The sequence below is a fragment of the Ovis canadensis genome, chromosome 1 (assembly GCF_042477335.2).
Source record: "Ovis canadensis isolate MfBH-ARS-UI-01 breed Bighorn chromosome 1, ARS-UI_OviCan_v2, whole genome shotgun sequence".
NCBI lineage: Eukaryota > Metazoa > Chordata > Mammalia > Artiodactyla > Bovidae > Ovis > Ovis canadensis.
The window spans coordinates 111,608,574-111,748,557 of record NC_091245.1 but is presented as its reverse complement, the minus strand read 5'-3'; the positions used below and the strand labels follow the sequence as shown (position 1 = coordinate 111,748,557).

General features: G+C 49.6%; 4 protein-coding genes and 2 long non-coding RNA genes across 10 annotated transcripts; 4 read left to right on the top strand and 2 right to left on the bottom strand.

The window, feature by feature from the left end:
- The first annotated feature begins 24,108 nt into the window (after nt 1-24,108).
- On the top strand, nt 24,109-53,359 carry SLAMF9 (SLAM family member 9). 2 transcript variants are annotated; one of them, XM_069571981.1, is made up of 4 exons: nt 24,109-24,415; nt 50,851-51,192; nt 52,180-52,455; nt 52,839-53,359. In XM_069571981.1, the coding sequence occupies exons 2-4, from the start codon at nt 50,931-50,933 to the stop codon at nt 53,042-53,044; spliced, it is 744 nt and encodes a 247-aa protein (XP_069428082.1). In that variant the 5' UTR covers nt 24,109-24,415; nt 50,851-50,930; the 3' UTR covers nt 53,045-53,359. The 2 variants fall into 2 exon arrangements, with proteins under 2 accessions (XP_069428082.1, XP_069428073.1); XM_069571972.1 differs by lacking the exon at nt 24,109-24,415 and adding an exon at nt 49,996-50,143.
- A 5,741-nt stretch (nt 53,360-59,100) lies between these two features.
- On the top strand, nt 59,101-79,179 carry IGSF9 (immunoglobulin superfamily member 9). Its single transcript, XM_069577420.1, has 21 exons — nt 59,101-59,582; nt 61,514-61,763; nt 62,008-62,196; nt 68,246-68,398; nt 69,114-69,268; nt 69,499-69,616; nt 71,039-71,180; nt 71,303-71,448; nt 71,540-71,682; nt 73,589-73,729; nt 74,198-74,314; nt 74,539-74,689; nt 74,886-75,009; nt 75,271-75,446; nt 75,860-76,110; nt 76,324-76,408; nt 76,506-76,682; nt 76,895-76,937; nt 77,249-78,109; nt 78,379-78,506; nt 78,688-79,179. Exons 2-21 carry the CDS (start codon nt 61,706-61,708, stop codon nt 78,867-78,869), a joined length of 3,540 nt encoding a protein of 1,179 aa, XP_069433521.1. The 5' UTR covers nt 59,101-59,582; nt 61,514-61,705; the 3' UTR covers nt 78,870-79,179.
- Nucleotides 71,770-80,549, bottom strand: LOC138433928 (uncharacterized). Its single transcript, XR_011254525.1, has 4 exons — nt 78,217-80,549; nt 76,872-76,998; nt 76,242-76,405; nt 71,770-72,480 (listed from the first exon to the last, which is right to left on the bottom strand). It is a non-coding gene; the product is annotated as an uncharacterized lncRNA (long non-coding RNA).
- TAGLN2 (transgelin 2) lies at nt 80,336-88,219 on the top strand. The gene is made up of 5 exons (XM_069577430.1): nt 80,336-80,718; nt 85,933-86,143; nt 86,558-86,732; nt 87,031-87,133; nt 87,419-88,219. The coding sequence occupies exons 2-5, from the start codon at nt 85,964-85,966 to the stop codon at nt 87,558-87,560; spliced, it is 600 nt and encodes a 199-aa protein (XP_069433531.1). The 5' UTR covers nt 80,336-80,718; nt 85,933-85,963; the 3' UTR covers nt 87,561-88,219.
- Nucleotides 88,220-91,716: 3,497 nt separating this feature from the next.
- On the bottom strand, nt 91,717-94,759 carry LOC138433921 (uncharacterized). The gene is made up of 2 exons (XR_011254516.1): nt 94,499-94,759; nt 91,717-94,054 (listed from the first exon to the last, which is right to left on the bottom strand). It is a non-coding gene; the product is annotated as an uncharacterized lncRNA (long non-coding RNA).
- Nucleotides 94,760-95,233: 474 nt separating this feature from the next.
- On the top strand, nt 95,234-130,685 carry CFAP45 (cilia and flagella associated protein 45). 4 transcript variants are annotated; one of them, XM_069577389.1, is made up of 12 exons: nt 95,234-95,326; nt 108,300-108,425; nt 111,288-111,424; nt 113,658-113,802; nt 114,133-114,303; nt 115,504-115,682; nt 117,721-117,850; nt 122,107-122,253; nt 124,662-124,775; nt 125,377-125,570; nt 129,879-130,103; nt 130,482-130,685. In XM_069577389.1, exons 3-12 carry the CDS (start codon nt 111,408-111,410, stop codon nt 130,558-130,560), a joined length of 1,401 nt encoding a protein of 466 aa, XP_069433490.1. In that variant the 5' UTR covers nt 95,234-95,326; nt 108,300-108,425; nt 111,288-111,407; the 3' UTR covers nt 130,561-130,685. The 4 variants fall into 4 exon arrangements, with proteins under 4 accessions (XP_069433490.1, XP_069433468.1, XP_069433479.1 ...); XM_069577367.1 differs by lacking the exon at nt 95,234-95,326 and adding an exon at nt 102,479-102,581; XM_069577400.1 differs by lacking the exon at nt 95,234-95,326 and adding an exon at nt 102,543-102,581 and having other exon boundaries at nt 108,350-108,425.
- The last annotated feature ends 9,299 nt before the right edge of the window (nt 130,686-139,984 follow it).

The following is a 139,984-nucleotide window of genomic DNA, read 5'->3' as shown; positions in this document are numbered from 1 at the left end:
AGCAAGACTGACTATAAAAAGAATTCTCTCTCTCGTTGACTAGTGTTATAAAATCAGAACTATGATCACATGGAAAAAAAATCCCAATTAGTTTGACAAAAATGCTTAGTTAAGGAAGGAGCAGATGCTGTGCTTGCTTTATTCCTCAATCATATTGTAAGTTCTTCAGGAGAAGGGGTGGGGTCTCCTGTGTTGTACTCGGAAAGAATTATGCAAGACCTTAAAATGTGGTAGGCCCAGTAAATGCTGACATAGGTTGGCCAGGTCTTTATAGTAGAAAGAGAATTTTGAGAAACTTTTGAAAAGAACTGTGAAATTCTTTTTGAGGATAGAATATTATTTCTAAAATTAGCATGTGACGAGATAAAAAGAGAAGTGCCTGCATTAGAGAGGAGAAGATAAGCCACACTCCCTCTGGCACAGTCCCGTAAGGTGTCCTTGGTGCTTTGAGGGCAAAATGGTAAAGCCCGCATGATCCAAGACGAGTTCTTGTCCAAGGCACCAAGGGACATAACCAAGTCTATACAGCTATTAATGGTAAATCTAGGCCCATAACTTGGGATTTTAACTACTGGGAATTTCTACTATCTCCCCCTTGCTCTCCGTATAGCAGGAATTTCTCCTATGTCAATACATACCCGCAACAGGGTAGAATTTAGTCACTGGCTTCTTTTATGTTCTGTTAAGAGGAAGTTGAGTGAACTCTGGGAGTTGTTGATGGACAGGGAGGCCTGGAGTGCTGCAATTCATGGGGTCGCAAAGAGTCGGACACGACTGAGCGACAGAACTGAACTGAACTGAAGAGGAAGTTGGATGCAATACCACGCTGTGCCAGTAGATGGCACCATATGCCACATTATTGTGTATATGGGCTTCCCTTGAGTTTTCTATGTCGCAGAGTCGGATCAGACTGCACGACTGAACTGAACTGAATTTTATCAACACTTGAATTTCTTTGCTGTTGCTCAGTCGCTAAGTTGTGTCTTTGAGACCCCATGGACAGCAGCACTCCAGGCTTCTCTATCCTTCACTACCTCCTGGAGTTTGCTCAAACTGGTTCTTTGAGTCAGTGATGTTATTTAACCATCTCATCCTAGGCTGCCACCTTCTCCTCTAGCTCTCAATCTTTCCCAGCATCAGGGTCTTTTCCAGTGAGTCAGCTCTTCACATCAGGTGGCCCAAAGTATTGAAGCTTCAGCTGAAGCATCAGTCCTTCCAATGAATATTCAAGGTTGATCTCCTTTAGGAATGACTGGTTGGCTCTCCTGGCCCTCATGCATCTTCTCCAGCACCACAATCGGAAAGCACTGATTGATTCTTAGTGCTCAGCCTTCTTTACCGTCCAACTCTCACTTGAAGGATAATTGCCTTACCATGTTTTGTTGGTTTCTGCCATACATCAGGATGAATCAGCCATAGGCATACATATGTCCCTTCCTCTTGAGCCTCTCTCCCACCTCCCACCCCATCCCACCCCTTAGGTTAATACTTAAATTCCTTCATTGTGGATCTGCAGACTCCTGGGAATCCCTGAGTCTATTAAAGAAGGCAGACTGAAGCTGGATGACCAAAGGGAACTATGAGAATTTTAAAATCTGTTTTAATCATCATGAAAAAAATTTAAATTACTTGACCAGATATAAAGGCTAAACTTTTAGCTGAAATTTTTTTTTTTTTTTTTTTAGGAAAAAACTAGATATTTCCTAAATTGAACTCCTAGGATGAGAAGTAGACTTAGTGAGGCCCTGGGGAGTGCCCCCCCCCCCACCCCTTCCTTTCAATCAGCAGAGTCCCCATCTTTACTTCACAGAGAGGGCTTCAAATGATTAAAGAACACTCGGTTTGAAGCTGACAGAACTGGGTTTGAATTCCGGCTCTGTGGTTAGCTCTGTGATCTTGGGTATGTTGCTTAACCTCTTCTGGCCTCGGTATCTTCAGCTTCCATATGAGGACACTGATCACACAGTGTGGTGAGGATACAATGTGAAACCACAAAGATTATCTGTCTTATTAGCTATGATTACTTCACTTGATAAAAGTGTTTTCTTAGCTAAAATCATTTGAAAACTACAGACTAGTCTAAGCTTTCATTTTAAAAACGTGGGAAGAAGGACTTAAGAGACTAAGTCGTTTTCTGATTAAGTTTCACAATTTCATGACACAATACAATTATTTATGTAAAGCAAGTCATGCTGGTCCTAATCTTTCACAGGTGTATCCCTCCCTACTTGGGGAAACTTGATATGTCACCATGTGAATTTATAAAGCTGATGAAATACAAAACAATTCTTCACCTAATAATTTATTATGCCAGGTAGTTCAGTTTATTTTAAAATTTAATTTTTATCTTATTAGTTCATCTTACAAAAGTAATTCGAACAAGTTAGTAAAATTTAAACAGATGATGTGCTGAATTAATGATTCTGTTGATGCAGTTAAAACATCATTTAAGAAATAAATATAAGTGGTTTCATAACTTTTCAGCCACAGATTTAATGCCTTGATTTAATTGATTTGGCAATATTTCGGATGGGAACTTTCACATTCACTGAAAAGCTGTGTAGGCTGCCAAGTGGAGGTTTTAATGAAATGAGAATTCATGGATCTGTGACCTTATGATATTGGTTGCTCTGATAGCTATTAGTTGAAAGAATAATTTAAAAAGTGTTCTGGATCTAACTTCACATGTAAAGTAAATTTTGTTATATCTTTCTATGTAAACCCACCTTACACTAACACTTAACTTCTGTTTCTCAGAATTCTTAAGGTTTCAAATAGTTATTTTTAAGGAAATGCGATTTTATAGTGATAGAATCCCATTGCAACACCACATGCTCCATAGTACAGATTCAGAGAAACCTCAACAATTCAAGGACTGGTTTGATTAGACGCGTGATGTGCTGGCTACTTTGAAGGTTGCCGTGGTGTTCAGGGAGAAGCGAAGAGGCCACCAGGATCACTGTCACTGTCCCCTTAAAAGAAAACTCCCTAGGCTCCCCTGAGGTCCACTGGGGCTGCTGCAGGTGCCGATGCTGACCAAGGGCACAGGCGTGGGCACCTCAGGGGATAGGCCAGTTTGCGCACCTGTGCAGTGGGGGCTTCAGTTCTGCAGGGCATGATTTGCCCATGAGGCACGGGAATCACGTGTCTAGGGGCCACGATATTGAGTGGGAGGGGCTCATGAAGACTATTTAAATTTAATTTCTTTTGAAATCAAAATAAATGTAATTATAAAAATGAATAATGAATCCATTGTATATTATATTTGTTTTTATACTGACAATCTTGAAATATAATTTTTTAAAAAATTATTTTTAACTGAGCAAGAGGCTGACAAAGACCAAAATGCCTATGGCCCATGAAAGTCATAATGTATCCCTGAGTTATATTCCAAGAGTCCTAAATTTACTGTCAGGGGAGACGGAGATGAGGGGAAAAGTTGGAAGAAGAGGATTCCTGTCCAGAAGGCAGACACTGGTCTGGGACCCGAGGTGGACGTTGGGTGAAGTCGTGGTCCATCTGGGTTCGGGCGAACTGTAAAGGAGGTGGAGTGGGCATCTAAACTGGCCTGGCCACACAAAGACCTTGACCTCATAGCCACTAGCTTCTAGCCTCTGAGCTGCCTCCCAAATCTTCATAAGGGGATCATTTACTCCCCTTGCTGTGGTCTCCAAAACAGCTTGTGATCGGTGCAACATCACAGATCTGGACTGGTGGACTCGGGGTGGGGATCTGGGTGTTTCCTCTCATACAGATTGGGGGTTGGGGGCGAGGGGCATTTCAGGAAAACCAGTTGCTTGAACCAACTTTTCCCTCCTTGGGCAGTAACCTTTGGAGCAGTTCTGAGATTTCCAGGCAGGTGTCTCTACCTGGACCTCTAGGATACAGGGATCACCCTCTGGGTGAATTGCAGGCCTTGATGGTTAATGTAGAGAACCTTTTGCTGTGGGCGAGAGAGGAAGGTTGTTTTCAGCTTTCTCTCCCCAGACAGTGACACTGTGGTCTGACACCCTACACCCTATGGCCTGACCTTCTGGGGGTGGCCCCGGTATCCTCTGGGCTGGCAATCCAGAGCTGGGGTCTTCAAGGGCTTTCCCCCAGGAAGGGTGGGGAGTTGGGGGTGGGGAGGGGGATGGAGGCAGTTGCTGGGTTCCTCGGTGGGGCGTGCAGTGGAGATTCTGTCCACCAGGTGGCGCTGGGCCAGCTCCAGCAGCCCCTCCCATCCGAGGAAACACAGCCTGATGGTGTGTGGGAAACGGCGTCCATCCATCATGTCAGGGTCCCAGGATTAAGTGGTGGTTATTCGACCACTGGGGTCACCAAGGCAGCGCTCACCCTCTGGCCTCTCCTTGATCCCTTCATTGGGCTGGCTCTGGTGGGACGTAAGGGGAGGAGTTACTACCGCTTTCATTTCTATGTTCATTTATGGTTTCATCTTTCAGCCTTTATGGAGCCAGGACTGGGTACAGATGAGTAATATGTGGTCCCTGCCTTTAAGACGCTCAAAGGTAGGGGAGAAAGCAAACAGACCATTGGCGCACAGTGACAAATGCTGGGCTAGACGTCTGCCCAGAGGACTGGCGGGAGCTGTGAGGCACGTGCCGGACAGAGCAGGGCAGGCCTCCCCGGGAAGGTGAGTCTCGAAGGGTGAGAGGGGCCAGCCAGGTGAGAAGGCAGGGAAGGACATGTGAGGCCCTGTGCCATGGAACACAGTGCTGGGGCCGGCCAGCTCCAGGTAAGGCCAGGCTTAGGGTTCCAGGTGGGGACTGAGAATCCCCATCTCTCGTGGAGAGAGGCAGGGCTGCAGGTTGGTATGCCCGAGAGCCAGGATTCCCCTGCCAGCAGGCGGGAAATTATTGCAAGATTTCCTCAAGGGAGAGACACAGTCAGATTTGAATTATACAAAGATTGACTCTGGGAGAGGTGAGGAGATGGGAGCTGGAGGCAGGGGAGCCTGTTAGAAGGTGATTTGCTAAGTTAAGCCACTGCTCAGTCACCTCAGAGCCCTCTTGCACACACTCACCCTTGTTTTGCTTTTCTGATGCCCATCATCTTTAGTCTGGTTCACAAGCGCTGGGGCCCTAAGTGTCAGTCGCTCAGTTGTATCTGACTCTTTGCAATCCCATGGACTGTAGCCCACCAGGCTCCTCTGTCTGTGGAATTGCCCAGGCAAGAATATTGGAGTAGGTTGCCATTCCCTTCTCCAGGGGATCTTCCTGGCCCAGGGGTCAAACCCAGGTCTCCTGCATAGCAGGCAGATGCTTCACCATCTGAAGCACCAGAGATCCTCAAATTGTTTCCATTTCTCCACCAATGAAACACAAATAGCTGACCTCCCAGGTGAGGCTGGGCGGGTGAGAGGGTTGGTGGGACTGGTGGTCAGGGAGCCATTCACAGTGCAGCCCCCTCTGCAGTCCTGGTGCCCATGGTCTAAGCCACTGAGGAAGGGAGGGGCAGGGGCCTGGGAGGCGCAGTGTCAGCCCGATTTGGGGACGAGCAGAACAGCAGAACCCAAAGTGATCAGAATCAGGCGTACATGCTCCCAGGAAGGGCAAGGACACTTTTGCCACGGAGGCTGCAGAGACTCAGAGGCCGGGGTGTATGACCAGGGAGGGTCGAGCAGCCAGCCACCCCCTTGCCCTAGCCCTTTGTTCTGTGTGGCATGTGATCTGGTTTAATTACCTGAATCGCCACCCAGCGCCTGCTTTTCCCTTTTCCCAACAAGATCTGGCCCCCTGGTGTCTGTTTCATTGGCCCCCAGGAAGGCCCCAGAGGATGGTAGTGAATGTCAGTCCTGGGTCATAGTTCTCCCTATCCCAGACTCACAGGGAGGTTGGTGGTGGTGGTGGGGGGTGTCTTGCATAAGCAGGCCTGAGAGCTCAGGCCCCAGAGCAGTTGACTGAGGGGAGGAAGGGATTGAAAGGTTGTGGCTGAACCATGAAAGACGCTGGGATTCTTGGTCTCTGGAGAAGAATTCAATCCAGTGCCAGAGATGAGGCTTGATCACTCAGAGCTTCAGTGCAAAAAAGTCTTATTAAGTATAAAAGAGATAGAGAAAGCTTCTGACATAGACATCAGAAGGGGGCAGAAAGAGTGCCCCCCTACTAGTCTTTAGCTGGATGTTATATAGCTACTGCTGCTGCTGCTGCTAAGTCGCTTCAGTCATGTCCGACTGTGCGACCCCATAGACGGCAGCTACTAGCAGTCTGCTAATTAAAGAAAGGAAATGTCTCAAAACTCAGAGAATGGCACTAGGCCTCTCACCCACAAAATGCATTTTGAGATGACCTTGGCACCAGGGGAGTCATCCCGGGCCATAAAGCGATTGACATGAATCTTGAAGAAAGGCAGATTTCTGTACAAATATATAGTTTCGTTAACATAGTTTAGGAGAACAATGTGTAGCATACTGGTTTGTCAAGTGGGTTCTCAGTCTTTAGGCCAACCGACTTGAAGACAGAGTCTGGGGTAAATACAGAGCACATTAGCATAGCTTAAGACAAACATTTCCATAAGGAAAATGCATTGGTTAGCTCAGGGTTTGAGAAAAGTTAAGTTCAGGTGGAACCAGGTGTCATTATGGCAACACAGAATTTTCAGAGAAACCTTTTAAATTTGTATCAGTTCAGTTCAGTTCAGTCGCTCGGTTGTGTCCAACTCTTTGCGACCCCATGAATCGCAGCATGCCAGGCCTCCCTGTCCATCACCAACTCCCGGAGTTTACTCAGACTCACGTCCATCGAGTCAGTGATGCCATCCAGCCATCTCATCCTCTGTCGTCCCCTTCTCCTCCTGCCCCCAATCCCTCCCAGCATCAGGGTCTTTTCCAATGAGTCAACTCCTCGCATGAGGTGGCCAAAGTACTGGAATTTCAGCTTTAGCATCATTCCTTCCAAAGAAATCCCAGGGCTGATCTCCTTCAGAATGGACTGGTTGGATCTCCTTGCAGTCCAAGGGACTCTCAAGAGTCTTCTCCAACACCACAGTTCAAAAGCATCAATTCTTTGGCGTTCAGCCTTCTTCACAGTCCAACTCTCACATCCATACATGACTACTGGAAAAACCATAGCCTTGACTAGATGGACCTTAGTCGGCAAAGTAATGTCTCTGCTAATTTGTATAGAGAAGGGGAAAAAATATATCACTAGTTTGATTCCTCCTGCCTCTTAAGAGAGAGGGAAAATGTCTGACACTTGCAGCCTATTTCCTCCGTTTGGAGACCCCTGGCCTTCCTGCCTGTTACCCTCTCAGGATCCAGGTTTCTCAAGGACTAGAACCCTGGACTCTGAAGGGCTGGGCCTCATCCTGCCTGTGTTCTCAGCAGAGTGGCCTTGGATAAGTCTATTCAGTTTGCTAAGCAATTGCTTTTCTCCTCTTCACAGTGAAGGAGCTGGACAAGAAATGGAATCCTTAAGGCCCCTTCAAACACCTACATTCTGTGAAAGAGGTGCAGCTTCCTGCAGTACCGGGCGGCTCATCATCCCTGCGGGCCCTGCTTTGGCCCCCGGGTTTCTGGGCTGACCGCTGTGAGGGGCGTGTCCCGCAGAGCGCCTTCTCCTCCCCCTTTTTGTTACCGGCTCAGAGGACGCTTTCAGTCTCCGCCCCCCCCCCGCCCCCATCCTGGCACTGCTGGGGACTCTGGGGGGCCAGAGTCACTACTGGTTTGCATTTCACCCCCAGAGGCTGTTAAGAAGATTAAGGACTCCTACTTTGACCACAGCTCTAAAGCCCAGGAGTCGATTCCTAGTCCCCGCTCAACCAGGACAAATATCCCCCGTTCCCTCACTGCAGCTTTTCTTCAGAGACTTTTTTCCTGCTTTCCAATACAGGGTAAGATTCCGGTCCTTTGTGGTCCATGTAAGCCCCACCTCTGTGCTGAGTGCGGTGTCTTCCGAGGAATACTGCTGCTGGCCTGCATCCAGGCTTGGGCGTGAAGATGGAGGTCAGAGTACAGCAAGGCGGAGCTGGGGCAGAGGCCCTGGGCAGCAGGGAAGGCGGGTGTGGCTCAGTCTTGGAGAGACGCCCTTTGGGGCAGACAGGAAAGGAGAGACTGGGGGTCACCCCACATGGTCCTGTGTTTTCCCCAAGAGTGAACCTCAGGCCATTTCTCCTGCAGAATTGGCAATGTGGGGTTCATCTGTCTGGGCAGGCAGCCTAGGGTGGGGCTCTCTCCCGGGAGACTCTCTCTAGACTCTGTTCCAGTCCTGGCCCTGCCACTTCCCAGCTGTGTGGCCTTGGGGAAGGAATCTGACCTTTCCAGGTTTCTTCCTGTGAAATGGAGATATGACCTCTGTATGGTTGAGAGATCAAAGTGAGACCTTGCTTCCAAACCACACCTTCAACTCTTAGATGGCCAGTTATAAATGGTAACTGAGATACTCAACAGAAGGCACCCAATAAGGGAGCTGGGATATGGCAACTGCTCAACAAATGTTAATTCCCTCCCATGTGACTCAAATTTCAAACACAGCTTATTCCCAACTCCCCTCAAGTTGCTCCTCCACCCGCTCACAACCTCACACTTGCACCATCTGCACTTCCTTTATCAGGGTGTAGTACCAAGGGCTGCCCAGCCCAGAGATTGGAGTCATTTTCTCCTTTTGCCCTATGTCCCCTGGGTTCCCAAGTCCCATCTACTCTGCCTCTAGCTCCTATCAGTCTTTCTCAGCATTACCGCTAACACCATCTCAACCATGGTTGAGGCAAAGACTTAAAAGACTTCTAACTGAGCTCCATGACTCCATTCCCTTTCTGGCTGCAATCTGTCTTCCATGCACCCGATTAAAGTACAAAGCTAAGGAATTCCCTGGTGGCCCACTGGTTAAGACTCTGTGCTCCCAATGCAGGGGGCTGGGGGGTTCGATCCCTGGTCAGGGAACTAGATTCCACGGCAACTAAGAGTTTGCATGCCTCTACTAAAGAACTCATGTGCAACAATTAAAAACCTGGTATCAACAAGTCCATAAATAAATATTTAAAAAATAAAACACAAAGTTAGCATGTCGCGCCTACTTCAAAAGCTGCCCCCGCCGCCCCCAGCACCTACGGGTAATACGCAAGCACACTAGCCTAAAGGTCCCGGGTCAGGCTTGTCCAGTGCCCATAATCCTTTCATGCCTGAAGTCTTTGCCCATGCTGCTCCTCTGCCTAACGCATTTCCCTCCTCTCATTCTCATGATTAACCCTTATTTTCCCATGAAGGCACAGCTCAAGGGTCACATCCTTCAGACAGACTTTTGTGACCTATTTCTTCCCCATAGCTTGGGTTAGGAGCTGGTCCTCCAAGCTGTGGTGGCATTTGATGCTGGAAGTAACTCCCTGTCATAGAGCACTAAAATTGTCTCATTGTTTGCCATCTTTTCCTACTAGACTGTAAGCTACATAAGTGCAGGGTCTGTTCCTATTCATTAGATATTAAATACATATTTACCAAAGCCTGCTTGGTAAGCCAGAAACAGAGTTAGGCTCTTGAGATGCCAGGGTGAGGGGCAAATGAGCCCCAGCTGTGCAGGCATGGATCTTAGTGTTGAAAGTGTTAGTTGCTCAGTCATGTCTGACTCTGTGTGACCCCATAGACTGTAGCCTGCAAGACTCCTCTGTCCATGGAATTCTCCAGGCAAGAAGACTAGAATGGGTAGCCATGCCCTCCTCCAGGGGATCTTTCCTGCGCCAGGGCTTGAACCTGGGTCTCCCACATTTCAGGCAGACTCTTTACCATCTGAGCCTCCGGAGAGTTTGTGTTAACTGAAGAATCGCACCATGATGGAGAGGAGTGCTACCCTATGAGAGCTCCTGGGGGGTATCTGTATTAGTTGGGGTTCTCCAGAGAAGCAGAACCAGTAGGGTGGCTAGACAGATGGATGATAGATAGATAATAGAGATGAGTGATATGGGTTTTTTATTTTCTTTTTTTAGCTGAAGTATAGTTGACTTATAATATTGTGTTAGTGTCTGGTGCACAGCAAAGTGATCCAGTCATATATGTACATTATATAATACATATATTGAAGATTCTTTTTTATCATAGGTTATTACAAGGTATTGAATATAATTCCCTGTGCTACATTGTAGGACCTTGTTGTGATCTATTTTATATATAGTAATGTGTATCTGTTAATACCAAGCTCCTAATTTATCCCCCTGCCCCTTGATGTTATGATTTATAGTAAGGAATAGATATTTGGTCTTCATTCCTGTTCCTGGCACAGAGCTCCTAAAACTCTTGGAATTTCCTGTGGTAAGAGACATAAAAGTGTTTTTTGTTAATGAAACAAAGCCCCGAGGTAACCTAAGGATGGGGCTTGGTTACCTTCTAGTCCCATTCACTGACCTTCAGGGAGGCAAGAAAGGAGGCAGACCAAGTTCAAAGTCAGTGGCCAGTGATTTAATCAGTCATGCCTGTGTAGTGAAGCCTGCATAATCCTCCAAAAGTATTGGGTTCTGAGACTTATAGCTTGGTGAACGCGTGGCGATTTTGGAGAGGGGTGCCTGCAGAGGGCATGGACGCTCCGTGCCCCTTTTCCTATACTTTGCCCTACACATCTCTTCCAATGGCTGTTCCTGCGTTAGATGCTTTGCAGTAAACTGTAATCGAGTGAGGAGGCTGAGTTCTGTAAACCACACTAACAAATTAATTGAACCCGAGGAAGGTTCAGTTGTGGGAACCTACAATCTGAAGCTGGTTGATCAGAAGCGCAGGTGACGATCGGGACTTGCAATTGGTGTCTGAAGTCTGCTCGGGTTGGCGGGGAGGTGTGGCGAGCAGTCTTATGGGACTGAGGACTTGACCTGTGGGACCTGTTTCTGAGTAGATAATGTCCGAATTAATTGCTTGGAGGTATGGAGAAAACCATACATGTTGGAACTATTAGAATTAAACTATAAATATGGGCATTTAAAGATATATGTAGAAAGAAATTTATTATAAGGAATTGGCTCTTGAGATTATGGAGACCAGCAAGTCCAAAACTCCAGGAGGTAGGGAAGAACAGGGCAACCTGGTGTGTTACAGGCCATGGGGTCACAAAGAGTCAGACGTGACTGAGCGACTGATCAACAGAGCTGTATTGGAACCTGGAAACCAAAGGAAAAATGGATAATATTGATCCTATCTTCAAATTTTGATATTTTGTTCACAAAGAATTGGGGGGGCACTGGTTTAAGATTTTTAAAATATTGCATCAAAATATTATCGATCTTGATTGCTGAGTTTGGGGGCAGTTCTGAAATTTGTACCTAAGGTGAGGTCTCACTCACCATACCTAGTCCCAGAGAGTCCCAGAGCCAGAGAAATCCACAGCCAGCATGCCTGATAGGGAGCCATGCCACTCTCCCTATTAAATCGAGGTTCCTCAGAAAGACTGGAGGGCCGTTGGGAAGGCGGGGGTATCTATAATAGCATGGGTTCTTTACAGAAAGGGAATGAATCCACATTCAAAGCCAGGAGAGAGAGAATACAGTATAGGCCCCACCCTATGTCTGTCACAGAGACTCAACGATCCAGACTGTAATAGGAGCACACCTGAAAAGTAGAATCACTCTATCAAAAGCTGTAATAAAAACAGAGTAATGGTATTATCATTTTAAACTACTGCACTCCATTTTTCCTTTTTAGCACATAGATCCTTTTTTCCCGGGAGATCTTTTTTTCTAACCTCTTGCATTATGTTTTTCTTTAGTTATTAATTAAATCATTTTGGGTTCCTTGAACACAGGCATCATTTCACAAATTTCTGCTGGGATGATAGGGACAAATCTGCTTAGAAGGAAAAGAAAAAAAAGAAAACTATTCATGATCCATAAAGGGAATAATCCACATTTTCAATTGCAATTAACTGAGATTTGGTTGGAAACATCTTAATCAGGTAACTTCTCTGAATCTAGGAACCTGGGGTAAACCACTCCCAGGCCGGGTGCTACCAATGTCGGGCACCCAGTCCACCTGGTCCTGTGGCTACTGGCTCTGCCTGCAATGAAGATGAGAAGGTTTTGCATTATCATCATTTGTGAACTGAATACTTTCCATGCAGGATGTATTAAATATAAAAACAGCATCTGACCCTGAGTTATTCACAGTCTTTTCTGCAGAGACAGGTGAGGCAGATGGTGATATTGGTGGGTTAGATTCTTGCACCCTTGGGTTAGTATTTCAAATAGGCCTGTACCATACTAATCACATTCTAGCTGGACCCTAAAGCTGGGGAGCTTCTGCTTAGACCATTCCAATATCCACACAGCTCTCTCATCACCGACACACCTTTCAGACTTCTTGAACTTTCTCTTCTCTGATGGGAGTCAGTAATCTTCAGTTGCCCATCCAGCCTGATCCCTGGGGCCCCAGCGCTTCTCATCCAGCCAGGCAGGGCTGCCAAGGCTGTGCAGTTGTACTCTCTTGCTCTCTTCTTTAAGGGACTATCATATTGTTTGGGACTAAATGGCACCCAGACTGAAGCCCAAGTGCTCATTCCTCCAACTCAATGATATTCACATCCCCTCTCCTCTTTAATGGCGAGAGCACCCCAGTGAGAATCTCCTGCATCTATGGACCTTGGTGTAATCTCTCCTACTAATTAACTACACTTTTTGTCTTACACTCACTCTCTTTTAAATTCACAACCAATGGAGGAGTTAATTATATCTGTGCATTTTTAGGACACACTTTGAGGTTCTAGGTTGATATGAATTTGGAGGATACTATTCAACTTACCGAGCTTCCCAGGTGGAGTCAGTGGTCCAGCCTCACCTGCAAATGCAGGAGACTTAAGAGATGTGGGTTCGGTCCCTGTGTTGGGAAGATCCCCAGGAGGAGGGCATGGCAACTCCAGTATTCTTGCCTGAAGAATCCTATGGACACAGGAGCCTGGAGGGCTCCCGTCCATATGGTTGCAAAGAGTCGGACACGGCTGAAGCGACTGAGTACGTCTGCACTCAACTTACTGTGCCCTCCCCCAGATATGAGATTATTACATATTTGATTCAGCCTAACAGTCTATTGTTCCTTATGTACTTTACATAGACAAATGGCTGATACAAATATTTTTATAAACTTAAAGATCAAGGCTGATAGATTTTACCAGATTTTATCTCTGATTAAAACTCATGGGCCATGAATCTGGCCAAATGCGTGCAAGTCTGATTGAACACTGCTGTGAGGCAACCCATGGTATAAATCCAGGAAATACTTGGTGTAAATCCAGCCCAGTCTTCACCCACATTTTGAACCTAAGGATCAGTGCTGCAAATCAGCTCATGGTTGCTTTTTCTTTCATCTTTAGGATTTTATACTGTAACAATAGCTGTCTATAAACCCATTTTCCCCTTAAATGTACTGGTGAGCATTGAGGTTAAAGGAAGCTAAGATAATGTGGAAGGTATTTACGTTTGAAAAGTAAAATTTTGTAACAAAAGAATATTTTTGTTGCTACAGATGATTACTTAAAAACACAAGGTTCATAAATATAAAATGAATTTATACACACATTGCAGAAGACTTAGAAAAATACATCAAAATACATCATGAAACTACTGAGGCCCATGTGCCTACAGCTCATGCTCAGCAGTGAAAGAAGCCACCACAGTGTGAAGCTTGCTCACTGCAACTGGAGAGAAGCACCCACGCCCACCACAACTAGAGAAAGCCCATGAACAGCCATGACCACTCAGCGCAGCCAAAAATTAAAAATTAAAAAAAAAGGCAAATGCTCTTGTAGTTCCAACAATCAGAATGAGCTGTTGTTAACATTTTGGAGTGTACTTTTTCAGTCTTTCTAACCATATGCACATGTAAACAGGATGTGTCTAGAAAAGGAGACGTGTTTATATATATATACATTCACAGGACTGCAGCTGCTTCTGCCTTTAGAAGGATGATAGAATTCATCTCAAGTAAGATTTTTTTTTTCCAAACTTAAGTTTTAATTTTGTATTAGGGTATAGCCGATTAACAACGATGTGGTAGTTTCAGGTGAGCAGTGTAGGGACTCAGCCATATATATACATGTATCCATTCTCCCCCAAACCCTCCTCCCATCCCGGCTGGCACATAATATTGAGTAGTTCCCTGTGCTATATAATAGGTCCTTGTTGGTTATCTATTTTGAATATAGTCATGTGTACATGACCCTTCCAGACTCCCTAACTATCCCTTTCCTGTGGCAACCATAAATTCATTTTCTAAGTCTGTGAGTCTCTTTCTATTTTGCAAGTAAGTTCATTTGCATCATTTCTTTTTAGATTCCATGTATAAGGGATAGCATACAATATTTCTCCTTCTCTGCTTGACTTACTTCACTCAGTATGACACTTTCTAGGTCCATCCGTGTTGCTGCAAAATGGTTTTATCTCATTCAAGAAAGATTTATTTTAACTTAGAAGCATTCCTAATGGTCTGTATAAAGTGTGAATGGTGGACACCTCCAAACCCTACTCCCTTCCAGGGCAAGACAAATAAATTACTCCCAACAGGAGGAAAGCTTGAGCTAGCAGCTCAAGAGACTGGGGTGAGGGGTGGGTGAGCATGCAGAATGTGAGGAGGGCAACGGGGAGGAACAGTGGAAGCATAGGAAGGGTAGATTCTGTGAAGGAACACTAGTGAGGAATTCCCTGTGGCAGATAGTGTCTGATATTAAATGTGAAGCGATTTCCTGCTTGCCTTGTGCTGTAATTGTGCTCCATGACTCAACCCTCCAGTAACAGTATGCTATTAACAACACCCTGGGGTTTGGTTGCTTTGGTTGAAATGAAGCATGGAGGAAAGTGGGGTGGCAAGGGAGCAAAGGAGCTGGGAGTGGAGGCTGGGAGCAGACATTAGGGAGAACCAGGATATACTGTGCTTGAAGAATTTTGTAGTCAGCTTTATGCATAGAGCAAAAAGCTTCAACAGCATGCCTGCATATCATTACTCTTTCACATAACCAGGTATTCAACCTTGTATTTATAGCACCCTTTAGAATTAGCTGCACAGTTGAAAGAAGGACAAGAATCAAGACAACATTTAATAAATCCACAATAATTATGGTACAAGCGGGAATGCAGTGAAATAGAACTTAGTTTATTCCCCCAGGGTCTAGGTAGACACCCTGCTCCTAAGTTATATACATAACCTATAATAAACATCCTTGTACCCACAGCATTACCCACATCTCTAGTTATTTCCCTTTATATCCCAGAAGTGGATTTTACAAGGGAAGAAAAGTATTTCAGAACATTTCACTGGCATTATTATCTTCCCCAAAAGACGTAGTGATGTTACCTTATTCTTTTTCTTAATATGTATATTTTCTTGACGTATAGTTGACACAATGTTTCAGGTACACAGCAAGGTGATTCAGTTATACATATACACATATATTATTTTTGATATTATTTTTCATTATAGGTTATTATAAAATATTGACTATAGTTCCCTGTGCTATACAGTAAATCTTTGTTGCTTGTTGCATATCTATTTTTTAATTAGAAATCTAGCTTTCTATTCATGCTAAGTCAAACAACTGGAATCAAAATGTCATAGATTTTTTAAGCAAAAATTCCTATTTTCTGAAATATATATATTATACATATTATATATATGTGTATACAGAGGCTTTATACTACACTTGATAAAGGCTTGAGAAATAATATAAAAAAGAAGAGGTAGAGAAATTGGAAAATATAAACTAAATGAAATGGGAGCACTGAATATGAAGGAGAAAAAGTGAGACAAACTAGATAAAAGTAAAAGATCCTGATATAATCCAGTTGTTTTTAAACGTAACTTCTCATTAGAAACATCTGGAGCTCTGGAGGGAAAAAAAAAAGCAATACCTGGTCATTTGTATTTTTCAAAAAATTTCAAGATAATTTTGATATCCATCTGGATTTTAAAGTGATTACAGGGTTTTCTGTTAAATGACAGTTTTGGTGATACAGATTTCTGTCATTTTTCTGTTGACCAATCATGATACAATTGTTCTGAGTAATAGTTAACATAATCACAATAGTAAAAATGTTTATCAGTTTTCACAATCAATAGTCAGACACAAAATAAAAGATAATTATAATTGCAAGCCATAGTGGGAGAATGATTAACTTAACAATATAAAATAATTACATACAGTTTGGGGGGTCAGGCAGAGTGATGTGGTCAGTGCACACACACAAGTTTTCATCTTCCCAACCTGTCTATGCCTTTTGATTCTTGCATTTAATCCATTTACATTTAAGGGAATGATTGATATGTATGATCCTATCACCGTTTTCTTAATTGTTCAGGGTTTATTTTCTGTAGGTCTTTTCTTTCTCTAGTGTTTTCTGCCTAGAGAAGTTCCTTTAGCATTTGTGGTGCTGAATTCTCTTAACTTTTGTTTGTCTTGAAAGCTTTTGATTTCTCCATCAAATCCAAATGAGAGTCTTGCTGGGTAGAGTATTCTTGGTTGTAGGCTCTCCCCTTTCATCACTTTAAATATGTCATGCCATTCCCTTCTGGTTTGTAGAGTTTCTGTTGAGACATCAGCTGATGGCCTGATGGGAGTTCCCTTGTATGTTACTTGTTGTTTTTCCCCTGTTGCTTTTAATATTTTATCTTTACTTTTAATTTTTGTCCATTTGATTACTGTCTGTCTCAGTGTGTTCCTCCTTGGGTTTATCCTGTCTGGGACTCTCTGTACTTCCTGGACTTGTTTGACTATTTCCTTTCCTGTGTTAGGGAAGTTTTCAGCTATTGTCTCTTCAAATATTTTCTCAGGTACTTTCTCTTTCTCTTCGCCTACTGAGGCCCCTATAATGTGACTGTTGGTGTGTTTAATGTTGTCCCAGAGGTCTCTTAGGCTGTCTTCATTTTTTTCATTCTTTTTCCTATATTCTGCTCTGCAGCAGTGATTTCCACCATTCTGCCCTCCAGCTCATTTATCTGTTCTTCTGCCTCAGTGATTCTGTCATTGATTCCTTCTAGTGTGTTGTTCATGCATTGGAGAAGGAAACGGCAGCCCACTCCAGTGTTCTTCCCTGGAGAATCCCAGGGATGGTGGAGCCTGGTGGGCTGCTGTCTATGGGGTCGCACAGAGTTGGACACGACTGAAGCGACTTAGCAGCAGCAGCAGCAGCAGCAGGGTGTTGTTCATCTCTGTCTGTTCTTCACTTCCTGGAGGTCTTTGGTAAACATTTCTTGCATCTTCTCCATTGTTTTCCTGAGATCCTGGATCATCTTTACTGTCATGTTTCTGAATTCTTTTTCTGCAAGGTTGCCTATCTCCACTTCATTTAGTTATTTTTCTGGGGTTTTATCTTTTCCCTTCATCTGGGACACAGCTTTCTGCTTTTTCATCATGATTACCTTTGTGTAATGTGGTTTTTATTTTAGCCACTGTGAGATTGTGCTGCTTCTTCCTTCTTTTGTCCGCCCTCTGATGGATGAGGCGAAGAGGCTTGTGTAAGCTTCCTGGTGGGAGGGACTGGTGACGGGAGGCCTTGTTCAGTAAAGCTTTAACCCAATTATCTGCTGATTGGTGCAGTGGCACTCCTTCCCGGGTAGTTGTCTGGTCTGAAGTGACCCAGCTCTGGGGTCTATGGGCTCTATGGCAGGGTTAAAGTCAAATTCCAAGAGGGTTTATTCCAAGGGCGACCTTCCCAGCCTGCTGCCACCAGCGCTCGCATCCCTGCAGTGAGCCTCTTCCTGTCCAACACAAGCAGGTCGTTTTGCTTCAGTCTTCTGTGGGTCACTGCGCCTTTCCTCTGGGTCTTGGTATATGCAAGATTTGGTTTGTGCCCTCCAAGATTGGAGTCTCTGTTTCTCCCAGTCCTCTGACCTTTCAGGGCAGACTCCCTGGGGATTCCCAGTCCCTTTGTCAGATCCCCAGGCTAAGCAAGCCTGACATGGGGTTCAGAACCTTCACAACAGTGGGAGAACTTCTTTGGGATTATTGTTTTCCAGTCACCCACCCAGTGGGGGTATTGGATTTGATTTTATCATGATTGTGTCCCTCCTACGATCTTGCTGCAACTTCTTCTTTGTCTTTGGATGTGGGGTACCTGTTTTTGGTGGGTCCAGTGTCCCCCTGTTGATGGTTGTTCAACAGCTAGTTGCAGTTTGGGTGCTCTCGCAGGAGGAGATGAGTGCACGTCCAATAGCAATGTTACTTTAAAAAACCAACTCTTTCCGCAATCTGAGTATCAACACTATTTCATGTTTTTTCACAGTTTATAGTTTAAAAAAAGAGTACACAACCATTTCTATTTTCACTTTTGATCACTACTTGTGAGGTTGTACACTTTTCTGCCCATCTGTTTTTGTTTCCTTTATGAATTGTCTGTTTCTATCCTTTGCCTATTAGAGGGTTCATTTTTTTCTTATTGATTTTTGTGATCCCGTAAAATAAGAATAGTAACTCTTTGTTGGTTAATATATTGCAGGCATTTTGTCCTAATTTGTCACTTGCTTTTACTTTTGGCTAAAACACTTTTAGTGTTTTGGGACCAAGAGATACTTTAAATTTTCATGCAGTCAAATCTGTCTACTCCTTTATGGATTCTACATTTGATATTATAGTTCTTTTAAACTTTTTCAAAACCCACGATTATAGGTTTTTGTCTAGTCTTTTTATGATTTCAGCTATTTAAATGTTCAATTCCTTATTCCTTTTGGAATTTAAGGAATGAGGGGAAACTTTAGCTTAACTTTTCTCCTAAAGGCTATCCAAATATCTCAGCACCCTTTATCAAATAATCCGTCTTTTTCTACTGATGTAAATGCCACCTCTACAGTATGCTGTGCTGTGCTGTTCTTAGTCCTCAGTCGTGTCCTACCCTTTGTAACCCCATGGACCGTAGCCCGCCAGGCTCCTCTGTCCATGGGATTCTCCAGGCAAGAATACTGGAGTGGGTTGCCATGCCCTCCTCCAGGGATTATGTTAAACGTTCATGTGTACGTCGATCTGGGCTTCACTACAAGAGACATCCCAATATCCCTTCTCCCCTTCATCTTTTGTAATAAAACTTTCTAATTTACCTGGATACCTTATTCCCCTAAATCAAAACTATGTTTCCCAGCCTCTTTTGCTGATGGGTGTTGTCATGTGGCTTATTCTGCTCACTGAGATACAAGGAGAATGTTATTTGTAAATTTCAAGATATATCCTGAATGAGAAGGGCCATGCTCTTCTTTAGGTCTTTTCCTCATTTCTGACAACTGTAATGTAAATGTGATGACAAGCACTCTGGCAGCCATTCTGGACCATAAGTAGAAGCTACATGTTGAGCATTATTGCAAAATAGAATAAGTCTTGGTGTCTGAGGAGATCTTGATGACTTTCTATCAGCTGTGGATTGCTTGCCTTTAGACTTCTAATAAAGGAGAGAAAAATAAATTTCTATTGTGTATACATTCAGCCATGAAATTAAAAGACGCTTACTCCTTGGAAGAAAAGTTATGACCAACCTAGACAGCATATTAAAAAGCAGAGACATTACTTTGCCAACAAAGTTCCATCTAGTCAAGGCTATGGTTTTTCCTGTGGTCATGTATGGATGTGAGAGTTGGACTGTGAAGAAGGCTGAGTGCCGAAGAATTGATGCTTTTGAACTGTGGTGTTGGAGAAGACTCTTGAGAGTCCCTTGGACTGCAAGGAGATCCAACCAGTCCTAAAGGAGATCAGTCTTGACTGTTCATTGGAAGGACTGATGCTGAAGCTGAAACTCCAATACTTTGGCCACGTCATGCGAAGACTTGACTCATTGGAAAAGACCCTGATGCTGGGAGAGATTGGGGGCAGGAGGAGAAGGGGACGACAGAGGATGAGATGGCTGGATGGCATCACCGACTCAATGGACATGAGTTTGGGTAAACTCCAGGAGTTGGTGATAGACAGGGAGGCCTGGCGTGCTGCGATTCATGGGGTTGCAAAGAGTCAGACACGACTGAGCGACTGAATTGAACTGAACTTCAAAATGTCCCGTGCCCCGACCCTGCAGCAGGCCACCACTGACCCACGCCTCCTCTCATACCCATAAAGGGAAAAAAATTACACCAAATTGAAAATGGGATTTTATAGCCACAGATTAAAACTAAAGATCTAAGATTAACATATCAGATTAATTTTTTTAAGTCTATGTAAAAACTCATGTCAACTTATTTGCAAATCTAAACAAAATGGGAAATTTATGGGAAAATAAGAAGTATCAAAATTGACTTAAGAGAATGTAGAAGGCCTGAAAAGACTAACAAACAGGGAATAAATTGGGAATCATTGCCAGTGAATCCGTCCTCCAAACATAGTAGATTTAGGTGTAATCCCCAGCATGACAAAAACCATATATTTCAAACCAACAGCCAGTTGTTAATGCTAACAAAAAAACTACAGTATTAACAGTAGATGAAATAGATTTCAAGTCAAAAATCTGACTAAAATAGCACCCAAAAGAGAAAATTACAGACTAGCTTGACTTATGAATATAGATGCAAAAATTCTGAATAAAATATTAGCCAATTAAACGCAGCAGTGTGTTAAAAGAATAATGCACTGTGATCAAGTAGGTTTATTTTTATAAGACTACAAGGACTAAAATTAGAAAATCTATTAATATGTTATTACCCATAGGGAGAAAAATAAAAAGATCAACTCAATAGACACTAAAAACATCATTTTCTGATATTAGTAGAGAAAAGCCTAAATAAACTGGAGATGAAAATAGACTTATTTAATAGAAGAAAGAATATCCGTTTCAAACCATTAGCCAATATTGTATTTAAAGGCAAAACTTTAGACTTTCCCAATAAAGCAAGGAGTAAGATAATGATAGTTGTTATTGCCATTGTTAGAAGACATTGTTGTGGTAGTTTCAACTCTATGCAACAGGACAGAAAAAGTGCATAAATGTATAAGTATTGAAAAAAGAGAAGTCTTCATTGCAGTTCACATAGTTGTCTGCCTGTAAAACCCAAGAGTATTGTGGAAATGAACAAAGGCTACCCAAGTGAAAACAATTAGGAGGCTATTTACTCAGAACTTGCTGTAGGAGGGAAATCAATCACATTCACTCGATTTGGTGGAAGTCAAATGCAAGCAGGAAAGGTTTATAGTCAAGAGGTGGAAGGTTTCAGATATGCTTTCATAGAAGATTGTTGGCACGGGGATGTTGGCTAACTAGACACATCTTATGTGATTGTTTTGGGCAGTATATTTGTTGGTTGGTCTTGAGCTGGAATTGTAGCAGAAATTTGGCCTCTGTAAACTGATACCAAATTAAATTTCAGAGACAGAGTTTTGGGTGAAGTAGAAAAGAATAGCTTTATTGCTTTTCCAGGCAAAGGGGGACACAGCAGACTATGCCCTCAAAACTGTATGTCCTGACCGAGAGGAGGTAGTAATGGTTCCAAGAGGAGGGCATGGTCAACTCATGAACATTCTTCTGATTGGTTGGTGATGAGGTAAATGTGAGTCAGCATCTTCAACCTTCTTGTTCCAACCAGTCTAGAGTCTGTGTGCTTGTGGCTAGCATACATTTAAGTTCAGTATCTGCAAAACAGCTCAAAGATACTACTGTGAGTATCTCTTGGGTGGGAACCAGGGCCCTGGCTCATGGTTGCACTGTTGTTTCTTTTCTTTCTTTTTTTTTGGAGGGGGGGAGGAGGGCTGGGCAGGTGCATGGGAACTTTTTTAGTTGTTGAGTGTGGACTTAGTTGCCCCACAGAATGTAGGTGTTAGTCCCCCATGGTGGCAGGTGGTAGTTTAGTCACTAAGTCGAGTTTGACTCTGCAATCCCATGGACTGTAGCTTGCCAGGCTCCTCTGTCCATGGGATTTCCCAGGCAGGAATACTGGAGTGGGTTGCCATTTCCTCCTCCAGGGAATCTTTCCAACCCAGGGCTTAGAACCTGGGTCTCCTACTTGGCAGGCAGATTCTTTAGCACTGAGCCACCTGGAAAGCCCATGGATCAGACCGTCATCCCCAGCATTGGAAGGTGGATTCTTAACCACTGAGCCACCAGGGAAATCCCGTACTATTGTTTCTTGGCTGCTTCTCCCATGTCTCTGCATCCCCTCCTTCCCTGAGTAGCAACTGTATGAACATGCCCTTTGGAACTCAGGGAAGGTCATGGAGGCTGAAGGAAGCCTATTTCCCAAACACAAGAAACAGGAACACAGAAAGGCTTTTGCATCCAGGAGTCCCACAGGGTCCTGCTCAGTTCAGAATCAGGAGCAAAAATTGGAGGAGCTGATCACCACCAAGTACGCTTGTATCTCCACTGCTTTCTCTCCAGTCCCACTCCCATTCTGTCTCTAGGCATTCCTCACACTCCTCTTACCTTTCTGTTCTTGGCCCCTCAACCCTTCTTCCAGCCTCCCTGCAGACACTTGAAATCCTTCCCACTTTATAATAATGCATTCAGGCCTCTTTGAGTCTAGCCAACCCAAATGATTGGATGGCATCACTGACTCAATAGGCATAAGTTTGAGCAAACTCCAGGAGATACTGAAGGAGAGGGAAGCATGACATGTTGCAGCCCATAGGGGTCACAAAGAGTCAGGCCCGACTCAGCAACTGAACAACAAAACCCCAATTTTTTTGTTTGCTATAACTGACTTTCTCAACCAGAGTGCCCATGGAGGCATTTTCTTAAGACAGACAACCATGAACCCCAGAGGTGAGTTATGATGTTCCCGTAGGAAGCAGAAGTAGCTGAGTTGAATTTTTTGTCTGTTTTTTTCCTACTCTCTATGCAATATAAATTTGCAAAAACCAACTACATTTTAGAGTAATAATTCATGGGGTAAGTTCTATTTGCAATATAAACAGTTTAAAAAATCAGTAGTAAATATAAGAAGCATATGGCAAAAAAAAAAAAAAAAAGTATATGGCAACTCAGCTCATGAGCCACAACTACTGAGCCCAAGCTCTAGAGCCACGAGGCCCAACTACTGAGCCCACATGCCCTATGCCTGTAACCCACAGCAAGAGAAGCCGCTGCAGCGAGAAGCCCCCTCGTTGCAACTAGAGAAAGCCTGTGCACACCAGCAGAGACCCTCAGAGCCCAAAATAACTCAATTAATTTTAAAAAGTGTATGAACTGATACAAGGACAAATTATACCGAGGAATATAATAAAAAACTTTAAGAGAGATGTACTATATTCTTGGATGGTAAAATCATGAAAATAATAGTAATTTTAAACTGACTTATAAATTTAATGCAATTTTAATCAAAATTCCGAAGGAAATTTTTGTTTTTGAACTGATTTACTTATCATAAAATGTACCAAGAAGAATAACAGACAAGAATAATTGGCAAAATATTTTAAGAGAAGTATCTGCATTGTCACATATTAAAATATGTCACAATGTTAAAATCTAATTTGATAGCCTTGTTACATGAATATGCAGATACCAGTGGAGCCTAATGGAAAGACTCATCAGTTAGAATTAGGTTCACCTGTAATGACCAATAAAAACAATATAACAACAATGTATCAGTCAGTTCAGTTCAGTCTCAGTGGTGTCAGACTCTTTGCGACCCCATGAATCGCAGCACACCAGGCCTCCCTGTCCATCACCAACTCCCAGAGTTCACTCAGACTCACGTCCATCGAGTCAGCGATGCCATCCAGCCATCTCATCCTCTGTCATCCCTTTCTCCTCCTGCCCCCAATCCCTCCCTGCATCGGAGTCTTTTCCAATGAGTCAACTCTTCACATGAGGTGGCCAAAGTACTGGAGTTTCAGCTTTAGTCGTCTGTGTTGGTCGGCCCACTCTGCTCCTAGAGGAGACCAGCTCCTTCGCTCCATCAAGCCTGAAGCACTGGCTGCTGCTGGGACGAGGGGAGACAGCTTTCTCCGGCTCCCGGGCCGCTTGCTGCTGTGAATGACCCTGCTAGGACTTCCATGCGTCTCTTCCTCTGAGGGAGCTGGTGATCTGTGAGCCCTTCTTACTGCAAAGCGTCTCATTTGGGGGAGTGGAGGGAGGAGTCCGACCAAAATCACTGACCAGAGGAGGTACCTCTGTCCTTTCACAAGGGCTCTGAGAGCTCTTCAAGCTCTGCTAGCCCACCCCTGCCCTCCCACCACTCTGCTCCACTAGCCAACACTGACTTTCCACCCAAACTCCACCTCTCAAGCCAGTCATTTCCTTCCCAACAATGCTATTCAAGTGAATTCATGAAATTCCTTTGTTTGCAAGTCATAGAAGCTGACTTGAATGAACTTAAGGGAATAAAGAAAAAGTGGCCAGAAAAGTCTTTTCTTGAGATGATCTTGTTTTTCTTGGCAACCTGAGGGTTCCTTCTCCAGGAAAGGGAACTTTCCCCCGTCCACCTCTGACTCCCAGCACATATGCAGTGATTGTGGTATTCAGCCCATGGCTCCTCCAACACCCACATGCACTTCAGTCCGCCTGAGATGAAGAATCACAGACCTGTGATTGCCCTGGGATGAAGATCCTTGGTGGGAGGGTAAGTCAATAAGAGAGGAGCCTGGCCAAGGTGCAGATGACTGACCAAGGCATCTGCTTTCATGTGTTATATTTAATATTGTGCTTATGTACACATATAGATTTACTTAACATTACATAAAGTTTGGGCACCTACTATGTGTTAGGTATTGTGCTGGTACTGAGGATACAGAATGACTTTATTCTACCTTAAACTTTTTCCTAAGAGACAAGGAATTGCAGGACAGTTTGATAAATGCCATAAGAGATGTTGGTATTGGGTATAAAAGCAGTGCAAAAAGAGGCATGATTTCCTCTGCTTGGGTGTGTCCAGGACATTTAAAGTGGGTCTTGATAGGAATTCAAAAATCACTATGTAGCGTGTGTTTGTATGCTGGGGGTGGTGGTGCTCGTATGCTGGGAATGGAGGAGAATGTTCCAGGAGGAAGGAATTTTATGACCAAGAGTCTTGATGTTAAATGAACTGGAATTCAGAAAAGTGCAGAGAGTTACTATGGCTGTCAGGAGGCGGACTTGGAGTAGGGAGTCTGAGAATGGACAGTCAAGGGCAGGCTGAATCTAGACAGGCTTAAATCTTTTCATTTCATCTTGTAAGTGACCAGGCATCCAGGAAAGGATGAAAGCAGAGAGTGGGGCAAGATTTGAATTTGAAGCGAAGGAGGAGTCTAGCAGTGTGGAGGATGGGTGGAGGGAAGGGAGACCAGGGGCAATGAGATTGGTTAACAGAAGCAGAGACCACGACAAAAGGAAAGTCACTGGGGGGAAATGCCACATCTGTGATGGATAAAGAGGAGGGAACAGGAGTAGAGGAGAGCCTTTGTAATGTAGTTGTGACACCTGTGAAAGGAGGAGAGGCGAGGCAAGGCTGATGGGGCGCCCAACAGCAACGCTCCACATCAGGCACAAACGCCCGTCTCTGGCACTCTGCTGAGCTCCTCACTGGCTGGGAGCCACGTGGGGGGTGTGGCCTCGGGATGAAGACCTGACACGCCCAGAGGGGCCGCGGCTGGAGGCTGCCCACACCCAGGCTTCTCGCAGCACGCCTGAGGGTCCCTCTCCCAGCACAGAGGTGACTGTAACAGCCCCGTCTGAACCAAGGCAGTCGCAGGGAAACAGAAGAAAGATGTGAACGAGGAGCTGGCCTCATTAGCACCTCTGGCCTGGGTAGGCTGTTTTCTGCCGGCCTCCTGGAAGGGCGTAGGCTGTTCTCTCCTGGGTGTGTGCTTGGGGGTCCCTCCCTCTGTCCAGCGGGTGCGTGAAGTCTTCCTCTTCTTGAGCACGCCACAGCCTTGGGAGGTGTATGAGTCAACTTGAGCTGCCATAACAAATATCATAGACTGGGGGCCCAGAGAACAGAAACATGTTTTCTCAAGTTCTGAAGGGTATGAGTCCAAGATCGAGGTGTCAGCAGAGGGGTTTCTTCAGAGGTCTCCCTCCTTGGCTTGCAGCTGGCTGCCTTCTCACTGCGGCCTCACATGGTCTTTCTTCCAGATGTGTCTGTGATCTAACCTCCTCTTATAAGAACGCCAGTCTCATTGGACTAGGGTCCACCCTAGTGACCTCATTTTAACTTAATCACCTCCTTTCAAGACCGTATCTCCAAATATAGTTACATTCTGGAGTGCTGAGGGTTAGGATGTCTACATATGAATCTGCAGGGGACATAATGCAGCCCCCAACAGTGGAATATATGACTTTTATTTTCCTGAGACTGAGGTCATTTGTCAGGAGTGTTTCCAGTTTTCTTTCCTATTTCTCAGGACTTTTTTACATGCCCAGTTTCTGTTTTTCTTTTTCTTTCTTGTGCTGCTTGATCAGTTTCACATTTAATTCCATTCTTTTCCCTTTAATTAAGGGTTCTGTCCTATCAATTACTGAGCATCTCTCATCCTCCCCCACCCCCATTCACCAATGTGCTCAGTGAGACTCCATCATTTAAAGTTTCTTTCAAGCTTGCTAGTTAGTGTTAGTCGCTCAGTCATACCCGACTCTTTGTGACCCCATGAACTGTAGCCCTCTGTCCATGAGATTTTCCAGGCAAGGATACTGGAGTGGGTTGCCATTTCCTTCTCCAGGGGATCTTCCCAACCCAGGAATCGAACCCAGGTCTCCTGCACTGCAGGCAGATTCTTTATCAACTGAGCTACAAGCTTGTTACCTCCCCTCAACTTTCTCCTTTACAGCCTGGTTGAGATGTTCATGCCCTCTTCTCTATTTCCTTATCACCTGGTTTATTCTCTGTGCACTTAACATTATTTTACGTACATATACAAAGGGCTTCCCTGGTGGCTCAGATTGGTAAAGAATCCGCCTGCAATGCGGGAGACCTGGGTTCAACTCCTGAGTTGGGAAGATCCTCTGAAGGAGGGCATGGCAACCCATTCCAGTATTCTTGCCTGGAGAATCCCCATGGACAGAAGGCCATAGGGTCGCAGAGTTAGACATGACTGAGCAACTAAGCACAGCACACACAGCATACGAAACACACAGGTTTGTTTCTAAGCATAAATGTGCTTATGCTGAACAGATTGTTTTCCAACTTGTTTGTTCACTTAAAATTGTCTTTCAAATCCTTTTGTATCACTGTACACAGATCTATTATGCTTTATTTTGTTTGTGCTTATGGGTTAGAGGTAGGTAGGTACATCAGTATTTCTCTCTGGAAAAGCATTAAACATTGGGCCTCAGGAGCAGCTTGGTCGGTGAGCAGGGCCATCACCCCAGAATGGCTGCTTGTCTGGGGGAAAGTCAAGGGAGGAAAGCTGACTGGCTGGGAGGAAGCCTGCTGGAAGTGCCTTGGTTTTAGATAAAGACCTACTTGCTATTAACTATAGCTACCATGCTGTGCACTCGATCCTCTAAACTTATAACTAACTGAAAGATATGTTTACTTTTAAAAAAATTAGCTAATAACTGTATGGTATACTTGAGATTTGCTAAAATGAAAGGGGTAGTAGCTCAGTCGTGTTCGACTCTTTGTATGGACTGTAGCCCATCCATGGAATTCTCCTGGCAAGAATACTGGAGTGGGTTGCCATTGTCTCCTCCAGGGATCTTCCCAACCCAGGGATCTAACTGAGGTCTCCAACACTGGGGGCAGATTCTTTACTGTCTGAGTCACCAAATTTGCTAAAAGTATATCTTAAACATTCTTACGGAAAAAATGGTAACATTGTGAGGTGATTGATGTATTAATTTGATTGTGGGAATCATTTCATCATGTGAAACATTACCTACATACATCACATTGTACACTTAAATATAGTACAATTTTATCTGTCAATTATATCTCAATAAAGCTGAAACATTTTTTAAAAAATTAAAGACCTGTTTGTTATTGGCTGAACTGTGCACACGCTCCCAACTCTCATACGTATGTTGAAGTCTTAACACCCTGCACCTCAGAATGTGACCGTATTAGGGTATAGAATTAAGAGGCAATTACATTAAAATGAAGTCATTAAGGTGGGTCCTAATCCAACACGACTGATACCTTTATAAGAAAAGGAAATTTGGACAGACATGTACAAAGGGAAGACATGGGGAGAAGACTGCCATGTACAAGCCAAGAGAGGCACGTATCCTTCCCTCAGGGCCCTTAGAAGGAACCAACTCTGCCGACCCCTTGATCTTGGACTTCCAGCCTCTAACAGTGTAAGACGGGACATTTTGATTATATAAACCACTCAGCTTGTGGCAGTTGTCACAGTGGTGCTAGCAAACTAAAACACTATCATAGTGGGTAGGTTCTTTTAGGTTGCAAGAAAAAGAGAGGCTCAGGCTTAAAAAAGAGCTTGAATGGCAGTCAGCTCAGTTGCTCAGTCATGTCTGACTCTTTGTGATCCCATGGACCACAGCATGCCTGTCCATCACCAACTCCTGGAGCCTGCTCAAATTCATGTCCGTCGAGTCGGTAATGCCATCCAACCATCTCATCCTCTGTCGTCCCCTTCTCCTCCTGCCTTCAATCTTTTCCAGCATCAGGGTCTTTTCCAATGAGTCAGTTCTTCACATCAGGCGGCCAAAGTATTGGAATTTCAGCTTCAGCATCAGTCCTTCCAATGAATATTCAGAACTGATTTCCTTTAGGACTGACTGGTTGGATTTCCTTGTAGTCCAAGAGATTCTCAAGAGTCTTCTCCAACATCATAGTTCAAAAGCATCAATTCTTTGGCACTCCACTTTCTTTATAGTCCAACTTTCACATCTGTACATGACTACTGGGAAAACCATAGCTTTGACTAAACGGACCTTTGTTGGCAAAGTAATGTCTCTGCTCTTTAATAAGCTGTCTATGTTGGTCATAGCTTTTCTTCCAAGGAGCAAGTGTCCTTTAGTTTCATGGCTGCAGTCACTTTCTACAGTGATTTTGGAGCCCCACCAAAACAAAGTCTGTCACTGTTTCCCCATCTATTTGCTTGAAGTGATGGGACCAGAGATGCCATGATCTTAGTTTTCTGAATGTTGAGCTTTAAGCCAACTTTTTCACTCTCCTCTTTCACTTTTATCAAGAGGCTCTTTAGTTCTTCTTCGGTTTCTGCCATGAGGGTGGTGTCATCTGTATATCTGAGGTTATTGATATTTCTCCCGGCAATCTTGATTCCAGCTTGTGCTTCATCCAACCTGACATTTTGCATGATGTACTCTGCATATAAGTTAAATAAGCTGAATGACAGGGATTCACTTAAAGGATGCAAGGACAAGTAAGGAAACTGTCTCAACAGTCTCATAGTCAGGCCTCACAGGATAGTGGGAATTACTCAGCAGCAGCTCTGATAATCCTCTCAGAAGCCAACTTCCGCCCTAGATGTAGCTGTTCCCCTTACTCAGTCTCTCTCTCCTGTCTTCTCTTCTCACATTCCTATTTCTATCACCTCTGCCTTCCCTGCTCTTTTACTGTTTCCTGTTTACAAACTAGAGGGGTGGGATGGGGTGGGAGTTTGGAGGGAGGTTCAAGAGGGAGGGGACATATATGTATCTATGGCTGATCCATGTTGATGTATGGCAGAAAACAACACAATATTGAAATTATCTTCAATTAAAAAAAAAAACAAAAAAACACCTCCTAGAGAGTATCTAACTGGGAAACCTAGTACTCTCTGATAGAAGCCCTCCCATAAACACATGGGTCTAAGACCATGATCCTCGGTCCAGTCAGTTGTGCCCAGGGTATCAGGACAGCAAGCCTCAGGGCATGGCAAATTTGGACACATGGACTTAGCTGCTCTGCACCGTGTAGGATCTCAGTTCCCTGACCAGGGATCAGACCTGTTGGAAAGCAAATTCTTAAGCACTGGACCAGCAGGGAAGTCCTCAGAACTGATTTCGTCTGAAGAATGTTATGGATGTTGTAGACACTGATAAGGTAAAAAATCTTTCCAGTCCATCCACTCCAACACGGTCTTGGGAGGGTCTATTGTTTTGGTAGGGCTTCCATAACAAAATGCCACAGACTAGGTGGCTTAAACAACAGAAATTTATTTTCTCACAATTCTGGAGGCTGGAAGTCTAAAATCAAGGTTCTGGCACAGTTGGTTTCCTCTGAGCCCTCTTTCCGTGGCTTGCAGATGGCCAGACTTTTGCTGCTTGTTTATAGGGTCATCCCCTTGTGCACAAGCAGCCTTGGGGTCCTAACCTTTTTGTCTTATAAGAACACCAGTCAAATTGGATTAGAGCCCACCCTAAGAGCCTCATTTTTCCTTAATTACCTCTTCAAAAATCCAACCTCAAAATACAGTCACATTCTGAGATATTAGCAGTTAAGATTTCAGTTATGAATGGAGTAGTGGGGAGGGTGGGCACAATTCTGCACATAACAGAGGGTGTCTCATCCTTGCAACTCTCTCACACATTTAGAGGCCCTAGTCCTTTGGTGTATATGTTGCTGCTCCTTCCAGTGATTCCTACTTCTGCCATCTTACAAGGGAAAGGAGAATCAGAGGGTCCAGGAGACATGGACACAGACAGTGATGGAGAAGGACATAAGAGTTGGGGACTGAGAGGTATACATATTAAATAGGGCTGAGATCTCCAATTAGCACTTAATCCTCAGGAGACTCTGTTGGCTATCAAAGGAGGGCCTGGCACATGGGCCATGGGGTTGGGTACCTTCTATCACTAGTCACTTTAAAGAGAGGATAAAGGTAGTCATGGCTGAAAGGACAAGACGCTGAGAGGTATCTGGGCTTGTGGAAAGGTTTGGGATGTGGCAGATGGGAAGAGGCTGGGAAGAGTGGCAAAAGGACAGACACTGAGCTATGTGAGGTGAGTCTTTCTAAGGGCAGAACCAAAGACTCAGCTCATGGTGGAGAGGTGCCCCAGAAGCCTGTCCTGGAAGTGTGCTAGGAATTACTGCTCCACTGGTGGTTAGGGACGAGCTCTCGGAAGCAGACATGGGAAAGAACGGAAGACTTACTGTAAATTGGCCCTAAACTTCCTTTGCATCGGTCTTGCTCAGAGGTTTCTAATCTTCTCTCCCATCTTCATTTTCCGCTACCTTCCCATTGTTACTCTATGTTCCATCCAGACCTGACCGTCTAATATGGCCTAGAATATTCCTGTGATTCCCTATCTCTGTGTCCTCCTTAATGACAATTCTTTCACATACAATCTATTTTCCTGATAACTGCCTCTAAATCCCTTCTTGATACCAGCTGAGCCCTGCAACTGGGCAGGCTCTCTCCCCTCACTGAGCTCTCCTAGTACTCTGACACTTTGCTTTGTGTCTCTGTTTGTAGTTTGTCCTGCAAAGTAGACTCTCTGGGAAAGAGGGCTGTTATTTGCAATCTTGTGTCCCTAGTTTCACCCACCATAGTCCTACATATAGTAGAATGAAGTACATCTTTGCTGAGTTAAACTGAAGTAGAAAAAATATTGCCTTATGTTATTTTCTCTAGGTCATTCGTGATAAAGAGTCCCATGAGCGTCTCTTCTAGTTAATAAAATATTTTTTGGCTACCATACTTTGATGCTTAACTCCTGGCCTTGGAAGTTTAGATTGATGTAAATCTCTTTGCTTTAAATGCCTAAGCTTGCACATTTACCAAAATGAGCTCATAGTTTCATCTAAGCCTGCTTACCCAAGGAGATTTACATTTTTTCCCCTGAACATTTACAAACATATTAGAACAGTTTTTAAACAGAGCTATGTTGAGGTTTCCTCTCATCTTCCTAGCAGTATTTGCATATTAAAGAAGAACTTGGAGGAAAGTAGTGACAAGCAGAAAAGGAATCAATGGACTTTCATGTTGGGGGTGGGGTCTGAGAGAAGAGTTTCTCTAAAACAACCCAAACTTTACCACCTAGGTAGCCTTCTACTTCTCCTGATTTGTAACCAATATAACAGCTTCCTCCTACTACATTGATTTTGCAAGGGTTTCTACTCAACAGTTACACCAAGTAACAACCACAAACTTGGAAAACCAAACAAGACCAAACAGAAGTTAATAAAAGGAAACAATACTGACAGCATTGATGAGATGTATTTAATGGCATTCAAGGCTCAGGTCATGGCCTCGTGATAAATAAGCACAAGTGAATCGTCTATTCCTTAAAACCAAATGTAATCTGTATTTTCACACAGTCAAATGAAGTCTTTTCTGGGGTCAGCTTGGAAAGAAGATGAATTGGAGTAAGAGAAACTCCTTTTCCTACAAGAGGAGAGAGCCAGCCACTGCTTGACCTGCATCTTCATAATCGCTGAAGTTGGGTCTGCAGCAAGAATCTTACGGCGCAGAGGTCGGGGGTGGGGGCGTGGGGCAGGCGGGTGCGGGGGGACAACTGGGCCACAGCCTGAGGTTCTTTCTCCTTTCGAGGTTCACCTTCTCTTGGGGCCTCTCTTTGGCTACCCCTCCCGGTGTCCACCACACTGAGTTTTGGAGAGCTCTGCTTCCTCTTCAACACATGGCTGAGCTGGGCTGAAACCTTTAGACAAGAATTTACTAGAAACTAGGGTAAGTAAAGGGCTTCCCTGATAGCTTAGACAGTAAAGAAACCACCTGCAATGCAGGAGACCTGGGTTCAATCCCTGGATTGGGAAGATCCCCTGGAAAAGGCGATGGCTACCCATTCCAGTATTCTTGCCTGTAAAATCCCATGGACAGAGGAACCTGGCGGGCTATAGTCCATGGGGTGGCAAAGAGTCAGACACAACTGGCAACTAACACTTTCACTTTCTTTTCAGGGTAAGTAAAAGGGAAACTTAAAAGTACCAGGAATCTGTCTTGTAAGATATAATTTAGGCATTTTAATTTTTATTTTTTTAATTTTTATTTTTACTTTATTTTACTTTACAATACTGTATTGGTTTCGCCATACATTGACATGAATCCACCACGGGTGTACATGTGTTCCCAAACATGAACCCCCCTCCCACCTCCCTCCCCATAACCTCTCTCTGGGTCCTCCCCGTGCACCAGCCCCAAGCATGCTGTATCCTGCGTCGGACATAGACTGGCGATTCGATTCTTACATGATAGTAAACATGTTTCAATGCCATTCTCCCAAATCATCCCACCCCCTCCCTCTGAGTCCAAAAGTCCGTTATACACATCTGTGTCTTTTTTCCTGTCTTGCATACAGGGTCGTCATTGCCATCTTCCTAAATTCCATATATATGTGTTAGTATACTGTATTGGTGTTTTTCTATCTGGCTTACTTCACTCCTTATAATAGGCTCCAGTTTCATCCATCTCATCAGAACTGATTCAAATGAATTCTTTTTAACAGCTGAGTAATACTCCATTGAGTATATGTACCACAGCTTTCTTATCCATTCATCTGCTGATGGACATCTAGGTTGTTTCCATGTCCTGGCTATTATAAACAGTGGTGCGATGAACATTGGGGTACATGTGTCTCTTTCAATTCTGGTTTCCTCGGTGTGTATGCCCAGCAGTGGGATTGCTGGGTCATAAGGTAGTTCTATTTGCAATTTTTTAAGGAGTCTCCACACTGTTCTCCATAGTGGCTGTACTAGTTTGCATTCCCACCAACAGTGTAGGAGGGTTCCCTTTTCTCCACACCCTCTCCAGCATTTATTGCTTGCAGATTTTTGGATCACAGCCATTCTGACTGGTGTGAAGTGGTACCTCATTGTGGTTTTGATTTGCATTTCTCTAATAATGAGTGATGTTGAATTTAGGCATTTTTAGCTGCCTCCCTTCTTAGTTCCTGGCCTGTGCGTATGCCATCCTAGTATCTGTCACCTAGGTAACTGCAAACATCCATTATTCTCCTTCAAGTTGGAACCAGGCTCCTAAGAGATGAGAAGTCCTTTCTGCCTGCTGAGAGCCATCTCATCAGATCTGATGTCCTCTATGAAGATCCACATTTACTCTCATAACGGACCCCCAAATCACTTCTCCTTTCTAAAGTCTCCACCGCTACCTCAAGCCTTATCCCGCTTGCCACTTCTTAGAGGACTGGTTGTCAAGTCCCATCTGACTTCCTTGCCTCATTCCTTCTGAAGCAGGGAAGATGGGGAGTGGGGAGAGGTTCGCCACACCCTTGCTCCTTGGAGACCCTAAAGCCAGGACAACCAGGTGCTGTACGGAAATGTTCCTGTGAAGCATCTCAGGAAACATAGTTGCACGCATGCTCAGATGCTTAGTCGTGTCCGACTCTTTGTGACCCTATGGACTGTAGTCCGCCTCCTGGGAAGCCATAGCCAGTTAGGGATGGTGCAGTAGTGGGAGCCAGCACTTTCCAAATCTGTGTAGAAAGAGGGAGTAAGGGGGCTCACTCATCCCCCAGGACCCACCATTCCCATGTTGAATCTCTTTTGTCAGGAAGTCCTTATCGTCAGGTCTAACCCCCATTACTTTTCTCCACTGCAGAGCCCTATGATGGAAAGTTTGGTGCATCCTTAGTTTCATGTCCCTGTTGTTTCTTTATGTATGGCGGCGTTCGCATCCCCTTCTGATAACCCTGGGTGGAAATGTCTGAGGGGAAAGGCGTCTGACTGAGGTCACTGCGGCCACCAACTCTAGATCAGTCGGTAAGGCTGGCTCTACAGTGCTGAGCTGGTGCTTGTGTGCCATATGTCAAGGCAGGGAGGTCTCAGGGTCTCTTCCTTCCTGCAAATGGCCTGAACCTCCCCCTCCTCTGAGAGCCCAGTGACAAACATCTGCGCCTACGCACATTCAGCTTTTCCCTCTCAGCCACTCTATCCCATTCACCCCAGGCCTCTCCAACTGAAGTCCCCGTCCTGCCAGCTGGAGCTGTGAGTGGTTCTGCTGGGAGCTCAGCGGACAGGACACAACAGATGTTTCCCATAACTGAAGAGAGAAAGATGCCAGAACCAAAGTCTGGCAATAAACCCTTCTCTGTGTCTCTGAGTGAAGACTGCGTCTGCGGACCTTGCGTGTCTCCCAGCTTCACCTGGGACCTCGGCTGTAACTCCAGGGACACAGGCCCGCCTCTGCTTTGTGTCTCCCCTGTCTTCTGCCACCAGCAAGAACGCGAGCTTATCATCAGCTGTCAGTCTGCTCAGCTACTCATCCTGCTCTGCCCAAGCTGGGGTTGCCCGGCTCACAGTCTGTTCCTTGCCTCTTTCCTAGCATCCGCCCTGTTCACCTAGTGACTCAGATCCCAGATCTTCAGCTGCAGGAAGTGGATCTCTGCTCAGGCAAGTCAGGTGGCAGGGATTTATGGGAGGATGGAAAAGCAGAAATAAAAGTTAGAATCTTTTGTTTTACTTAGCCTTTTGTTAAAACAGGTTGAGACTTCCCAGGCAATCAATCCAGTAGTTGAGACTCTGCACTTCCACTGCAGGGGGTTCTGGTTCCATCCCTGGTTTGGGAAGTAACATCCTGTATGCCTCGCGGCTATAAATAATTAAAATAAATCTTTTAAAAATGTGAATGTGATAAAAGCATTAGAAAACATTTATAAAGAACAAAGAAGCACGTTGTGAAAACTGTTTTTTTCCCAACCCTAGTCCACGAGTTCCCAGTCTACCCCCTGTCTTCTAAAGATCTTATATGGCTACACAAACTTATAGACGTGTGAGTATGTACATGCATATCTTATATCTGCTGCTGCTGCTGCTGCTGCTGCGTCGCTTCAGTCGTGTCCAACTCTGTGCGACCCCAGAGACGGCAGCCCACCAGGCTCCCCCGTCCCTGGGATTCTCCAGGCAACAACACTGGAGTGGGCTGCCATTTCCTTCTCCAATGCATGAAAGTGAAAAGTGAAAGTGAAGTCGCTCAGTTGAGTCTGACTCTTAGCGACCCCATGGACTGCAGCCTACCAGGCTCCTCTGTCCATGGGATTTTCCAGGCAAGAGTACTGGAGTGGGGTGCCATTGCCTTCTCCTTTTTATATCTATATCTATATGAGTAGAGGTACATTGTACACAAGGATCCACATGTTGTTGTTAATTTTCTTTCACTAAGACTTTATATTGGGGCTCATTCCATTTGGTATTTACGGACCTACCTCTTCCTCATGGCCACATAGTATTTCACTATACAGCTGGGCCATAATTGTTTAGCTGAGGTCCCCATTACTAAACCATCTAGTTGTTTCTTGCTCTTTTGCTGTGTTTTATACACACATATATGTGTGTGTATCTATATGTATTTAGCTTTCTAGATTTTACCTCCTTAACATAACTGCCTCCTAGAAGCCGAGGAGGGAGACTCCAGGCTTTACTGGTATGAGATGGCCCTTGAGGGTGGTGGGGTCCAGAAACAGAGCCCTCAGCTGGAGATCAGGGTGTGGCATAACTGGGGGAGGGGAGACACTACTTAGAAGCCTGGGCAGTGGGGCCCCTGGGAGTGTTGGGGTGGGGGAGTCCCTAAGGGAGGAGCCTGGCTGGTCCAGCTGTCCTTCCCAACTGTGCTCCTCAGCTCCTGTGTCCCATCCCCTGCTCACCCTGAGAACCACCAGCCTAGTTGTGGGGGATGAGGTGGAGCTCCTCTGTGAGGTCCAGAGGGGCTCCCCTCCAACCCTGTACTCATCCCACCTCAATGGGGACATCCCGTGGAACCATGCGACTCCCCGTGGTGGAGCCACCTCCTTCCTCTTCCTGGTGATGTCATAGCAGGATGCTGGGAACTATTCCTGTGAGGCTGGGAACAGTGTCTCCAGAGAGACAAGTGGGACCGAGACACTCGTGGATGGTAGGTCTTGTCCCCCAGCTGGTCTCTGAGCCCCAGCAAGCTGACTAGGGTCAGACTTCACTCCTCTGTGTTCCTCTCACCATGGCCCATCCTGGGCCCAGAGCATGGGGAGCTTGGACCAAGGAAGGAGAAGAACCTTAGGTCACATGAAAATAAGCAGTGAGATGGGCCCTCTTTTTACATTTGCAGATGTTATGGACCCTCTAGAGAACCATTTTCCTGGGATCTCACTAAATCTGAGCCATGTGGATTTTGGTGTGAGACACAGACAACTTGTCTCCTGTGGATAGGCCATAGGGTGTGTGTTATAGGCTGAATGTTTGTGTAACCCTCAAATTCATAGGTTGAAGGCTTATCCCCTGATATGGTGATATTTGGAGATGTGGCTTTTGGAAGGTAATTAGGGTTGGATGAGATCATGGGGGTGGGGCCCTCGTGATGTGATTAGTGCCTTTGTAAGAAGAGACACCAGAAAGCTTCCTCCCTCTACCTCTCTCCTGTCCTCCTCCTCTTCCCCTCCCTCACCCTCTTCCCTCCCCTCCTCGCTCTTTCTCCCTAGACTTGCAGAAAGAAAATGTCATGTGAAGATACACCGAGATGGCAGCCACCTACAGGTCAAGAGAAGAGGCCTCAGCGTGAAACTACCTTGCTGGCATCCTGATCTTGGGCTTCTTGCCCACAGAACTGTAAGAAATTACATTTCTGATCTTTAAGCCTCCCAGTCTGTGGCATTTTGTTATGGGAGCCTGAGCTAAGACAGCGTGTGTTAGAGAGAGAGCAGAGGGTGAGAGTTCAGCGGAAGCACGCACAGGGATGTGGCAAGAGAGGCAGGCGCTGGAGCCCCAGGTGCAGATGGGCTCCAGAGGCCCACGCGAAGCCCCCCAGCCGCAGCGTGGCCCCACTCCTCCCCAGGCCTGCTGATGCCCTCTCCCCAGGACTGGCGGCGCTGCCTCCTCCCCTTTGCTGCCGGGGTGGACTGCCACACCGTCTGCATGTCTCCTGGCAAAGGGGGCCTTGCGGCCATATGGCCTGGATGTACTTCAGGAAACACAGGCCTCCTCTTCCTGGGGCTCCCCAGAGTAGCAGGGGAGAAATGGCAGCTGCTTTGCCCAGGTGCTGCCTGAAGGCTTGTGAGAGTGGATTTGAGACCCTGGACTCTCAATGCCAACTGTGACCTTGATTCTGTATCCTTCCCAAACAGTTCTGCAAAGCTGCCAGAAACCCTATCTTTTACTGCATTATGTGCTTATCTTAGCCTGCTCTGCCTGGAGAAGATGGCACCAGTCTGAACCCACCTCCACATCAGCATTCCCTTGCCTGCTCTGGCCTCAGAGGGCATTGTCTCTCCTCCCCTCACTCAGGGTAGAGCAGCAACCCTGGCTCCCTCTTCCAGTCCTGGGTACCACGAGAAGCATGACCAGCCCTTGGAAGGGCTCAGGCTGTGGGCTCCAGTCCCTGCTGGAGACCCTCACCTTGATTTGTTCCTGTGGTGTTATTTTCAGTAGGGGACTGTACTCAGGAGTCTGGTCATGTTTGGACAGATTCAATTTGATTGGTTGATTCATTCCTTCTTTCCTTGCTGGAAAAATGAATTTAACACACTGTGTCATGAAGAATTAACTTTCCCAAAGAGATGTCTGGTCTTTGCTATTGGCTACTGGGAAACAATCTTTGGACCTTTAGAATATCAGGTCTGATAAGCATGTCTTTGTTTGCACGGGGACCTTGGCCACCAGACTAACAGTGTGATCTATGATGAGGGCTTTGGGCCATGCATTATCATTTCTCTCCCCTAACTTTTGTAAGGACTAGAAACTAAAGGTCAGCCATGAGGGCTGTATGTCATCAAGACACCAGAAAAATGGCACCACGGTTTGGCTGAGCTTCTCTGTGAGTAATGTCACATACTGATGCCAAGAGCATAACACCGTCCTAGGATTTCACAGGGAGAGGACATGTTTGGTACTTTTCCTGGGCCTCTGCACGTCCTTGCTAGGCTGATTTTAACCTATGAGTATAAAAGCTCTCCGTGTATGAAACTGAGAGTGGTTTGGGGGAACCTCTGAAATTTGCAATTGGTGTGAGAAGGGAGGATGGTCTTGGCCTTGTGTTCTCTCTAACTGTATGCTTGACTAAACTCTCACACATGTTTTACAAAATGCATTCAACGTGGCAAGATGAGACGTTAATCAGTTAGGAGAATGAGATTAAAAGAAAGCAGGGTAGGAAGATAAGCTTGTGCCAGGAACAAAGACGGTATCCAAATTGCATGCTTTATGTTCTATCCTGGCCATGAGAGGCCACCCAAGCAGCTCTCTACTCTCACAGCAGCAACTCCAAGCGGACAGTGAGGTCAGCTCTACGGTTACAAGACCATTCAGGGAAACAGCCCTGGGCCCTGCCATTCCCGGCACTGGGAGACATTTTTCCCAAGATGACACTGTGTGCCAGTAGTGAGCAGTGTCTTTAGCAACAGATAGCCCCATGTGCCAGGGCTGCCCCAGGGGCTCAGCAGTAAAGAATCTGCCTGCAATGCAGGCTTGGGTTTGATCCCTGGGTGGGGAAGATCCCCTGGAGAAGGAAAGGGCAATCTACTCCAGTATTCTTGGCCTGGGAAATCTCGTGGACAAAGGAGCCTGGATGGCTACAGTCCATAGGGTTGCAAAAGTCAGACACAGCTGAGCAACTAAACCACAAGCCCCATTTGCCATAGCCCCATTGAATATTCCTACTTTATAAGAAATGTCCACACAGGCTACTGGCCCTGCAGTGGGTCCATATATAATGTGGCTTGGGGTTCAGTTTTCTGATCATCCCACTTAACTGGGGTTAGTAATTCTCAGTGGGGACAAAATCCCTTTAGCCCAACTTTGAGGACCTCTATCAAAGCAAATCATGCTTATTTTTAGGAGCATATGGTACCCTTTTGTGTTTTCAAGGCTCCATGTTGGGTGATAAACACTATTTTAAAGGATTTTGAGTAGCAGACACTTTTTTTTAAAAAAGGAAAGTCTTTTTTCCCCCACAGACTATCTTTTCATAAGTCCAGTAGGTAACTAAGTAGGTGAAATTCCAACCATTCTATTTGAAATGTGTTAGAAGTTCGAAGGGCTTCCCTGGTGGCTCAGATGGTAAAGAATCTGCCTGTAATGCAGGAGACCGGGGTTCAATCCCTGGGTCAGGAAAACACCCCAGAGAAGGGAATGGCTATTCCACCTGCTCACTCTGTCCCATTTCTTGGCCCATCTGCCACCCCTGAGCAGAGGAACTCCGTAGAACCCTCAGGGCTCCAAGGAGTGGCCTTGGGGTTTAAACTGAGGGAGGCTCCATCCTCCAACTTCCACCAGAGTAGTGCACCTTTGTCTGTTTCATGTATTGGGTTTCTTGGAATATTTCCTCTGAGGAAGGGGTTGTGTGGATATTTCTAAAGTTCACTGACCACTGTTCTAAAGGTAGGGCTGGATTGCATAGCTGTTAGGGAACACCTCATCAGATGAGCTTTAGACAAGCAAAGAGTTAGGGGCAGTACTCCTGGTCACTGCCCTGGGAAACACCAGCCTGCCTACCCCAGCGTCAGAACTGGCAGTCCAGACAAGTCTCCTCTCCACTGCTTCCTCCCCCGCCCGCAGAGCGGCTGCTAGCAGGGCCTGCTCCTAATTCTCTGGTTCCCCTTCTCTGTCACTATTTCCTCTTCTCGCGCATTGAGGGGATCCCCGGGGCCTTCCCCAACTCCTTAGCCATTTCCACAGGTTGGGAGAAAATGTCTCCATTCTTGGTGTTCTGTCAGCAGGCTGCTTTCCCCTCAGACGAAGGAAAGCTCTCGGATCACAGGGTTCCTGCGGTGCAATCCCGCGGCTGAGATTCAAGCCACCTTCAGTGCTGTGAGGGCAAGACTTCAGACAGCACCTCTCTCCCCTGGGAGGAAAGATTGAACCCTGACAGTGGATTTGACTGTGGGGTGTCAAGAAACAGTTATAAGAGGTAAACTCTTTGAGGGAATTTGATAGGGAAAGGGAGGTTTTCCTGTTGAAAGTACTTTATATCTGATAAAGGAAGACCTGCAGCCTTCATCAAGAAAAACATCTTGGGCTTTCCTGGTGTTCCAGTGGTGCAGAGTTTGCCTGTCAATGCAGGGGACAGGGGTTTGACCCCAGGTCAGGGAAGATTCCACATGCCAATGGGCAACCAAGCCTGTGTGCCACAACTCCTGACGCTCAAGTGCCCGAGAGCCCATGCTCTGCAACAAGAGGAAGCACCACGATGAGCAGCCCTTGCACCCCCGCTCGCCACAAGGAGAGAAAGCCCGAGCCACAGCAGAGAAAGACCCTGCACAGCCAAAGATAAATAAATAAAAATTTAAAAAGAAAAAGCAGCTAATGTGTATGTGGTGGGAGGTGGTGTTGGTCGCCACGGAAAAGGAGAAAGCGAGACTGCTTTCTGAGTTTCAAAAGTGTTGTTACTAAGTCAATACTTAGTGGATCAGAGATGAGATGTGCAAATTATTCCAAAGAAACAAACGATCAAATGAAAGTATTTACCTTCTTAGAAAAATGTGGTATGGAGGACGCTCCCTGCGACTCACTGCAAGGAGGGGCACGAAAGTAAACCCTGACAGGGCCACCTGAGTTTTGTTTAGAAAATGTCAGCTGGACAGCAGTGGAGGAGGAGCTCACTACAGAGATGGATGCAACAGGCTGTCGGCAAACATTTTATTTTTAGGTTTTAAAAAACTTGTTATTTTGAGGTATCCTTTTAGACTTACAGATCTACGGAGCGCCTGTACAGCCTTCATCCAGCTTCCCCTAACTAACCTTAGTCCCTCACATGAGTGATGGATGTTTGTCACCAAATTCTTGCAACATGGCTCATCTCCTATATTCTTTTCTTTTTGTTGTGGTCTTTAAAAAAATTAATTGATCGATTAATTTGGCTGTTCTGGATCTTAGTTGTGGCGCACAGGATCTTTCATTGTGGCATGTGAGATCGAGTTCCCTGACTCAGGGATAAAACCTGGGCCCCTGCATTAGGAGCAGGGGGTCTTAACCACTGGACCACCAGGGACCACCACCTCTTGTCTTCTTCTTGCTCCCCGGGGCTGCCTCCCGCTCACAGCTCCTCAGACTGACCTTGTACAGGGAGGAAATGTCAGGGTAGTGCAGCTGAAACTGATCCATTTGATCAGAACCCCTTCAGTGAAGTATATTTCTTGCCTTCCTCCACCCCTGGGAGCTCCTTCTGTGTCGCTTCGTCCTGTTTTGCTTTCCCTTGCGGTACTTTATCACTGGATGTTGCTGAGTATATGTGTGTTGTACACTGCCTATCTCCCTGCAACCCACCCGGAACTAGGATGTAAACTCCATGTTTCTTACTCACTAGATGTGGTGCGCATCTAGTGCCTGGTACTTTGTTGGAACTTCCTAAATATTTGTAGGATGAGTGGCTGATTTTATATATCAGCTGATGACTGTTCTGATAAGATGAAGCAGCCTCCCAGATTCTGATCATCCCTGGCACATCGATGAACTGGAGTTTGGGGGCTGCGGTCTGCCGATCAGTGCTGAATTTGCTGAGAAGAGTATCACTCATTCTGTGCAGAGCTGCCTGGGCGTCCAGCTGGCATTGCTCAGGCCATCCCCCTCTGTTCGCCTCGGGCTCTCTTTGAGCGCCTCCAGTCTCAAATACAAGTTAACAATAACGAACGAATACAAATACAAATTAATAATGACACTAGCAATACTAGCATTCACTGAGGGTTTTCTGTGTTGGGACATCACAGACAGAGTTCAGTTACATCCAAAATTAGTTTCATCAGGTAAAGTCCTGCCCCCAAGGCTCCAGGAGACCTGGGTTTCAGCCTCAGCCACGTGGCCTTGCAGAAGTTCCTCCGCCGCTCATTCTGTTTTGTGTTTTAAACAAGAGGTTGGACAAGATAAGTAGATTGTGAACTTTTTTCTTTCCTGTTTTCAGGCAAGTTCTGCATCAGCACGCTCACATGTCAAGGAGTAAACGTGGGTGGACGTCTTGGGCTGGCTCTCCGGCCTGGGCCTGCTTTCCTTCTCAGTCCTGGACACAGCGCTTCCTATTCCCGGGAGGACAGGCCCCAAGCGCCCAGAGTTATCTCATGTCCTAGGCAGCCCAGCCCCACAGGGCAGCGGTTCATGGCTCTGCTCAGGGGGAAAGAAACCTTTTGTAATTGGAGACAAAGGCAGCTCTGGCTGGGAAACTTCCTCTCTGTTTCAGTGAAACAGAAGAGCAGGCATCGTAGGGCCTTCTCAGACTGTAGTGCACAGCGGAATCCCCTGGGGACCTGCAAGGACAGGTGGATTTGCAGCCATCACTCCCTCCCGACCCTGTCCTGAGTCCCTGGATCTGGAGTGGGGGCCCAAGGTATCTGCATTGTAAACAGCCCCCTGCATGATCTGATGCAGAAGATGCAAAAGCTACACGTTGAGAATGCTAAGCATGAGGGAAGCGGAACATATGGCAGGGAGTCGATTTTAAGAAAGGCAGACGCATGGTCCTGAAAAGGCAAGTTGAGGGAAGGGTGTGTGTACGTAGGAACTACTCAGGGATCTGGATGTTCGAGGGACTCAGCCCAGCATGCTGCGTCTCTCTGTGCATAATGTGCAGGCAGGGGCCATGGAAAACACAAGCTGGGCTGAACCTGCCAGCAGCAACGCCCTCTGTGTCCTCAGACCAGGGGCTGATTTATGCTGTGGGGAACAGTCCCAGATCAACCTGTTCACGTGTCTTATGTGAGAAACTTCCTCTGTATTATTCTCTTCAATAGACACAGACCCTGGCCCAGTATGAGGAGGCTGCAGTTCTTCACAATTCCCAAGTCCACCTTCTCAGCACTTAACCTTTAGTCACAACCGCAACGCACATTCTTTGAGCTCGCTGTGTGCCGGTCTGTGCTAAGGGCTTTCCAGGCATCATCTCACCTCATTTTCACAACTGCCCCACAAAGCAGATGTTGTGTGGATCCCATTCTGCAGATGAAGTTTCCAGCACAAGCAGCTTGGTCCCAGATGTGTTCTCATTTCGCCCTGCCCACCCCGCTACCTTCCCTCAGATCTTCAGGGAAGCTTGGTGACGAGAAAAGCTAAGGGTGGCCTTGAGCTCTTAGAGGTTAGCTATTTGACTATGATTCTTTTTTTAAGGTTTTGCTCCTGTTTTAGAGTAATCACATAATTTACCCTACAAACCAGGATACTTTCTAAGAGTGAAAAGGGACATGATTAATAATTAGCCCAGGACAGCAGACTTAAACTCGGGCTGTCCCAAGAAGCCTGGACACAGAGTCACTGCGTGTTTCCAACTTTGTCCTGCCCTTGACACAGACACTTCAACCTTCGGTTTCAGCAGAGACCTTGGCCTCTGTCAACCACAAACTGGTGCTTGCCAAGGGCATTTACCTCTGCGGAGACTGACCCCTGTGCTGCTGCAGCTGCTGAACCTCGACACTCCCTGAAGGGAGTTCACAGTGGGGAACGAGGCACTCTGTGCTCCAGGGAAACGGTGGAACAGGCCTTTAGACAGATATTTTCAGGAACTGATTTCATGCATCTCCTCATAGGTAGAAAAGCACTAAATCCCTTCATGATGACGTCAGCTCCTTGTGACTAGCAGAAAACCTTTTGTGAAATGAGTGCTTGATTGCACTGAACTCCCCCTTCACCAAAATCTTGTATATTAACCTTCCGCCACTACCTCTTTGGAGGGTTTCTCAGAGCTCTCTCTCAGTGCTGTCTCCTGGGCTACAGCCCTCATGCGTGCGTGCTAAGTCGCTTCAGTTGTGCAACTCTTTTTGACCCTGTGGATTGTAAACCACCAGGCTCCTCTGTCCATGGGATTCTCCAGGCAAGAATACTGGAGTGGGTTGCTGTGCCCTCCTCCAGGGGATCTTTCCGACCCAGGGATTGAACCTGCTTCTCATGTCTCCTGCATTGGCAGGCAGGCTCTTTATTACTGGTGCCATCTGGGAAGCCCTCAGCCCTCATTTTGCCCCAAGTAAAACTTAACTCTCACGTGGTGCACCTTTTTTAGTTGACACCTTCACTTTACAGAGAAAATTGAAACCGCCAGACAGGACTCCCCTTCACTCCTTGCCACAGACAAATCTACCTGCGTCTCTGATCATCTTTTCTTAGTGTAAAGAAGGACCATGTTGCAGTCTAAGGCTGGTTCTTTTTTCTGGGCTCTGAATTCCAGCTCCTTGTCATATTCTGGGGGCGATGGGGGCAGCCTAGCTCCACTGACCATCTCCTTTCTTTTCTGCTACTCCACTCCCCACTTTCTTCTCTTCTCAGCATTTAAATATGTTCATATCTCTCCATTAAAAAAAAAAGAGTCAATAGCATAAACAACAAGGTCCTACTGTACAGCACAGGAAACTTTCAATATCCTTGGTAAACCATAATGGAAAAGAATATGAGAAAGAATGCATATATAGGTATAACTGAATCACTTTGCTGTACAGCAGAAAATAACACAACACTCTAAGTCAACTATAGCAATAAAGTTTCCCTCTACCCTCTTTTCCCTTCACCTCTAGCCTTTATTTCTCCTGCCTGTCAAAGTAAGCTTTTTGAGAGTATGATTTCTAAGCTCTTGAGCAGGTCTCTGAGGCTCTAAGGTGAGCTGTCTCCAGGGTGCCTCCGGAGCCCCCTCTCTGCTCTTCGCCGCCTCCCCCTGGCCCCGCCTGGTCAGGACGCTCCGAGTACTCTGCCCTCTCCCACCCCAGGGATCCTGCCCAGGCTGGTCCCTCACAAGGGACACTCCTTTCTCCTCTGTATCACAGTGGCTCCTCTGGCTGCCCTTCAACAATTTTCAGACTGTTGTTCTCTGCAGCCACCTTCAAATGAATAATCACTCTTTTAACCCTGACATTTAAAACCATCACTGACTCAATAGACGTGAGTCTGAGCAAACTCTGGGAGACAGTGAAGGACAGGGAAGCCTGGCGTGCTGCAGTTCATGGGGTCACAAAGAGTCAGACATGACTTAGTGACTGAACCGCAACAACGACAAGTTTTAAAAGGTAAATATTGTATCGAGCATACAGGCAGCTCCCTTGATGGAATGGAAGACACATGTAGGTCTCAATGTGCTTTGCTGTGAGAGGAAATTTACCCATACAGCTAATTACCCACACAGCCATTACCCACACAGCTAATGGCTCTGCTGTGTGGGTCCTAGCCTTTCCAGATCTGATGAGAAGCTAAGAGAAAGCCTGATCAAAGGTTTGACCCTTTATTATCCCCCTATCCTTTCATCAGAGCAGGACCAGCTTTTCACCAGCCCATGTTTTCCCCAAGGCTGTTACATCAAGAGAATTGGAATGGGAGGCTTATTTCTCATTAACTTATTTCCTCTAAAGACCCAGGCAGAGGAGACAGTGGATCTAAGTTTGACTGGCTCAACTACTTTATCATATATCATAGTACAACAACCTAGGTTCAACCAAAACGGGACCTTTGGCAAGAACTTGGGTGGAGGTCGTCTTTCTGGGAGACCGTCCAGGAGGCCAATATGAAAGGATGAGGAACATGAGATGGGGAAGGGAGAAAAGCCCATAACAGTTGTGTTCATGGTTGGTTATTGCTGTGGGCTGAAAAACCCTGAAGAACAAGCCTCAGGATTATCCCTGGGCAGGGAATAAAGAAAGGGCAGGGAGGAAGGGCAGGGAGGCTGAGGCATTTATCTGTCAACTCAGCGTTCCACTGACTCCAGGGGTTACCTATGGGGTCTGTGCACTCCTCTGCACTTCTTGGCTGCATTGCATCTGGACTGATGCAATTCCACTGCTGCAGAGAAATACCCTGAAACGGAAAAGCAAAGGTACATACTTCAGGGTGGAGGTCGCAGTCCTGGAACTGTCCACCACTGTGCTGCAGAAATCAGCTGGGTCAAAGACTGTGGTAAGGGGATCCTCTGTGTTAGCTGGAACTCTCCCTGCTGTGGCTCACTGAGGTGTCCCTGGGACAGGAATGGAGAGATGAAAGGCAACATGGGGGGACCTTCCTCTGTGAAATTTACAACCAGAATGAAGGAGAACCCGGGTCATCGCTCTCTGAAACTCCCTCATCCATGGAGAGAGGGAGCTCAGACAGAGGTTTCCTTTTTTTCTATTTTGTTATTATTATTGGCTGCACCACATGGCTTGTGCGATCTTAGATCCCCAACCAAGGATGGAACTTCTGCCCTCTGCGTTGGAAGTGCAGAGTCCTAATTACTGGACCGCCAGGGAGTGCCAGAAAGAGATTTCTTTAGAAATAACTTTTCATTGTCATTCCCCATCTCATGGGCTTCTCAGATGGCTCAGTAGTAAAGAATCCACTGGCCAGTTTAGGAGCCGCAGGAGACATGGGTTTGATCCCTGGGTGGGAAAGATCCTGTGGTGGAGGAAATGGCAATTCACTCCAGTATTCTTGCTGGGATAATCCCATGGACAGAGGAACCTAGTGGCTCACTGTCCATGGGTTGCAAAGAGCCAGACACGACTGAGTGACTGAGCGTGCACACACCCCACCTTATCCCCTAAAGGACAGATGATGTTATGTCTGACCACCAGCCAAAGGAGGGTCTTCAGGGAAAGGACACCGAGAGCTTCGAAATGCATGCCTGCAGGTGAGAGTCCAAGGGGACTGGAGCTTCAGTCAGGCTTTGGAGAATTAAAACCAACTGTGGAGTAAGATGGGACTCCCATGTGGCAGTCAGGAGGGTGGTGCTGTGCTGTAGAGCTCAGAATCTGTCAGGGCTAGGAATGTTCTGGTGGGCGACTGAGGACCACCAAGAGACACAGTCTGCTGCTTGCTTGGCCTGAGTGCCATTCAATAGGGACAGTTGAAGGGGTGATGGGTGGAGATGAGATGTACAACCAGATGTCCAGGGGCTGAGGAAAGACTTTTAAAGGATGACTCAGAATAGAGACGCATCCTTCCTGGGTCAAGAAGAGAGAGAAGGAACCAGCAGAAACGTGTAAAAACCCACAAAACTGCTCCTCAGTGGAGTCCTTCTTAACCATCTGCCGGACCCACAGAGTGCAAAGACACTCAGCCGGGTGAGAACGATTCCACCCCCTCCCCTCCCTGCCCACCCTCCTGGAGCTAGGGAACATTAATTGGGGAGGGGGGGCAAGTTGAAGCGAGCAGAGGGAGGGGGAAGCTGAGCAGAGAGCAGGGCTTCTCCCACTCTCCTGTGTAAGCTTCCAGCCTGAAACAGACATAAGCCAGGGCAAGGGGAGACTGCTCAATTTTATGTAAGTTAAGAATTTTGTATATTACATGGGAAAGAAGTTCTCATTTCTGAACTGAGAGCAGAAAACCGAAGCCGAGGTTCTCATCTGTCACAGGGGAAGACCACCCCACTGAGTAAGATTGAAGAGGCAGTGAGAGATGGAAATGGAGCTGCATTTGGGTAAAAATCCATGAGCCAGAATGAAAAATCAGACTTCCAGAGCACTTGAAAATCATGTTTGGAAAAGGGCTTTCTCCACACTGAACTTGGAGGTCTTAGTGAGTGTGGGCTGGGGGCGGGAGGAAGTGATGACAATTATTTCTCTCTGCTCAATAAGTATCATGTACCATTTATGGAGACAGGTTTTTAATCAATCTGCCCGTAGTCAACTTTTGTCTGATCAGCATATTCACTACAGTGGCCATGAAGGTGCCCCTGAATCTCCTTTGAAGAGAGAACTCGTCTTCAGCTTCAAGGGGTGCAGTTAGCTGGCAGCCTCCAGCTGCAGCACCTGCAGGACCCACGAGAGACCCATGCACTTCCTGGGCAGCCCCAGCCAATGGCTGTGCACAGTGAGGATGCGGGAGCTCCACTCCAGGGCTCGCTGCTGAGTTAGTGAGACTGTCTGCTCAGCATCATGGTGTCAGGTTCTCCTTGCTCACTTCTGCTTCCTTCCACTTTTATCTTTTATGTTCCCCTCACCCTCCCTTGCCCACACAGATTAAACCTCTTTTACTCCTAACTCCATCATCTGCTTCTCAGAGAACCTACCTCATATGCTTATCTTTTCAACTGATTTTTTTTCTTCTTTGCTTTAATACTATTTTTAAATGAGATTATGTTAAAAAGTTTTCATACTCAGACTGAGACCTGATCTACTTTTTTAAAAAACCCCAACCCCCAAGATTTGATAATTATATAAATTGAACTTTAAGAACTGTCTGATTCATTCTTGTCTTCCCTTAGCATATCTCACTCATCCTTGAAGTCTTAGCTTAAATATAATTTCTCCTTGAAAGCTTTTCCCCAACCCTTCTGACTTCAGCTTTGGTAAATCCCTTTGTCACAGGTCCCCCCAATTTCCCTTTGGTAAGACTCATCAAACCTGCGGTTACTTGGCTGTGGTCAGTTGTTGGCCTCTGCTATCCTAAAGCCATGATCTAAAATTCTTGGTCACTGCTAATCACCCAGCACTTAGGACAGAGCCTGGGCCAAGGAAGCTACTCAATAAATACCTAACTGAGTATCAAATCTGATAATCTAAGGTATGGGATATTGGCACATATCTGCCTGTAATTGTGCCCTTCATCTTGAGAGTATCACTCTAGCTCCTGATTACAACAAAACTCACAGAATTGAGTACTAGAAGAAACTGAAAGATTATCCCATCTGAGCACCCATGGATGTCAGACATGCTGTAGAACATCCAACAATCCAAGACTGTCCAATCTTAGTTTGAATACGAGGGACAGAAATTACCCTCAAAGGCTACCCATTGTGTCCTGGACAGCTCTGATCGTCAGGTTTCCTAGAGCTTTAGTTCATTTCATATTCTCACAGAATGATTTAATATCTTTTGATAATATTGACAACATAGGGAGGCTTTCTGGTCTAAACTGAGTGTTAGTCACTCAGTCATGTTTGACCCTTTGCAACCCCATGGAACTGGGGGTTGGGGGAAGGAGTCAAAATTTCTCTTCTTATGAATAGTCTCTCAAATGGGAACCTAGCTAACTTGAAATAGAAAGACTGCATTCATTCATACATGTCAAAAATATCAGTTGGGTGCTAAATGTGTCTAGCATGGGAACCAGCATCAGTAGGACATAGAGAGATGTCCCAAAATACGGAGTCTGCCTGGGGAGATAAAGATATTTATAAGATCACATCATCACAGCAACATAGGAACTGCCAAGGGAGATCTGAGGCAGAGTATCCTGAGAACCAAGTGGCAGGGTTGGATAGAAACTGTTTGAAGAGCTTGGGGAAGGTGGTGTGCCTGGGAAGCCTGGGAATACAGGGGGCAGGGATCTAGGAAGGGTTCACTTAGGAAGTGGGATTTCAGTTGAGTGCTATGGACAGGAAACATGAGGCAGGGGGTAAACCACCTTGCCAATCAGGCTCGAGAGAGATGTCTTCCCAAGATGGACAGGGAGGGGCTTGGTGAGATGGGGAAGTTGGAGGGCGGCTAGCTGCGGGAGGACCACTTCCCTCTCCCCGGGACTGTCAGTCTGCTTCCAGCAGCTCCCCGTCAGCTCGCCTTCCTTACAGCCCTCAGGGCTGACCAGGCCACACTCCCAGGACACAGGCTACTGGCATGGGAGCGTTTCCGTGGCTGCTCCTCCTCGTGCTGTCCCAGGAAGGTGAGACAGACTGCCAGCTCCAGAACAGGAGTACCTCATTTCCTCTCTGTGCTCCTGTTCTGCTGGGCCCTTGGCCTAGCAAGTCGCTGCCTTTGGGACTGAGTCTTTCAGCTCTTCTGGAGTACAGAGGACTAGGGTGTGACTTTAGTGCAGGAAAAAGAGATGAGGAAACCTGTGGACACGGAAGGGGAGCCACCCCAAGGACAGCAGATGGAGAAGAGAGAATTTGGAGGGTGAGGTACAGATGGAAACCAAACCCTGGTGGGTGCTCAAGTCAGGTGCAGCAAAGAGCTAGAGCCAGAAGAGGCAGATGGGGGATGAGACTGAGTGTGGGTCGCAGACACTACTCAACTGAGGCTGAGACCACGGCCCACTGCCAGTCTCAGCAGCCCAGAGACACCACTCGTGTTGTTTCCATCTTTCTGAAGTTTTCTTTCTTTATTTACTGACTTGGCTGTATGGGGTCTTAGTCGCAGCACACGGGATCTTCATTGTGAGTCATGCAGATCTTGTGTTGAGGTGCACGAATTCTCTCTCATTGTGACGTATGGACTCAGTAGTTGTGGTGCTCAGGCTTAGTTGTTCCCCAGCATGTAGGATCTCAGTTCCCCAACCAGGGATCGAACCTGCATCCCCCGCATTGCAAGGCAGATCCTTAACTGCTGGACCACCAAGGAAGTCCTAATCTTTTCTTTCTTTATCTGCAGCTGAAGGGTACTCTGGAGATGGTGTGGATCCTGAGGAAGTGGTTGGGATCTTTCACGAGTCCATCAGCCTCCCCCTGGAAATGCCATTTGATGAGGAGGTTGAGAACATCATCTGGTCCTCCCACAAAAGGCTTGCCACTGTGGTGCCAGCGAAAGAGGGATATCCGGCTACCATCATGGTGACCGACCCTCGCTGTGAGGGCCGAGTAAACTTCCTGGAGCCCACCTACTCCCTCCACATCCAAAATCTGAGCTGGGAGGATTCAGGACCTTACCAAGCTCAAGTCAACCTGAGGACGTCCCAGGTCTCCACCATGCAGCGCTACAATCTACGCATCTATCGTGAGTTTACTGGGAACCGTAGTGCTGCCTTTCCTGACTCTCCTGAGATTCCTACACGAAGGACCAAGGGTCTTAGGACTCGGGGTTACGGCTTGAGGGCCTGGGACTGGAAAGCATTCTGTCTCCAGTGTGTCTGACCTCAGCTGCAGGTAAAGTGACCTGGAGTAGCAAGGCCCTGGGCTCTGAGCAGTGTCTGTGGATGTGTTGTGAAAGCGGTCAGGGCTTTGCCTACAGATGTCTTAGGAAGCCTTTCTGTTCCTATGAGATTTTGCATCGTGGCCATGAATGCCACCTCCATATTTTTTTTTTTTTAATTGGCTGCAGTGGGTCTTCACGGCAGTGAGCAGGGGGTTCTCTTGTTGCAGGACAGGGGCTCTAGAAGGCGGGCTCAGGAGCTGTGGTGGCCTGGCTTCGTTGCCACGCGTCATGCGTGATCTTAGTACCCCAATCAGGGATCAAACTCAAGTCCCCGGCATTGGAAGGTGGATTCGTAACCACTGGACCACCAGGGAAGTCCTGCCACCTCTATTCCTAAGCCTTTTGTCCTCCTCTTTGATTTGAGGGCTACTAATCAGGGTCTCCTGTCTACTTGAACCCAAATTCCCTCTTAATGCTTGTGACATTGACTGATATTCTACCTTGAATTGTGCATACACTGATTAAACTGTAAGTGCCTCAGGAGGTGATAATATTTTCTGGGATCAAAGAGGCAGGACAGAGTTTGAAGGAAGGTGGGGTGCAAAGGTAAGAGAGGGAAGGCAAGGCATAAAGGGGTGGTAGAAGATGTCAACAGCAGCTCCGTCGTCTTGGCAGCCGCCCTGGGAACCACAGGTTGGATGGTGGCTGGGCGCTGTTAGTTTGGCCCCTCCCTCATTTAGGTGAAGCAGGTCTCAGCGGGCAGCATCAGTACCCCAGTGCCGAAGAATTTAGAAAAACAGAACCAGTCCCTGATCACTCAGAGGGGCTTTGTGTTTCTCCTTCATCCAGGACGCCTGTCACAGCCTCAGATGACAGTGAACTTTGGGATCCCTGGGGAAGGAGGTGCCTGTAATCTGTCCCTGATATGCTCTGTAGAGAATGCAGGCCTGGATGTGACCTACATCTGGATATCCTGGGAAGATGGCGCTGACACAGCCCATGAAGGCTCCATCCTCAGAGCATTCTGGAGGCCTGGGGACAAGGCTGTCTCTTACACCTGCAGGGCCAGCAACCCTGTCAGCAACATCACTTCTTGTCCCATCCGAGCTGGGTCCTTCTGTGCAGGTACCAGGGTCCCAGAGAAAGCCCCTGGGCCACTGCAGGGTCTCAGGGTTACCACACCCTTCTCCTCAGGAGAGAATGTGGAGTCTAGAACCTAACCCCTCCCGTAGAGAGTTGACCCCTGGATTGGGGAGGGGCTTCCCTTTTCCTTGTGCTCACAGCTTGGAAGCTGGGAAGGTCCCTTCTAGTCCCTTCTAGGTTGAGATTACTCCCTAGATCACAACCTCTGAGACTGTGTGAAAAGAATATATATCCCTGAGATATTTGCCAAGGAACATCAACTGACAGTGAACCTGAGACCTCGGTGGAATTTGGGATGGGTGTCTTCCCCTAAATCCAGATCTTCCCTCTGGGAAGCCCCTCTGTCCTTGCCTTCTCTGCCCCAGATCCTGGCTATCCTTTGGAGAAGGCCTCCACTTCCTTCTGTCTTCTGGCCAAGGGATCGCTCATCCTCTTGCTTTTTGGAACACTGGCCGTGGGCTCCTGGTTCATCCGAGTCCAGACAAGAGGCAAAGTACCAAGAATGAAGAAACTCAAGAGAGACAGAATGAGACTGAGAAAGAAGTGGCAGCCTGGCCCCAGCCTGAGCTGATGGCCCTGGAGGCCCCTGTGCTGAGCATTGTCTCTTCTCAGCCCCAGGGAAATCTTCCTTCTCCCCAGGCTCATCTCTTCCCAGGGGATCAAGGGGCGGGCATCCAAAGGGCCATGCTCCCAGAGGGAAGATTGTCTGGCAATGAAGTCAAACCGGGTGACCCCACTCTGGAGGAGCTGTGTAATCTTTCACTGGGTGACTCTGGCAAAACCTGCTTTCCTGCCTTTCCTTCCCTTCTAGGTGACCCCTTCCATGCCACCTGCTTTCCACAACTGCCTTTGGAAAAGAAAGTGAGTCTAAAAGACCTCCTCACAATGCGGTATTCGTATGTTATTATTCACACCTAATCCATTCCCCACCAACACACATAAGATTTACACTTCAATAAGAAGAGTGAGAGATTCCTTTTAATCTAAATGAAGCTGTGACTCCTGAATGGGAAATTTCAGGCACCAAGAACTCTGCATGGGGGCCGTATTATTCCTATTATTCCTGCCAATTCTTCTGCTTTCATACCCTCCTTACACCCTGGCCAATGAGTTCACTAAGTGACTCACTCACCCGACGTTAATCTACCGACTGTCTTGCACAGGGAGCTATGAAGCATCCCAGTGCAATCCAACTCTGGGTCTCAGTTGAGCCTGGTGACCTTCCCATCATCTCCCTGATGCTAGTTGCTCTGGGCCTCTGTTGCCTGCCCCATAGAGATGGCAGCTCAGTTGGATTAATAGCATAGGTCTGGATACTTCCCTGGTGATCCAGTGGCTAAGACCCCATGCTCCCAGTGCAGGGGCCCAGGTTTGATCCCTGGTCAGGGAACTTAGATCCCACATGCTGCAAGTAAGAGTTTGCAAGCTGCAACTAAAGAGGTGGTATCCATCAGTGAAGATCAAAGATCTCGTGTGTGGCGACTACGACCTAGTGCAACCAAATAATTCAATAAAATAAAAATAAATATTAAAAAAAAACGGCAGAGGTCGAGACTCTTGACCTCTGCTTGTAATTGGTATTAGAGTCCTGTCTATTCCTTATCCATAGATTTCCACATCTCACACCTTCTATCGGGCCTGGATTAATGCCTGCCCCCTACACATATATTACCCTCCCCTCCCCCTCCTCTCCTGGCAAAGACCTTTAATTTTATGTTCTTGCTCTTTCCCAAGCCCAGTGATCAGTATGAATTCCTCATCCTCTGCTTGTCTTGGTCATCCTCCCCAAATCAGATCTTGTGAATGCTACTTAATGTAGCTGCTGTGGCATGGTATGGAGTCGGGGGTGAAATGGGGAGGGGACTGAAAGCCGCTCATGCCACAGGACGTGCTGAGGGAGTGAGTGACCTGGAGGAGGGTGGTGTGGGATACTGTAGTGTCGTGGTCTTCGTAGACCGGGACCTGGGGACTGGAGTTGATGAGAAGAAGGACGCAGGGTCCCAAGTTTCGAGTGAAACAAGCGTCCGTTATTTGCAGAAATGCATGCTTATATGTCTTCAATAAAATGATTACTCAGCCATTAAAAAGAATGAAATTCCACCAGTTGCAACAAAATGGATAGTCCTGAAAGGTCGCTGAAGGGAGTCACTGAAGGGAATCCAAGCAGGTGCTCTTTCCCATGATCTCAGTCCTGAGAACTGCGTGCAGCTCTGCTCATTCCTGTTTCCCAGGAACTGATAAGGAACAGAGAGTCCTTGAGAAACGGCACACAAAGGAAGAAAACAACATATTGGATCCCTTAAAGTTGAGCGTCCCCTGACACTGTAGGGAGAGCCCTGGGTGGGATCCCAGGAGATCTGGGCTGTGCTCTGCCACTGGCCTCTGGCTTGGGACACATGGTCCAGCAGATGTCCACGGAGGCACGGTCCCTTTCGACTAGAAACACGCCCTTTGAAGAGAGCAGGCACAGGTACCGCTGACTGGTGCTCCAAGGCTAAGGGAAGGCCTTGGCTCTGACAGGGGCGGGATGGGCTAGTAACCCCAGGGAATTGTAGAGGAGGGACTGAGGGGTAAAGACAGGGCTGTGTGGCAGAAGCCATGCCAGACACCTCTCTGCATTTCGCTTTCCCCTCTTAGTGAGGAGAAGGATACTGACCTCCAAGGTACGTCCCAAGGAAAAGAACGCTGAGACTGTGGAGGGGCAGACGGACTCACTGGGGACCGTAGGGACCAAGGATGGCTTCGGAGGAAACGGGACACAGGGGACTTCCCTGGTGGTTTGGTGGCTGAGACTCCATGCTCCCAGTCAGGGGGCCTGGGCCCCATCCCTAGTCGGGGAAGTAGATCCTACATGCCTCAACGGCGCACATGGACCAGGCACTGGGACGCCCCGAGAGGAAGCCTCCAGCAAGGGGCGTGGAGGAAACCAAGAGCCAGGGCTTCCAGGGACGGAAGGAAGCAGAGCCAGGAGGTAAGCGGGTGCTTCCTGTCTCGATTACTGGGCAGGAGACGGAGCCCTGTAGGGCCTGGGGAGGAGGCGGTGACGGTGGGAAAAGAAAAAGAAAAAAGAGAGTTTAGTTTCTAAGTCCACTCCCCAAAGAGGTCCTAAGACTAGCAACGGATCCACTCTATTCCCTGAGGGCCCGAGTCCTCGTCCCGCTGGAAGGCAGTCCCTGTGCCTCGCTTTGGCCTGAGCAGTTTCACCTCCAAAAAGGCATGAAGATCTAGAGCCCTGCAGCCCCCAACTCCTCTAATTTCTTTAATACCTTTCTGGTAACTGAGTGGAAAAGGCCAACAGCCGTCTTGCATACATGGGGGCAGTTCTTTTCTTATGAATTTCAGAGTCTGGCACAGGAGATCAATAAGGGAAGGAATGGTCCCCGTACAGTCAGCTGATGGCTCTCCCTAAAATACAGGGGAGCACCTCTCACACCCAGTCTGAACGGAGAAAGGCTGAGGTCTCAGTTCCAACCAGCCCAGAGCACCTGGATGCGGAACATCCGGACTTAGAAGCAGGTGGAATACAAGCTTAGAAAGACTCAGGCCTCTTCCTCTACAGAAAACTGGGATAATAATCAGCTGGTAACACTGTGCTTTTTGCAAAGTTTGCTCTGTTTAAACAGGTGAAAAGCAAACTGAGGGGAGGAGGATAACACTTAAGCACCGAAGTGTCAGGCACTGGGCTTGCACTGGAGAGGTGGAAAAGGTACTCTCCGCCCTTGGAACTCTTTGTGGGGTGTGTTAGATGTAACTACAATGAGGTGTGACAAGGGCTGCGGGTGAAGGTGAGGACCTACGGGTGGTGGGAGTTGTCAGCGATGGTGTCCTGGAGGGAAGAGGTAAACAGAACTTTGACCTGTGACTGCCAGTGAGTTCCCAGGGAAGGGAGAAAAAGGACTTTGTAGCCAGACAGACGGAGAAGGCAATGGCACTCCACTCCAGTACTCTTACCTGGGAAATCCCATGGACAGAGGAGCCTGGTGGGCTTCCATCTATGGGGTTGCACAGAGTTGGACACGACTTAGTTGGATGCAACTTAGCAGCAGCAGCAGCCAGACAGAAGATAAAAAGAAAGCCATTGATAAGTGAACAAGCACCGTGAATTCAAGGGACTAGGAGGCCATGTGCTGCACCCTGGGATGAATGGGTCGTCTGGAGAGGCAGGCAGGTCTCCTCTGATAGGCTAGGGGCTGAGGTGGCGGGGGCAGCGATTTAAGGATGAAGCAAGACCAGCTCCACACCCACAAGGAGCTTCGGTCTCACCAGGTTAGAAAACAGGCACGCCAACAGCCAGGAAACAGTCAATGATGAATGGTAACTCTTTTCTGATCTGGTCACAGGATCAGTGCTCGTAGCATATAGTCAGCAAAGTTGCTGGAATTGACAACATTGTTTAGTCTTCCTGTCAACAAGTTGAAAATATGTGGGCTAGTTTAAGCTTTGGTAGAATGATGCTAGGTAGAATCCTAGTCGATTGAACAAATTTTTCCAGAGAATAATATTTATAGATAGGACATTTTTTTTTTTTTAACCAACTTTCACTTCCAGCATGATGAGGGAGCAACTTAGGGTCAGGTTCCTTTTCTTACCAGAAAGCTGTCAAGATGCACCTGAATCAGAGCAAAATGATGATAATAATAAAATACAAAATTAGCATCTCCCCACCCCAAAAGAGAAAAGACTGTATCTTAAACTTAAAAAAATTGAAAACCATTTCAAATCCCAGTTTTACAAAAAAGTTATTTTAATGTCCAAATGAAATTAACTTATCCTCAAGAAAATACTGGAGACAGTGGAATTGAAACCTTTGAACCAGAGATGGAGCCCATTCTAACACAGGGGAAGGAGATCTTTTGTATTAGTTGGTGAGAGCCCAAGATATAACAAATGTCACACTCTTCCACCATCTTTTCCAGGCATTCTACTTGGCCTTGCTTTCCTGTTGTGTTCACTAGGTGTTTTCATTAGAGTCTCAGCACCATTAGGTCGGTTTGTCACATTGTAACATTTGAAGGGCCACTTTGAGAGACTCTGCTGGAGGGATAGTGAGAGAAATCATTCCATTGCTCTTGCCTGCTCCCCTCCTTCACTCCCTTCCCACATTTTCATCTCAGGTGGTGAAAAGCACCCAGATCTTTACACCTTTAGAACTTTCCAGCAGTCAAGTCCCTGAAGATGGAATGAATTACTACAAGGGGTGGTAAGCTTCTTAGCCCAGAATTTAGTCGGAAAGGGCTGGATGACCACCCGGAAGGGAGGATGTGGAAGGGATACTGGTGTGAGCTGTGGTCAGACCCATCCTGTTGGGTCTTCTTGGTGCCATGGGTACGACTGGGAATCAAATGCCTGGTGCACTCTGTGAGTGGCAGGAGTTCAGACTGGGGTGAGATTAGCACGCTGCTTTTAGGGAAGGCTTCCAGGGGAGTGCCAGGACAGGCTTTTGTTGTTGTTCAGTTGCTCAGTTGTGTCCGACTCTTTGCAACCCCATGGACTGCAGCACACCAGCCTTCCCTGTCCTTCACCACCTCCCAGAGCTTGCGCAAACTCACATCCATTGAGACAGTGACTCCATCCAACCATCTCGTCTTCTGTTACCCCCTTCTCCTCCTGCCTTCAATCTTTCCCAGCATCAGGGTGTTTTCCGGTGAATCAGCTCTTTATATCATGTGGCCAAAAGACTGGAGCTTCAGCTTCAGCATCAGTCCTTCCAGTGAATATTCAGGACTGATTTCCTTTATGATTGACTTGTTTGATCTCTTTGCAGTCCAAGGGACTCTCAAGAGTCTTCTCCAATTCTGCAGTTAGAAAGCTTCAATTCTTTGGCGCTCAACCTTCTTTATGGTCCCACTCTCACATCCATAGATGACTACTGGAAAAACCCTAACTTTGACTATCCAGACCTTTGTCGGCAAAGTGATGTCTCAGCTTTTACCCTATCTAGGTTGGTGATAGCTTTTCTTCCAAGGAGCAAGCATCTTTAAATTTCAGATTTGTGGTAGGGAAGGAGTCATGACCCTGCATCCCCAAGACAGCACCAAGTTGAGGAAGCAGAGAAGGCTGCAGGGCTGACATGCAAGATGTGTTTCTGCCTGAGTTTGAAGTCCCCAAGGTGGGTGGGTTTGACGGAGTCTAGGCTGGGACTCACTCCAGCTCTGCCCTGTGTTCTTGGGGAGGTTACTTCACCCTGTAGTACCTCAGTTTTCTTATTTGTCACACGGAGCTTTACATACTTCACAGAGTTTTCGTACAGGTCACATAGGAGTCCTGAAGCATGTAGTCCAGGGTCTGGCTCCCTGCAGGGGCTCAATAAGTGATCGTTTATTTCAGTCCTCCTCTCCCAATCTCCCGTGCCAGGATGTCTCTCTCTAGTTTCTTCCCTCTGGACTCGTTTCTCTGGGTGGTTGGTGCTGGGAGCTGACTTGGCAACCTCAGGCTGGGAACGCTGCCTTCCCCTCTGCACACAGTGGGAGGCGCCTGGGCAAGATTTGGGAGCTCGCCAGTGCAGACAGGTATTTCCAGTCCGGCCAGAGAAGAATAAGTGGAGGTGGAGGTGGCGATGGGGATGGGGGAGGAGATCAGAGGGGCGGGGTGGATCCTCTGGGAGGAGGGCGGGGAGTCCTGCTCCCTGCCTGGTGCTTCTGCCCGCCAGGTTCGAGTTTCAACCCTAGCTGCCACATCTGCGGTTAAGCCCGTTAGGCGAAGGGAGGACGTCTAAGGTGGCTTACCCAGGAAGGAAGCAGTGCAAGGAACCAGCTACGGGTCGGCTCCTGCGACCCCGGGAGCCCGGGCCTTGACCCGCTTAGCCGCGCAAGCTTGCAGCGGGAAGCGGCCGACCGATCGGTCTTTCCACGCTTCGTTGTATCGAGCTCCACCAGGGGGCGACCCGGGCCCACGTGCCACGGAGCCCTGCTCTCCAGAAACTACAATTCCCAGGCCGCTCGGGGGTCGCGCCCGCCTCGCCTCGCCTTCTGCTAGCTCCAATTGGCCGCCGCGGGAGGGGGATTGGCGGTCTCCAGGGCGACGGGAGGCGCTCGGGGCATCCGAGGCGGGGAGGCGGGCCCGCCCCCTATTGTGTAGCTGGAAGAGTGAGGCCGAGCGGTGCGGAGCAGGTGAGGGCGGGGGTGTTCTGGGGGCAATGGAATGGGGGTGCCAGCGAGGGGATGAACAGTGCGGGAGTTATGGGGGACAGGAGAAAGCGGGGGAATTGTGGAATTCTTTGGGGGAGCAGAACTAGGGGAGTTCTGGGGAGTGAAGTGGAATTCTTGATGGGTGGATGGTGACTCCGGAGAATTGGGGGAGTTCGGAAGTAGTGTGTGTGTGTGTGTGTGGAGGTGGGGAGGGGGGTTCGTTCTTGGTGGGTTCCAGACGCAAGGAGGAGTTCCAGGGGTCCGGAGACGGCAAGGGAGAAGAGAATTGAGGGCGGGTTATCAGAAGTGTATTGTGGGCTGAGGCAGGAGCATTCCACGGAGGAGAGGATGGGAGAAGTGGGCGGGTGGCGATTCTGGGGGAGACCGGGAGTTCCTCGAAGCACCGAGGATCTGGTGCAATTGGAGATCAGGTGCGAAGAGTGGGAATTGTGGGGGGTGGGGAAGGTTGAGAGAAGTGGGGATAACTGGGATGGGAGAATGAGAGGGTGCTGGGTGGGGAGAGCAGGCGAAGCCTAGTGGCGGCAGAAGAGTTGGAAAGCTCTTAGGAAAAACAGAGGGATTCTGGGCAAACCTGGGTTTACTAGGGTTTTCAGAACACTGAGCCAGGAGGGAACTGGGAGTTCTTATGCATTTAGAAGAAGATATGTCTGTGACGTATGGGAGAACTTGGGGCAGTGGGAAGCCGGGGGCTGCTTGCTGGTGACTTATCAGGAGTTAGATGTGCAGGGCCCCTCAGTAGAGGCAGGGATCAGGCTGGGGGACATGGGGGAGGTTTTACAGCCTGTCTTGACCTGTGAGGCCAGGAGCGGGGTGGAGGCCTATAGAGCAGAGTCCACTTGGGTCTGCCAGGTCCAAGGCAGCACCACCCCACTGTGACTTCCCTAGATGCTTAGGCCCTGGGGCTGTCAGGACCTCCTCCCCTCCAGCCACCAGGGCTCACTCTGTACACCCTAGGGACTCTTGGGCTTTTTAGCTTCATATGGGCCATGCCTCTGGGGTTGGGGAAGCGAGAGCCTGGCAAACCTTGGGCCCCGAGGATGCTGGAGGGAGAGAAAAATGGGAGGAACTTGGGTCATGGTTCCTGGCAAGACGGAGGGCTGCCTTGGCAGCATCAGGAAGAGGAAGTGGCACCAGCCGCCAGCTCACAAGCCCTGGGACGTGCCCAGACCTGGAGAATGCTGCCTGGGCACCCCCAAACCAGCAGATGGAATGGGAGCTCCTCTCCCAAGTGTCTGACGCATTCATGGCTAAAGCAGTATTGGGAGGTTGAGTGGAGAAAGAGGTACAAGATTCCCAGCTCGTAGGGTTCACAGAGGCTGCAGAAATGAGGCAAGGATCTGTGCGGGGAACTTTCTAGGGGTTTTCATCCCAACTTTGCCTTTGACTGACTGTGTATACCTAAGCAGGTTTCTCTGAGAGCCTCACTGTCCTTATATGTCACCGTGGGGTGGAGATGATAATACTGGTTCTATCTTGCTCTTTGCTACCTTGTTAATTAGCATCAGGACTAAGGACAGAGGACAGAGAGAAGGCTGGACCATGGGGGCTCTGTATCTCCCATACTTAACTGACCAGTCCTTTTCCAAGTATAGAGGAACCCCAGTTCCCTCGTGGCGCAAATTTCCAAGAGCTTGAGTAAAGAGGGTATCCCCAGAATTCCTCAGCTTTTCCTATGATCTTTCCAGCCCTCTGCTTCCCACATGTCCTTACCTGTCTGGTCTCCGCACCCCAGCGCTCCCTCGCCCTTCCGCCACTTATCTGCGCTCCTCTTCCCTTTCTCTACCTTTGCTCACCTCCGGCTTTTCTCTAACTCCAACTCCGGGAGGAGGGAGGGGTTCCTCTGGTTTCCAACACTGGCCCACTTTGCATGTTGCCTTGCATTTTGCATCTAGATCTGGTGGTGCTCCAGAGAACAGCTTTCTCAGGTGTGACGTGAGCCAAGCCCTAACTGTCCAGAAGAGTGAGCGCTGATCCCTGTGACCTGATCAGAAGGACTGAGGGGCTTGCTGGGCTCTGCACGTCCCCGGGCCCCTCCATCTGGGCCCCTGTGGAGAGGAGGGGCCGGGCAAGCAGGCAGCTGGGCTATGGTTTGGTGCCTCAGTCTGGCTATCCTCAGCCTGATCATCAGCCAAGGGGCTGACGGTGAGCTGGATTCCCTGGGCTCCAGAACTCCCTGTTGGCCTTGGCGTAGGGGTGGTCCCCCCGGGGTTCTCTGTGCTCAAGTCGGAGGAGGGGAGGAGCAGCTCAGGTTCTGCCAACGTCATAGATTCCTTCAACCCCATCACCAAGGCCCGGGGAACCCACCGAGACAGAGAGGGTATCTCCCCTCCCAGCCCTGGTTCTGGGTCCTCATGCCACCCACCTGCCCGCCCTGCCCGCCCTGCAGGTCGAGGGAAGCCTGAGGTGGTGTCGGTGGTGGGCCGGGCCGGGGAGAGTGCGGTGCTGGGCTGTGACCTGCTGCCCCCGGCTGGCCGGCCCCCTCTGCATGTCATCGAGTGGCTGCGCTTTGGATTCCTGCTTCCCATCTTCATCCAGTTTGGCCTCTACTCTCCCCGCATCGACCCTGACTACGTGGGTAAGACTTGTCCTCAGCTGAGAGGTTGGGAGGTGTCTCCAACAAAGGTGGGCTGGGTAGAGTGGGAACAAGGCCTCTTCTTAACAGCTCTGTCCCTGCCCCAACCTCATCTCCAGCTCCACTGCCTGAACTCTGCATAACAAGCATGGCTCTGCTCCCAAGCAGTGTTCATTCACTGAAGGATTCATTCATTTACACACACACACACACGCACGCGCGCACGGTCTGTTTGGAACTCCACCTGGCCTGTTCCGAAGGAGATCCTGCAGCCCTGTTGCAAGTGTCCATCCTGATTCTCTAATCCCTCTTTCTAGAGCTCATCGCAAACCTCCCAGGCTCCTCCTGATCCTCCCTGGTCTCCCCCTACTTGGCCCTCTCCTGGCGCTTGGCTCTGCTATCTTCTCGCTCCCTTGCCCTCCTCCCCTCCTATTTTCTTAAATGTTGATTTGGGGGGTTCTAGCAGCAGGCTTCTAGGGAGTGGACTGATGGGGCAGCAGGGTCAAGGGGTTTCTGATCTGTCTGATTCTGAGTTCAGCGGAGCAGGGCTGGAGGGAACCAGGCTCCCCGAAAGATCCGCAAACAGATGCGGCTGGGCTGGGTTCCTGCTTCAGCTGGCTGCAACATGGACTTAAAATAGTGTATAGGCCTCCCTGGGGGCCTTCTCCTGTGCCCCAGCTGCTCCCTGAAAAGGCTCAGCTTCCTCCTAATCTCCGGGGAGCCTTAATCTGAATGGTTTAGTGCAGGTCTCTGAGGGCAGAGTGTGGGAGAACCCAGGGCTGGGGCTGGGGCGGCTGGCGAGAGTCTGGCTGCCTCCTCATAGGGGAAACCCAGGAAAGGCCACCTGGAAGGCCGTCAATGGGGGTAGGGGGACCCCCTCCCTTTTCCCTCTTTAGTTTGAATCCTGGGAGAAGCCACAGGATTGGCTAAGCTGTCACCGCGGGGCAGGCTGAGCACAGAGGGGAGGAGGCTCAGGCAGGTGGTGCAGAGGGAAGGGTTTATTTTCAAACTGGGGACAGTTGTTGGCAAACAGCCTGGTGGGAGCGTATGTGTCTGCACAAGCCTGGGGAGAACCGCTTGGGAGAACTGATGAAAGCGGGGCCCCACTTAGGACAAGTGGAGAGACAATGGCCGGGCCCAGCCCCCGATCCTGGCCTCTGCCCGCCGGGCTGGGGAGCCGCTGGGCTGAGGCTCGTGGATGCAGAACGTTGCCCCACTAGGGCAGGGTTAGGGGGAGGCTTTTTGGGGATCGCCTCTGGGCAGGGGTGGGAATGGGGGAGTTGAGGGGTGGTGATGTGCAGCTCTCCTTCCTGCCCTCCCTCTGCCCTTTGTCTGGAAGGTAGCAACTTTGCTACCTGTGGGTTTTCTTTTCGTCTCTGTGGTGTTCCTTTGAGCTGCCCGGCTGTGAGCAGTAACCTCGGGGGCTTTCTTCCTACCCCCGCCCTTCATGCCCACCCCTCCCCTGGGTCTGAAGCTTCTGGTCAAGGCAGAGCTGATCTGGGGAGTCAGGGCCCTGGGGAGAGGCCCCTGTACCCATTAACCCTTTTACTGCCTCCCAGTGTGGAATGGGCCTCTCAGCCTTTGTGCAGGGGACTCTGAACTGCAGTTGCTAGGCAACGGGAGGTGGAGGTTGCTAAGGACAATGGTGTCCTGTCATAAACCCTCTGGGCAAACGAAGGGGAGATGGCCTGGGACTGTGTGTGAGGCCCATGGCCTAGAATGTGGGAGGAACCACGAGAGAGACTGTTTGGAGCCTTCAGGGATTACACTGAAGGGAAGGCTTCCTATCTTTGATGACTTTAGAATCCATCTAGCAGAGGAGACTGGATTTGTGGCCTAGTGCAAAAGTAGTAAAAGCAGTATAAAATAAACCAGGACTAAATCCTAGAATGAAATTAGCTGCTGTGTGTAAAGAACCCCGGACAGCGCCTGCATGGTGTGAAATCCTAGGTGTGGAGAGAAGAGGGTCCACTTCCTCTATACCAGCTTCCCTGGGGTGGATCTTAGATTAGCTCTTCCAATTCATAGGGCCAGTTTTGGTCTTTGACTTTCATGCTACATTTCTTGAGAGTTTCAAAATACCCCCTGTGGCAGAAGGGACATGAGTTTTCTCTCTGTCCTGAGTTCTTTGATGAAAATCAGTTATCTCAAGGACTTCCCTAGTGGTCCAGTGGTTGAGACTCAATGCTTCCAATGCAGGGGGGACCGGTTAGATACCTGGTCGGGGAACTAAGATCTCACGTGATGAACAGCCGAAAAAGAAATCAGTTTTCTCGTCCTCCATTTAGAAGAGTCCTCTCTCCTCACCACCTTTTATCCTTGCATCCCCTGGGCTTCCCTGGTGGCTCAGATGGTAAAGAATCTGCCTGCAATGCAGGAGACTCAGGTTTGATCCCTGGGTCCGGAAGATCCCCTGGAGAAGGGCATGGCTACCCATTCCAGTATTCTTACCTGGAGAATCCCATGGACAGAGGGGCTTCGCGGGCTGCAGTCCATAGGGTCGCGAAGAGTCGGGGACAGGACTGAACGATTAACTGTGTAACTCTCACTCTCTGCAGAGTCATCTCTTCCTGGAAACCTCCTGTACGCCTCTTGCTTCTTAGTTTCTTGGAGTATCCGGGCACAGTTAGGCCTGTTTCTTGGACTTCTGTGTGTATGTGAACTTGCACTTGTACATGAGAGAGCTCTGCCTTTGGAGAGCTTTGCAAGAGTGGGGACTGTGTCTCTTCCTTCCTCTGCACACCCTTGCATGTGGAGAGGTCTGGAGACACTCACTTTGGCTCTGTAGGTAGAGGATGGGCCTCCAGAAGGGGGACCCAGGACTCGGGAGGGCACAGGAACACCTGTTCCTGGCCAGCTTCCTGTTCTTCTGTGACACTTCCAGTCTAGCCATCCATACCTCACAGAGAAGTTGGGACATACGGTGTGCTTTATTGGATATTCTGATCAACAGACATTTGGAGCTGATACCAACACACGCCGAGTGAGAATATACGGGCTAAGCCCAGGGATGAGTGCCCTGAGCGTCACTGGGTCCTCACACCAGTGAGCAGTGGAGAGCGTACTGCATCGTGAGAAAGCAGGCCTGCCTGTATCGCTGAATAGCCACGTGATTTTGGAAAGAAGCTTAACATCAGTTCCTTTACTGGAATTCTTGAGAGGATTAAGTATGCTGACATTGCCTGATATTACATGGCGCGTATCCCAAACTTGAGTTCCCTTCTGTCTTCTTCCTTCTTTGTAGCACTTGAAGATCACTGTAATCAAAAGTTACCATCCCATGGGACTTAGAAGAGGGCGCAGTGCAGTCTGCGGGGTTCCATGGCCTGGCAGGTTAGGGTTACTGAGGAATCCCACTGGTGGGAGAAAGGGTGGGATCATGTTCAATGTTTACCTGAGAGACCCAGGCTTATCTAGGTGGGGATTTAAGCACCCAGCCCTTTAAGCAGCTCCACCCTTTCTGGAGAATCCCCACCCCTGAACCTTGTTCTTAGAAGAAAAAGGACCCTTGCCTGAGATCCCAGAGCCAGCCTCAGCCTGATACTTCTCTCATTCCCTGGTGGCATCAGGGCCCCCACGGGTTGATTCTATTTCAGAAAGATGACCCTAGAGGTAGAAAGGAAGCAGATTGGAGTGGGTGAGTGTGCCAACGGCTTCAGATTGTCTGGTACTAGGGGGCTTCCCTTGTAGCTCAGTTGGTAAAGAATCTGCCTGCAGTGCAGGAGACTCGGGTTCAATCCCTGGGTTGGGAAGATCCCCTGGAGGAGGAAATGGCAACCCACTCCAGTATCCTTGCCTGGAAAATCTCATGGACAGAGGAACCTGGTGGATTGTAGTCCATGGGGTCACAAAGAGTCGGGCACGACTGAGCGACTAACACACAGAGGAAGGGCTAAGTAAAGGCATAGTCCGGTTTCATCTGTTTTGCATAACCCAGAATATTTAGAAAATGTCATTTGTCCTTATCCAAAGTCAAAGTGGGGTGGGCACCTGATGAACATGAAGGCAGTGGGACCCCTTTGTGGGTTGTTTGCATAACCCAGTTGAGAGTTGCAATCAGTTCAGTTCAGTTCAGTCGTTCAGTCGAGTCCGACTCTTTGCGACCCCATGAACTGCAGCACACCAGGCCTCCCTGTCCATCACCAACTCCCGGAGTTTAGCCAAACTCATGTACATTGAGTAGGTGATGCCATACAACCATCTCATCCTCTGTCGCCCCCTTCTCCTGCCTCGATCTTTCCCAACATCAGGGTCTTTTCAAATGAGTCAGTTCTTCGCATCAGGTGGCCAAAGTACTGGAGTTACCGCTTCAGCATCAGTCCTTCCAATGAACACTGAAGACTGATCGCCTTTAGGATGGACTGCACTCAGCTTTCTTTATAGTCCAACTCTCTCATCCATACATGACTACTGTAAAAACCATAGCTTTGACTAGACAGACCTTTGTTGACAAAGTAATGTCTCTGCTTTTTAATATGCTGTCTAGGTTGGTCATAACTTTCCTTCCAAGGAGTAAGTATCTTAATTTCATGGGTGCAGTCACCACCTGCAGTGATTTTAGAGCCCCCCCAAAATAAAGTCAGCCACTGTTTCCACTCTTTCCCCATCTATTCACCATGAAGTGATGGGACTGGATGCCATGATCTTAGTTTTCTGAATGTTGAGCTTTAAGCCAACTTTTTCACTCTCTTCTTTCACTTTCATCAAGAGGCTCTTTTAGTTCCTCTTCCCTTTCTGCCATAAGGGTGGTGTCATCTTTATATCTGAGGTTATTGATATTTTTCCCGGCAATCTTGATTCCAGCTTATGCTTCCTCCAGCCCAGCGTTTCTCATGATGTTCTCTGCATATGTGACTAAACTAAATTGAAGGTGATAGAGAGGGAAACAGTCAGGAAGTAGAGTCTGAAAGGTTTACTGAACAAGCTAAAGTGGGAGTGAAAGAGAGAACACCAAAGGCTAACTGAGCAAGCTGATGTGAGAGTGAAGATGACCCCAGGTCTCTGGACATGCGTGATGGTGCTGTTGACTGACGCAGGGGAGAAGGGGCAGACGGTGTGTTGTCAGGTGAAGGATGGAGCCAAGGTTGAGTGCAGTCTGCGATTTCAAATCTTGAGCTCATTCGTTTGTTCAACCATTTTATCTAAGCATTGTGCTGCCTGCCTTCCATTTACCCCACTTGGATTTTTTCTCTCTCTCTCATTTTATAGATGAAGAAGCAGATGCTGAGAGAGAGGTTTAAGTGGTGTAGCCAAGAGGGTATATAGCAGAGCTGGACGCTAGGTCTCTCTGGCTGCAGTGTGTGGCTTGCTCACTGGGTCGCGCTGCCAGGGACCCACGAAGCTGTCTGTGGTGCAGGACTCTGCCAGGAGAGGATGCTGAGGGCGGAAGGGCGCTGCCTGCTTGCCCTGGGGCTGGGTGCACTGTGGAGCTCTATGAAGTCTGTCAGCCACAGCCTGGATGCCCTGGAGCGTGAGGGAATGGGGTGAGGAGGCTGCTGACCTTGCTGCCTGGCTGGGCTGGACTCTGGCCACCCTAAGGCGCTTAGGCCACTGATAATAACCCCGGCGGATTAGGGGCTTTGGTAGGCGAGGTCTGGATCCCTGCTCGGGCCCCAAACACTGCTGTGGTTTCTGGGGACAGAGTCCTCTGGCAGGAGTACTCCCGGGAACTCCCTTACAAAAAGAGCTCATGGATGGGTAGGTTCTGTATGACTCCAGAGGAGACACAGAGCTGGTTCTCTGAGCCCCTTTCCCTACAGTCCCGGAAGCTAGGCGTCATTGAGCTCTGTGCCTTGTCCGCCTGCTGCCGCTCTGGTTTCTCTTTGTCTAAGCTGGGTCCCAGCTGCTGAAAGGCAGGAATGACTCGAGGGGCTGAAGGGAGGGATCTGCCCTCAGTGACCCCAACCCCATCTGTGCCTCTCTGGACCCCACTCTAGTAGGGTGGCTGGGAGAGACAGCCTGTTCTTTACGTCTGAGAATGACCGCTGTGATCAGGGGCTTGGGGCTCCCATGCGGTCCCTTCAGCACCCTTGATCCAGGGCTGTTTTCCCAGGGCGTGTCCGGCTTCGGAAGGGGGCATCTCTCCAGATCGAGGGGCTCCGGGCTGAAGACCAGGGCTGGTACGAGTGCCGCGTGCTCTTCCTAGACCAGCACAGCCCTGAGGAAGACTCTGCTAACGGCTCCTGGGTGCATCTCACCGTCAACTGTAGGAAGCTGGGGGCTGTGGTGAAGGAGGGGGTCGCGTGGAAGGGGGGAGGGTGGAAGGACAGTCCCGAAGCCCCACTCGGCTGACACCCCTTGTTTACATCTCACTGCGCCCACCCCCACTCCTGCCCTTTCCATTCTTCACACCTAAAACCAATCAGCCTTCTTGGCTCTGTGTTGGGAACTTCCTGTCTCTTCCCTGCTCCTGCTTCCCTGACCAGGATAGCATAATGGATAGGGGATAAGGGGTTATTGAACCCCGACTGAAACATTGGTCACATATATACAATACTTTGTTTTATCAAAACCCCTTTTAACCCAGTACCTCATGAATTCTGTCTCAACCCTAAGAAGGAAGGAGGTCACAAGTATTCCCATGTCATAGATGAGGAAACTGGGTTGTGCCATTGATTAGCGGCAGAGTCTAAAACCCAGGCCTCCCGACTCTAGAGGGCACCTGGCTCTCTCCCAGCTCTGAACGCCCATCCTGTGCTCCGCTCCCTTGCCAGCTCTGTAGGCTGGTGCGGGGATGGGCCGGTGCGTCCTCATTGAGCCCTGGGTGCCGCAGACAGGGTGGCCCAGGGCTGGGGATTCCCCTGAAGGTGGTCAGCCTGATGAGCTGAGGGCTGCAGCCCTGATCTGCCTCTCTGGTCCTGGGATGCAACTCTTTGGGCTGGGGGCCCCTCTGGCACCCCCTGATGCCTCTCTCCTCACAGCGCCCCCTCAGTTCCTGGAGACGCCTCCCCAGGTGCTCGAAGTGTGGGAACTGGAGCCGGTCACCCTGCGGTGTGTGGCCGAAGGCAACCCCCAACCTCGGGTGACTTGGAAGCTCCGAGGACAGGACCTCGGCCAGGGCCAGAGTCAAGTGCAGGTGAGTCCTGCGGCTGGACAGCGTGGGGCAGGTGGCGGCCTGGGAACAGGCTGCAGGACAGAGCGGGTGAGGCCAGGCTGCGAGACCCGCCGGAGGAGGGGCTTGGCCCGGGCTTCCCCGAGCCTGGCCTGCTGCCTCCCTCTGCTGGCTGGCCTTGGAAGTGCAGGGGCGTCTGAGGCCCGCTGTGGGCGAGGAGATGCCTGGGTCCCGTTCGCTGACTCCTGCTCTAGGTGCTGAACGGAACGCTGCGGATCCGGAGGGTGGAGCGAAGCAGCGCCGGGGTCTACACCTGCCAAGCCTCCAGCACCGAGGGCAGCGCCACCCACGCCACCCAGCTGCTGGTGCTAGGTGCTGTCTCAGGGGAGGGCCGGGAAGCTGGACATAGCGCGTGAGAGGACTGACCTGTGGCTGGGGGTGCACACAGCTTGGGGGGAGGACTTGGGCCTGAGGCAGTGGCCCCTGGAGAGGGAGGGAGCTCCCAATGCCTCTAAAACCAGCATCTTGTCTGTAAAAGGATCAGTGAATGCAGGTATTTAGTGCCTAGCAGTGTGGTACAGTGGGAAGGGCATGGGGTGTTGGTGTCAGACTGAGCCCCGGAACCCCCTTGACCCCTAGCTTCCTCATCTATACAAAGAAGTTCCTGTCTGCCTCTCAGGATTGTTACAAGACTTAGGTTCAGCCGAGCACAGTAATTTGTGGTCAAGCCCTTCCCTTCAGAAGGAAAGCTGAAAAGTACACTCTGCCTTCATAGAGCCCCATGGTGACCTCGGGAATGAGATGCAGAGGTGAAGCCCTGCTCTCCTGGGGGCTGTGGGGGAGGCAGCGCTGGGCAGTGGTGCAGGGTGAAGTCTGGCGTCGGGAAGGCCTGATGTGAATTTGCCTTCCCACTGATCTGGGGCAAGTCGCCTTACAATCTGTCTGCCTCTGACCCTTCATGTCTTCATCTATGAAGTGGAGACAATAATTTCTATCACAAAAGGCTCTTAAGAGGATTAAATGCAGGTCAGGTCAGTCCCACCTGGTGCGCCTGGAGGTGTTCTGCACTCCCGCTTGTATCATTACCTCTTATTACTGGCCACTCATGTAGTTGGAGCCTGGAGAAGGGAGACAGCAGTGGGGTTAAAAGATGGTTTGGCAGGGTCTCTGTGGCCTAGTCAGGCTCTTGGGGAAGAGCCTTCAAGACTGCCTGGCATGGGCCCAGTGAGCTCCCATACTGACCTGAAAGAATATGGAAGGCTTGATGTGTGAAGAGATGGTTGGCCTGGTGGGGTCACAAGGGCCCACAGGGCTGGGTCAAGAAGTTTGAGCTTAATGTGCTGGGAGCCAGGAGCTGCTGTGGATTCTTGAGCAGAATAATTCTGTGGCCAGAGTGGGTGGGTGGAGACATTTTTGCATGAATGGCCATGAATGGAGTCAGGGATTGCTGCAGCATCCTGGGTTAAGGTATTGGGTGCCTGGATTAGGATAGGAGACACAGAGGTGTTGTAGATGGTGTAGATAGATGAGGGGTGGAAAAGGTGATGCTGTAAAGGGTGAGCAGAGGATTAAACTGGGTGAATGTGGCTGTCCCTGGTAGGACAGCGAGCTTGCTGGAGCAGAGGAGGAACTTGTGTTAAATAAAAGGGTTAGGGCCTGTTTCCATTCCTGAGGCCCTGTAGCAACCAGCCCTGTATTCTAGAGGGCAGACTAGGGAGAGAGGCAGAAGTGACCTCAGGGTTCCTGGGAAACTGGGCTGAGGCCCCTCCTTCCCCTGTGCTTCCCCCTTCCCAGGACCCCCAGTCATCGTGGTGCCCCCCAAGAACAGCACAGTCAATGCCTCCCAGGATGTTTCTCTGGCCTGCCGAGCTGAGGCATACCCTGCTAACCTCACCTACAGCTGGTTCCAGGACAGCACCAACGTCTTCCACATCAGGTGGGGCTCTGCGTGTGCTAGGGTGTGGTGGGGTGGGGTGGGGGTGGGGAACTGGTGAGCAGTCTGAGGAGTCCCTTGGCTGAGCAAGGCCTGGACCCCTCCGCCCCTGTGCCATACTGCAGCCGCCTGCAGCCCCGAGTGCGGATCCTGGTGGATGGCAGCTTGCGGCTGCAGGCCGCCCAGCCTGATGATGCCGGCCGCTACACCTGTGTGCCCAGCAACGGCCTCCTGCGCCCGCCCTCAGCCTCTGCCTACCTCACTGTGCTCTGTAAGCCCCACCCCGGCTCCCTCGACAGATTGCTTCACTTCCTTGGGCCAGGCTCAGCTCCTCCCCTACAACTTGCCACTGCTTCCCCCAGACCCAGCGCAGGTGACCGCCATGCCTCCTGAGACGCCCTTGCCCGTGGGTATGCGGGGGGTGATCCGATGCCCCGTTCGTGCCAACCCCCCATTGCTCTTTGTCAGCTGGACCAAGGATGGGCAGGCCCTGCAGCTGGACAAGGTACAGGCCTGGGGCAGGGAAGAGAGGGCTTAGCTTGGTGTTATTCTAGCCAAGACAGCTGGGGTGGCCTTTGATCAATACAGTGACTGGAGATCGTATACCTCTTTTATTTTTTTAATTGGAGTATAATCACATTGTAATGTGTTAGTTTCTGCAATACAACAAAGTGAATCAGCTCTATGTATACATATATCCCCTCCCATTGGAGCTTCCCTGGCACCCCATCCCCCTCCCATCCCACCCTTCTAGGTCATCGTAGAGCACCGAGCTGAGTTCCCTGTGCTTTACCACAGGTTCCTACTAGCCATCTGTTTGAGAGAAAAACAAATATTGTCTATTCACACATATATGAAATCTAGAGAAATGGGACAGATGAACCTGTTTGCAGGGCAAGAACAGAGATGCAGTCATGGACGTGAGACACCGGGGGAAGAAGGGGAGGATGCGACAGACTGGGAAAGTAGTAATGACATCCGTGGTTATCGGGTGCTGTGCCTGGTGTCTGGCAGGAACAGGAGCAAAGAGACATCCGTGCCTCGAGGGGGTAGCACAGCCACAGACGCTCTGCCGGAAGGCTAGCGAGGCAGGAGGCGGCGAGCACCTTCCTCTTAGGGCTGGTTGAGGACAGATCAGCAACGGCTTCTGGGATGCGAATGATGGCCTTGAAGGGCAGAGAGACAGTCCATGCAGAAACCAGGGCCCAGAGGCAGGAAGCAGTATAGTGCGTTTATGGCATAATGAGTCATCCAGCTGGGTGGGAGCTACGATTCCTGTGGGGACATGACTGATGCAGAGAATCTGGAAAGACAGGTTGGGACCAAAGGGAAGAATATGGATGCCAAGTTAATATTACTTCATTCCAAGGTGATTGAGATTTTTTGTTTGTCTGCAAAGACAATAAATTCCTTGTGGGTTAGTATTGCATCTTTTAATCCTAGTCACCCCAGGGCTTCTCGAACCATAGTAGTACTCAATAAATTTTTTCAAAGGTTAAAAAAAAAGTCAAAAGGCATTTGGAACCAGTGAAATTGCTTGAGCAATGGTGTGATAGCATCAGTGTGTCCATGCGAGTGTGCTCACTTGCTTCAATCATGTCCAACTCTATGGACTGTAGCCCACCAGGCTCCTTTGTCCATGGAATTCTCCAGGCAAGAATTCTGGAGTGGGTTGCTATGCCCTCCTCCAGGGGATCTTCCCCAGCCAGGGATCAAACCCGCATCTCTTGCACTGAGGCAGATTTTTTACCATTGAGCCACCAGGGAAGCTTATATGATAGTGTCAGGGCTGTGAGCAGTTGAGTTTGTCAGAGAAATGAAGGGGAAGAGAGTGGACATTTGTGGTGCAGAGGCTGCTGAAATGAGATTGTGGGTGAGAGGTTACGAGGCCTGAGTTAGAGGGATAGACGTGAAGATGGATGGAACAAAAGGCCTTCCCAGGAGGACAGATGTGGGGCGTGAGACAGAGTAAGGAGTCAGATGTTAGCCTTTGACTGTACAGAACTAGGGAAGCCAGGAAGAAGAGCTGATGTGGGGTGTAAGATAGGGAATGTAATCATGGAGGGCTAGGAAGGCAGCAGGCAGAGAACCTCACACGGCTCAACCCCACGGGGTGCCATTCACACCAGATTCCCTCTGAGTGGCTCCCCTGGAGTTTGTCAGCCTCCATTCCTCTGACAAACTCCATTGCTCACAGCCCCGGAGCTATCAATAGGCCGCCTTCACACCCCTGGTAGCGGCCCCCTGTAGGAAAGAGAGTGGAAGGGTGGAATTCAGAGAGGGGCCAGCCTAAGGGTGGTTGCGGCCGCCTCCGTGTAGACGTGGGTCTCTCCCGTGCACTGCTTCTCTCCATCTCTGGTCTGGCCTCTGCTGAGCGTCTCTGTCTGGCTGTCATCTCCTCTTGCTTCCAGTTCCCCGGCTGGTCCCAGGGCCCAGAAGGCTCCCTGATCATTGCCCTGGGGAACGAGGATGCCCTGGGAGAATACTCCTGCACCCCCTACAACAGTCTTGGCACTGCAGGGCCCTCCCCAGTCACCCGTGTTCTGCTCAAGGTGCGGCTTGGGGTGGGGGTTGGGGGCGGGGGGAGTGGCAGCAGGTCAGGCGGCTGAAGATGCAAGGCTGGTACTGACACCAGGCCGAGGTGGGTGGGACAGACGTGTGGGGAGCGGGGCTTCCACATCTGTTTGCCATGGTAGTGGCAGCCATCAGATGCCACAGCGGAGGACGGTCCCCTGCCCGCCTCAACCCTTTAACAGGCTGCCTCCCTCTCTGGAGTGAAGAGAGTAGGAAGCAAAGGGGAGGGTGAAGGGTATTCTCTAGAGCTTTGTACATCTCCAGAGAGGCCTCTGCCCATCAGCCCTGGTCTCTCCAATAATGTCCCTCCAGCCCCCTTGCTGGGGACAGGCGAGCTAGAGAGACACTGAGAGATGCAGACAGATGGTGGCCCCAGAGAAGGTGGGGAATGGCCCTCAGGCGGCAGTGTGAGAGAGCCCCCACCCAATGCCAGATCTGGGTTGCAGGCTCCCCCAGCTTTTCTGGAACGTCCCAAAGAAGAATATTTCCAAGAAGTAGGGCGAGAACTCCTTATCCCCTGCTCTGCCCGGGGAGACCCTTCACCTACTATCTCTTGGGCCAAGGTAAGACTCCTGACCCCACTCCACCTGTATTCACACCTATTTTCACACTCGCCGCACCCCTGCCTCTCTGTGCCCCTGGATGTTTGTGGGGAGAGGGGAGGTGGGGAGGAGGTGAGGAAGAGAGGGCTGGCTGGGGAGGAAACTGGAGCTGCCCCGAGAGCTGAGTGGCGCCCTTGGTGAGGGGTGGCTGCGTGTGTCCTCAGGGCTGACCAGTGGTTCTGTAGGTGGGCCGGGGGCTGCAGGGCCAGGCCCAGGTGGATAGCAACAGTAGCCTCATCCTGCGACCACTGACCAAGGAGGCCCACGGACGCTGGGAGTGCACGGCCAGCAATGCTGTGGCCCGAGTGGCCGCCTCCACGAATGTCTACGTGCTGGGTTAGTGGCTGCAGAGCAGGCTGGAGGCAGCCGTGTGGGGAGGACACAGGGGAAAGAATCGTTTGGGGGGCCCCAGATGGGGATCTTAGGTGGGGAGCCCCTGGGATGATGGGTGGTAAGTGGAAGGCTTGGATCCCCTGAACTCTTCGCCCTCCCTCAGGATCCTGACCATTATCCCTCCATTGCCCCCACCCAGGCACCAGCCCCCACGTTGTCACCAATGTGTCTGTGGTACCTTTGCCCAAGGGTGCCAATGTCTCCTGGGAGCCTGGCTTTGATGGTGGCTATCTGCAGAGATTCAGTGTCTGGTACACCCCCTTGTGAGTGACCTGCCCCTGCCATCCCTCTTACCCCTCAACCTGAGTCCCTCTGGCTCTCTGCCCTCTCTCCTACCTCTCTGTGCCAGCCCATGCCCTGACTCTGCTGTCCAATTTTCAGAGAATCTCAGGGGTTCAAAGCCCAGGTCCTGAGAGCTGGGGTGGTTGAGGGGACAGGGGAGGTCAGCTCTCTGGACTCCAACCTTCCTCCTCTTCCTAGTTCATGAAATGCACCCCCGCCCCTCATTTCCTCCTGTCCTCCAGGGCAAAGCGTCCTGACCGAGCCCACCATGACTGGGTGTCCCTGGCAGTGCCTGTGGGTGCTGCTTTCCTCCTAGTGCCAGGCCTGCAGCCCCACACCCAGTACCAGTTCAGTGTCCTTGCTCAGAACAAGCTGGGGAGCGGGCCCTTCAGCGAGATTGTCCTGTCTGCCCCTGAAGGTGAGCGATCAGAGCAGCAGACAAGGATGGGGAAGGGCTGCAGGGAAAGTCCAGACGGGGGCAGTCTGGGTGGGAGTGGCCAGAAGGGTTTGTGGAAGATGATCGAGGCTTGACTTTAGGGGTTCTGGGAGAATAGTTGGGCACCAGGGGTTGTGGAAGGACTTCCCTGGTAGCTCAGATGGTAAAGAATCCACCTACGGTGTGGAAGACTGGGGTTCGATCCCTGGGTTGGGAGGATACCCTGGAGAAGGCAATGGCAACCCGCTCCAGTATTCTTGCCTAGAGAATTCCAGGGACAGAGGAGCCTGGTGAGCTGCAGTCCATGGGGAACACTTCCATTTCCAGGGGATGTGGAGGAACAGGGGAGGGGCACTGGGGAATGCAATCTTTACATGCCTCTGTGTCCCCTTCAGGGCTTCCTACCACACCAGCTGCCCCCAGTCCTCCCCCGACAGAGATGTCGCCTCCCCTGTCCCCTCCACGAGGTCTGGTGGCGGTGAGGACGCCCCGGGGGGTACTCCTGCACTGGGATCCCCCGGAACTGGTCCCTAAGAGGCTGGATGGCTACATCCTGGAGGGCCGGCAGGGCTCCCAGGGCTGGGAGGTGTTGGATCGGGCCGTGGCAGGCACTGAAATGCAGCTGTTGGTGCCAGGACTTATCAAGGTAGGTGTGGCGGGTAGGCAGGGGTGTGGGTCCTGCCAGTGGCCCTCCAGCCCCCTGTTGCACTCCCCAAACCTGGGCTCACCCTGATTTGACCATCCTCACCTCCGCTTGGCTTTCTACTTCACCCATACCTTCCAACTGCAAAGTCTTTCCAAATGGGCTTGGGGTGAGCAGTGCTGAGCTTTGACCCCCTTCTTGGACCCCCATCCGCAGGATGTTCTCTACGAATTCCGCCTCGTGGCCTTCTCTGGTAGCTATGTCAGTGATCCCAGCAACACAGCCAACGTCTCCACTTCTGGTGAGAACCCGGCAGGAGGGCAGAACCCTGGGGATTAGGGGGGCTCGGAGCCCCCTGTGTCATAGACACCGACCCTCCCTCGTGTCCCCTTGCCCAGGCCTGGAGGTTTACCCCTCGCGCACACAGCTGCCAGGCCTCCTGCCCCAGCCAGTGCTGGCCGGCGTGGTGGGCGGGGTTTGCTTTCTGGGCGTGGCTGTGCTCGTGAGCATCCTGGCCGCCTGCCTCATGAACCGGCGCCGAGCTGCCCGTCGCCGCCGCAAACGCCTCCGCCAAGGTAGGTCACTTGGGGTCCCGCCCACTATAAGCACCTCCAACTTGGAGAAGCTCCAACCCCCTGGCAGGGCCAGGTGTGTTCCCCCTGCTTCCCACTTTTTCCACTTTCCCCAGGCAGATGGGGTGGTGTCTGGTGTGGAGTGAGGCTTGTGCCCTGGGCCCTGGTGGGGCTCGGTTTCTCCCGTGTCACCTCTTGTCCTCTTATTCTTGCAGATCCACCTCTTATCTTCTCTCCCGCTGGAAAGTCAGCTCTCCAGTAAGTGCCTCCGCTTCCTTGGCTTCCTTCTGCCTTCTGTGAGCACCTTCCTTTTCTGCACCTTGGGGAGGGGTAGAAGGGGTGGAACAGAAGTGAAAGGGAGGTGAGGATGGAAGTGCAGAGGCCCCAGCCTGGGGGCCGGCCCCGTGTCGCCCGTGCCTTCCCTCCACCCCTCCACCATGTGGGTCCTTCTCTCCCTTGCTCTCCCTAGCTCTGCTCTGTTCTGCATCAAACCTCTCAAGGCCTGACGCTGGCTCCTGGGAGGGGGACTGGCCCCCTACCACAGACCCTGATCTCCTGTCCTTCCCCAGCTCTGCTCCGGGCTCGGGCAGTCCTGACAGCGTGGCGAAGCTGAAGCTCCAGGGTTCCCCAGTCCCCAGCCTGCGCCAGAGTCTGCTCTGGGGGGAACCCGCTGGACCCCCCAGCCCCCCTCCGGATCCTCCACCTAGCCGGGGGCCCTTACCCCTGGAGCCCATTTGCCGGGGACCAGATGGGCGTTTTGTGATGGGACCCCAGGTGGGGACCTCCCGAGACAAGTCAGGCCCTGAGCAGTCCGAGCCTCGGACCCCAGCTCGGCGTCAGGCCAGGTCCTATGATTGCAGCAGCAGCAGCCCCAGTGGGATGCCCCAACCCCTCTGCATTGCAGACATCAGCCCTGTGGGGCCCCCTCGACCGGCCCCACCCAGTCCTCTGCCAGGTCCAGGACCCCTGCTCCAGTACCTGAGCCTGCCCTTCTTCAGGGAGATGAATGTAGATGGGGACTGGCTCCCCGTGGAGGAACCCGGGCCTGCTCCACCCCCAGATTACATGGATACCCGGCCCTGCCCCACCTCATGTAACCTCCAGCCCCTGGACTGCCACTCTGAGTCCCCCAGGGCAGCACTTCCCGGGGCCATGGTCGGGGTTGGGGCCGCCCCAGAGCCCCCGTACACAGCACTGGTTGACTGGACACTGAGGGAGCGGCTGCTGCCAAGCCTTCTCCCTGCTGCCCCCCGAGGCAGCCTCACAAGCCAGAGCAGTGGGCGGGGCAGCGCCTCCTTCCTCCGGCCCCCCTCCACAGCCCCCTCTGCAGGAGGCAGCTACCTCAGCCCCGCTCCAGGAGACACCAGCAGCTGGGCCAGTGGCCCTGAGAGGTGGCCCCGGAGGGAGCATGTGGTGACAGTCAGCAAAAGGTGAGGGCAGTCCCTGCCCTGCCCTGCCCTGCCCTGTCCTGCCCTGCCCTGGACAGATTCTCCCCACCCCTCTCCTGCACCCTCTGCCTTCCCTGCTCCATCCCTACCTTGGGACCAGGAGAGCTTGTCTCCTTTTTGAAGCTTTTGCTGAGGTCCAGGGATCTTCAGAGGAAAGCCATGGCCCACCCTCAGCTTGGGGTCACCAGTTCAGGCTTTTCTGGCTACCCTCTATTCCTCTACCCACACCACACATTTGTCTCATTTCACAGGAGGAACACATCTGTGGATGAGAACTATGAGTGGGACTCAGAATTCCCAGGGGACATGGAGTTGCTGGAGACTCTGCACGTGGGCTTGGCTGGCCCTCGATCCCGACTTGAAGCTGAGCCAGAGCTAGGTGTGAGAGCCTTCCAGAAAGGCAGGCACCCCCAGCCTTAGGACTCAGCCTGTTCCCAGCCAGGCCCGCTCCTCTGACTCCTCTGCACTGGCAGGCCCTAGAGAGCTTTGTGGTACTGGTGAACCCCAAGAGTTCACCCAGGGGACCTTAAGACATCTTCCTTTTGTCCTTCCTTTTGCAGGTGTGAAGACTCCAGAGGAGAGCTGCCTCCTGAGTGCTGCCCATGCTCCTGGCCCTGAGGCCCGCTGTGCTGCCCTTCGGGAGGAATTCCTCGCCTTCCGCCGGCGCCGAGATGCCGCTAGGTCCCGGCCACCAGCCTATCGACAGTCCGTCTTCCACCCTGAACAGGCCACTCTGCTGTGAATGCCCTAACATGAGACAGGGTGAAGGCGCAGGGACCCTGCAGGGGAAGCCCCCAGCAAGATCTTTCTCCAGCTGGGGATGCTGCCCCTGCCCCTTTGGTGCTCAGTCAGAGACCCTGACAGTGGGCTTGCTGAGGGGTGTACGGACTGAGGCCCTCGAGTCTGAGGACTGCAACGGTGATCTTAGGTCTGCCTGTGTGGGCGCGCGCGCGCGCGCGCGCGCGTGTGTGTGTGTGTGTGTGTGTGTGTGTGTGTGGTGTTTGTGGTGTGGGTGAGGCTTTTTTTTACAGGTAAATAAAGTGAAAAATCTTTCTGTGTGTCATCTGCTTTGAATCTGAGAGGGAAGTAGAAAGAAATCCCTACACCCTAAACAGTGAGGGGACTCTGTGAAAGAATGGAGATACATTCAAGATCCATTCCAAAAGCAGTTATTAAGTGCTTCCTGAGGTCAGCTGCTGAAGTCCAGCCATTGAGCTAGGTGCTGAAAAAATACAAAGTTCACAAGACATCTTTGCTCTTGGGGGAATTCTTTCCAGTCAGTGAAGCAGGAAAATAAAGAAATAGTTACAGTGTGCTGTGATAAGTTCTGTGATAAAGCTGTCTGTTGGTTATTAAGGTAGTATGAAGGGAGGAGTCTGCAAACAGTGAATGCTTACAGCTTGTGCTGGGACTGGCGTGTCACAGGAAGTGAGAACAATAGCCAGGCACTGCTCTAAATTTTGTACATGTACTGTTGAATTGTCTACCACTCTGCGGTAGGTAGTACTATTAGCTCTCTTTTATAGACTAGGTGACTGAGGTGTTCAGTGCTTTAGTAATCTGCCCCAAAGCCACCAAGTTGGTGATGGGTAGAGCAGTGAGAAGTCAGTCATGGGAGGGAGAGCATCCCAGGCAGAGGAACAGCCTGTGTGAAGGTAGGGAGGAGTAAAAACACTTGGCATCCCAGGGAATCACCAGAATATAGAGGTAGGGAGGGCCGGGCAAGAGAGAATGGAAAAGTGAGAAGCCACAGGTTGTTGATGTGCTTGAAAACAAGTTTCAATGGGGGCTTCTATCATATATGAAGAACTCCCCTGATGGCTATAAGCAGCGACTCCACCCTAGAGGGACTGCTCAACTGAAGCCTGAAAACAGGTGGGGGCATTCTTTCAACCCCCAAAGGATGCTCTCCTCCATCCTCAGAGACAGAAGAACTCCTAGTCTCCTCCACTGAAGCCTCTTCTGATCCCTCCAGGATAAAACAGAGGTGCCGGGTCATAGGGGAGGAAACGAAGGAGAAAGGAGTCAAGTCTGAAGGTCCGAAAGCTGATCACACCCCTTGGGCCCTGGGCAAGGAATGACCTCACTGTTAGTTTCTGCCCAGGCTTGAAGAAGGTGGGGAGCAAGACCACGTGCGGGAGCTGTCCCGGCCTGCTAGTTCCAGTTCTGCCACACCCTAGTCACTTGTGTCTAGGGGAATGTTTTCCTGTGCCTCCATTTACCTAACCACCCTATTTAAGCCAAAAGGATTCTTTCCACATAAAAACGCCCACAGTCTTGCGCTAACCTAGGCAGAGTTTCCCACTGGGGCACACGTTTAAGGGCTCTGGGGTAGGGCTGGAGGTTCTCAAGGGTTGAGGCCACTGCCTCCAGGTCTTTTAACTCAGGGTCTGGTCCACCGCCCCTCTCTCTCTTAAGCACTGCCCTCAGCAGCTGCACTGCGGCGCCTTTAAACTCTCTCGGCCCTTGCCCCGCCCCTGGCCCGCCCCGTCCGAGGCGGGAGCAGGCTGAAAACCCTCGGCCCCACCCGGGCGATCCACTCGCGCTGCGGCCCCCGCCTCGAGTGCGCAACTCTCCGACCCACGTGAACCGTAAGCTGGAGGGAAGGGTCCTTGAGGGCGTGGGATGTGCGCGGTCTCCAGAAAGGAAGAATCCCGAGCTTGCGGCTTGCTCCAGCGGGCTTGCGGATCGAGGGCTGGCAGGCAAGGGTCCGTTGACTGCCCTGCCCCGCCCTGGGCTGTCAGGTCCGTCCCCAGGCTCTGACCCCTGCATTGTTGAGCGATGAGGTCAGGCGGTGTTGCTAGTGCATTGACGGGGCGTTCGTTGGGATCGGAGACTCTGGGACTGCGCTCCGCCCGCCGGCTCCAGTCCCGGGTCTCGCTGGGGCGAGAAAGGGAGGGGGGTCACGGATTATACGGCTGGCCCAGAGTGATGCAGGGTACAGGGTCCCGGCGCCCACCCTTGGCCAGCTCCGCGCCGCCGGGGCTTCCCAGGCGACCCTTCACTTCCTGGTTGCAGGAGCACGTGTGGGTGCTGCCTGCCCTCTTCGTTTCTGAAGCTCGTTTTTCTGGGGACTGGCCGTCGCGAGTTGGGGCGAGGGGCCGCCGTGCTCGGGTCCCGCAGTGGCCTCGGGTTTGGGCGGGGACTTGAAGTTCCAGTCCTCTCCAGGAGGTCTCTCGACCTTAAGCATCTGGGAGGTTGCAGCCCAGACAGCGCCTCGGGGTGCCCTGCCTGTAGGAGGCGGTGTTGGGGGAGGATGGCTGCTTTCCAGGCCTCCAGCCTCTACGGGAGCCGACGCCCCCACCCCTTGCCCCCTGCTGCTGGGAAAGTCGGTGGTGGCCGCGGGCGGGCAGGCGGGCTGCCCAGACCGCTGCGTCACCCCAGCGGCGGGCGGGGGGTGATTCATCCCAGTAACGGCCTAGGGTGTGGCGAGTGGGGGCGACTGTGGGGGGGCGGACCAGCAGGACCGGAAATCGACTGCTGCAGACCTCCCCAACCCCCCTACCCCGCGCTGTCTGCTGGCCTCCTTGAGTCTCCTGGAGCCGCCAAGGGTGAGGTTCTGGGGAAGCTTGGTATCCGCTAGCAGAAAGAAGCAGGGTAGAGGTGAGAATGGACTAGTACGGGGATCCGGGGTAGGAGGAGACCCGTGGTTCTCCTAATTTTCTGACTCCAGAGCACCAGACAGGGACAGCTCCGGGTCTGTAACCGTACTTCCAATTTCTCCTTCCTAGTCCACAGGGAAGACTTCAAACAGCAGAGAAGGCCAAGGTAGGGTGAGGCCAGCGGGCCCCTACCCTTCCAGAATCAACAGCTGAGTCTGTCCAAGTGCAATTCTTCCCCCACGCCCCACCCCAGCCCCCCTGGGGATTGGCCTCTAATCCCCAACGCTTGTAACTTCCCTTCTCCACATTCTTCTGTTCCCTCCACAGCTGCTTCCTTGAGGAATCCCGTGCACCTGTCTGTACCTGTGAAGCGACCCCTTTCCAAGGATCCCACTTCTGCTCCCCATGCCCTGCCTTGCCTCTGCTCCCGCTTAGCGCCTCCTGACCACTTCTGCACTTAGTGGACGTTTCTGCCTGGTGCCGCGACCTTGCCCCATTCCTGTGTTTGGTACACAGAAGCCATGGCAACGGCCCCCCCATAGCCCTCCTCCCCTGCAAGCCTTGTGGCTTCCTGTTTGTGCAGCTTCAGCTTTCTCTTCTGCTCCCTGACTCGACAGCAAGGGGGCTGCCCCAGGGTGGCCCCTCAGTCGTAGGTCTCCCACCGCCCCTGCTCCCTGTGGCACTTCAGTTTAGAGGCAAGGGTTCCCACTTCGCTTTTTCAGGGTAGTCTAAATGCCAGCTCTGGGTTGGGAAGTCCCCCTGGGTCCTCTCTGCACAATGAATGGAGAGTCCCTTTGTCTTCACAATTCAACACCCCTGCCCGGAGCCCTGGAATCCTCCCACCCCACCCCCACGTCCGCCTTTTCTTTGGCATCAGCTCCTCAGCTCGGTGGGGTGAGGTAAGCGTCCCTGGTCCAGCCAGGGTCTGGGTGCGGCTGAGGGCTGAAGTGCCTTTTGCAGCCCCTCCCCTCTCCCAGCTGTGGTAACCTCGTGGGTGGGGGTGAGGGCTGTTCCCACCGCTGTCTGGAGTACCTCTGGAGATCACCTTACTCACTGCTAGCCCACCCCCCAAGCTGTGCAGCTGTCTTCCCGTTGGACCCCCAGCTCTGGGCGTTTCCGGCACAGCTTCTCCCCACTCCAGTAGGCAAGTGGCTACCTTCCCTCCTTAAGGGGCAGTCCCAGCAGCCACGGCTCCTCAGAGGTTGTCTGCTCATGGGGGTGGGGAGAACAGCTGTGGGCAGGCTGCCTCATGGCTCGCCCTCCTGCCAGAGCTCTGCCTCATGGCTCTGACACCGCAGGGTCTAGGGCAGTGGCCCCAAGTGGAGCTGAGACACTGCAGCTGGGGCCTGTGACCTTGCCAGCTGTGTCCTGGCTCCAGAGTTCAGGAGGGCTCACCATCCACCTGGTGAGTGGATGGGGCCTGGGGGGCTGAGTCTGTCCTGCTCCTCCATAGGCAACACTGGAGGGGTCAGGCTTCGGCCCTGCTCTCCCTTTGTAACCCTAGTGTCCGGGTTAATCATTCTCCTGTGCTTTCCTGGCCATAGCGATCCCTGGGCCTCAGGCCAGTTGGCTCCATGGAGACAACGCCCTGAGGCCCAGGTGACCACAGTGAAGCTGCTCCCAGAAGTGAGGTCTAGACAAGGGGCTGGGACAAGGGGGCTTCCTGGTGGCAGCAGCCTCCGGCCCCCTCTCCTTCCTTCCAAGCCTCCCAAGCCTATGCGGCAGGGTCACAGGCTCACAGAGGCTGAGTGGTGGCTGAGCCGTTGGGGCTGGGCTGGGGGCAGGGAATCTTGTCTGCTCTCTCTGCAGACCTCAGCCGCTCAACCAGCCTGCCCTCCCCCAGCTAAGTGTGTGTGTGGCTGGTGTGTGGGTCAAGGCCCAGACTGACATTTATCTGGCGGGGCTTTCAGGCTGGGTGAAGTGGGGGTGGGTTGCTCTTAATGAGGTTTAAAAATAGCTGATTTATGGGGAGGATCTCTGACGGAAAAGTGCAGCCCCATAAGTTGGAGTCAGAAAGAGCAGCCCTGTTGGAGTGTGGGGAGGGGCCGCCTGAACTGAGCCCCCGCAGGGACTGAGGTGTGAGGGAGGTTGAGGCAGCTGCTGTCCCTGTGACCTGCCCGGAGGGGCAGGGAGGAGGCAGTAGGGGCTCAACCTGCTGTGTGCCTGACTTCATCCCTCAAGCCTGACCTGGCCTGGGGCCAGATTGGGGCATGGGAGTGTCTCCCTTCCCTCCCCTCCAACTTAGGTGCCTGGTCAGGGGCATCCTCTTTTCTGTACAGTCAGCCAGCTCTATTTCAGAGCAGAAAGAAGAGCCCATGGGGATGGGACAGAGGCAGGAAATTGAGTCCCATGCTGTCTCTGGTTCTGGCTCCCCCTTGACATGTGGTGTTGCAGGACAGGGCTCTGAGTGCGGGGACTTAGGCAGGGAGGTGGCGGGTGGGGACAGACTGCCCTCTATGAGGTGTGGGCTGTCAACTCAGGCCAGTGGTCAGGAAACCACCCCCCTCCCGGTTCTTCCTGACTGAGGTCCTCAAACTGATACCACCCAAGGCTCCTGAATTAGGCCTTATTCCTGCTATAACAAATTATCACAAATTTTGTGACTTAAAGCAACATACATTTAATATCTTGCAGGGCTAAGTCTCTCTGGCTAAAATCAAGGGATCGGCAGGGCTGCGTTCTTTCTGGGGGTGCCTAGGGGAGATTCCACGCCTTGCCTTTCTTAGCTTCTTGAGGCCACTTGTATTGCTTGGTTCACGGCCCTGTGAAACTTCATCATTGACTTCCTTCTCATTCTCGCACTTTGATTCAACTGCCTTCCTCTTTAACTTATAATGACCCTTGTTGTGAGTACATTGGGCCCCGCTGGATGGCCCAGGGTACTTTCCCTATCTCAAGATCCTTAATTCAGTCACACCCACAAAATCCCTTTTGCAATATAAGGTAACATTTGCAGGTTCTGGGAATTAGGATATAGGCACCTTTGCAGGAGCCATTCTGCCTCCCACTCCTTTTAGAAAGGAAAGTAGAATTAAGTAATACCTGATTTCTCATATAAAGTCCCATTGCCTAGTGAAATCTGTTAAGGGCCTACTCAGACCTACGTCTCCAGGAAGCCCTCCAGGCTGCTTCTGTCCATACTCCTCCCTTAATTCCTGCGGCAAATGGGCTTCCCTGCTGGCTCAGTAGTAAAGAATCTGCCTGCAAGGCAGGAGGTGTGGGTTCGATCCCTGGGCCAGGAAGATCCACTGGATGGCAACCCATTCTGATATTCTTGCCTGGGGAATCCCATGGACAGAAGAACCTGGCGGGCTACAGTCCATGTTGTTGGAAAAGAGTTGAGTTGACTTTGCAACTAAATAACATGATCTGTATAGTTTGATATTCATCCTGTACAACTCTTGTACTTTCCCATGTGCTGTCTTTGTCTCTCTGATGGCATTACGTGCAACTTTAGAATCAAGGATTTCTGTCTCTTTTGCAAGCCCCAGCGCAAATAGTGGCTGCTCAATGAAAGTGTTAGTTGCTCAGTCGTGTCTGACTTTTTTGCGACCCCATGGGCTGTAGCCCACCAGGCTCCTCTGTCCATGGGATTTTCCAGGCAAGAATACTGGAGTGGGTTGCCATTTCCTACACCAGGGGATCTTCCCAACCCAGAGATCAAACCTACATCTCTCGCATCTCCTGTGCTAGCAGGTGTATTCTTTACCATTAGTCCCACCTGGGAAGCTCAGTGAAAACCCAGTGGCTTATTGAGGGTAGATCTGTCCAGTCCTCTAACTCCTGGCATGGGTTCCCAGCCACTGCATATTCTTTCCAAATCATTCTCCTTCCCACACTGGAAAAGGCACAGTTAGGGTTAGAATGACCAGTTTGCCTTTACTAAAGCTGACCACCCCTAATGGGGGGCTGAACCGCCAATCCTGGCCTCATTTACCCTATGTTGTATTCCAGTGGGTTTTATACTTCATTGTAGGAGTGGAGCCATTCAAATGAAATCTAATGGGAAGCCTCAATATAGTAGACAGGCTCCTGTCATAAGGGTGGGAGAACCCACCGGGGCCAAGGCGAGATGCTCTCATTTGGCAGCTGTTCTCCCCTCCGGGGCCCCCCTGAGGGAGACGGCGTGTGTCCCCGTGGGCGGCCCCCCACTCCGCAGGCTGCAGAGTGCTGACCGAGGGTCTGGCTGTGTTCTCTCCCCAGTCCCCCACAGCCGCTGCCACCACCCTCCGGAATGGCCAACAGGGGACCTGCCTACGGCCTCAGCCGGGAGGTACAGCAGAAGATTGAGAAACAATACGACGCGGACCTGGAGCAGATCCTGATCCAGTGGATCACCACCCAGTGCCGCAAGGATGTGGGCCGGCCCCAGCCTGGGCGCGAGAACTTCCAGAACTGGCTCAAGGATGGCACGGTAAGAGCAGGGCGCCTCCCACCAGAAGTTCTGGGGGAGCGGGGATGGTCTCAGCTGAAGAAAGGAGTGCAACCCTGTCCCCAGCTTTCCTAAGCCCGGGGATCTCCATAGAGCAGAGGCCCTCCTGTTTTTCCTCCCTCCCACCAAGGGAAGTGGAAGCCTTAGGTAAGAGGAAGGAGAAGGAGCTGCAGGGGAAGGGCTGGGGGAGGTGTGCTCTAGTCAGTGATCCTTGAATAGCATGGCTCACTTTCTGGGTTCAGAGGCAGGGGCTGGGCAGGAAAGAGCTCGAGGCTTTCTCCAGGTGCAGTCAGAACTGTCCTCAGGTAGGAGAGGCACCTGTGTCGTTCTCTGGAGCTGAGGGTGGTGCCCTGTGATCTGTGTGGGCACGGCCTCACCTCTGCTGTCCTCCCCCAGGTGCTGTGTGAGCTCATTAATGGGCTGTACCCCGAGGGGCAGGCCCCAGTGAAGAAGATCCAGGCCTCCACCATGGCCTTCAAGCAGATGGAGCAGATCTCCCAGTTCCTGCAAGCAGCCGAGCGCTACGGCATCAACACCACTGACATCTTCCAGACTGTGGACCTCTGGGAAGGTGGGCCAAGGCCAGGGTCAGGGCAGTGTTGTCCAGAAGACCAGAGGTTGGCCTGAGCCATCTCCTTTCTGGCACCCCGAGGACAGTCGAGTGTGCATGTGTCTATGTGTGTGCGTGCTCATTTGTTTGCGTTTCGATAGAGGAGTTGATCATGTTGGAGGCTGGAATGGAGAAGAATAGGGAGATCAAGAGAAAAAGAATTTGGGGGCTGGGCCTGCTGACCTGGTGATACAGGTGGAATCCTGGCATTCTGGACCCTAGCCCCACGGAGGCTAATACAACCCCTCCTTCTTCCCAGGAAAGAACATGGCCTGTGTGCAGCGGACGCTGATGAATCTGGGCGGGCTGGCGGTAGCCCGGGATGATGGGCTCTTCTCTGGGGATCCTAACTGGTTTCCCAAGTGAGTACATTGGGCAGCCCAGGCTCTGGGCCAGCGTGGTGGTCATGCTGTCCCTGGGAAACGCCCTCTACCAAGCACTTCGGCATCCCTTGTCTCTATCCTCACACCTTTCCTGGGATGGCAAGGGACAGTCCCTTTTGAGAGATGAGGGGCGGTGAGCTCAGCGCTTTCTGAGGCAGAGCGGGCACCAGCACGCACACCAGAGAAGCCTGTGCTTTGCCCTGGGAGGACATTTACCGGGGCGGCCTCCACCCTCCTCCTAACCAGCATTCACTTCCCACCCAGGAAATCCAAGGAGAACCCTCGCTACTTCTCGGACAACCAACTGCAGGAGGGCAAGAATGTGATTGGCTTACAGATGGGGACCAACCGCGGGGCTTCTCAGGCAGGCATGACCGGCTATGGGATGCCGCGCCAAATCCTCTGATCTGCTCTGCAGCCCTGCCCCTGCCCTCCGTGAATGGTTAATATATATGTTGTTGTGTTTTTTTTTTTTTTTTTTTTTTAGCATTGACATTCCCTGAGAGCCCTCGGGAGCTCTCGCTCTCCCTTCTGCCAGGGTGGGGGCCTGGCCTGTCTTCTCCGGGGTTGCCCGACGGTGGCCTCCCCCTTGTGCTTACTAATACATTCCCTTCTCCAAACACACAAAACTGGACCAACTGGCCTCTTTTCCCCTGGGACCAAGACTGGGGGGGCCTCACCCCCTCTCCGCACCATACCTCTTCTCTTTCCTCTGGCCTCTTCCCTCTGAGCCCTGTGCCCTAATCCATTCCTTAGCTGGGCGTCAAGGATGCTGCCTGATGGCCTTCTCCCCCCACAAGTATGCCTTGCCTACAGCTGTGACTGCAGGGACTTAATTTATAGGGAGGGGCCTGTGGCCACCACCACCCCAGCCCCAGCTGGACTGCACTCACCGCACTTCGGAGGCAGCCTGCCCTGGCAGAGGCCCCCAGGCTTCTCATTTTCCATTCCTTTTTGTGGCTAAGGGGTGGGGGTGAGGGGGCCTGGGAGGGAAGGCTGCTCACCATGGGCTGGGGCTTGAAAAATCTGAGTTTGCTGATTTAAATAAAGAATCTGTGTCTTTTTTTTTTTGGATGGATTCTGGCTGTGTCTGGGGCCGCCTGAACCCGCTGTGAGGAAGGGAGGGATGTGGGGGAAGTACAGGCAGTGGCTCCAGGGAAGAGGATTTTGAGATGGAAGGTCGCGAGTATCCCCCCATCTTTTACTTCCTTCCTGTTCTTTTTCTCACTTGTTTAGGTGAGGGGTTGAGAAGGGACAGGCCCTCCCGGCTGCCTTCAGGTTAGGCGTCATGATGACAGGATATGTGGGTAGTGTCCAGGGGGAGAGGGGCCCGCAGCTAGCTGGGCCTTTCCCACAACCAGAGCGGCTGTCAGTCGCTGCAGGAAGGTGGGGCTGGCCGTCCCCACAGTCCTGAGTCCTGACAAGTGTCTGGGTTGGAGGCCCCTCCCACAGGCTTGATGCCAGGTGGCTTCTGTTGGAGCTGGCCAGACCAGCTTAGGGGGTGGGGTTGCAGTGGTGAGGGTCTGGTGAACAGGGGCATGAGTGAGCTGGAAGGAGTTGGTGGTGACTGGAGGGAGGAAGCCTTGTTGATCAGACACTTAGGAGCTGCATGTTCTTGAGAACCTAGCAGCATCTTCTGGATGGGTGGCCTTGGACCACAATTGTCAAATTTTGAGTGGGGTTGTCCTGACTCCTACCCCTGACCTGCGTAAGAATGTTCCACCTGTAGTTTCCAATCCCACGGCCTTCCCATCAGATCTGGCCCTGGGCCAGCCCTCCCCACTTCAGCTCCCACCCCCACCAGCCAGCCTGGTCTCCACTGTCCCTCTCCCCACTTTTACTACCATTTATCTTTGTTTCCTGAGGCGGGAGAAAGCTGCAGCATTGTGCCTGGGGGTGACAGAATGTGCAGTGGTAGATAGCCAGAGACCTTCCAAAGAAGCACCTACTGTGTGCCAGGCCCCAGGCCACTGCTGTACATTAGCCATTAGCTCAGGGACTGTCCACCTTATCCAAGCCCCAGCCATGGGTGAGATAGTATTTGCTTGCCTGCTGCACTCCCTTGGGTTGTGGCACAGATAAGATAGGCTGCCGCTTATGTGCAAATTCCCAGGGAGTTAGCTCTCACTCCACCCCATTATCTCCCAGTTATCTCCCATTCAGGAAGGCTTTGTGGAATGCCAGTAAGGAAGAGTGATGTCATTGCAAAGACAACATTGAATTCACTGATACTTAAACTGAAAAATCCTTTGCACTCTTCTCTGATTTAACTATTAATAGCTACAAATTATTGGCCACCAGCCTCACGACTTTCTGGGACCAGCACACCGCAGAGCCAAGACTGAGAACCACTGTGTTCTCCCAGCAGATTCCCATGATAGTGCATAAAGTGGAAATTACTGTATTATTCCTTCATTTTGTTACCAGATGAACACACTGGATCTCAGGACAGGAAACTTGCCCAAGACCACATAAGGAGTTAGTGGAGGGACTGGGTTTTGAGGGCTTCCTTGGGGGCTCAGTAGTAAAGAATCCATCTGCCAATGCAGGAGATTCAAGAGACACAGGTTTGATCCTTAGGTTGGGAAGAGCCCCTGGAGAAGGGAATGCAACCCACCCCAGTATTCTTGCCTGGAAAATCCCACGGACAGAGGAGCTGGCAGGCTATAGTTCATGGGGTCGCAAAATAGTCGGACACAACTTAGGGACTAAACAACAAGTAGAGTTTTGAATCCAGATCATCCTGGCTGAGAGCTCACTGACCCGTGCTGCTCCAGCTGGGACTAAATTTTGAGAGGTGCTCAGCCTCCCTCCCAGCTGCAACCTCTACCCACCAACAAGCTGTGTGTGGCCCCTCCATGTCTCCCCTTAATCCATCTCAGTGTAGGTTCAGCTCCTTCCTTCTGGAAATGACATCCACTGACAACTCAACATTTTGTTTGGTTTTCCGATGGCTTCATTCCAGCATTTTGTTCTATTTGAGGTCACAGTTTCATCCCTAATCTGGCCCCTCATATTTCCTGCTTCTCCATCAGGCCCTGGAGGCCAGAATGGGTCCCAGCCCTGGGACTGGAAGGAAGAACTTCTCTGAATGGCACCCCCTTTCCCTGCCATCTCCTAGCAGTTCATTTCCCATGGCTCTCCACACTGGGGTTCCCCAACAGCCTGTGCCTGCGGGTTCTGCTGCCCTGAACAATCTCCCCTCCCAGCTGTCACCGCGGTTCCTTCTCTCCTTCAAGTCTTTGTTCAAATGTCACCTTCCAAGTACTGCCTCCCCTGGCCACCCTATTTAAAACTACACACTCCACCCTCAACCTGCACCCCATCATCCTTCCCTGCTTTCTCCTATCACCACCTGATATCCAATAAAATATACCTATTTATTTTCTGGCTCCACCCACAGAATGCATAGTCTTTAAGAGCAGGTTTGTGTTGCTTTTGTTGATACAGAGTAGTGCCTGGCATGTTGTGGGTACTGGATAAATATTTGTTGAATGAATGAATGAGTGAATATCACAAGGCCCTCATGCTCCCGAATCCCATGGCATGGTGCCCAGCCCGCCCAGCGTCCCAGCAACCAACCCAGCCTCTCATGGGATCTGAAATAGAACCAGCCTGTCTGTCAGTTTCTGATGCTTCCTCATTGTTCATTTCCAAAGGTAAGAACCTGAGAAGTCAGTCCTCCCTACATCCAGAGTAGTGGTGGTTGGGAAGGGGATGGAGAGTGGTTTGTGTGCTCTGTGCACGTGGAAGGTGCACTGAGGACTTGGCAGGAAAAAAATGGGAGGAGGGCAAGGGGAAGAGGGAAGAGTCAACTTCGGTTCCTTTACTCCTTGTGTTCAGCCTTGAAGTGGAAAATCACTGTGTAGGTAAAGGGGAAGTAGGCTTGGCCTGTGGTGGCTGATGGGAAGGAGAGATGGAGCAGGGAGGCAGGGAGCAGGGGAAGGAGGAGCAGGAGATGGAGAAGCGGAAGAGATTCACAGTGTGGAAAGAACTCAGTTCTGCACGGTCTGTTCCTGTGTACTGAATGTGCATCCAGGTGTGTGAGAATTCACAGCACAAGGGCTCACGGAGTGACCGTGTGTGGAGGCTGCCTGCGAGCATGTGTTTACCAAGGACTGGGGACGGAGGTGCGGAGAGGTGTGTGTAGGCAGAGTGTAAGCATCTGAGCCCTTGTGCATGGCTCCGCGGACAACAGTAGGTCCATTCTTGCCTGCGCAGCCCAGGGAGGTCTCTGAGAGCCTGGCAAAAGGCCCACAGATCAGTGAAACAGGGAAAGGGCTGGACAGTAGGGCCCTAGGGAGGGAGCGATAAAGGGCCTGGGATTAAACTTGTTGAAGAGAAGGCTAAAGGTAAATTAGTAATCGGCTCTTTGCAAAGAAATGAGTTTTAGTCCCAGTGGCTGGGGAGGTAGATTAAAAGCCAATTCCCTGAAGTTGCACACAGAGAAATTTAGTTTAAGCAAGGAAAAATGATCCTCTTGACTCAGGTGTTTTAGCCTCTGGATTCTCTTAAGGGTCAGGAGGAATGCCTTCATTGATAGTACAAATCTCATCTTCTTCTTTCTTTTTTTTTTTAGTTCTACCAGTTTGTTGCTACCAACCCATCTCCCTCCACCATCTGCATGCCATCATGGACTGCAGCCGCCAGGCTCCTCTGTCCATGGACTTTTCCAGGCAAGAATACTGGAGTGGGTTGCCATTTCCTTCTCCACAAATCTCATCTTCTTAATGTGGAAAATGGCCAATTCTGTCTGGAACCACTCATATATAACCCATTTTTTCATTCATGTATTCATTACTTCAACAGTGATTGGGGTTCTACCCTATGCCAGGCATAGGAGATATGAAGATTATTAACACATGATCTCTTTGCTCAAAAAGTGCATAATCCTGTAGGGGAGATAAAACACGGGGATGAGCCAAGGTAATTCAGAAAGCCAGCGATAAGTGCCTTTGGAGAAATGCCAGTAGGGCTCTCTGGGAGGATCACTGGCCAACCTCCCACAGTCCTGGATCATTTCTGGAGTGGAGACTGGTGGCGATACGGTGGTGAGCTGAGGCTGTGTGTCTCAGGGATCCTCTCCCTGATCTGTCCGGAGGAGTGGGGCTGATGGTTGGGGTTGTTGAGGGGAGTTGCTCCTCCAGAAAAAGGAGTAGTCACTAGCTCTGTGGTGAGAAGTCAAGTTTCAGTGGAGGGTGAAGGTGCTGTTCTTTTCCTGCCCGGAATCAGGGTGGGCAAAGGAGTCCGAGTCAGGGTGAGAACCAGGGATTGCAGTGGCACAGATCAACGTTGCTGGTGGAGGGGGGTCACACACATGTTGCCGCAGGCCCTGGGGCTGTCACACCATTTCACCCCACTGTTGGCAGGGCTGAGTTTGGAGCTCTGTTTCCATGAGAGCTTGGTGTGGGGCTGAACCATCACAGTCGTGATGATGACTCTGATTCACTACCGTTTTTCTGCTAGTCACTGTGCTAAGGATTTAACCTGTATATTATATTTGTCCGTTCACTATTTCAAAAAATATTTATTGAGCACCTATTCAGGGCAAGACATCTATTGGGTGGTGGAGGATACAGCAATCAACAAGGCTAGTGTAGTCTGTGCCCTCCTGGGAGGAGCGAGAAGAGCAGAGAGCTGGTTGTAGTATAATGGAGAATTGTGGTGGGCTAAGGGGAGTCTAGGTGAGAAGCCAGAGGAGGAGACTTAGCACAGCCTCACAGGGAGGGATGTCAGTGAAGATTTCTGGAAGGTGAGGTGTGAACTGAGGCTTTAAGGATAATTAGAAGGCGATGGCAACCCACTCCAGTGTTCTTGCCTGGAGAATCCCAGGGACGGGGTAGCCTGGTGGGCTGCCATCTATGGGGTCACACAGAGTCGGCCATGACTGAAGCAACTTAGCAGCAGCAGCAGCAGCAGCAGAAGCAGATGGGAGAGGCCAGTAGTGATGAGGAGGGTGGTGTTCTCAGCCAGGCTCAGCACTGGCATGAGCTGGAGATGGGAATGTGCAGGGCCAGACAGTAGAATGGGCGTGTTTAGAGGTGGGAGGGGTGGGTGCTGAGAAATGCACAGGATCAGAGGGGCTTCAATGTAAATGAATAATTTTGGAACTTTCATTAAGGGCAAGGGGGAGACACTGAAGGATTTTAAGCAGGAGGATGAAGAGATGAGAGTTGGGTTTCAATTTAGCCAAATTCCTTAGGCTGCAGGGTAGAGAATGGCATAAGAAGGGTAGAGAATTATCTAGAATTATCTAGTGAGTGAGGCAGATCGACTCCAGGAGGTTACTGCAGCAGTCCAGACGGAAGTGAGAGCAGCTAGGGAAGGAAGGCCAGTGAAGATGGAAAGAAGAGACTGCATTTCAAAATTGTTTAGTATTCTGTGCAGAGTGAAGGGGGAGAGGGAGCCAGAAAGACAGGCTTCTGGCTTCAGCCACTAAACAAATGGTGTCTGGGTCTGGGTCATGAAATATGGGCTTCCCTGGTGGCTCAGATGGTAAAGAATCTGCCTGCGGTGCAGGAGACCTGGATTTGATCCCTGTGTTGGGAAGATCGCCTGGTAAAGGGAAGGGCTACCTATTCTAATTTTCTTGCCTGGAGAATTCCATGAACAGGAGAGCCTGGCGGGCTAGAGTCCATGGGGTCACAAAGAGTCGGACACAACTGAGCAACTAACACACATGGGATATTATTCTCTCCCAGTTTACAGATGGGGAACCTGAGGATGAAAGTAACTTGCAGAACCCAGCAGGTGGCTGAACTGGGACTTATACCCGTGGCAGAAGAAGTCCAAGTTAACTGCTCACCCCATGATGGTGTTCCTTCCTTGGCTTGGTGGCTGATACTGGGGAGGGACTCCATTTGCAGCCAGCACGAACTGTGGTTTTTCTGTGGGTGGAGGCTGGGGCCACAGGGAGGAAGGGAGAGGTCAGGCTTAGGAAGAGCGCAGAAAGTTCAACCCTCCAGCAGCCACCTCTCGAAGGCAAATGAAGAACTGGCAGAACTGGCAGCTATAAAAATGAACTAATGGAGAGACCTCAAGGCCCAGCCCCTGATCCTGTAACTTGGGGTTTCTCTCCCTGAGGCTCCTTGATTTTTTTTGGAGCCCACTGACAACCTAGCATTTCCCTCCAGCAAGAAAAGCTACCACAACCACAAGGACAATATCTGAGAGTTGTGCTTTCAAGGCACTTCCATATCTATGAATTCCAGGGACAGGAAGCCTTGTCACCACTTGGGAAGGCTTGAATATTTTTATACCCTTTGGGGAGAAGACAGAAACTGAAACCTAGAGACTATAAGTGATGGTCCAGGGCCCCAGGGATTTTGAGAATAGAAAGCTCACCTCAAATGTCTTTAGATGGCTCCTGATTCTCAAAACAGTAGTACCAGACCCAGAGGCACCTCGTCCCAAGTTCATGGCTTTGAATTGGTTCTGCATATACTAGAATCCAGGTCTTTGAACTCCTGGTCACTCACCAGGTGTTGAAAATACTCATGTCAAGCATCCTTGGGGATGGGACTGACTGGAGAGTCCAGCAGACACATAGGATGGTTGGAATGCCTCAGGCCCCATCCAGGATCTTCTCCAACCCTGCCACCCTCCAAGAACTGAAATCCCCTGGGGTACTGTTTGGAAATGCAAATTCTAGTTAGTCCTATTAGGCCAGGAATCTGTGGTGAAGGTAGCGGGGGTGGTGCTCTGAATTTACATTTTAAACTGGCTCCCCCCTGTAATTCTTAGGCAGTGGCACTGTCCTAGGAGATTCAGAGAGAGAAGTTTCTCCAACAAGGAAATTGAGGTCTGAGCCAGCCCTGGCTGTGCCGTGAACTGGAGTTGTCTCCACCCCCCCCACCCTGTACTGTTTGGCGACTGTGGCTGGGTTGCCAGGGGAACCAGGCTGTGTAACTTCCTGGCTTTGGCGGTTTTCTCCCCCTTGGCCTTATCTCAGCGTCCGCCACCCAGTCCGTCCGGGCCCGTGCTGGTCACGTAGGAGGGGAAGCCGGTGCCAGGCATGTGGAGGCGTGTCCAGGGCACCAGGGCAATGCTGACCTAAGAACGTGGGGCAGGCAGGAGGGTGGAGATGAGATTTTTGAAGTTGGGAAGGCTGCAGATTTACTGATGAGTTTCTTCTTGGCCTGAGAGTTATCTGCCCAGGGGGACTGTGGCCAGGTAGGGAGGTTAAGGGAATCGGGAGGTATGAGCAGCATGCAGCTCTCCCTGGCACTGTTCCGCCCATAGAGGGGAGGGCACCAATATCAGAGGGTGATATTGCCCTACAGGCCTGTACCCTCTCATCTTTCCCTCCCCTCTTCTAGACTCAGGGACTCCAACCAGCCATAGGCATCACCCAGCTGTTCTCACTTCCACTCTTACCCTAACCATCTTCTTCCGCAAGTTTCACTCCACCCCACTCTTGCCTTGGTGCTCACAGTCTTTCTCCTTGGGCCCAGATTTCTTCTTGTCAAACTCTCTCCCATATCCCTGTCCCTTGCCTGGTCTCACAGGTTGTAGCAGGAAGGCTCTACAGTTTTTAAGAATGGGAAAGAGAAAGAGAGTTTTGAAAAAAGCAGGAAGGCAGTAAATTTCTGGTAGAAAATAATTCATGCATTTAAGTATTTATTTATGTTTTAAGCCATACTTTGCTTTAGAAAGACTTGGGGCAATTTTGAGAGTTCAAATATTCCAGGAAGAAGGGGGTTGTGAAACAATCTCTCAGGCTTCCTTGCAACTTAGAGGATTTACAGTCTGATTCTTGGTTGTGTTATACGACACTGAAGACAAAAGACATTCCCTCCTCCCCCAATATCCCCCTGCTTTGTGGGGAGGGAAGGGGAAGAAAGCCTCCAGGCAGTATCCAAACTGAGTTTTGAACCTGGTTTGCCCTTCACAGCCCCTCTCTTCTGGGCTATTATCCATCTCCTAGATGAGGAAACAAGACTCAGGGGGTTGGGCAGGTCACCTAAGGCCTCTCAGCTATAAGCGGCTGTTCTGGGGATCAAACTCTGTTGGTCTGGCTCCCAAAACGTAGTCACTCCTATCCTTCTTCACTGTGCTGCCTCAGGAGCACGGGTCATGGGGAGAGCTCCCTCCAGGCTGCCCTAGATAGAACTGTAGGCTCTCAACAGCCTAGGAAACAGTCTTGCTTTAGCGAGACCTGAGTGGGCTTCCTAGAATTCCCTTCACAGGCAGGTGTTACCCCTAAGAATGGAGAAGAAGCTCCCACAGGAGGGAAGTGGGGTCCTGGAGAAATGCCAGAATACGTGCACACAGCAAAGGAGTTCAGAGAGAACAGGAGTGTGGCAGACCCCCTACTAACCCACAACTCCATGCACTGAACACAAAAACTTCTATAGGAATGCAGAAGCCCCATCTTTTTTGCCCATTGTTCACGTGTGGCCCTGCTCCCCACTATCCCATGTCTAGGGTCTGCAACTCTGATCCCTGTGCTCAGAAGTACAGGTTCCTAAATGCATTTCAAAGAGACAGAGAAAGAATCAGAGTCTCCTTTCTCCTGCTCTTAGGCAGGAGACATGTTCCACTGAGAGGCCAGACTTTTCATTTTAACCAAATGGCTCCCCTGGGCCCTGTCTCCCAGGCTCCTCCCATTTAAATGTGCTGATTCATCACAGAGTCAAAATTCTTATCCCTCTTGCCTCAGCCAACACGGGGAGCATCTCAGGAGACTAGCTGGATGGGGCCTGCCTAACTCAGCACCCCAAGGTCCTGTGGGGTGAGGAGGAGCTATGGGAGCCAGCCTGAGCCTTGGGCTTTGCTCCCAGCCCCGAGGCACCCAGCAAATCTCTCAGCTCTGGGCTCCCGGCCAACAATCCAGGGTTTACTCTGAGACTTCACTGGGAGTGGCGACTTGGTAGGAAGGGTCAGGCAGCCAGAGGTGGGGCTAGGGTTGAGCAGAGAATCCAGACCTGCCCTCTTCCTCAGGCGACCGCAGCCAGCAGTGCCTCATTGTTCTCACCCCTCGGGCGGCTTGCTGGGCAGGAGAATGCTGGATGAGGCAGAGCAGAGGAGGAGAGTGAATAGAGAGCTTGGGGGTCAGAGCAGAAGGAGGGAAATCCCAAAGATGCACAGCAAGTAGAAAAGAGAGGAAGAAAAGGAAGGGCACAGGGGAGAAGGTGGAAGAGGGTAGTGAGGGAGCAGCTGGCGGAGCAGCTCAGGTTGGGAGGCGAGAGCAAGGGCGCCTGCCCCAGTCCCATCGGACATGGTTGGGCATTTGAGCCAAGTTTTTCTGAGAAGGGAAAGGTTGCCTCCTACTTATCAGGGGCAGAGCTGCTGGGTTTTGTGAGGCCTGAAGTCTTGGAAGCCCCTTTTAAGAAAAATGATACAAATTTAATTAGAGGAGTAAACACTTAATTCGGAGAAGGCGATGGCAGCCCACTCCAGTACTCTTGCCTGGCGAATCCCATGGACGGAGGAGCCTGGTAGGCTGCAGTCCATGGGGTCGCTATGAGCAGAACACGACTGAGCGACTTCCCTTTCACTTTTCACTTTCATGCATTGGAGAAGGAAATGGCAACCCACTCCAGTGTTCTTGCCTGGAGAATCCCAGGGATGGGGAAGCCTGGTGGGCTGCCGTCTATGGGGTCACACAGAGTCAGACACGACTGAAGTGACTTAGCAGCAGCAGCAGCAGCAGCAAACACTTAATTAGAATAGTAAGTCACAACAAATTATCCATTAAAAAAAAGTCTGGCAAATACCGTAAGCATCATGACATCTGGAAGAATAAGATACATAAGGTTAAGAATACATAAGAATAAGATACATAATAATAACATAAGAGCCATGTGAATTTCTCAGCCACAAATTGACTCTTGCCGTGGGTGCCCACCATCCCCCTCTGCAAGGACTGAATCATGTGCCGCTGCAGCTGCTGACCCTCAACAACCCCCTGAAGGACTTCAAGGCGGAGAGCAGAAATGAGGCCCTCTGTATTCCTGAAAAACTGGCAGGACAGGTCTTTAGACTAAATTGGTCTTGAGTCCAATTCTTCTATCTCCTCATATCTAGTAAAACACTAAAATCCTTCATAGTGACGACTGTTTCTTGTGACTAGCAGAAGCTTCAGGAGACTAGCAGAACCTTTCTGAAAAATAAACAGGCTTGCTTGCCTGTGTTCCTCCTTGACCAAGATCACATACCTGTGACCTTCCCCTCTTCCTCTTTGAGCAGTCTCTCGGAGCTATCTGAGGCGCTGTCTCCTGGGCTGCGCTCCTCATTTTATCCCAGTAAAACTTAACTCACAATTCTCACGTTGTACACTGAAGTCAACAGAGTCGCTGCCTGAAACAAGTGTAAAAGAGTTTCCGCCTTTACCTTTTTTTGGCTGCTTATTTTTTGTCTCTCCACATGTCAATGGCTTTATAATATTAATATTACTTTTTATAGAGAATGGGCTTCCCTGGTAGCTCAGCCAAGAACTACCAGTTTTTCCTCTGGCATGATTTTGATCAGCCCTTTTATTATCGACAGATTAGAATGTTTCATTCATTTCAGTTTCTTGTTGTATCAGTTTTCCCATTGCTGTCAAATTTGAGAAATCTGTGAAATTTCTTATATGAGTTGTAGGATTTGAGGAGATTGTTCAGTACGTAATCTTAAATATTCTTTGAGTTGATGGCACTCATTGACCAGACTGTCATACCTCATTTTAGTGTTTATTCTGTTCAAAATTTTTTCTATTCTTCTTATTGAATTGGGGCTTCCCAGGTGACTCAGAAGGTGAAGAATCTGCCTGCAGTGGTGGAGAACCAGGTCCGACTCCTGGGTTGGAAAGATTCCCTGGAGAAGGGAAGGGCTACCCACTCCAGTATTCTTGCCTGGAGAATCCCATGGACAGAGGAGCCTGGTGGGCTACAGTCCATGGGGTCACAAAGAGTTGGAAAACTGAACGACTAACATTTATTGGATTACCTTTTTTGATAATCTGAAAATTTTTGTTTCAGTTTGCTTCTCAATTTCAAAATAATTTCTACTGATTTCATGGTTCATTTCTATTACTTTTGTTTCATAAATCCATTAATTTCTTTTATTGAGATATAATTAACATATAACGTTGTATTAGTTTCAGGAGTACACTACAGTGGTTCCATATTTGTATTCATCGTGAAATTATCACCACAATAATTCATCACCATGTATAGTTATAATTTTTTTCCTAGGATGAGAACTTTTAAGATCTGCAACTTTCTTTTTTTTTCTTAGTGTGTCTATTTTATTTATTTTTAATATAAATTTATTTATTTTAATTGGAGATTAATTACTTTACAATATTGTATTAGTTTTGACATACATCACCATGAATCTGCCACGGGTATACTGCAACTTTCAAATATACACTACAATATTACTAACGAGAGACACCATGCTGTATATTACATCCCCAGGACTTTTATTATTTTTTTGGCCATGCTGCATGGTGAATGGGATCTTAGTCCCCCAGTCAGGGACAGAACCTATGCCCCCTGCAGTGGAGATGTGGCGTCTTGACCACTGGACAGCCAGAGAAGTCCCAGGACTTACAACTGGAAGTTTGTATTTTTTTACCCCTATTCTGCCTCTGACAGTCACCGGTCTGTTCTCTGTACCTATGAGTTCTCTCTTTTTGAGGTTCCACATATAAGAGATACCATATTGTATTTGTTTTCCTCTATTTGACTTATTTCACTTAGCATGATGCCCTCAAGGATGACCCATGTTGTTGCAAATAGCAAGATTTCAGTTCTTTTTAAACAAATAACTGAAAAATATTCCATTGTATATATACACGCACCATATTCTCTTTATACATTGATGGATATTTAGGTTGCTTCCATGTCTTGGCTATTGCTGTAGTGAACATGGGGTTCATATATCCTTTTAAGGAGTGTTTTCATTTCCTTTGGATAAATACTCATAAGTGGAATTGTTGGATCATACGGTAGTTCCATTTTTAATTATTTGAGGAACCTCTATACTGTTTTCCAAAGAGGCTGTACCAATTTCCATTCCCACAACAGTAAACAAGGATTCCCTTTTCTCTACATCCCCAGCAACACTTATTGTCTTTTTTTCTTAATTAATTTATTTTTTATTGAAGGATAAGTGCTTTATTAGCTCTTGTCTTTTTGATAATAGTCATTCTAACATGTGTGAGGTGATATGTCATTGTGGTTTTGATTCGCATTTTCCTGATAGTGATATTGAGCATCTTTTCATGTACCTGTTGGCTGTTGTATGTTTTCTCTGGAAAAACATTGATTCAGATCCTCTGTCCATTTTTCAAGCAATTTTTTTTTTGACGGGGCTGTGTGGCATGCAGGATCCTAGTTCCCAGACCAGTAATCAAACCCATGCCCCTTCAGTGGAAACTCCAAGTCCTAATCACTGGAATACCATGGAATTCCCTCAACTTTCTTTTGAAGCTGCATCCATGCTAAGTCGCTTCAGTCACATCTGACTCTTTGTGACCCCACGGACTGTAGCCCACCAGGCTCCTCTATCCATGGGATTCTCCAGGTAAGAATACTGGAGTGAGCTGCCATTTCTCCTCCAGGGTATCTTCCTGACCCAGGGATCCAACCGGCATGTCCTCATTGCAGGTAGATTCTTTACCGTCTGAGCCACCAGGGACAAAATCCTGGGAGGCAATTCCTTTACCTTGCATTCCTTCATCCCCCTTCTTCCTGAGTCAACCTCAGTCCTTTTCCTCAGAGAGGCAGCCTGGGTTGAGAACTTTTGAGTTCGGACAGTTAACTCACTTGCCCTTAGTATCCTCTTTGGTGATGGGGATAATAACTACCTCCATATAGATGCGGCTGTGAGAACTGGGTGGAAAATGTAGAGGAAGTATCCAATCCTCAGGGGACTGCTTACTTCATCTTCCTTCCTCTCTGGGCTCCAGGGAAGAGCCTGGGGAAGGAAGGGTGCCAGCAGCAGGAAAGCCCAAACCCTTCCCCCACCGGCCCTCAAGCTGGGAGGATTGTCCCTGGGAGGATAGCTATTCTTGCCTCCCCCTCCCTCTGATCTCACCTCCAACACTTTCAGCCTGCCCCACTCCCTCAATTTGTCCGCAGGATCCCAAAGGAGCTAAGGCTGGGAAATCTGGGGAAGGAATGTGAAGCTTGCCAGAGTTGAGTCCTTTTAAAAATAGCTGGGGGTGACCTGGCTTCCCTTCCCCCACTCCCCTGAAGCTTGTAAACAGCCCTCTGCAACCCTAACTCCGCTGCCAATCCTTCACCCCGAGTGTGTCACAGGAGGCAGTGACTGGCTCTGCAACACAAAAGTCCGGGTGGAGCAAATTCCAGAAAGGTGGGCTGTGGAGAGACGTCTAGGGGTGGGGAAGAGGCTCATAGGACTGCAGTCATCGCTTCTTTTTGGTCCAGGAGTTCAGTGTATTGGTCGGGTGGAAAAGGGTTTTTTTTGAGGCTTGGAGCAGGTATGGCTGGGGGGACCAGTTCAATTCTCTCCCTGCAGGTTGGGAGGGCGTAGGGTTTAGTCACTAAATCCTGTCCGACTCTTGCGACCCTACGCACTGTAGCCTGCCAGGCTCCTCTGTCCATGGGATTCTCTAGGCAAGAATACTGGAGTGGGTTGCCGTTTCCGTCTCCAGGGAATCTTCCCGACCCAGGAAACCAACAGGGGTCTCCTGCATTGCAAGAAGATTGGGAGGCAGAGGTGCCAAACCAAACTTCGAAAATCGTAAAACTCCTAAAAAGCTTTCCAAAACAGTACATACAAACCGGGAAGGGTTAAAAGGCGGGTTCCCTAGAGCCAGGTCCATAGATTTCGATTTCAGATACTCTGGTAGAATCTACATTTTATTTTGAATAAACTTTCCCAGGTAATTCTGAGCTGGAGGTCTGAAGTCAACATTTTAAGGAACTGCTCCTTAAACTGCATACATATCCTCACTGCTGGAAGTCCTTTCTTTGGTCAAACCAGACTCTGCTGTTTTGAAAGTTGTTTAGGGGGATCCTGCTTGCTTCTCTGCAGACTAAATTCTCATCAGGGTTTGGCTTGGCTCCTGCACACTGGGGCAACGGTAACCATGGTAACCTAAATGAGTAGGGGGGAAATCGTGAACCTGGAGGGGCTGGCAGCAGTTAGACCCGGACCCATGCTAGGCCCTTGACAATTTGGATCTTGACCTAAGAGTTCAGTCAAAGCAAAGTGAAGAGCGGGGCGCTCCAGAGAGGGTCGTTCTTTCAGAGATACGGTTCCCTGCTTCAGGGCCGGCGGGAATGGACACAGGCACAGGCTCGGGCTCCTGAAGCCACTGCGCTCGCCCCTCCGCCAAACGGGGGCGGGGCCTGGATCGAGGAGCGCGCGTTCTTGGTTACTATGGTAACGCGTCAACACCCTGCGCGGAAGTGGTGGTGTGGGCTGCAGACGCGGTGGAGGCGCCGAGCTGGGGCGTGCGGCTGAGATGGTGAGGTCCCGGGTGTGGAGAACCTCGGATGGGGACCTCACGTGTTTTCAATTGTATTGGGGTTCTGGGCGAGGAAAATGAGGTTCTGGGTGGGGAAAATGAGGATCTGAGCGGGGGGGGGGTGCGGAAAGAAGTTGGGTGTGGGGGTCAGAAGGTCCAGGAACAGCGATGGCAGCCTTAGAAGAGGTTAGGGAAGTCCGGAGGGGGAATCCAAGAGAGAAATAAGGAGTGGGGTCGATCGCGCCTGGAAATGTAATCTGGGGCCTAGCCGAGGAGCTGGAAAAGTGCTGTCCCAATCCGCTTACCCCTCCCATCTGGCTGGGGACTGTGGGATGTGACGTGGAAAAAACACTGGTGAGGAGGCCAGATTACAGGTTATGTTCTGCCTATATGAACCTATGTGCAAAAGAGACATTAGATACCCGGGTGGAGAGCACACCCAGGAAAAGGACAAGCCTTCATATTTGTTCAGTTGACAGGTGTTACAGTTAAGTCAGGGAAACTCCACAGGGCCCTGTGCCCGCCCTGTTCCAGCCGGGCGCCAGCTCTGTCTTGTTGGATTTGAGCTGAGCATCCAGGCTCTCAGGACATCTGGTACTGCAGTATTTTAAGGGCTGCACTCTCTGTGTTCAAAGTCAGGGCACCATGTCTGACTAGTAGTGCGACAATGTGTATGTCACCTAATATCCCCGAACCTCAGTTTTCTCTTGTTATTGGGGCTCTGGGTCACTCACAGGTACTCAACAAACATTTGCAAACCAATAAGTGAATGAATGGATAGGGTACCAGATTTGAAAGTCCCTGGAAAGGGATTGGGGCTTCCCTGATAGTTCAGTTGGTAAAGAATCCACCTGCAATGCAGGAGACCCCAGTTGGAGGGACTGAGACTGGTCTAGCAGGCCTGCAGTTCCCTGGGGTGGACAGGATGACATGAGGGTTTGAAAGGACAGCATGCCTGGGAGAAGGTAAGAAAGTAGTGTCTGGGATCCAGGGAGGATGGTGTGGTCCCGGAGGGATAAGTGAGATGGGGCAGAGGGTAGGTGTTGGAGCCTTGGGTTACTGGAAATAACCTTAGGATTTCTGGGTGCACACCCTGTGGCAAAGGTAGCTCCTTCAATGTACTTGTGGACACGCTTCATGCTCAGAGGTCACTCTGCTTTTCTGGGACTAAGCGGTTCAAATTCAGGGTCCCCAAGTTGGAGTTTCTAGAAGAGCTTTGTTAATGATAAAGGCAACAAATCTCTGGAGGAGAGCAGTTCCCAACTTCTGAGGACTTTCTGCAATGTTGCAGTGGGGGTCTCCTTTCACTTATGCTTTTTATGATGCATATTTATCCCTGGATGTCCATATTTATCTCCACCCGGGGATCTAGTGTCTCTTTTGCACATAGGTTTATGGGCCCGGTGCTATGTCTGTGAGGTCCTAGCATCGCACTTGGCATCTAAGGGCTCACAAGAAGTGTTAGTTCTCTTTTTCTCCTCTTTCGAAAATGTCTTATCTCCAAGTCAAATGAATCAGTGAGTTGCACCTGTTTAGAGTTGTGGGCTTCAGCTCACCCAAATCAGGGATTCCCCATCCAAGGGCCACTCAGAGTGGGGCTTTGGTTTGTGGACTGAGCCCTTCTGAAGTCCCTTGGACAGGACAGGGCATGTGAGCACCTTTGAGAAGTAGTGGGTCAAGTTAGTGATCTCTGCCCTTTGGCAGGCTAGGGGTGTGTGTGTGTGTATGTGTGTGGGTGTGTGTGTGTGTGTGGGGGGGTGTGTGTGTGGTGCTACTTACTAGCTTTTCAGGCTGTTTGGAGGAGTGGGAAGAGGTGATGGTTGGAGACAGGATCACAATTAGGCACACCTCTAGGACCCTTACAAAAACAATAAATAACATCCCCCAGAAGGAAGGACAGGGCCTCGGTGTTCATCTTCAAATGGTACCCCACAGATGACCAACCTGGTTGTTTTTGAGGAGAGGGAGGACCTGAGTGCAAGGCAAGATGCCTGGTACATGGGCATCCCCACCTTCTTCGTAACCGAAAGGAGGTAGAATCAGGTCAAGAGCATGAAGCCGGTGGTGAACCTATGTACGAAAGAAACTAGATCCCTGAGTGGAGAGCACACCCAGGAAAGGACAGGGCTTCGTCTTTGTTCAGTTGACAGGTGTTACAGTTACATCAGGGAAACTCCACAGCGCTCTGTTCCAGCCCCATTCCAGCTCTGTTTCAGCTCAGTCTTGTTGGAATTGAGCTGAACATCCCGGATCTCAGGACATCTGGCTGCACTCTCTGTGTTCAGAGTCAGGGCACCAGGTCCACTGCTTTGTTTAGTTAAAATAGTGCCCCCTTCCCCTGTCTCAGCCATAAAGAGAGTTACCTTTTCAATGCAGATCATAATTCAAAAAAATGAGAAATACCTTAAGATGCTAATGCTCACCTGAAATTACTGTTAAACATTTTTGTGAACTTTCTTTCAGTGCCACATTTCGGTTTCGTAAGAGCGTTTTTACTGCAATACTTGGATATTTCTTATAATCTGCTTTCTTTCAAACTTAGTACATTAGGGAGATCACCCTGCATTTATAATTATGTAAAAATCGTACTCTGGTTAACCAGTTAATCTTTCTGTACCAGAGTCTCTCCTGGAGCCCCCAGCAGGGGCTGAATTCTTACAGACCTAGGATGGGATGCTATTTGAAGAATTAAGGAGTCAGCGAGGTCACCAAAAGGAAAACATAAAGGTTAGGGCTGGCATCTTTTTCTGTCTCAATCCTCTTCTTCCCCAATCATCCTTGTCTCCTCAAAGGTCTTTCCTTCCCTACCAGAGATGCCTTCCCTCAAGGAAGATGAGCACTCTAGGCACAGGTCAGCTTCTTGGGGATATTTATAATTTGTTAAGTCATGCAAGAAATAAAACCAGCCCTTCACCTCCTGGAAGAACCTCTTGGCTACTGCTTCTGGCCCAGAGGGATCTAACTTTCCATTTCTCCTTGTTCCTTCATTTTTTCTAGTACTTTTACGCAGTGACCTCCCTAATCCTTCTTGTTGCTTTTGGCAAAACTAGTTATTCTAACCCTGGTGTAAGGCTTGTGGCTTCAAAGTCAGCATTTCCCGAGTGAGGTTTCTCAGCCACCCAACCCCAGAGCTCAACGCTTCCTTCTGCTCTGCCCAGCGGCTGCTTTTCTGTGGTCAACATCTGTTTTCCTTCCTCTGTTCTGACTTCGAGGCTCAGGCAGTCGAGTATTTCTTGTGTGACTTCCTCTTGACCTGGGTACCAAGGGCGTAGGAGGGAGGTGACACAGTCCCAGCACTGGAGGATCCTCCAGTCTGGTGGACGCCCAAGCCTGAGGGGAAGGCTGCAGGAGCCCTTGGAAAGAAACAGGAAAACAAACGCAAAACAACAATCATGCTTTCCATCTGTGCTCCAAAGCCCTTTCACATACGTTATTTTCCCCAGCGCAGACCACATACGTGATGTGGAAAATGTGAAGTGGTGGTATATTCTGGAAAGGCTTCTGCCTCAGTCTGGTCTGCAGACCTCAAGAGGTCGTTTTGCTTGGTTTCATTCATTCATTCTTCATCAAATGCATATTGAGGTCCTGCTACATGCCAGACTCTGTACCTTTCCCCTTGGAACTGACACCATCTCTTGTGATCCGATGCCCTCCATCTTTTCAGGTTATTCCTAAAGCTTTGCCTCAGTCCCACCTGTTGTGGATTCTATTCATTCCTTCTTATTCTATTTTTGGTGGAAAGGGGAGCTGTTGCTCCCCACTCTCCATGTAATAACCCTTCAGAGTCTGTTATTAGGCATCCTTGGGGCTCCTGTATTTACTTTTCATGAATTCAAGCTTTTCTGCTCTGCTGTATTGGGGCTGACAGAGGCTGTAAAGCAAGGCGCCCTCTGTGAGCCTTTTGCTGGCTGTGCCAGGCTGGGAGGGAAGGGCACACTCAGCTATGCTTGTATGGAATGGAGCCAGCCGGAGAATAATTGCCCGATTTGCTGCAAAAACCTGCCACAGGTGGAACAGGTGCTGCAGGGAGTTCTCTGTGGTCATGGCAGATTAGAGAGAGCATTCAAAACATATCGTCCAGTGTTTAGTGACCTGGAATGCACGGTCATTTCCCTGTCTACCCTGTCCCCTTGACGGCTGCTCATTCCCAGGCCTGGTTGACCTGACGCGTCCAGCCCTTTGCACCAGGGTCTTCCATCTCCGAGAACTGCAGGAGATGGGGGCTCCTCCAGAATGAGATTTAGGGTAACCCTGGAGTTGTCCCACAGTCCTCACAGAAACCGCCCCCTGGGGACAGACTTCTCTTTAGGCTGAGCTGAAGCGAGACTGACCTTGGGGAATGGAGGTTGTGTTAGTCAGGGTTCTTGGTTATAAACAACAGAGCCAGAACTCCAATTTAGGGAGAAGGGAATGTATGGAGAGGATTTTGGAGAGTGCACAGAGTTCACGCCAAGGCTGGGCAGCTAGGCTTGGAAAATGAAAACACACAGGAACTGCAGCCAGAACTGAGGCCCAAATCACAACCCGGCACTGGCCTGGCAAAGACCCTTGATGCCACCCCCAGGGCTGGCACTTTATCATGGCAGCTGCTCCTGGTGCCCTTATCAGCATTGCCGCAGACACAGGGTGTGACTGCCACTGCTGCCTTTGTCAGAAGGGGTTTCCACGTCCCCTTCTTATATCACTAGCTCTCTATTCATTGTCAGGCTTGGGGGAGCTGATGGCTCACCTAGGTCCTTTGCCCAGGCTTGGAAGGCAGCTATCTGATGTTTTCAGCTTCTACGCTCGGAGATGATCCCTGTCTCCTTCAGCTCATTAGATGGGAGAGACAAGGATCCAACCGAGAAGAGTACTGGATGGCTAAAAACGGACTCAGGCATGTTCAAGGGGTTTCCCCAGTGACTCAGTGGTAAAGAATCTACCTGCAATGCGGGAGATGCGGGTTCGATCACTGGGTCAGGAGGTTCCCCTGGAGGAGGGCATGGCAACCCACTGCAGTATTCTTGCCAGGAAAATCGAGTGTAGCCTGGCGGGCTACAGTCCATGGGGTCGCAAAGAGTGGAATACGAGTGAAGTGGCTGAGCATGCTTGCACGTACATGCGCATTCAAGGAGTCCTGAGAGTCAGAGCCTCCTGGTGGACACAAGTTCAGGGTGAACCTGTTTGCCTGATTGCAGCTGGCAGTCGTTCATCCACTGAAGTTTATCAGGCATCAACCACCTGCCGGCTGTGTGCAAGGTGCTGCTCGGCATTAGTGTCCTTGGATCCCTACCGTAACCTTGTGAGATGGTGGGGGCATGGAGGAGGTCAGATGGTAGCATCAGCTGTGAAGGGGGCTTGGTGTTCAGATGACGAGGTTGGAGGTGACGACACTGCATTTCTGGAGAGGAGAGCCCATGTGGCCTCACAAGAGACTGCTCGCGGGAAACGAGAACTGGGCTGACACTGAATCATCCTCCTGCCCTCCTTCCTTCCCTGCTGTGCAAGGGCTTGGACTTCTTCAGCTCAGAAACCTCAGAAGTCCTCCTTCTTGCTGGGCTGGTGTCCAGGGAAGCCACTGCTCCTGTAGGGTGTCTCCTGTGTTTCAGGATTTACCCAGGTGCTTTCCCAAACACCCACCCAACCTTCCCTCAGCACGGGCTGGCGAAGCGTCTGCCTTGCCCGGGGTATAGATGGCGGTCAGTACTGATGAGCCCAAATTTCTGCCTCTCCTTGCAGCCATTAAGCACAGCTGGCGTGCTGAGCTCCGCCTCTACTGCTTCCAACAGGTCAAGGAGTAGGCCTCGCTATCGGACCAAAGCCCTGAGCTCCGAGGTGGATGAGAGCCTTTTTGGAGCTATCAAGGTAATGGTCACTCAGTCCCTCCAGGGAGCTGTCACCTGGAGGCAGTGACCTGAACTGGCTAGTGTTGGCTCAGGACAAAGCTAGCTCTGGACAGGTCACCCCCTCTCCCAGGGAACTCTCAGACTGAAGGAATTGGGGGTTTCTGAGGCTCTAGTGGACAAGCTCAGACACTTTGTGGGGCTCATGTAAACAGGCTACCTGGTTTCCTCCACCCTTGAGATCTTTACATCTGTGCAGCATTTGAAGATGTGTTATAATGCTGAATGGAGGCTCAACTGCTGAACCCTCAGTGTCTGCTCTGCTCAGCGAACGCCCTGTGATGGAAACGTCTGAGTGTCGGTGGCCCAGGCTTGCAGATATAGAACAACATAATTGTTGTTCAACATAATCCCCCCTCCATCCAAGAATAGCTCAGAGTAGAACACAAATCATCCTTCTTTCCCAGCTGCTCAGCTAAAACAGTTACTCTGCTTTGGAAAACGAGCAAGTAAATATTTATTTGCAAATATCACCCAGTCTAAGAGGTTGATGACTAGAGAAGGAGAGCCAGAGAGTTACTTGGAGCGATCTTGGTTACACATGACATTCAGAAGGTGGGAAGGGAGGAGAACGAGAGAATGAGATGCGGAGAGAAGAGCGGTGAGAGATTGAGAAAGAAAAGGGACGTTGGAGCTGTTAAGAGAGTAAATCCTAAGAGTTCTCAGCACAGAAAAATTTGTCTGTTTTTTTCAATTTTGTATCGATATGAGATGACGGCTGTTTTCTAAACTTACTGTGATTATCACTTCATGATGGAAAATCAAATAGTTATACTATACCTTAAACCTAAACAGTAGGGTCATGTAGACAAGGCTATGGTTTTTCCAGTGGTCATGTATGGATGTGAGAGATGGACTGTAAAGAAAGCTGAGCACTGAAGAATTGATGCCTTTGAGCTGTGGTGTTGGAGAAGATTCTTGAGAGCCCCTTGGACTACAAGGAGATCCAACCAGTCCATCCTAAAGGAAATCAGTCCTGGGTGTTCGTTGGAAGGACTGATGTTGAAGCTGAAACTCCAATATTTTGGCCACCTGATGCTAAGAGTTGACTCATTTGAAAAGACCCTGGTGCTGGGAAAGATTGAAGGCAGGAGGAGAAGGGGATGACAGAGGATGAGATGGCTCTATGGCATCACCGACTCAATGGACATAAGTTTGAGTAAACTCCAGGAGTTGGTGATGGACAGGGAGGCCTGGCGTGCTGAGGTTCATGGGGTTGCAAAGAGTCGGACACAACTGAGTGGCTGAACTGAACTGAAACAGTAGGTCAACTATGTCCCAATAAAACTTGAAGGGAGGAAAAAAGAGAGAAAAAAATAGAGGAAAGGGAAAAAGAAGAAAGACACCAGTAGTGGTTTAAGCACTGGCATGAACACCACTAGCTGCAGGTAGACCAGGGAGAGAAGAGCTGATGTCTCCCCTTTGTTGCAGTTCAGTTGCTAAGTTATATCCAATTCTTTGTGACCCCACGGACTGCAGCACACCAGGCTTCTTAGTCCTTTACTATCTCTGGGCGTTTGCTCAAACTCATGTCCACTGAGTCAGTGATGCCGTCCAACCATCTCATCCTCTGTTGCCTCCTCCTCTTGCCCTCAGTCTTTCCCAGCATCAGGGTCTTTTTGATGTCTACCCTTACCCTTCAGTCTTCTCACTGTGAATCAAAAAGGACTTTCCAGATTGTTCCAGATGGGTATCTTTCTGCCTTTAGAAGCTGTTTCCTATTGACAAGGGAAAGAATCAAAGCAATTCACTTTCACTTACAGTCATGTTGTTTATTTGTCTTGAGTCCATGGGGACTCTTCTAGCTAAAGTGAAGACAGGTTTGGAAATGGCCCGCTTCTCCAGATTTAGTCCTGCCGGCTTGCCAAAGGGGGCGGTGGCACGCTGCCTATTCCTGGCTCAGTCTTCTGGGCTTATTGTTGGACCAGAGTCTCGGAAGCCTCCCAGCCGGCAGCAGAGGGCAGAAGCGGCCTGTGACCTGACTGAGTTGAGCCACTTGGAAGCAGAGACGGGCGCCAGGCGGCAGCAGCACCCCGGGAACGGGTGTGCGCAGTGCCGGTCTCCAGACAGGAAGGGCTCCACCTAAGCCATGCCCCTGCCTGCACTCAGGATCGCAGACACTGTGTTCATGACACATGAAGTCCTCTCCTCTGTGGACAATTCCCTGAAACAAATGATTTTGTGTTCTTGTTATCTAACTCCTTCATGGTCAGAAAGTTGAAAAAAACTCATGTGTCTAATTTGTGTTTTCCTTGCTGAATTCTAACTCACTGACTGCCTCATCATATTAGATTTAAGGGCAGATCCACCAGGCCATATTTCTAACTTCCCCCATAGGGCTTTTTTTGGGGGGGGGCGGATCAAAGTAAATTAATAATTAGAAAAGACTGAAAATAACAAATATCATAGATTGAATATGTCCCTAAGGAACTGTATGCTAAAGACCCTCAATGTGGTCCAAGAGAGCTAATTAGTTTTTCTTTTGTAAATGATGGAGGGAGAAGAACCAAAATACCCCAAATTTTCATTCCTGATGGTTTCAGGTTAGGAATGGACACACACTAGCAAAACTCTCCCTGGGCCTCCAATCCCTCTGGGAGTATCTGCACGAGTTATAGAGAAGCCTTGCTCTCGGAGAGCCGGTCGTTACATATCACATCTGGCCGCCACGCTGCTTGCTCCGTGCCCTGGCTACTCTGGGTGCCCCTGCAGTCTGGGCTCCAGCTGATTTCCCCTGACGCTGGATGGGGTGGAGATGCCACCCTCCACTAACCAGCAAGAAGTGGGGTGACCAGCTTCTAAGCTGCCCTTCCTGACCCCCCAGCCCCTGACCCGGAGTGACAGCCCCATCGTGCTGCTCCGAGACAAGCATGCCATTCGGAAAACTCTCACGGCGCTGGGCTTGGACCACAAGCCGGAGAGCATCCAGCTCATCACCCGGGACATGGTCCGGGAGCTAATGTGAGTACCCAGGGCACGGAGCCCTTCTGTGAGGACATGTGTTGGGGGAGGGGGAGCCTACCTGGTCTCATCCTGTCGCTGCAGACCCCACCTCTTTCCTATCCATTTCCTGCCTTTGGTTTCTTGCTTCCTGTTTCTTCTCCATTTTGACCTGCTTCTCCCCGCCTTATATCTATTACCACCACTGCCCTCGATTCCCAGCTACTGGCTACTGTGGGTCCTGTGGGGCTGGTAGATGGTAGGTTCTTGGGGGAGGGGGTCCCTTCTGAGCCCTGAATAGTGCACTGGGTCGGGGAGGTGTCCAGATGAGTCATTTCCTTCTGGCCGCATCAAGAATCTGAAGCAAAGGAAAAACTGACCAGATGCCTAATTAGTCCTAGGGCTTCTTCCCAGGCTCTGAGGCCAGAAGAGGAAATTCCCCAAAGCTCTGGGGTTCCTTTGGGATTAGCTCAGCACGGCTTCCTGACTGCAGCAGCCCCCTTGCTTGGGCCCCTCCTGCGGGGTTAGGCCCAGCTCAGTCACATGAAGGGAGCCAACCCTGTCACTCAGAGGTTCAGCTCTTCTGCTGGTGCTCCATTCTCTAAACCGTTCTTCCAACTATGGCTCCACTCACGACAAACTTGCATTCCCAGAAAATGCATCCTGTGTCGCGATCTGGGGAGGCAGGGCTGGTCCACAGGTCCAAGAGCACTGTCTGGTCAGCTCTGGCATTGAAGGGCCAGATGTGGTAGCGGCCCTGCAGACACGCTTGTGGCCCAAGAAAGGGCTTCTTCTCTTTATTTATTTATTTCTGTGTTTAGCTGAGTCGGGTGTTAGTAGGGGCACACGGGATCTTCCTTGAGCCCTGAGGGATGTCACGCTCCAGCGTGCGCAGGCTCAGTGGTTGCGGTGTGCAAGCTTAGTCGCTCTGCCAAATGTGGGGTCATAGTTCCCAGCCAGGGAAGGAAACAGCGTCCCCTGCATTGCAAGGCAGAGTCTTTTTTTAAAAATGTATTGTTAATTGAAGGATAATTGCTTTATAGTATTGCACTGGTTTCTACCATACACGCACATGAATCAGCCATGGGTTTATGCATGGCCTCTCCCACTTAAACATCCCCTCACCTCTGTCCCCATCCCACCCCTCTAGGTTGTTACCAAGCCAAACAGATTCTTAATCACTGGATGACCAGTGAAGTCCCAAGGGCTCCTTCTTGGACTGGTCCAGCCCTAAAAACACGTTGGAGGCAAAGTCTCGGGTAACTTGTCAGGGTTCTGAGAACAACACAAGATGCTGTCTCAGATTCACATCATTCCTAGTCACTTCAGATACCAGGCTGTTTGGGGCCACAGCGCCCAGGGAAAAACAAAGTCTTGGCTAAGCCTCAAGTCCACTTACTCATGTGTCCACCTCCTGGACACCTCTCCCCAACCAGTTTTATGGGATGAGGTTTCACTTCCTGCCTCAGACCATCTGCGTCTGTTTACCATGTGCCTGTTAGACGCCCCACCCAGAAGCAGCTTTATGCCCACTCCCCTGCTCCATCGCTAATGTATGTCATCTGTTTGTAATCATTATAATTACCTATTGGTTTGTTGAATGCGTTGGGCAGCTAGGAAAGTCTGTAGACATGTCTCTGGCTATTGTTGATTTTAATTAATATTTAGGGTTCAAAGCTTCCCTCTGGGCTGGAGGCACAGGGATGGTTTTGTTCCTCACTGGCCTCCGCTTCATCCTCGTCTGGCGTGCCCTTGCCCTTTTTATGTCATTCTTGAGGAATCATCTGTTTTAAAAGTTCAATTCGGCAGCTTTATTTTGAGTCCTCACTCTGTGCCCAGTGCTGAGCCAGAGACCGGGCTGCCTGTGGGATTACGGCAGAGCCTGAATCCCGCAGGAGCTTGTGATCTAGAAAGGCAAACAGACGTTGCCCACAGCACAGGCAGGGACAGCGGAGGGGAGGAGGTGGATGCGTACGGGTACATGGGGGCGGGTGCAGAGGAGGTAACATGTGACCGGACCTTTTAGACAAAGTCCTTAAAATGTTCCTTTTTTAGCCGGTGATGCTACTCTACCCTTGCCTGAGACTGCTTCTCCCCAGTGGACCCATTCCGCTGTCTCTCCTGCCCGATTCTCTGAGGCAGGATGGGCAGTGATGAGGGTGGGGTAGAGAGCAGAGCAGCCTGCAGAGTAGTGCTAAGAGCACCCCCCGCCCCCCCGCCACCCCTGCCTAATTTTACTCATTCTTTGTGTCAGCATTCCCACCAAGGACCCTTCCGGGCAATCCCTTATCCTGAGCCCTGAGGAGTTTGAGCGGATCAAATGGGCATCCCACGTCCTGACTAGAGAAGAACTCGAGGCCAGGGAGCAGGCCTTCAAGAAGGAGAAGGAAGCCATTGTGGTACCTAACCCCGACCCCATCTTCGCAGAGTGGGGGTTGACGAGAAGGGCTGGGGAGAGGCCAGCCTCCCACAAGACTGGGAGCTTTAGTTAGGGGACCCTGAAGCAAGGCGTGAATGTGCTAAAGAAGATGTGTTACAGAATAAAGATCTGGCGGGAGCAACTGCGGGGCCAGGGAGGGGTGAGGACGCCAGGCTGGGAGACCTCTGGCCTGGGACAGTGCGATGGGGTGATGTGAAACTCATCTGAGGTCACCCACGGCAGCCAGGCTAGTGCCCAGGGCACGGAGCGCTGGAGCAAGTCCCCGCTGATGCCAGCGTGGCTCCCGTAGGACACAGTGACCACACGCAAGAAAATCATGAAACAGAAGGAAATGGTTTGGAGGAACAACAGGAAGCTCAGCGACCTGGAGGAGGCAGCCAAGGAGAGGGCCCAGAACCTTCTGCAGAGAGCCAACCAGCTGCGGATGGAGCAGGAGGAAGAGCTGAAGGATATGAAAAAGGTGGGCTCTCCATTCTCCTTCCCTGCTCTCATCTCTCTCTCTTTTGACCTTGCCACACTCAGTGTGCGGGATCTTAGTTCTCTGACCAGGGACTGAATTCATGCCTTGTGCAGTGGAAGAACAGAGTCCTAAGCACTGGCCCACCAGGGAATCCCTCCCTCCTCTTATCTGTTATTCACACGCCTGAAAGCATGGGCTAGAGATGGGGTGCAGGGTGGAGAGGTGAGGGGCTGGCCTTGGCAGGCGAATGGAGTAGATTGGGTCGGGGAGAGCTCTACCTATGGAGTGCCTGCTGTGTGACCTTCAGCAAGTCACTTGCACTCCCTGAGTCAAACTTTCTTCGTTTGTGAAATGAGGATGGTGAAACTACTAAGCAGCGTTATTAGGATGAAATATGCTAATATATGAGAGATACTCTGCGAACTGCGGGTTGAAAAATACATGTTACTTGTATCTTTATCCTGCTCCTTCAATTCTGGCCACATATGGTGGTGCAGACAATGGGGTTCTTTTTGTTGCTCTCAAAGTGCTTCCGTTAGCCAGAGCATAAAGACCAGAGGCCCATTTGAATTCTATTGTGTTACTCATTTGCATGTGGTTCACTTCCTGGCCAAAGGAAAAATGCTGACTCCCCACCCTCTTCATCCAGAGTTTCTGTCTCTCAGGCAAATCTTCTCTCCTTAATGCTTCCTTTTATTTTCCAAAGCTTTTACTCCACAGCTCTTATTGATGGCTCCTGATTTTTTCATCTCCTTATGTGTCAGGTTGGGCTCTTTTAGCTTAAAAATCCAGTGGCTCGGCCTCTGCAAGAATGTTTATTTTCCTGAAGAGTAGAATTGGGGGGAGGTCTTCATTTGAGGTTCAGGGGTCCCTAAGGGGACCATGAACTTCTAAAGTTTTATGGAAATTTTGTGTGTATAGATGTAAGCGAATTTTATGGAGGAGAAGACCCATAGCTTTCATCTTATTCCCAAAGAGTGATCCATGACCGCCCCCCTGTGCCCCAAACACCAGACCCAGTACCCTGAAAGATGCTATTGCTTTTCTGGGTTTGTGAGCACACTTGATAGGATTCTGCTCCCATTTCTCCCCACTCCAGCTTCCACATCCCTGTGGTGTATCACCCCACCCCCCACCCCCCACCCCCATCCCCATCCTTACTCTCAGACCTAGTACCACAAGTTCAATTCCACTCTCCAGATCATCCTCAACGCCAAGTGCCATGCCATTCGGGATGCCCAAATTCTGGAGAAGCAGCTGATCCAAAAAGAACTGGATGCAGAGGAGAAGCGGTTGAATCAGATGATGGAGGTGGAGCGGCAGAAATCTGTTCAAAGGCAGGAGGAGCTAGACAGAAAGAGGAGGGAGGAGAGAATCCGGTAAAGAGGTGGTTGTGGCATTTCCCTCTCTAAGTCTTTTCCATGCATCTTTAGGTCCATATAGCCTTGCAGAGAAGGACATGAGAAATGGTCATTATCATCCTTTGTTATTATCACAAACCTTTATGGAATGATTCAGAAAGCCACAGAACTTCTTTTTTTTTTCTTTTTAATTTTTATTGTGTATTGAAGTATAGCCAGTTAACAAACAATGTTGTGATAGTTTCAGGTGAACCACAAAGGGACTCAGTCATACATATACATATATCCATTCTCGCCTAAACTCTCCTTGCATCCAGGCTGCCACACAACACTCAGCAGAGTTCCATGTGCTATATGGTAGGTCCTTGTTGGTTATCCATTTTAAACACAGCAGTGTGTACATGCCCAATCCCAAACAACTGTAGAACATCTTAAAGCTTGTTTCTAAGATCACAACAGGTGTTTCACAGTACGGCCCTGATTCACCCTCATTCTGCATCATTTCTTGCCATCCATTCTAGGAGGCTTTCCTTCATGTCCCCCAGCATGCCAGGTCTTCATATAATCTCATTATTTTTTGTTGTTTCCTCGGCTTTGAATACCCTCTCTTTCCTTTTTTCCTCTCCCACCCCGGAAAATGCTCTCTCTTCCTTCATAATGTGGCCTTGCTCTCCCCTCCCCTGAGAAACCTCCCTGACTTCACTGGGCAAGCTTCGAGCCTCCCTGCTCTGGGGCCTCTACACTGTGTTTGTGGTCTGACACGCCCCTCCTTGTGCTGCGGCTCCCTTACCCTCACCAGGCTGTATGCTCACTGAGGACAGGGTCCCTGTCTTGTTTCTGTAGCTTCTGACCTGCCAGAATGTTTGGACTGTAGTAAATGCCTAATACAAGTTAGAATGAATAAATTCAATCCCCTCCAGTTTGCAGGAAAGGACAAATCCCAAAGCAGGTAAATTATAGAATCATAGTGTCCCAGATTTAGAATGCCAACCATATAATACAACAATTACCCCTATAAATAGTCCTTGCACCACACTGAATGGCAGTTCTTTCTCCCCATTTGTATTCTGTTCTCTTGCGCCGTTCATCTGTGTACTTCTAGCAGGTACCTGGTCCATACAGTAGGCTCCCATGTAAAGTTTATTTCATGGCTAAATGGCTCTTCGTCTTTTGCACGAACAGTTCCAAGGAAGGGGAAATCCCTGCCTTTTTAGGCAGCTCTAATGAGTTCACCTGGTCCTTATACTGAGTCTAAACCTGCTTCCATGTAACTCTTTTTGCTCCTTGCTCTAGTATATTTCATAGGGAGTCATGACGCCATTCAACAGTACTCTCTGAATGTCAGTGTCTTACTCCTTCCCACAGATACTTGTCCTCATCTGTGTCTTCTCCCACTCTCCCAGCCTTTACTCAGAGATCATGGGATCTAGATGCTTCCAAGGTTGTTGACATCCCAATAACACAGAGGGAGTCACTGGCTGCACTGACTCTAGAATCTGGTTTCTCTGCTTTCTATTGTTGAGCAAGGGTACTGCTGAGTGTAGAGAATTCCGCAGACTCAGCCCTGTACACCAGCAGCCGATGGTCTTAAAATATGAGATTGGATATAAGAAGGACAGTTAGCTAACTAGGCATGGTAGATGGAGTGGGACGACAAGATACACTGGGTGAGAGCAGATGCTCCGGAGAAAGGAGTTACTGTGGGCTTCTTAACTCTGGGGAATCAGCTTGGGAAGGTCACTCCCTCTGATTACTTTGGGAAGTTTTGGGAGGTGGTAGGATTTCAGAAGACCTCAGGTACTGAAAGGAGAAGGTGTCTTATGGGCACACTCTTGGACAAACAAATGAAGGGAGGGAATCTCAGGAAGGGTGAGCCCCAGAATTAGGAGCTTGGAAGAGAAAGGACTGACCCCGCTTGTGGAACATAGTGTTATTTAGGGGGCACTCATCACGTTGTCCCTACAATGCCTCCCATCGTGGGTGTTATTTGGGTGGAGGTTAGAACAGAGACCTGGACTCTTGGTGTCTAAGACACCGTGGCACTGTTTCTTCCCAGAGGAAGACGGCACATTGTGGAACAGATGGAAAAGAACCAGGAGGAGCGATCGCTGCTTGCTGAACAGCGGGAGCAGGAGAAGGAGCAGATGCTGGAATACATGGAAAAGCTCCAAGAGGAGGATCTAAGGGTAACTGGGCTGCACAGATCATGCCAAGTTCTGCCAGCAATAAAGCCCTCCGACGCTGTGGGGTTGGAGGGGGTGGGCTGATGTTCCGTCAGACACATGCACGTTTCACGACATCATCACCGTCAACTTTTTATTGCCATATGAAACACTTGTTTGGCTGAGGCCTCATGAGGATGAGCAGTGATTTAGATACTGTCCCTGCCTTCCTGGGACTTGGGGTCCAGGATTGACATATCTGTGTAAATGGACACACCAAGGAAAGATATTGCTGCATGCTTTGCACAAATAAACATAGGGATGTTTTATTGTCTTCCCTCAATTATCTTGGGATATTGTATACTTTGTACATGAACAGCAGCTGTCTTTTAGTTCCAGGCTCTCTGCTGTTACCTCACCCAAGGTACGTTGCATCCCAGTGTCATTAATTGTATGGACAAGCCAAACGTTTTTTCCTGTTAGCCTATCTAAAATTAGTAGGCATCTCCATTGCATAAGAAATAAATAACATAGCTACTCAAACCAAGTAGGCTTAAAAAAATCCCCTTCTATTGGCCTTATTGGATCTTTTGCAATATATGAAAGCCCCTGGCTCAGAGAGGAGGTACATGGCCAGCACTTGGAGCATTTATTCTTTTCCCCCTCAATTTTTTTACTTTGGAAACATTTTGTACACATAGACACATTCAAAGAACTGTACCACACCCATCAGTGCTTCCCCTGTATTTAATGATTGTTAATTCCATGGAGCTGCTTGTCTCTTTTAGATGTATATATGTATTTTGCTATTATTAAGGTATTTGAAAGTAAGTTTCCCATATCTTGGCACTTTGCCTAAATGCTTCAACTTGTATCTCTGAAGAACAAAGACATTGGCTTGTCAGCAGTACCATTATCACATCCCCCCATCAAAATTTTGAGTCTGACCATTCTACAATATCATTTAATATTTAATCTACATTCAAATTTACCCGGTTGTTCCAAAAATGTATTTGCCATGGTTTTCTCTCTTCCAAACCAGGATTCAGTCAGGGATTGAATCATCAGGATTCACACACTGTATTCACCTAAGTCTCCTTTGATGGCAGAGTTTCCTTATCCATTCACTGATTTTAATAACACTGATATTTTGAAGTACTCAGGCCAGCTGATTTGAAGAATGCCCCATATTCTGATTTGCCAGGTTATTGCCTAATGGTGTATTTAACTCATGGAAACTGTATTCCTTTATTGTTCTCCTCTTCCCCCATGTTTATGATGACTGAATCGTCATCTCCCAGTGCACTTGATGGTGAGGGGTGACAGGGGGCCCGGCTGGGTCTCATGGGGAGGGGACCTCATAATTATGAAGGCTTCTCAGAGCGCCTGCAGTCTAAGGTACAGTGTGAGAAGTGGGAGGCAGATCACTGGGTGGCTAGGGAAGATGAGGGGGCAGGCAACTTCGTGAGCTGCTTGAGAAGGGGACCAACAAGGCCAAGAAGACAGACAAGACCTGGCCAAGCTCCTGGCTCAGGAAAGGGCCAGAAAGGATAGGTCTGGGGTAGACATGCAGCATACTGAAGAACCCAAATTCGCTGTGGGGAATGGGCATTGGTGGGCTCACTGAGGGGGCTTTCCAGATGGCTCAGTGGTAAAGAATCTGCCTGCAGTGCAGAAGATGCAAGCGACGCCACAGGTTCAATCCCTGGGTTGGGAAAATCCCCTGGAGGAGGGCATGGCAACCCACTCCAGTATTCTTGCCTTGGAGAATCCCAGGGACAGAGGAACCTGGCAGGCTACAGTCTATAGGGTGGCACAGAGTCGGAGACAATTAAAGCGACTGAGAACACACGCAGGGGCTCATTGAGAGAGTTCCAGGTGTCGCTGAGTCAACAGTTGCTCAGGTGTTATGTCATTGTCCTTTTCTTGTCCTTCTAGGCACTCCCTGAGTCTTCAGGAAGTATTATGGGGCAGAGATAGAAACCTCTGCCTCACCAGTTTAGAACTGCATTAACTCTTTGCGAACAGTGCATGGAATTCTCCAGGCCGGAATACTGGAGTGGGTAGCCTTTCCCTTCTCCAGGGGATCTTCCCAACCCAGGGGTCAAACCCAGGTCTTGCACGTTGCAGGTGGATTCTTTACCAGCTGAGCCACCAGTTTTTCCCACCTTGCTAGCAAGATGGAGAGAGTGTCAGGAGTCAATGTGGGGTTGCTTTGCAATGGCTTCAAAGATGAGAAACAGGGAAAATTCTTTGGTTTCTTGAAAATGAAATGAACCCACAAAAACAAACCAAAAAAAGTAAATAAGCAAAGAAGTAAGGTAATGAATATATGATTATATGTATGTCATAGATCAGAAGTCAGCAGCTTTTCTAGCTTTGAGGGTCAGTGGGTTTAAATACTACCTTCAGATGGTAAAGAACCCACTTGCCAATGTAGGCAGACCTAAGAGACATGGGTTCGATCTCTGAGTTGGGAAGATGCCCTGGAGAAGGGAATGGAAACCCACTCCAGGATCCTTGCCTGGATAGTCCCATAGACAGAGGAGCCCGGTGGGCTACAGTCCACAGAATTGCAAGAGCCAGACAAAGGATTAACACTTTTGCTTTCACTCTCAATACCAGTATCGGGCCTAAAACTGATGGGGGAAAGAAAGGTAAGAAGTAAAGGAAGAAAGGGAGGTGAGGAAGAGAGGCTGTGGGATTTGGAGCAGCAGGACAGGGGCTGTGGAGTGAGCCAGGAGGCTGGCACGTGGAGACTGAGGGGGTGCGGGCAGTCATGACTCAGGCGCCACACGGACCTGGCGGGAGGCAGACAGCACTGTGCTTTTCTGTTCAGGAGGCTCCCTGGAGGAAGGGCCCTGAACAGCGCAGCAAGCCAAGCTGAGGGAGGGCCAGCAGCGTCGCCTGGGATGCATTAGGGCAGAAGCTGGGCAGATAGGACTGGAAGACCAGCAGGGGTTAGTCTTTGAAGATGTGGAGGCGTCTGGGAGCAGTGTGGGAGGTGGGGTGAGTTGACAGGTACGAGAGTTTGAAGCAAGGAGTCCAAGTTTGAGAGGATAGGGAGGACCCAGCCCGAGATCCCAGTGCCCCTCCGCATCAGGGCCTGGGGATGTGCTCAGAAGAGGTCTGACCACTGGGTGCTTTCAGAGGCTCCAGCTCATTTCTTAGAAGGGATCTTGTCACTCATGATGATGTGGACTCTGATCTCCATTACTCATTGTGCTTCTGAGATTTTATTTTCCCCCTTTCTCACTTGCCTCTCACCTTCTTCCCCATCTTCCTTGCCTCGTTATTGAGTATTTGCTGTTTTCCTCTCAGTATCGGGAAAGAGAAGATGTGTGACTCGTGGTCCCTGTCCTCTGGCTGGGACAGAATGAACACTCAGGAAGTGGGTGGGCCCCACAAAGCAGCATATAATCAAATCCCAGGAGGTATATCACCATCCTAGGTGCAAAGGGAATTCAGAAATGCAGAGAGAATGAAAACTTGGGGCAATCAAGTCAGAGTTCCAGAGACAATTGGAACTTTAATTAAGATAGACCGGGTTCCAAAATTCTGGGCTCTGGAGTTTATTAGCTCTGTGGACCTGGGCAAGTCACTTAAACTCTGGGCCTCAGTTTTTCCATTTGCATGAGAAAGATAACAAGACCTAATTTTCAGGGTTTGGGGATACATTTAGGGATTAGAGGTAGGTTATATAAAGTTATATAAAGTACTTTCTATTCATAAGAATAGACTTCCCTGAGACTTCCCTGGTGGTTCAGTGGTTAAGACTTTGCATTTCCACTCCAGGGCGCAAGGTTTCCCTCCCTGGTCAGGAAACTAACATACTGTGGCATGGCCCAAAAAAGGTACTCAGTTAGCATCATACTTTATTATTTTAATTATCATTATTGAACAGAGACCAAAAGTTTGGGTTAGAATAGGAGAAGGGAATTGAAGGCAAGGGAAAACATTATGAACAAGTGATAGGATTTTGCCTGACATGTGGGAGACACTGAGTAGAATTTTAGGAGCCTTTACTCCTTGAGACTGAATAGAGATCAACAGTGTCAAGGCTGCCACAAAGTCAAGGTGGATGAAGACTGCCAAGGGCTGTTTGGCTAGAAGAGGTCATTCATGATCCTGGAAAGAGTAGTTTGAATCAAGGCCAGTAATGAGAACTAGACTGCAGAGCGTGCATCTCTTTCCCTGCCTCCATCTGTGTCTCTCCATCCTGGTAGGCCAGTATCTTTCTGTCTCTCTTCTTCTCTGAGGCTCTCTCCCTTTGGTGGCAGGACCTGGAACAGAGGCACCAGCAAAAGCTGAAGATGCAGGCTGAGATCAAACGCATCAATGATGAAACCCAGAGGCAGAAAGCAGAGCTGCTGGCTCAGGAGAAGCTGGCTGACCAGATGGTGATGGAGTTCACCAAGAAGAAGATGGTAGGGACCCGCCCTCTGATGCCTGGGACTTCTGAGCAGGAATGGAATGTCTGTCTCAGGGAGGGGTAGGCATGAGTCCTGAGTGAACTCAACAGAAGGCAGTCACGTCATCAGCCTGAAAATTCACGTCCTTAGTTCAAGGGCCTGGCTCCTTTTGCTTTCTACCTGGCCAGTCTCCTTGTTCATTACCAGAGAATAGCCTGCAAAGGACACCCTAAGTAGCATGTTATCCTTGTTAACACCTTTGATTGGAATTTGGGATGAGGGTCAGGTTCAGGTAGGGAAGAAAATTAAAACTATTGGTGAAGGTGAAGATTTTGTGGATTCCTCATGACCTGGATAATTATATCTCCAGTAATTATGAGTCAGCTGCCCTGTAAATTTCTTGTGAAAATTCCTATCTTGGGCACCCTTTACTTGGTGCTAGATTTGGAAAGCAGAGGCTTCAACCACCAGAACAAATACACTGTGGAGCAGAGAGCAATGCATGAGAACAGTTCCAGGGAGATACGCAGCTCGCGAATGCATTGATTCTTTCTGGGGCGATGGCATGATTGGAGTCTGTGAGGAATGGAGGGCAAAGAAAAGCTTTTAGACATGGTCTAGATGGAGTGAACATGGATTTCTGTCAGAAGAGAAGGGAGAAAAGTTACTCAGTTCCTCATGTGGTAGTCCTGTCTCCCCTCCTAGCTTTGAGCTTCTGTGATGACACCACACTTCTCTAAGGAAGTCTTACGGGGGGAGGGTGTTGGTACAACTGGAAAAGGCAGGTTTGATATACCTCAGTACTCCAAATGCAAACCACAGAAAATGAAGCTCAGCAAAGCTTGCTTATTGGTTCTGGCTTCTTCATTGAATGCCAGCTATATGCAGGCAACAGTGAGAATGCAAGACTTGGAACATGGGTTTCTGCATAATAACGATCATACCACTACCATTTATCAAGTGCTTAGTCTATGCATGGGCTCTGTGCTAAGTGCTTCGTGTGTGTTGTCTCATCTAATCACTCACTTCTTGCAAACCTAGTAACTGAGTGATGGAAAAGATCCTAAATGCCTCAGTGTGTCCAGTTACCAGACTAGGCTGAACATACCTAGAATAATACCATGTACCTCATGTGGACGTCAGCCACTGTTCCTGAGTGGATGACGGTGGTGATAATAAGCCAGTCACGTGCAGGAGTTGTGAACAGGTCTATTGGCTGCAGCAGAGAGTCTCTGGTGGCTGTGATGGGAAATGAGGTGGTGAGATGATGGAGAGCTGAGAGCAGTTGTTGGGGAGGCCTTGGACCTTGAGCAGCACCGCAAGTGTGGAATGATGAGGAATTGCCCTAGATTTCTGACCAGGAAAGGACAATGTATGACCTTCATACCCAGAAAGGTCATTAGCAGAAGGAGCTGAGAGAGGTGGAGACTGGTAAAGGGATTGGGCACTTGGGCATGACCACAACCCACCATAAGTCTCCAAGGATATCACAAGCCCCTCCCTGACCTCACAGTGGTCTCCACTCTTACAGCTGAGGCTGCCCCGAAGGCAGAGATAGGTGGTGGAAGCCTCCAGAGTTCCCTGCCCTGCCATATAGGGCAACGCTGAGCAAAGAGACCAGCTTGACACACATGCAGCCATGCACACTTCACAGCAGATAACGCACTGTGGTGCACAGAGTCTAGACAGGTAGAACAAGGTGAAGCCATTCGTCTTATGAATACCCCAGAATGGTAGTTGGGACGCTGCGTATAGAAAGCTTTTAGGGCTATGTCTGCACTTTCAGAGAGGTGGCAAAGGGAACTAATTTTGATGGCTCACTCCTTAGGTAACTGCCAACCACTGGGGGACCGGACATCATAGGGCTGGCCATTTGCCCAAGGACTAATGAGATAACTTCCACCTGCTGTACTTTATAAGACAGGCAGGAAGCCACAGTTACTATTTCTAGAAACTTGGCCCAGAGGCCTTACAACTTGGAAATTGTGAAGTAGAGGACACAGCGTGAAGTCTGGGCTCACCTGTAGGTGAATCTGTCTTGTGGTTTACAAGCTGTGCAGTCTTGGATAGGACCCTTGAATTTTATGAGCATTAGTTTCTTCATATCGAATATCTATCTCATGAGACATTGTGAGGACTCTCTGGGATATTACAGGAGAAGACATTTTGTAAGCAGTGAAGCATCTTACAAATGCTGATTAGTTTCATAGCTATGCATTGCTAGTCATGTTGCCCTACATTAAAAGGAGTCACACAATTATCCTTCAATTAAAAAGCAATTATCCTTCAATTAAAAATAAATAAATTTTAAAAAACGGAGTCAGGGAGGGGTAGGGGGCATACTGAACAGACAGGGGCTCAGTTTCTTTCTGCAAGGCTGGGGCAGATGGGAGCCATTCTATGAGATCTTTTCTTCCTGGCAGGCCCGAGAAGCAGAGTTTGAGGCTGAGCAGGAGAGAATCCGGAGGGAGAAAGAGAAGGAGATTGCCCGCCTGAGGGCCATGCAGGAGAAGGCCCAGGATTACCAGGCAGAGCAGGTACCTGTTCGATCTTGGCTTCCCTCAGCCCCTCATACCTGCTTAACTCGTCCTTTGACAGCCTGTAAAATAGCCTCAAGGGTGAGGGTATAGAAGAGAGGATGCGAGGTACCTCAGCTTCAGTAGTTTGAGGATGGAGGGATGGGCCTGCTCACACACCTATGGCAGCAAGCATTGAGGAGTGCATTACTTGCCTAACATCCAAGGGAAAGTTTTGGCTGCCACATAAAGAACTTTCAACCTTAACTAACTATTGAAATGTGTCACGGGAGGAGGAAACAGTGGCATCTCCATCATTAGCAGTTTTTAAAATTAGAAGCAATCGCAGGACCGCCTGGAGGTGTTTGAGGTATAGGGGAAGAACTGGGATAAGCTGGTGGGGTTCGGGGGGAGAAGGACAAGATGACCCTTCAGGGTATCTTCTGACCTGAAAGTTCTATGACAGGTTTCCGTTTGTTCTCTCTTAGCATAATCTTGTTGCTAGAGAAATTCCGGAGGTTTCTCGAAGCAGGCTGGGTCAGCTGGAGCAGGCGTCGTCCTAAAGGGACCTGAGGGTATTTTTTGCACCCTCACTGGCCTCCCCCACCCTCTCCTTCCCCAGGATGCCCTGCGGGCCAAGCGCAATCAGGAGTTTGCCGACAGAGAGTGGCGCAGAAAGGAAAAGGAAAACGCACAGAAGAAGCTGGAAACAGAGGCCATGCTGCGGAAAAGTCGACTAGAACAGGTGGCTTTCAAGGAGCACACTCTGGCTGTCCAGGTGCAACGGGACCGGGATGAGTTCGAGAGGATTCTCCGGTAGGAGGGGCTGGGACCCTCGGCTTCCTTTCCGAGTACTGTGGCAGGGACGGTCCGTACTGGTGGACAGGTGCCTTCCGGCATGTCCATAGACAGATGCGCAGCCACCTTGACCGCGCTGATGCGGGGCATTCTACCTCGATGGGTGACTGAAATATTTCAGACACTTGAGCCAAGAATTTTATTAGAGAATGGAAATATATTAATAGCACCTGGAAGTGTTTAAGGAATTGGGGATTATTGGGATTATTTACCCAGGAGCATTAAAAGTATGAATAAAGATATAACTCTGGGCCCTTCTGCTGTCTCTGTCTCCATGTTCCTTAGCAAGTTTGGGCTGAAACTGCAGCAGGAGAGGTTGAGAACAGAGAAGAACTCACACGCTCTGGGTTGCAAGTCATCAGAGCAGGACTTTAAGGGAGGTCTTTGCCATTCATTTGACAAATATATATTAAGCATGTAAATTCAAGGCTCTGTGCTGGATGCTATGGTCTTGATATTAGAGATGAATAAAACACCATCCTTGCCCATTCATGTAGGAAGGATGTTAGAGACTCATATCTGGATGGACCTCACCTATATGCATCCATCTTTCCTGCCTTGCCAGCTTGTTATCCTTTTACTTTTGTTCTCTCTGTTGGCTCAATGATAATTCCAGCCGTAAGTGGAAGTTAAGTGTTCACATCTCTCACTGTCTCTGTCTCCCTCCTCCTCCCCAAAGGCAGCCAGCAGTCTCAGCGGCTCTACTTTCTACTAGTTAGATCTGCCACCACCAGACCGGTGGTGTTCTCCTAGCTCTAACTGTTTTGGCCTAACTGGGAAAGACTCTCTTCTTACTCTGGTTCAGACTCTATAAGATTAAAAAAAGAAAAAAATTAAAGGAAACAAACTGGGGAATCCCCTGGTGGTTCAGTGGTTAGGACTTAGCACGTCACTGCCTTGTTGGGGAATTAAGATCCTGTGTGCTGTGAAGTGCAGCCAAGCTTAAACCAAAAAAATTAAACAAATAAAGGAAACAAACGAAATTTGAATTGAGGCAGAGTGGTACAAACTGCAGAAATCATGCTCAGATAGATAGAGACTGAGTGGAGCAGCCCGGAATTATGCTCAGATAGGTAGAGATTGAGTGGAGCAGCCCAGCTTTCTTGGTCTATATGCTCTTGGACCTTCTTGCTACTGCCCCAGTTAGTTGCATGCCAGACCAGGCCCCTGGATTCCTGGGCAGAGACAGAACAGTCTATAGGAATCGTCGTCTTTGCCGGAGCTAAGTTCTTGGACTTGTATGGGACTCTGGACCCTCAGCCTACCTCCATTGGCTGTGATGTCCTTTGGCTTTGTAGCTCTCCTTGCCCTCAAGGGTCATGCCATGGTCTCCAGATACCTGATAAAGATGGTACTTTCCTTAACGGCCCCAAAGCTTTGGCCCCTGGACTCCAGGTTGCCTTTTAGATATCTGCCCTCCCCAGCCTCTGTGCTCTTAGACATCTGGGCTGCCTTTAGCAGTCACTGCTGCTGCTGCTGCTAAGTTGCTTCAGTCATGTCCGACTCTGTGCAACCCCATAGATGGCAGCCCACTAGGCTCCCCCATCCCTGGGATTCTCCAGGTAAGAACACTGGAGTGGGTTGCCATTTCCTTCTCCAATGCATGAAAGTGAAAAGTGAAAGTGAAGTCACTCAGTCATGTCAGACTCTTAGCGACCCCATGGACTGCAGCCTACCAGGCTTCTCCGTCCATAGGATTTTCCAGGCAAGAGTACTGGAGTGGGTTGCCATTGCCTCCTTGGATTCAGTTCAGTTCAGTTCAGTTCAGTCTCTCAGTCGTGTCTGACTCTTTGTGACCGCATGAATCGCAGCACGCCAGGCTTCCCTGTCCATCACCTACACCCGGAGTTCACTCAGACTCACGTCCATCGAGTCAGTGATGCCATCCAGCCATCTCATCCTCTGTCGTCCTCTTCTTCTCCTGCCCCCAGTCCTTCCCAGCATCAGAGTCTTTTCCAATGAGTCAACTCTTCGCATGAGGTGGCCAAAGTACTGGAGTTTCAGCTTTAGCATCATTCCTTCCAAAGAAATCCCTATACATGTTGGAAAGAAATTAAAGCCCTACTGTTGCCACTGACCCATTTGTCCCTTCTTGGCTTTGTTTGCCTGGAGCACAAGGACTAGTCAGTTATTAACGCTAGACCAGCCCTTTGGAGAAGTTCAGTCTCATCTTTTGTTCTAGGTTAGCATCAGGACCTAGTGTCTCCAGGGCCACGTGATCACCATGGTGGGCATCTCCAAGTGCTAGGAGCGTCTCTGCCATGGCCAGCAATTGAGCTTTTCCTACTTCAAAAGCACGGCCTCCTCTATGGCTTATATATGGACTTCCTGCTTCTGGACAGAGGGATGCCTTTAACTGTCAGCCTGTTGACTAAGCATAAATAGCTGACCTACCCTACTCAGTGGTTCTTGGAAATGCCTGGCAGCTTTCAAAAGGTACTAGTGCCCAGGGACCACAGCCAGAGATTCTCACTGAACGGGTCTGGGATGAGGCCCAGGCACCAGTAGTTCTGAAAGTCCCCAGATGATGGTAATGCAGCCGGCTCCAGGATCCTAGCCCCAATCCTGTGGAATGACTGGGCCCTTCCTGTTCGGGTTTCCAATTGCATGCCACCTCAGGGGCTGTCTGGTGACACATACAGGTCCCCCATTTCCCCCCTGTTTCACATCATGTGAAACGATAGAAAGCTGTTTTCTATGTAGGAACATAATGGCAAGGCAGGGGGGAGAGTCTTCTGCTTTCATAGAAGTGTCAGCAGTTTTCTTTTGATAAACTGAGAAGCCTCTGTAGAAGGTATAGACATTTGGGAGGTATCTGTATGGTTAAGAGAGTTGCTGGGGGACTTCCCTGGTGATCCAGTGGCTAAGACTCCACACTCCTAAAGCAGGGGGCCCTGGTTTGATTCCTGATCGGAGCTAGATCCTGCACGCCACAGTGCAGATCTTGTATACACAACTAAGACCTGGTGCAGACAAATAAGTAAATAAAAAAAAAAAAAAACAGTTGCTCGGAGTTGAGAGGACACGCCATACATGGCGGAGCTTGGAAGACGACTGAAGGAAGTGAGTCAGGGTAGTGGTGCTCTTGGTTAGGGTATGAGTGACCTCAGTTGAGACATCCTGGCCCAAGATGATTTTACATTTTATTTTTGATTACACTGAGAAAGAAATAAGATGTTAGCTCAAGATGGCCTATGATTGCATTTCCTCTGAGATGTGAGTGCATTTCATTTGAGCTTTTTTTTGTTTTCTGAGCATATCTGGTCTACATTGGCCATTTTCCCTTGGGTGTCAGGGTTCAATTAAGTTTTCTTGTGGAAGAGGCTCCTGAAAGAAGTTTAGAGTTGGAGCAGTAAGAGGTAACAGGCAAAGTTCCTTCTTCTTCCAGCAATTAAGGAGAGCCAACATCACAGATTTTACTTCTTTGAACTTCCTAAGCATTGTCTTTGTTGGTTTTGTTAATGTCATTATTACTGATAATGGCAGGGATGTAAGGGAGAGAGGGAAAGATATCTCAGAACAAGCTGAGAGGAGTCGGGCATTGTTATCAGAGAGCAGAGGAGGACAATGGCTTCCACTGGGGCTTCCCTGGAGGCTCAGTGATAAAGAATCACCTGCCAGTGCAGGAGATTCGGGTTCGATTCCTGGTCTGGGAAGATCCCACATGCTGCAGGGCAAGTAAGCCCATGTGCCGCAACTGCTGAGGCTGCGCTCTAGAGCCTGGCAGCTGCAACTACTGAGCCCGTGTGCCGTGGCTGATGAAGCCTGCCCGCCCTAGAGCCTGCGCTCGGCAACAAGTCAAACCACTGCAGTGAGAAGCCTGTGACCACAGCTGAAGGGTAGCCCTGCCTGCTGCAACTGGAGAAAAGAAAGAAAATGCCCGAGAAGCAATGAAGACCCAGCAAAGCCAAAAATAAATAAATAGATAGTTTCCGGTGGGTGAAATCCCAGGTGTAGGGCCAGCTACAAAATCTATAGGGCCTGGTGAAAAATGAGAATGTAGAGCCCTTTGTTCAAAAATTAAAATAGCAGAGACTTAGGCCAAGCAAGGGGCCCTTCTAAACATGCCCATGACGGAGTCCCATGCCCATGAACCTGGGCCTGGCTGGGAACAGCCTTTGGGCTTGGTCTCTGAGCCACGGTAAGGGAGGGCTTTGGTCTCTCAAGCATGTTCCTAGAGGAGCCCACCCAGGAACTCCCCCAGACCCTTCCCTGGGTTGGGCCAGCTCAGCCTAGCCCGTTCAACAGCCCATGTCCCTCCTTCAGGGCCCAGCGAGAGCAGATTGAAAAGGAGCGGCTGGAGGAGGAGAAAAAGGCTACAGGGCGCCTGCAGCACGCCAACGAGCTCCGGCGCCAGGTGCGGGAGAACCAGCAGAAGCAGGTGCAGGCCCGGATCGCCACCTTCGACGAGGGCCGGCGCCTCAAGGAGGAGGCCCAGAAGCGGCATGAGCGCATTGAAGACATCAAAAGGAAAAAGCTCGAGGAGCTGAGGTGCACTGGGGTCCCCTCCTCCCCCGTTGCTCTCCCCTTACCCAGGGAGGCAGCCTGGAATGTGCAGGGTTAGGGGAACGAAGGGACGGTGATAGGGGTGTAGGGAGGGCCTCCTGCCTGACTCCAGGCTCACATGGGCTGTTGCCCTCTGAAGGGGGCTCCTGCAGAATGTTCTGAAGCTGGGACTTCCTTGGTTGGCTCTCTGGGTAACTCCTTAGCAGGATGCTGGAGCCTTGACAGGGATGTGTTTGGGGAATGAGTGGTGGGACCAGGCTCAGGGATACAGGTCCCTAGGTTCTTTAAGCCTGCTTCTGCTGTCTCTTTGGTCCGCGCCCCACCACCCCTACCCCTTACGCCCACCCTTTGTTTTCCCTGCAGAGCCACTGGCCTTCCTGAGAAGTACTGCATTGAAGCTGAGCGCAAAGCTAACATACCAGTCAACACTTCTGTGAATTGAGGGAACCCCTCTGCCCCTCAAGATGCCTTCAAGGGGGGCAGGTTCCTCCCCAGCTCTCAATGTCCATAGCTGCTGCTAATCTAGACAGTTCTGAGTTATAGATTAAATCTATTCTACTTCTGTAAGGGTAGTCCAGCTTTCTTGCTGGGGGGAATGTGGCTGCTCTGGACTAAATGGGGAACAAAATAGGTTATGGGGGCTCTGGGCTGTGGGCAGTATGATGGTCGAGACAGAAATTAAGGGCTTCTCTCTCATGGGCAACCTCCTAAGCTGGGTGGTCCCTTTGTCCTGGGGTCTCCTGGCTTTTGCGGTGACCCTCTGGCATGCTGTCTTCATGTCCACTTTCAGCTCAGTCTTATCTCTGTCCCCACTCCGTGCCAAGCGGAGAGGCATTTCATGGCAAAGAGCTAGAGATTCTGGCTCAGGGAGGGGCTGAGGCAAGGGCCGGGGCAGGAGGTGCCAGAGCTCTTACAGGCACATGCCTGTGTCTCAGACCGTGAATGTCGAGAGGGTGACGTTTGAACCTGGGGCTCACCCTCCTGTCTCAGCTCTCTCCTGCCAGAGCCCTTTCAACTCTTGGTAGTGTCACCGCACAGGCACCAGCCCCATCTCCCATCAGAGCACCACCCTGCCTGCCCGGTCCCCTTACCCAACACAGCTGTCTCCTCACTCAAGTGGCTGGCTCTCTTTAGTCCCCCTCACTGCAACAAGTGGGGCTTCCCAAAGCCATCTTTCTCAGTGTTAGCTTGCCTCACTCTTCCTCAAAATATTCTTCATTCATTCATTCACTCACCCAAGTATCTCTGAGTACCTGCCAGATGCTAGGTACATTTCTAGTTGAAGTCAATGTCCAGTGAACGCAGTGAACCTGGTTCCAGTCCCAGAGAAGCATCTCATCTGTGTCCATCAGTCTGCTCTTGCTTTCCACCAGATTTCTTGTATCTTTAGAAGAGTCTCAGCCTATTTAGAAGGACTTGATGATCAGGCTCCCATTTTGGACTGTGTACTAGCTTCCAGAGATGGAGCCAGTTCCCCATTTTTGTATGTCTTTGCGGGGAAAGGGCCTCCATCCAGCTCCCATCACTATGGCAACCTCCCTCCCCCTCAGTTTCATTTCTCCAATCTAGAGTCTGGTCTTGTCTCCTTTGGTGGGTCCTGTGCTGAGAGGAGGCAGAGGACAGCTGCCGGGCACATCCCAGGTGTTTACAACACCAGGAGACGAGGGCCTTGGGCAAGAGTCCTTCATTTATAGGACCCAGGGAGAGTGGGCAAGCTGCTTCTTGTGCTGCCTCTGCCTCTGAATCTTCCCCAGGCTCCTTCCTCACCATCCCCACCAGGGAAGACTGCTGTCCCCTTCCTTCCTAAATCGGGTGGGCAGCCTCACCAGTGGTGTGGGGAAGAGGCTTTCTCACCTTCCCTGCTCCCTTTCACTTCCCCTAAGTGCATCCCTCATACCTGAAGAAGTAGGTCTCGTCCTCCCCAGGGGTCTTGTAAAGATGTGGTACCCAGCCTGGGATGGGAGAGACAACATGGGAGCTGCTGAGAGAGCCGGCCAACGTGCTTAGGGTCTAAGTATTCCTAGTTGTTGTTCAGTCACCACCTCTCTGTGACCCCATGGACTGTGGCACTCCAGGCTCCTCTGTCCTCCACTATCTCCCAGAGTTTGCTCAAATTCATGTCAACTGAGCCAGTGATGCCATTCAACCATCTCATCCTCTGTGGTCCCCTCCTCCTCCAATCTTTCCCAGCATCAGGGTCTTTTCTAACGAGTCAGCTGTTTGGAGTGAGTGGAATGGGTGAATTTAACTCAGATGACCATTATATCTACTACCATGGGCAGGATCCCTTAGAAGAAATGGAGTAGCCATTGTGGTCAACAAAAGAGTCCGAAGTGCAGTACTTGGATGCAATCTCAAAAATGACAGAATGAACTCTGTTCGTTTCCAAGGCAAACCATTCAATACCATGGTAATCCAAGTCTATGCCCCAACCAGTAACACTGAAGAAACTGAAGTTGAATGGTTTTATGAAGACCTACAAGACCTTTTAGAACTAACACCCAAAAAAGATGTCCTTTTCATTATAGGGGACTGGAATGCAAAAGTAGGAAGTCAAGAAACACCTGGAGTAACAGGCAAATTTGGCCTTGGAGTACGGAATGAAGCAGGGCAAAGGCTAATAGAATTTTGCCAAGAAAATGCACTGGTCATAGCAAACACCCTCTTCCAACAACACAAGAGAAGACTCTACACATGGACATCACCAGATGGTCAACACCAAAATCAGATTGATTATATTTTTTGCAGCCAAAGATGGAGAAGCTCTATACAGTCAACAAAAACAAGACCAGGAGCTGACTGTGGCTCAGATCATGAACTCCTTATTGCCAAATTCAGACTCAAGTTGAAGAAAGTAGGGAAAACCACTAGACCATTCAGGTATGACCTAAATCAAATCCCTTATGACTATACAGTGGAAGTGAGAAATAGATTTAAGGGACTAGATCTGATAGATAGAGTGCCTGATGAACTATGGAATGAGGTTCATGACATTGTACAGTAGACAGGGATCAAGACCATGGAAAAGAAATGCAAAAAAGCAAAATGGCTGTCTGGGGAGGCCTTACAAATAGCTGTGAAAAGAAGAGAGGCGAAAAGCAAAGGAGAAAAGGAAAGATATAAGCATCTGAATGCAGAGTTCCAAAGAATAGCAAGAAGAGATAAGAAAGTCTTATCAATGCAAAGAAATAGAGGAAAACAGAATGGGAAAGACTAGAGATCTCTTTAAGAAAATTAGAGATACCAAGGGAACATTTCATGCAAAGATGGGCTCAATAAAGGACAGAAATGGTCTGGACCTAACAGAAGCAGAAGATATTAAGAAGAGGTGGCAAGAATATACAGAAGAACTGTACAAAAAAGATCTTCACGGATCACTCATCTAGAGCCAGACATCTTGGAATGTGAAGTCAAGTGGGCCTTGGAAAGCATCACTATGAACAAAGCTAGTGGAGGTGATGGAATTCCAGTTGAGCTGTTTCAAATCCTGAAAGATGATGCTGTGAAAGTGCTGCACTCAATATGCCAGCAAATTTGGAAAATTCAGCAGTGGCCACAGGAATGGAAAAGGTCAGTTTTCATTCCAATTCCAAAGAAAGGCAATGCTAAAGAATGCTCAAACTACTGCACAATTGCACTCATCTCACATGCTAGTAGAGTAATGCTCAAAATTCTCCAAGCCGGGCTTCAGAAATATGTGAACCGTGAACTCCCTGATGTTCAAGCTGGTTTTAGAAAAGGCAGAGGAACCAGAGATCAAATTGCCAACATCCGCTGGATCATGGAAAAAGCAAGAGAGTTCCAGAAAAACATCTACTTCTGCTTTATTGACTATGCCAAAGCCTTTGACTGAGTGGATCACAATCAACTATGGGAAATTCTGAAAGAGATGGGAATACCAGACCACCTGACCTGCCTCTCGAGAAATCTGTATGCAGGTCAGGAAGCAACAGTTAGAACTGGGCATGGAACAACAGACTGGTTCCAAATAGGAAAAGGAGTACGTCAAGGCTGTATATTGTCACCCTGCTTATTTAACTTCTATGCAGAGTACATCATAAGAAATGCTGGACTGGAAGAAACACAAGCTGGAATCAAGATTTCTGGGAGAAATATCAATAACCTCAGATATGCAGATGACACCACCCTTATGGCAAAAATGAAGAGAAACTAAAAAGCCTCTTGATAAAAGTGAAAGAGGAGAGTGAAAAAGTTGGCTTAAAGCTCAACATTCAGAAAACGAAGATCATGGCATCTGGTCCCATCACTTCATGGGAAATAGATGGGGAAACAGTAGAAACTGTGTCAGACTTCATTTTGGGGGGCTCCAAAATCACTGCAGATGGTGACTGCAGCCATGAAATTAAAAGACGCTTACTCCATGGAAGAAAAGTTATGACCAACCTAGATAGTATATTCAAAAGCAGAGACATTACTTTGCCAACTAAGGTCCATCTAGTCAAGGCTATGGTTTTTCCTGTGGTCATGTATGGATGTGAGAGTTGGACTATGAAGAAAGCTGAGCGCCGAAGAATTGATGCTTTTGAACTGTGGTGTTGGAGAAGACTCTTGAGAGTCCCTTGGACTGCAAGGAGATCCAACCAGTCCATTCTGAAAGAGATGAACCCTGGGATTTCTTTGGAAGGAATGATGCTAAAGCTGAAGCTCCAGTACTTTGGCCATCTCATGTGAAAGTTGACTCTTTGGAAAAGACTGGGGGCAGGAGGAGAAGGGGACGACCGAGAATGAGATGGCTGGATGGCGTCACAGACTCGATGGACGTGAGTCTGAGTGAACTCCGAGAGATGGTGATGGACAGGGAGGCCTGGCATGCTGCGATTCATGGGGTCGCAAAGAGTTGGACACATCTGAGCGACTGAACTGAACTGAACTGAACAGCTGTTTGAACTGCAGTCAGATTTCCTTGCCATCAAGGGACTGGTCGCCAGTTGTTGTAGGAAGGGGGAGGCCCCATTACAGGGCTCAAGAGTGTGCTCTTGTCTAACACTCGGGAAAGAATTTTCTGAGGAGACACATGTTGACAAAGAAAGAGATTTTACTGGGAAAGGGCACCCGGGTGGAGCACAGTAGGGTAAGGGAACCCAGGAGAACTGCTCTGCTGCGTGGCTCGCAGTCTTGGGTTTTATGGTGATGGGATTAGTTTCCGGGTGGTCTTTGGCCAATCATTCTAATTCAGAGTCTTTCCTGGTGGCACACGCATCGCTCAGCCAAGATGGATGCTAGTGGGAGGTGGACGGACACGTGGTGTCTCCTTTCAACCTTTCCGGAACTCTTCCGGTTGATGGTGGCTTATTAGTTCCATATTCCTTATCAGGATCTCCTGTCATAAAACAACTCATGCAAATGGTTACTATGGTGCCTGGCCAGGGTGGGTGGTTTCAATCAGTGTGGTTCCCCTAACAACTCCCCCCTGAGAGACTTCATACTCAAGATACTTCTTGGGAATTGGGGCAGAGGTCTCTTTCTTCTGTAACTTCTTCCTGCTGTGGACGGGCGTAGGCCTGCCTAACAGAGTAGAAGTCTTTCTCTGTCAGATCTAAGTCAAGGTATTTTTTGCCTGAAACCAGCATTCACCCTTGTAATAACAGCAATTTAGTTTGAAACTGTTGGCCCCTCTCAGAGATGAAATAGACAGGGGCCAAACAGGAGACCTAACAGGATTTTCATTTGTGGTGACCCTCAAGAGTCTTCTCCAGCGCCACAATTTGTAAGCATCAATTCTTCAGCACTCAGCCTTTATGGTCCAACTCTAATATCCATACATGACTACTGGAAAACCCATAGCTTTGACTACCTGGACCTTTGTCGGCAAAGTGATGATTCTGCTTTTTAAAGTGCTGTCTAGGTTTGTCATAGCTTTCCTTCAAAGGAGGAAGCACCTTTAAATTTTATGGCTGCAGTCAACGTCCGCAGTGATTTTGGAGCCCAAGGGAAAAAAAAATCTATCACTCTTTCCACCTTTTCTCCATCTATTTGCCATGAAGTGATGGGACTGGATGCCATGATCTCAGTTTTCTTAACGCTGAGTTTCAAGCCAGCATTCTCACCCGCCTCTTTCACCCTCATCAAAAGGCTCTTTAGTTCCTCTTCATTTTCTGCCATTAGAGTGGTGTCATCTGCGTATCTAAGGTTGTTAATATTTCTCCTGGCAATCTTGATTCCAGCCAGGTATTTCGCATGATGTACTCTGCATATAAGTTAAATAAGCAGAGTGGCAATATACAGCCTTGTCCTATGTCTTTCCCAATTTTGAACCAGTTGTTTCATGTCTGGTTCTAACTGTTGCTTCCTGACCTGCATACAGGTTTCTCAGGAGACAGATAAAATTCTTTAAGAATTTTCCACAGTTTTTTGTGATCCACACAGTCAAAGGCTTTAGCAGTCAATAAAGCAGAATTTCCGAAATTCCCTTGCTTTCTCCATGATCCAGTGAATGTTGGCAATTTGGTCTTTGATTCCTCTGCTTCTTTGAAACCCAGCTTGTACATCTGGAAGTTCTCAGTTCACGTACTGCTGAAGCCTGGCTTGAAAGGTTTTGAGCATCACTTTGCTCCAATGCATTATGCACTATGTGGAATGAGTGCAATTTGTACAGTAGTTTGAACATTCTTTGGCGTTACCCTTCTTTGGGATTGGAATGAGAACTGACCTTTTCCAGTACTGTGGCCACAGTTGAATTTTCCGAATTTGCTGACATACTGAGTACCACACTTTTAATGCACACTTAATAATACCTGCAGGGACCAAGGAGTGGGTCCTTACTTGTTCCAGGGGACCTTCTTCTCAGGAAAGTTAGAAATGGCCTTGGGTATCTAGAGTTTGCCCAGCTTCTTACCCATGTTATCCAGCTCAGGGCTGGGAGGAACAAGCTCCCTTGGAGTGAAGGTCAAGAAGAAAAGGGCTTGCATGCCCATTGCTAACTTCTGAGCCAGGTAGAGAAAAATGGTCCAATTTTGTGGGTTAAAAGCAAGACCAACACTTCCTCAGAACTCTTTGCAGGTGAAATGGAGCCTGTGTTGTGCTGTGCTTAGTCACTCAGTCGTGTCCGACTCTTTGCAACCCCATGGGCTGTAGCCTGCCAGGCTCCTCTGTCCATGGGGATTCTCCAGGCAAGAATACTGGAAGGGGTTGCCATGCCCTTCTCCATGGGACCTGCCCAACTCAGGGATTGAATCCAGGTCTCCTGCATTGCAGGCAAATACTTTACCGTCTGAGCCACCAGGGAAGCCCAAAATTGGAGCCTGACAGATCCCAAAGCCTAAAAGTGAGACTGTCTTGACGTGGCCTGGCGTGGGCAGCTAGAAGTTACGTGATTGGGGTTTGCTTTGGAGATGGGAGAATGGAGCCACCTCTGATCAAATGGAGATAGTTTGGGGGAAAATCTTAAGAGTTCTCCCCTCAGAGTTGTCCCCTCTAGGGATTCTCTGAGCTGGCCCATGATGTGAGAGAGGTTTAATTTCTTCTCTCAGGATAACTGAGAAGCCCCACACAGGCTTCTGTGGCTTCAGGACTGGCCTGAGTCATCAGCAGGAATCTAATCCCTAGAAGTGGAGCATTCCTGATAGCCAGGCAGGCAGCTGTCATCTGAGGCCAGCTGGCTGCCTCTGGTCACCTTTTATAAATCCTCCCCCTTTCTCACTGAGGAATGGCAAGGGAGATAATTACAGGGAAAGATTCCCTGGTGTTAAATGGGGGCTGGAGGGTTCAGGCTGTGTGATATGGTGGAAGAGCCAGCAAGGGACTATAGTAAGCCCAGCTTGCGGGGGGCGGGGGTGGGACATGGAGATAAAGAGAGAACATGAAATTGTTTTGAAAGCATAATGGATCTCCCCCCATGGCTTCCCACCTGCCCCATGCAGGAACAACCAGCCGCAGACTTGTTACTTGAGGCTGGACTTTTGGGTGGGCAGTGTTTTCCCCTAGGGGTGGCTTCAACTTTCCCTCCTAGGGCTCAGGGGTAGAAATGAACTCTGCTATAGCAGCTTAGGGGTCTCTGGGAGGCTGTGAAATTCCAAGCTGTGGTTCAGTGTGGAGGAAATCTGGGGGTAAGTAAGAAGCGCTCATTGGTGTATTGCCTTTGTTGACATACAGATGTTAGAACCTTGCAAGGAAAAAAAAAAAAAGTGCCCAAGCTATTAACTTTGTTGTATGAGTACCTGTTTGACTTTGAGTGTCTGATTGACTATGAGTACCAGCTCCCTTTCTTCTGAACGTTGGGTGTTCTGGTTCTTGCAACATCAGACTGGGCTGGTGCAGCCTGGAAAATCCAGTGGCTGGACGCCACCACAGAGCACTGAGTCAGGTCTGCAGGCAGCTGCCTCCTGGGCACGTGTGCCTATCGCCTGTGTCACACTGCACTGGTGCTTGGAGGCGGTCTCAGAACCTTTGCCCCTGCCGCAGAATCAACACCAATGGGGCACGACTTAGCAGCCAGCTCTGGTGGCTGAGCCAGGCTGTCCCTGACTCAGTGGGGTCCTGGGATGTCCTCCAGTACCTCCTGAAAGCCTCAGTATCCCCGTCAGTGACTCTAGCCACCTCTGGGCATCAACTGGTCTCAATAAAAGTACTTTGACTAAGCTCAGATGAAAGGCGCTCAGGATATTTCAAAGCCAGTCAGGGTTTTTGGGGTGAGGAAGGGTGGCAGTTGTTGAGGTGACAGTGGAGGGGAGACGCTGGAGTCTCAGACAAGAAGTCTGGGTGTAGAGTCCGCGGAGTGCCTCTCTCTGGTTCCTCACTCGTCCCCCCACACTGCTGCTTCTGGGGACCTAGGCGCCTGGGAGAGGACTGTGGGGAGGGGTGGCTCACTCCAGACCAGACGTCTCTCTCACATTCTAGGCTGCTGCCAAGGTGGCCTGCCCCCCTTTCCCTCCCTCTCCCACCTTCTGAGAGAGATCCTGGCAAATCACACCACGGTTACCTGCGAGAAATTCATTTCCAACATCACAGAAATCTAGAGTCCCAGAAAAGACTAAGTGATTCTTGATTTGACTGGCTTTAAATAGCTTAGACCTTCCCACTGTCCTCAGCCTCCAGGCTCCCAAGCTCCCAGTCCTGCATTTCTTCCCACATTCTCCACATCCTCTTGGGAGCAGGGGAGCCATCACCTCCCTGCGCTTGGATGACTTTGAGACTGTGATAGGAATAGGGTCCCTGGAAAGAGGAGTCAAGGGGCTGAGTGGGAGTGGGGAGTTGGAGAAACTGCCCAGAGCTCATGAGCTTTTTTGTACAGATCCTGGGAAAGACTGCTTTGTCCCAGGAGCTAGTGGGAGTGAGCGCCAAATCATAGAAGGTCAAGGCTGGAAACGACATCCAAGACTCTTTTACCCTGGAAACCTCTTTGTAAACTAATCAATGGTTGGACCATCTGAGCTTGCACACGCCAAGAGATGGGCTGCTCATTACCTCATAAAGCAAGACCTAAACTGTCTTAGATCAGCCCCAATGCTCAGAAGGTTCTTAACATGGAGTCACTGCATGTCTTCCTGACCATTCTCCAGGGTGCTAGTTCTGCTTCTTGGGACCGCATAAAACAAGTTCACGTTTTCGTCATGACGCCCCAGCTACTGTGTGGCCTGACACCCTGGGGGAAGCGTGTGCAGTTCAGGAACACAGTGTTCTTCTGAGCATTTGGTAGGGGGAGAGAGAAGCGTGTTGGAGGGAGGAAGTGGGGGAAACTGGGAAATCTTCCACTTATCCCTTGGGCTGGGCATGTCGCTCTCCTGACAGTTCACACTCTCACCGTCCCAGGCAGCCCTGGCCAAGCTCTGTTGCCTCCGAGCCCCACCCCCTCTGGCACCACCTTCTGCTTTCCCAGTGTCCAGGCAACAGGAAACAAACAGGGAGGG

Excerpts from the sequence above, each read along its gene's own strand:
- IGSF9 (XM_069577420.1), top strand. The coding sequence starts at position 61,706 with ATGGTTTGGTGCCTCAGTCTGGCTATCCTCAGCCTGATCATCAGCCAA. Across the intron at positions 76,938-77,248 it reads GCTGGAAAGTCAGCTCTCCA|CTCTGCTCCGGGCTCGGGCA; the intron begins GTAAGTGCCTCC and ends GTCCTTCCCCAG. Across the intron at positions 78,110-78,378 it reads GTGGTGACAGTCAGCAAAAG|GAGGAACACATCTGTGGATG; the intron begins GTGAGGGCAGTC and ends CTCATTTCACAG.
- CFAP45 (XM_069577367.1), top strand. Across the intron at positions 111,425-113,657 it reads GACATGGTCCGGGAGCTAAT|CATTCCCACCAAGGACCCTT; the intron begins GTGAGTACCCAG and ends TCTTTGTGTCAG. Across the intron at positions 114,304-115,503 it reads AGCTGAAGGATATGAAAAAG|ATCATCCTCAACGCCAAGTG; the intron begins GTGGGCTCTCCA and ends TCCACTCTCCAG.
- TAGLN2 (XM_069577430.1), top strand. The coding sequence starts at position 85,964 with ATGGCCAACAGGGGACCTGCCTACGGCCTCAGCCGGGAGGTACAGCAG. Across the intron at positions 86,733-87,030 it reads GACTGTGGACCTCTGGGAAG|GAAAGAACATGGCCTGTGTG; the intron begins GTGGGCCAAGGC and ends CCTTCTTCCCAG. Across the intron at positions 87,134-87,418 it reads GATCCTAACTGGTTTCCCAA|GAAATCCAAGGAGAACCCTC; the intron begins GTGAGTACATTG and ends CTTCCCACCCAG.
- SLAMF9 (XM_069571972.1), top strand. The coding sequence starts at position 50,098 with ATGGGAGCGTTTCCGTGGCTGCTCCTCCTCGTGCTGTCCCAGGAAG. Across the intron at positions 51,193-52,179 it reads CTACAATCTACGCATCTATC|GACGCCTGTCACAGCCTCAG; the intron begins GTGAGTTTACTG and ends TCCTTCATCCAG. Across the intron at positions 52,456-52,838 it reads AGCTGGGTCCTTCTGTGCAG|ATCCTGGCTATCCTTTGGAG; the intron begins GTACCAGGGTCC and ends TCTCTGCCCCAG.